This window comes from Leucopleurus acutus, assembly GCF_964270905.1.
Source record: "Leucopleurus acutus genome assembly, chromosome: 7".
Taxonomy (NCBI): domain Eukaryota; kingdom Metazoa; phylum Chordata; class Mammalia; order Artiodactyla; family Delphinidae; genus Leucopleurus; species Leucopleurus acutus.
In genome coordinates, this window is record NC_139150.1 from 92,807,757 (window position 1) to 92,951,935 (window position 144,179).

General features: G+C 40.5%; 1 protein-coding gene across 1 annotated transcript; it reads left to right on the forward strand.

Annotated features, from left to right (window-relative positions):
- Positions 1-30,831: 30,831 nt before the first annotated feature.
- On the forward strand, positions 30,832-90,124 carry SPIN1 (spindlin 1). The gene is given in 7 exon segments (XM_082842612.1): positions 30,832-30,922; positions 47,531-47,745; positions 63,835-63,883; positions 77,175-77,428; positions 82,354-82,587; positions 86,519-86,704; positions 86,707-90,124. Coding segments are annotated over 6 exon segments (834 nt in total). The 5' UTR covers positions 30,832-30,922; positions 47,531-47,693; the 3' UTR covers positions 86,766-90,124.
- The last annotated feature ends 54,055 nt before the right edge of the window (positions 90,125-144,179 follow it).

Sequence of the window (144,179 nt, forward strand, 5' to 3'; positions counted from 1 at the left end):
TATGTAGTATGTAATTAAATTTTATTTTCTCTTGTTAATCTGTCTCATGTCAGTGTGGTTCTTAGACCAGCTAGAGGAACCTAGAAAGAGTAGAGGGAATTTTTTTCCTTTCCCAACATGGCACCATGAGCTTCTGGCTGGCATGCCAATGCCTCCTTCTCTTTGCTGCTGCTCTTCAGTATTCTGGATCCCCAAGGCATTGATAAGGGTATCCAACCCCACTATGAGGAAACATATTAGCTCTGTAGGGGAGGAAAAAACTCTCCCTCTTCCCTCCTAGGTTCTCCAACTGGGACCCTGCAAATTAGACTAATAAGAGACAGATTAAGTAGAGAAGTTCAGAGTTTATTAATGCGTGCAACACACATAGACATGGGAAAACTCAGGGATGAGTAACTCAAAGGGGTGGTTAGAACTTGGGATTATATAACATCTTAACAAAAAACAATAAATCTCTAGAGATGTGACAAGACTCAGGAAAAGATGTTCAAAATTTAAAGGCAGCAAACTTGGGAAGGTAAATATATGGGGAGAACTCATGGAAGATAAGTGTTATTTTAGTAGCCTTGTTACATAGATTCCTCTCCTGCTATTTTGAGAGCTGAGAAGAGACTCAGAGCCATCCTCCTCTTCCTGGTACAGTACAGGGGACACTTTTACAAATGGGGATTTATATCGTGCTTTTAGGCAGATGGGGAGGGTGGAGAGTTTTGTTTGGCATCTGCTGTTTCTCAATTGTCTTCAGCTCAAAATAATCTTTATGCCCATGTAGCATGTTTTGGGGTGGCCTGTTCTGATCCCCTATAGCCCTTAATAATCCCAAATCTTGATTGGTGGCCAAATGCACTGCCCATGTTTAAGGACAACCATGATGACGCAGGATTTATATACCAGTAGTATAACAGAGTTTAAGATGCCCTGGGAGGATGTGGACCAGACTTGTCACCTTATTCCAAATGGCAAAGGCTACCTAATGTGATGGGTTGTATGCCCTTGGCTGTATCAAAGAGTGAGATTTCCTTCTATCTTTTCAATCTTTTTAGTGAGTTACATTGAATGTCTGTGATGTCCATCGAATTCTGGTTTAATGCTTTATTTGATAATAATGTTGTTTTCTTTTTCTTCTGCTTCTGTGGAGCAGTATTCTGGGGTGGGAAAGGATTTTGCAATTATATTTGCCCCACACTGGCCAAAAACAAGCCCCAGCACACCTGGCCCAGTGTACCTCCAGGTGGTTGCAGACTCAGCCCCCTACCCCAAGGAGTGCTCTTCTTCCTGCCACACCTAAAGTGCCAGGGTACTCTGGAAAAGACCAAGGCCCTGTAGCCCAGGCCAATTATCATTGATCAAAATTTCTGGGGTAGAGCTGGGATATCAGCATGTTTTTTTAAATCTTCCCAGGAGATTCTAGTGTGCAGTCACTAGAGAGATTTGCAGCTCTGGGAGACAAAAACCCAACTCTTGCTGGAATTGGAGCCTCAAGCAGAGCTATGTAGGGGTTGAAAATGGCCAAGCTCCCCATGAGGAGACACCATATCTCTTCCTGCTCCAGGCCTCTCAGGCTTCTCGGTCTCCCTGTCCTTTCTCAGCCTGGGCCTTTAGCCTTTCCTTCGGTTTTGGGAACAATAGATTGCCATTCATTTCACTTCACTTAAGTTAGCTCACAATGATAAAACCTCATACAGTTATCGGAAGGAAGTGTATGGGATGAAGAGGGATGACCCTCTCAGGGTCCCTGGCTAGGTCTGAAAATTAAACTGATAAAGGCAAATGGACAGGAGAAAAGCATACACATTTATTTAATATAAGTTTTATATGACATGGGAGCCTTCATAAGAAAATGAAGACCTAAAGAAACAGTTAAAACTGAGCGTTTTTATGCTAAGTTTGATGAAGAGTGCACGGTCATGAAGGAACAGGATAGGACAGGGTATGAAGTCAGTGTAGTAAACTGGGGGAAACAGCAAGGCCTGTGTGCTCAGAATCTTCTCAGTGTCTCTCCAACCTAGAGATAAGGAGGTTCCTTTACTCTGGGTATAAGGAGGGCACCTCTTATAAGAGGATCTCATGACCTGCTTTGGGGGAAGTGGGAAGTCAGAGAACCCTTCCAAGAACCCGTCATTTCTCAAATGCCTTCAGTTTAAAATATTCAATATGCCCAGGTGCCAAGATGTTCTGAACCCCATCAGAAGGAATCGTTACTTTCAACTTTATACTGAAAAATCTAACCATGAGTTAGATTTTTTTATAACCTCTCAAAACTTAGAAAATCCAATCCAAACTTCCTAAGACTACGGCCCTGTTAAAGAAAATATCATTATGACACTTGTTAAAACAGTAAAGAAGACTCTCTTCAGCACTATGTTGAAAGGTGTCAAGACTATTGCAATAGGGGCAAGATATAGGTCCAACTCCAAATACAGCAAAGTTGGCTGGTGGTTTATAGCCAAAAATCAGAGTGAGGGGTCAGTGGATAGGAAATCACTAAGAGGATACATCCAGGGTAGAGGATTCTTGCTAAACTAACTTAAGAGGATTCTTGCTGAAGGCAGGCTGGGGTTGTCAGATATCAAGGGTGCAGGGGTGAGGAATTTGATCAGATATCCAGGGTGAGCAGATATTGAAGGCATTCAGGGCACTGTCAGGGAAGAAGAAAACTTTCCTCTACCCTTCTTAGGTTCCTCTGGTTGGTCTAAGAATTAAATTGATATGAGACAGATTAACAGGAAAAAATCAAATTTAATTTTGTATGTATAGAAATCCCACATACATGAGAGAGTCAGAGACCCCACATACATGAGCAGTTCAGAGACAGAAAGGTAAAATGAGGTATATATGTCATCCTGAGCTAAGGAATGGGATAGGGGCCTGGGGCTTCCAAGGACAGGAAGGTAATTCACAGGACAGTAAAAAGAAGAGCAGGTGTTTGGTAATTAGATGTTTGATCTGCTGTATATATTGGGCCACTTAGATAAAATTTATCTCCCAGTAATAACTTTTCTGGGAAAAATCCCCAGTTTAAATTCTTCTAGGTATTTAAGGGAGGAGCAATAGCTTCTCTTAAACCAGCAGGGTCTCAATTGCCTTTAGCTCGAACTAATCCTCATGCACATTTTTGAGAGGATTGTCCTGAATCCTGACAACATGCTACCCCAAAATATGCCATTTTGGTATATTGATTATTTTGAGCTGAAGGCACTTTAAAAACAGAAAATCAGGGAGAGGCTTTCTCTGAACTCCCCTCATTCACCTAAAGACAGATCCTCCAAAAGGAATTCAGTTGTCATAAATCATATCCCCGGGAGTTTCATCCACCAGGAGAGAAGACTAGTAATTGACATCACATCCAGAATTTGTCCCAGTCTATCATACCTCCCATCTATTCCTTTAAGGGCTCCGACATCTTTCCTGAAAATCACTTACTCTCTCCTAAGGGGCCCATATTACCTATCCCCTTCCCCTATTAAGATGGTATATAAGCTCTTACTTATATATGTTTTTTTTAGGTATTCACTTTTTTTCCTGTGATGGCTTTGTGCACGTAACATTAAAAATTAATTGGGAATTCCCTGGCGGCACAGTGGTTAGGATTCCGCACTTCCAATACTGGAACTCAGGTTCAATCCCTGGTCAGGGAACTAAGAACATGCAAGCCACATGGTGCAGCCAAAAAAACAAAAAAAAAAAAAACAAAAGAAAAAAATTAATACATTTGTATACATTTTCTTCTGCTAATCTGCCTGTTGTCAGGGTACTTCATAGACCCAACCATCAAATCCAGGAAGGTAGAGGGAAAGTCTTTCCTCCCCTACAATACCAAGGGTAGGGGATTCTCTCTAAACTGAGTTAGCAGGATTTTGGCTATAGCTTGACTTGTTAGGCCAAGGACAGGGCTCAAGGACAAGGCATAGTCAAAAAGGAGGCTGTCTAAAGTTTGGTCTCACTCTCTGTTTCCATCACTTCTCAGCCTTTACTTCATGCTCCAGCAACAACTGCTTGTATCCACACACATGCACACACTCCACTCCTTTGACCATGCAATCTTCTATGCTTGAAATATTCATTCACCTTTTGATCTATAACCCACATTCAAGAGTTAAATAAGCTTAGATAAATTCCTTGAAAAATATAATTAGCAAATATGACATAAGAACATCTAAAGAGTCCCAAATCTATAAAGAATTCATAATAAAAAAAATCCTCCCTCTACAGAAAGGCCCAGACCTAGAGGTCTTTCCTGGTGAATTCTATCAAACATTTAAGATAGAAATAATATAAATACTATACAAGCTCTTTCAGAAAATGGAGAAAGAGGAAATACTTCACAACTTGTTTTGTAAGGCCTGTGTGACCCTGATACCAAAACCTGATTAAGAATTTGCAAGTAAAGAAAATTACAGACAGATGCAAATATCCTTAACAAATATCAGCAAATTTACTTTAGTAATATATCAAGAATTAGGCTTATCATGACCCACTGGGACTTATCCTAGAAATATAAGGATGGTTTAACATACAAAAATCAATTAATGTGGGCTTCCCTGGTGGCGCAGTTGTTAAGAATCTGCCTGGTAATGCACAGGACACGGGTTCCAGCCCTGGTCCAGGAAGATCCCAAATGCCACAGAGCAACGAAGCCCGTGTGCCACAACTACTGACCCTGTGCTCTAGAGCTCGTGAGCCACAACTACTGAGCCTGCATGCCACAACTACTGAAGCCTGTGTGCCTAGAGCCCGTGCTCCACAAGAGAAGCCACTGCAATGACAAAAAGAAGCCCCCACTTGCCACAACTAGAGGAAGCCCAAGTGTAGCAACGAAGACCCAATGCAGCCAAAATTTAAAAAAAATTAAAAAACAGAAAAAAATCAATTAATGTGATTCTCTACATTACATTGAAAAAAGATAAACTTTGAAAACATTATGCTAAGTGAAAGAAGCCAGTCACAGAAAATCACAAATGGTTTAATTCCAATTATATGAAACATCCAGAATAGGTAAATCCATAGAAACAGAAAGTAAATTAGTAGTTGCCTAGGGAGGAGGGAATGGAGGGTGATTGCTTAAGGATATGGGTCTTTTGGAGTTATGAACATATTTTAAACCGATTGTAGTGATGGTTATGCACTTTAAATGGATAAACTGTATGCTATGTAAATTATATCTCAATACATGCTATAAAGATCTCTTAGGATGTGCGAAAAGGCCCTGTAGGACATTTCTCATGTATCATTCCATGTTCAAAAGGCCAGACCTCCTAACTTAAAAATACAGTGAGGGAATTCCCTGGCAGTCCAGTGGTTAGGACTCAGCACTTTCACTTCTGAGGCCTGGTGTCGATCCCTGGTCGGGGAACAAAGATCCTGCAAGTCACGCGGCATAGCCAAAAAAAGAGAAAAATACAATGAAATCTTTTTAGAAAGATAAATTAAGTTATCTAAACCTAGACAAATACTTTAAGGACAAACAGGAAGAATGCCTCTTCTACCCCACACATGCTCTCAATTTCTGGGAACTTGTACTTGGAATAATGTGGTTTCCTACCACTGAGGCTCAGATGCCTGACTCCTGTGGCCTCATGTCTCTCAAGGACTGGGCAGAAGTTCTGGCACCAAAGGATGCAACTTTTGCACAGGCTTCATTGGTGGAAACTGATTTTCCTTTTTTGTTGTCGTAGTTGCACTTCATTTTTTTCAGGCATTATTCACGTCTTATTAAGCATGATATCCCTTGCACCTAACTGTGCCTAAAAACTCAGTAGGCATCCAAAAAATATTTGTTAACTGAATAAGGGCAGGAGGGCAGGGAGGGAAGCCTGATATCTGTAACTATAAATTGAAGACTCTTGTTATTTCTATACTTTTGACATAAACAACTCCAAAAAAATGGCAGCATCTTGTAGGGATCTCCATGTCGGGGAATTTTATTGTCAAATTTCAGTGGATTTTTTTTTTTTTTACTTCTTTTTAAATCATGTTAACATTTTGCTGTTATTACATGTTGTGATGGTTTTAGAGTGGGATTTGCCAGAATCGTGTTTGCCCCATTAAAGAACTGCTATTACCATTGTCATGATTTTTTCCTTCAGTTGAGCATAATCTTGTTCTCCATCTCCAGATACACTGACCATAGGTATATAAATTACATAGTATGGCTTACCAATAACATTACTAAAGTACTTAAAATGCTTTACAAGCAAACCTTTTATAATTATCATTACAAAATTTGTGAAATAATGTTACTCACTATGACGTGGAACCTTGTGATACATTATTTAGTGTTTTATTAAACCTGGAAACTCACTAGCTTTAAGGAGCTTCTCTCATAGGTTAATGGACACCAACCTACTTTGTCATTGTTCACTAGTTCTATGCCTCTGACTCTCTGAATCTCTGGTGTGCAAGGTGTAAATTTATCGGAATAAAGCATAATTAAACACAGTGTAGATGCTCAATGAATACATAAAAATCCCACCATTATGGTGTAAAAGTGGTCTAAAGAATTTGATCACCTAGAGTGTGGGGTCACATTTCTGAATGAGTCAAATTCTATCAGAAGTATTACTACGTTTAGAAAATGAATGAATGAGTCATTAAAATAGATACATAGTGACCTCCAAGTATTTATGCACTCATTTGTTTTGATATTATTTGAACTTATTAAATATATGCTTTGAAAGATGAGAGCTTTTGCTACTTTCCTACATTAGAAAACACCTGCTGTTGGAATATGTCCAAATGAATCTTCTATCCTACTTTATGCCTTTGTTTGCTTGACAGCCAGGTATGAGAAACCAGGCAATTTAAATTTTTTTCTACAAAAATGAATTGCTCTTTGGTTCAGTTAAAATGCCAAATGAATAACTTACACATTTGTCATGTGTTTTCCTTGCCTAAATGTGAAGCAGGCTCTCTGGCTACAGACACTGTCTGCTGTAGCTGAAATGAAAAGACCCAGTTCAGTGTTGGGTTCATTCTAGGATTAAAAAAGCTTTACAAGTAAGGATAGCTTTATATTAAAACCAAAATGAGACCAAAATAGAGGGGATCTTTTGCTAAATTTAATGAAAAGAATATGTGATCAAGGATCCCTGTGGTAATGATACTTTTGCAGCAATCGTTCTAGACCAAAGGCAAGCTAAACAATACAGCATTTTCCATGCCATGTATAGATGGTGTTCTTATTTAACTTGCATTCCACTGTTTTTAGTGTTTTATTTAAACTAGAGTGTGAATTTTATTGTTCTTGAGCTTGTTTCCTGAGGCAGCACATAACTTGTGTATGAAGAACCAGGAGAGATGGTTAAAAGGAAGAATGTGACTCAGTAGCAGGTGGGTCTCCCAGGGGCTGCTGCTGGTCCATGAGCCTCATATTCATTAAACATGAAGGTCCTAGAGAACTGACCATTCAAAGATCACAAAGGGAGTGATTCTCCTTCCAGTAAGAGTGGAATAAAGGGGACAGAATTTGTATCTTGCCTTACCCAACTGAAAAATAGATCAAATATAGGAAACAACTATGGATTACTGCTTGGATGGTTTGCTGGCCACGGAGCATCATAAAGGGTGCCCAGATGTAGCCCAGCAGTGGCAGGATCCCTGGGTTAAGGAGACACAGCTCAGAGATGGGGGTGGCCAAGGCAGCTTGCTTCACAGGATAGAGTGCCCCAGAGGAGAGATCTCCACAGAGAACTCCAGAAATCTGTCTGCAGATATGTGAATGAGTTCTGAAAAGTGTGAGTACCTGAGGAGACAGGCCAGAGAAAGATCACCAGAAAGGATCAGGGGAACAATCCCCAGGTTCACACAGTCCAGGTATAATTCATGTTCCACTAGCCAGACTGGAAAGACTCCTAAGAAACAGGGTGTTGAGAAAAGTAGTCAATAGTGTATTGGCTTAGGAGTAGGGACAAATTAGCCCTAGAGTGAAAATCAAGTCTTGGAAGGATCAAACTATTTACAAATACTTTCAGTAGGTACCAGGATAAAGGCTAGTAACATTTAAAGGAATACTAAAAAAAATTCCTACACCCAAGAATATATTTACCATATCTATCACGCAATAAAAAAATTAACAAATATGCAAAGATCTAGGAAACTATAACTCATGATTAGTAGAAAAATAAATCAGTAGAGACAGATCCAGAAATGATACAAATGATAGAATTAGTAGACAAGCATGTTAAAATAGCTACTATGGATGTTTTCCAGATGTTCAAGAAGGCAGAGGAACACATATGTATAAAAGAGTTATTGGAACATATGAAAAAAAAATAGAAAGGACCTCAATAAATAAAAAATAGAATGTCTGAGATGAAAAATACACTGGATGGAATTAACAGCATTTTAGACAAGGCACAAGAAAAGATTAATGAACTTGAAGACCTAGTAATAGAAATCATCCAAAATGAAACAGAGTATCAGTGAACTGTGAGACAATATAAGTGGCCTAATATTTTTGTGACTTGAGTCCTAGAAGTATGGAGGGAGGGGATTTGATGAAAACTATAAACCCATAGCTCAAACAAACAAGAACAAAAACCAAAACTGAACAACCCCAAGCAGCAGGATCATGAAGATAATTACTCCAAAGCATATCATAATAAAATTGCTTAAAGTGAGTGACAAAGGAAAATCTCCCTGGCATGTGGAAAACAAAGGGCACATTCAGAATGGAGAGATGAGGATGGCAGGGGAGGAGTGGCCAGTGGGTCTAGGACCCTCTGCTTGAATGCTTGTATGTCCCTCATTTGTCCTCCTGGGCCCAGCTCACAGGCCAGCTCCTGTGAGAGACAGGAGGGGACACTGCTTACTCTTTTTTTTTTTTTTTTTCACTGCTTACTCTTGATTGGCAAGATCTGTTTCACTGATGTAGCAGGTGAGGGAGGATAGCACCCTCTCCCCTCACTCTGTGTACCTGTCTCTCCAGACTATCTTTGAAGAGATTTGTGTTTGGAAAGGGTAGAGGAGGAAAGACTTGCCCTGGCTGGGTCTATGAAACACACTGACAACAGGCACAGTAAACAGAACAAAAGGCATGCAAATTTGTTTATTTTGAACATCACATGAATGGGGGTGTCTCAGAGAAAAAAGTGAATACCCAAAATGGTGATGAGATTTGAGAACTTATATACTGTCATAATAGGGGAAGGGGAGAAGGGATGTGAGCATTTTAGGGGAGAGTAAATGATTTACAAAAAAAAACCCCAAAAAACCAGATGGAAGGTGTGGTAGCTTGGGACAAAATTTAAGAGTGGTGGTGACTTCCTGTCTCTTCTCCTGTGATAAGAGTCAATCTTCCCTAGTGAGTGAAAAACTCCTGGGAGGGAATTGATGACAATTGAGTTCTTTTTTTTTTTTCTTTAATTAAAAAAAAAATTATTTATTTATATTTAGGCTGCCCCTGGTCTTAGTTGTGACATGTGGGAACTTTTTAGTTGCAGAATGCGGACCTGTTGCGGCATGCATGTGGGATCTAATTCCCCAGCCAGGGACTGAACCTGGGCCCCCTGCATTGGGGGTACAGAGTCTTACCCACTGGACCACCAGGGAAGTCCCTGGTTTTTTTTGGAGGATTTGTCTTTAGGCAGATAAGCATTTGCTTTTTTCAAGTACCTTCAGATCAAAATAATCAGTATACCAAAGAGGCATAGTTTGGGGTGGTGTTCCTGAATTCCTTCAAAGGACCTTAGAATTTGTTGGTGCAGAGTTAAAGCCTTGGGAAATACAGAATCCAACACAGACCTTAGAATTTGTGGGTGCAGAGTTAGAGCCTTGGGAGATAATGTCACTTAAATATCTTAAGAGCCACAAAAAGACAAAAATCCCAAATGCAAGGAGGTTAGGTACCATCTTAAGGGGGAGGCTGCTGATCTTCGGATAGGAATTAGATAATGTACAACTTGAGTGATTGAAACATGGGCTAGGACTCCCTTTGGTACAGAAATATGTCCCTTATTTTGAGAAGGATCACCTGGATTTTCTGGAGCTGAGAGAATAACCTTGCTTGGGATGGTTACTTCACTCCACTCAGGTGGCATCACATGCTTGTGTCTTTGTTGTGTCAATGTATCTGAAGTATGTGTAGACCTAATTCATAAATCAAACATATAGAGTTAATATTTTTGTGCATACTTAGCATTTTAAGTATTTTTAAAGTTTCAGAGATTTGGGGCCCAACAATCTTGTAATTTCAGCTTAAAATGTGTAATTAAATAACTGACAAGACTTTTTTAATTTTAAAAGAAAATCTTACTCTTTGTAAATATTATTACCATTTAAAAGAACTTACGGGCTTCTCTGGTGGCGCAGTGGTTGAGAGTCTGCCTGCCGATGCAGGGGACACGGGTTCGTGCCCCAGTCCGGGAAGATCCCACATGCCGCAGAGCGGCTGGGCCCGTGAGCCATGGCTGCTGAGCCTGCACTCCACAACGGGAGAGGCCACAACAGTGAGAGACCCGTATACGGCAAAAAAATTTTAAAAATAAATAAAAGAACTTACAATTCATGAATTTATAAAGATTGGTGATTACTGGGAAAATTTTGTTCACTAATCAAACAACCAAAGTACTCACAAAGGAAATCAAACACACACATATATATACACACATATATACGTATTTTGCTATTTTTTATTTAAGTATAGTTGATGGAAATCAAATATATTGTTAAATGTTTAAGGAGACTTAAGTTGTATAAAAGCCTTAAAATTTATTTAAAGATTTGCTAGATATATAAATAGAATAATATGAATTATAAGTTTATTTAAAGAACTAGGTTTTTACAATTTTAGAATTCACTAATTTTAAATTTGTAACTTTGATATAGCAAATATTGATTTAAAAAACAAAGTTTACCGCACAAAGTAGTTGAAATGTGTACAAAGAGCTACTCTCAAGGATATCCAAAATGTGCTTTGAAAAGAAGGAACTTTTCCAATAAAAGAAGGACTCTGTAGGTCAACAGGAGCCTTCCCTGAGCATTGAAGGTGCAGGTGGAGCTCATTTTATACATTTCTGTCATTCTTTGTATCTTTTACAGCAAGTATGCATGAGTTTTCTAGTAAGAAAGTGTTTTAACAAGAAAAAAAATCCTTCATCTTCCTTTTCTTCCCAAGGGTGATCGATGACTCATTTTAACTTAAAAAACACACACACTGTAAGAGCTGTGAGTTGAGTATATTCAGCGTCTTGCTGAGGACTGTAGACCAGGAGACAGCCTCTCAGCCCTGAGAAACTGTTCCGAAGCAGTAAGGGAGAAGCCAGCATATATATGAGATTTTTGCTGGAAAAGACAAACAAAAAAAACATGTAGTTGAACATCAGATTACTGCTAATCACAAAAAAACAGACATAAAGTTAATGATTTTAGTGCTTTGCTGTATATGGAAAGATGCAAAAATCTGGGGTCATTGAAATTTTTCCTTAGATATGCATCTTAACTACTTAGGGGCTGGTATCCAAAACCCAGAATGCTTCCTGTTATTCTCCATCCTGAATTCCCCTCAGGTGCACAGGCAACTGCAGTGGTTAATGGATTGATGGTTGTAGAACTGGAATAGCAAGCAACATTTTTTTTTCCTTTACCCTCAGAAGTCTAGCTCTTCGACTGCAATAATGGAGGAGGGGGACAGAGCCCACTGAGGAGCCTGGAACATAAGGGGTGAACAGGGTAATTAAGGAATGATTTGCCAGATACTACTCCAAGAAGAGCTTCAAAGGGCCAGTTGACTTTTGTCCTTGAGAACCAAAAACCATATCTCCTGGAATTAAAAATTCTTCCCCTTAGCCTCCACCACCTACCAACACAACATTATCATTAGCAGAAAGTCACTGCACGCACTCTAGCTGGGCGAACTTATATTGAATTTAATTGACATCCAAGGCAGAGAGAAAAAGCTATGCTTTGCCAATTTTTTATGTAAAGATTAGCAGTAGTATATATGGACACACATTAGAAGCACATTCACACATGGGGGTGCTTGCTCAAAAGGTTTTCAACTTCGAGATCGAACATGTTTGGAGCTCATCTATTTAGAACATTCCAACTATTCTGCCTCACAGGAGAGGTGATCAGAAAAAGACTGAAGATAACAAAATTCTTGGCTTTTGATTTACAGAGTAGGCTTTTGAGGTCTCAAGGCAGAGATTTTAGTTTGAGAAAAAAAACTTGAGAAGTATGAAAAGTGGGTTTGAGACTCAAATGCCAAATTGCTAAGGACTCACAGATTTGGGGGATATCGAAAGAATAGATGAAACTGGCCTTTCCCGCCCTCCTGAAATGAAGACTCCCTCCTCCTTCCAGGAAGCTGGCATTGCTATGAAAAGTAGAAGGCCTTGGGATCAGGGCTTGGGACAGATCATACCTGGTGGGAGTCTCTCTGTCCCTAGGTTGCCGATGCCTGGGAGCTATCATCTTAGCTACGTTCTCCATAGGTTTTGGCTTTGTCCTGGCCACAGGTTGCACCTCCGTGGGTTATCCTGGATGTATGTTATCTGCTAGAATGCCAGTGCTCACTGTATGTGTCTCAGGCTTTGCTCAGCCCTCTGAATCATCCTCATAGCCACAGGAGGTGCGGTGAGGCCCAGATTGAAGTTGGTAGATGACCCAGTCTTGAAGGCAAATTGTGAAAATAATCACCACCCAGGGTCCTTGTTTGCAAGCATTGCGGCTTCACAGATTTAATATCTCTGATAGCTCTAAGGGACTGCTCCAAAGAGGCAAGGGAGGATGCAGGATATACAGGAGTTTTTGCAACTAAAAGCAGGTACTCAAAACATCAAAAGTTACTGCTAACTAAAGAAAACCAGACATCTCAAGTTAGCACTTTTCTATCTATGGGAAGATGCAGGAGTCTGGGCTCATCGAAATTATTCCTTTGATATGCACCTTAACTCTCTAGGACTGGTATCCTGCTTTTCTCCATCCTGAATCTCTTCATGGTGCACATTATGGGGCATCTGCAGCGGTCGATGGCTTGATGGCCCCAACATCCTTTATTTACTGATAAGCCTGGTGACATTCTTCATTCTCTTAATGAAGGGAAACCTCACTAAAATAGAGTTGGGAGGGCAGAAGGGGGAGCTCTCACACAGATACCATTTGAAGTCTATAAGATCCCAACAGGAAGAAAAGTACCTTCCATCTCCTACAGGAATGATACTACTTTATTACCACCAGCAGGAGGAAGAGAGATTTTCTTCTTGCTTGGCATGGCTCAGACAATGAGAGACTGTCACAACTTAACCAATGAAAAGCCACTATACTTTGAACTCCCAGTTTCCTCTAGTGCAGCAGTCCCCAACCTTTCTGGCACCAGGGACCCATTTCGTGGAAGACAATTTTTCCATGGACCGGGTGTGGGGCAGATGGTTTCAGGATGAGTCAAGCACATTACATTTATTGTGCACTTTATTTCTATTATTATTACATTGTAATATATAATGAAGTAATTATACAACTCACCATAATGCAGAATCAGTTGGAGCCCTGAGCTTGTTTTCCTGCAACTATATCTTCCCATTTGGGGGTGATGGGAGACAGGGACACCCGAAGTGTGTTGTTTATGTCCAGTCTACTCCGTAATCTCATTTTGGTTGCTGTCACTGCAGGAAACCCTGCTTCACAAAGATAGGATGCTGGAAATGGAAGCAGGCTTTTCAGTGCTTTTGTGGCAATCTCAGGATATTCCGCTGTGACTTTAATCCAGAATGTATGGAGTATGGAGATTTGAAGTTGTCTCAAACATACTTTTAAGGCCACCATCATTTGCAATCTCAAGCAGTTGATCCTCTTCTAGCACAGACAAAGTCAATTCACCTGGCTTATTCACAAATGGGTCGCAGATCCATTCCTTCCCAGTTTGGGGGTCTTTTGTGGTTGGGAAGTAATGCTCAAACTCTTGTGAAAGCTGAGATAGATGAGCAGTTTTGAAGGTTTCATGGTTTCGTTGGATAGCTGGTAGCCACATATTATACAAAGTGGGCTTGGAGACTGTGAATCACCTGCTGCAATTTAAGTAAGACTTGGTATTTTCTTTTAAATGCAGCTTTTTTTTGTTGGCAGCCTGAGAGTCTTCTGCTCTCTCATCATTGGGTCTTTCACCCTTTTCAAAGAAGTTCTTCAGTGACATTTGTTTTTTACTCATTTTGGCTAGGGTGAGCTTGTGGGCTTACCAAAACTATGACTGAGACAAGTGCACAGTGTGGGAAAGAGGCGCGGATGGAAGTGGTAAATAAAATAATGGGCGGGCCACGTGCAGACTAAAATAAGGGTCAAATTCTGACTTAAAGCCTGCCACCAGATGCAGCTTAATTGTCACTTGTCACTCACTGATAGGGTTTTGATATGAGTCTGCAAGCAATTGATTTATTATGGTCTCTGTGCAGTCAAGCCTCTCTGCTAATGATAATCTGTATTTGTAGCCGCTCCTCAGTATTAGCATCACCACCTCAGCTCCACCTCAGATCATCAGGCATTAGAGTCTCATAAGATCCTTCGCATGCGCAGATCACAGTAGGGTTCATGCTCCTATGAGAATCTAATGCTAAGGCTGATCTAACAGGAGGCAGAGATCAGGTGGTAATGTGAGTGATGGGGAGTGGCTGTAAATACAGATGAATGGCTCACTCACCCGCCGCTCACCTCCTGCTGTGAGGTCTTATTCCTAACAGGACACAGACCGGTACCAGTCTATGGCCCGGGTTGGGGACCCCTGCTCTAGTGGGCTTTTTGTTTATAATAGCCCCTCCCAACTTTCCCTTCTCCTCAACAAAAAGTTTCCTCTCCTTACTTTGCTGCACTTCTTTGCTGGATTTTGATGTCAAAACTCCACAGGCAACTTCCTCACTTTGACCCAAGCTCTTGATAAATATTCAGCCAATGGAATGTGCTTGGCTCTAGCTGATGCTGGTGACACTGTTGAAGATGCTAACTTTATGGAAACCATGGCAGATGCAGGTATTCTCCATCTGTACACCTGGGTGGAATGGGTGAAAGAAATGGTTGCCAACTGGGATAGCCTAAGAAGTGGTCCTGCCAACACCTTCAATGATAGAGTTTTTGCCAGTGAAATTATAAAAACAGATCAAAACCATGAAAAGATGATGCTTAAAGAAGCTTTGAAAACAGGGTTTTTGAGTTTCAGGCTGCAAAAGATAAGTACCATGAACTGGCCATAGAAGGGATGCACCAAGACCTTGTGTTCCGGTTTATTGAAGTTCAGACACTTCTCTTGGCTCCATTCTGTCCTCATTTGTGTGAGCACATCTGGACACTCCTGGGAAAGCCCAACTTAGTTATGAATGCTTCATGGCCTCTGGCAGGTCCTGTGGATGAAAGCTTGATACATTCCTCACAGTATCTCATAGAAGTAGCACATGACCTTAGACTGCGACTCAAGAACTATATGATACTAGCTAAAGGGAAGAAGACTTACAAGCAGCCCCCTCAATAGCCTTCACATTGCACCATCTATGTGGCGAAGAGCTATCCATCTTGGCAACACATCACCCTGTCAGTTCTACGTAATCACTTTGAGACCAACAGTGGAAAATTGCCTGATAACAAAGTCATGCTAATGAACTAGGCAATTTGCCAGAATTGAAGAAATACATGAAGAAAGTGATGCCATTTGTCACAATGATTAAGGAAAATCTGGAGAAGATGGGACCTCATGTTCTGGATTTGCAATTAGAATTTGAAGAACAGGCAGTGCTCATGGAGAATAGAGTCTATCTGACCAACTCCCTTGAGCTAGAACACACAGAAGTCAAGTGTGCCTCTGAAGCAGATAAAGTCAGGGAAGATTGCTGTTCTGGGAAACCACTTAATGTTTTTAGAACAGAACCTGGTGTATCAGCTTCTGTAGTGAATTCTCAGCCATTCAATGGCCACTTCTCAACCAAAATTGAAATCAGGCAAGGAGATAACCGTGATTCTATAATCTGGCGTTTAATGAAAGTGGACTGAGGAATCAAAGACCTTTCCAAAGTGAAACTGATGAGATTTGACGATCCACTGTTGGGGCCTTGGCAAGTTCCTGTCCTGGGAAAAGAGCATGCTGAGGAGACGTCCATTTCTGAGCATGCTGTTTTCCACATGGACCCCACGAGCAAGAAAATTCATCTTACTGAAAATGGGCTACGGGCAGATATTGGTGATACAATGATATATCTTGTTCATTAAATTCAGGCACATTGGAGATTTATCCTGATTTCTGGGGATATTACTACTATGACCGTGCCTACAGATGGGCTATGAGAACCTTAGCCTGGACCTAAATGTGGTTTGCTATAGTTGCGTGTCTCGAATTGCAGTTGTTTTCTGCTCCCAGATAAACTTGCTTTGCTGGTATAATAACTGGCTGTTTTATTGTCTGGTGTTAACAAAATCTTTGCAGGAAAAAAATACTACAAACAAAAGAAAAACCCAAATAAAAAATTTGGTAAATTTTTTGCTACACATATGACAGAAAACTAGTATTCTTCAAGGTGCAAAGAGTTCCTACAAATTAAGGAGAAAAATAAAACAAAAATCCAAATAGAAGAATTGACCATGGACATAGACAATTCACAAGAAATAAATATCAAATGACTGTTTTATGTTTCATTTTTGAACAGCTTCTTTTGAGATTTAATTCATTTACGGGTAATTCACACCTTTAAAGTGTAAAATTCAATGGTGTTTAGTACATTCCCATAGTTATGGATCCATCATCATAATCAATTTTAGAACATTTTCATTACGCCCAGAAGAAAGTCTGCACACCTTAGTCATCACTCTTCAGTCTTCCTAACCCCTCATCCCAGGCAACAACTAATCTAATTTCTGTCTCTACAGATTTGCCTATTTCGGACATTTCAGATATATGGAATCATACAATATGTGGTCCTTCATTGGTTGATGATACTGAACACTTTTCCTATGCTTATTGGCCATTTGCTTATCTTATTGGGAGAACTATTCAGATCCTTGGTCCATTTTTAATTGGGCTATTTGTTGTTTTATTATTGTGTTGCTAAGTTCTTTGTATGTTTTTATACAAGTGCCTTTTCAGATACGTGATTTGCAGATATTTTCTCCCATTCTGTGGGTTGTCTTTTCACTTTCTTGATGGTGTTCTTTGAAGCTCAAAAGATTTAATTTTGGGGATCACTAGTTTACCTATTTTGTTGTTGTTGTTGCTTGTGCTTTTGGTGTTAGAATTAGAAACCATTGTCTAATTTAAGGTCACAAAGACTTATACCTATGTTTTCTTCTAAGCATTTTATAATTTTTACATCTAGGTCTTTGGTACTTCTGAGTTAATATTTACATGTAGTGTGAGATGGAAGTCCAACTTCTTTTTCTAAAATGTGGATATACATTTGTCTGAGCACCATTTGTTGAAAATACTGGCACCCCTTTGAATTGTCTTGGTACCCTGTTGAAAATCAATTGATTGTAAATGTGATGGCTTATTTCTGGACTCTAAATTCTACTCCATCTATCTATATATCTATTCTTTTTTTTTTTTTTTTTTTTTTTTTGCCACACAGTGGCCTGTGGGATCTTAGTTCCCCAGCCAGGGATTGAACCCGGGCCCTTAGCAGTGAAAGCTTGGAGTCCCAACCACTCAACCACCAGGGAATTCCCTATATATCTATGCTTATGTAAATACCATATTGTCTTAATTACTGTAGCTTTGTAGTAAGTTTTAAAATTGAGAAGTGTGATTCCTCAAACTTTATTCTTCTTTTTCAATATTGTTTTGGCCATTCTGTATTCCTTAAATTTGTACACAAATTTTAGGATCAGCTTATCAAATTCTGCAAAAATGTCGAGATTTTGATAAGGATTGTACTGAATCTGTAGATCAATTTGGAGAGTATTACCATCTATAAATATTGTTTTCCAGTTTGTGAACATGAGATACTTTCAAACTTATCTAGTTCTTTAATTTCTTTCAACACTGGTAATTTTCAGAGTATAATTTTTGCATTTCTTTTGTTAAAATTATTCCTATTTTATTCTTTTGAAATCTATTATAAAAGGAATTGTTTTCTTAATTTCACTTTTGGTTTACCCATTGCTACTGTATAGGAAAAAATTGACTTTTGTATATTGATTTTATATCCTACAACCTTGCTGAACTTGTTTATCACTTCTAATAGTTTTTAGTGGATTTCTGAGGCTCAAATGACTTTTAAATATATGAAAAGAGACCAACCTGTCATAAAATGAGACAAATGTAAATAAAAACTATCATGGGATATGGTTTTGTTCACCTACTGAACTTGCAAAGATCTAAACTGACATTCATATCATTGTATGGGTGTGGTATGTATTAATATTTCTATTAATATTCATACTCTTTATTCAGCAATCCCACTTCTCAGAATATATCCAAGAGCAGCTATTTTCCAGTTCACATACAGTATCCCTAGGGATGCATAAACAGTATTGAAGTGTTACGTTGTATGTAGGCAGGTCACTGTTTGATTCCATTTACATAACCAGGCAAAACCACTCTGTTGAGAGAACTCAGCATAACTGTATCATTATATCATTTAATCAAAATTTTTCAGGAGACTTCCCTGGTGGTCCAGTGGCTAAGACTCTGCGGTCCTACTGTAGGAGGCCTGGGTTCGATCCCTGATCAGGGAACTAGATCCCACATGTCACAACTAAAAGTTCACATGCCACAGCTAAAATCCTGCATGCCACAACTAAGACCTGGCACAGCCAAATAAATAAATAAATACTTAAAAAAATTTTTTTCAGGATGTTTCTTTAAATCATGAGGACTTCCTCCATCTCAACCTAACCATAATCCTCCTCCTCAATAAAAGAACTCTTCTCTATCATCGAGTAGTTTGCTTGCTGTTTGTTTTATTTTTTTAATATATATTTTTTAATTGGGTTCCTTTTTTTTTTAATTTAGAGTTGCTTTACAATGTTGTGCTCACTCCTCCTGCACAGCAAAGTGAACCAGTCATATGTATTGCTTGCTGTTTAAAAGTTATTGTTATATTACCCTTTTCATAAGCATTGTATCCAGTTCAAATCCAGCCCCCCCAAGTTATTTCAGTAGCCTTCTACATGGTCGCCTATATTTCATAATTCCTACTCTAAATTTTCTTCTAGATAGCAACAGACTGATTTAAGAAAGTCACCCCACGAACCTGACTGAACATCTTCAATTGTCTCCCACTGGATGGTGAAACTCCCTTACATGTGCATAGAATTTAAATTCCCCAATATCCTGGCACTTGAGGCCCTTCACAAACCCTATGTTCTAACAAATGTGCATGATACAGTATTCAGACAAGTCATGTATTCATTTATAATAAATAGTTGTTGAACCCTTACTGTCCTCTAGGAGGTATATTGATAAGGAAAACAGATCTTGCCTCTGGCCTCTGGACTTTATAATGGGGTGGGTGGTGACTAAACAAGTCAGTGCTGGATGTAATTACAAAAGAGAATCAGTACTACAAAGAAAAATAAACAAGGATGTCAGTAAAAGAGAATAGAGGGCAATCTACTTGTGCAGGTGGTCAGAAAAGGCTTCTCTGAGGAGGTGACATTTAAAAGCATATATTTGCCTGCTGGGTAGAGAATGACCTGGAGAAAGGTGGGAGTGAGCCAGGGGAGGAAGCTGCTTAGTTGACCAGATGGCTGAACTCTGCTCCTGCTGTTTCTTTCTTGGAGTCATTCATTCAGTAAATATTTCCTTAGCACCATGTGATGTTCCCTTCATGAAGTGTAAACATTCTTGTGCATGTAGACATAGTGTCCCCTCCAGAGGCTAATGCAGTACCTTGTGCTCAGTAGGGTCCATTTGATATCTGTTGAGCCAGGGAGTGGAATGGCTCTTCTGGCTCTCTTTTTCATCCAGCAGTGCTGTGACAGTGATAGTTTCAATTATTTGAGAGAAGCCTGGAAGAGGAATGGTGCTCTAATTTATGATTTTCCTGAGGTTCCAAGGTAAGCCAAAAATGAGTGTGGAGAAAGAGTACTTTCTGAGAGAATTCCTGAGAAGAAAGTGGTCCTCTTTGGTTCTTCTGGTCCCACTGCTGCCAGACTTCCAAGGAAAGAGGCTTGCAAAATCTGGCTCCTTCCCCCTCTAATAGGAAGCTGCTGGGGTCTACCTGGTCTGAGGCTTCCTGGGAAGCAAGGTGGCCAGACCTCTCCATTCAGAATGGGAAAGGAAGGGACTCATACCCTCCTGGTTGAGGTTTTTGGAGCCAGGGCGGACTGCCTCCAAATATGCCACAATGGCACATTGATTATTTTGAATTAAAGTTACTTAAGAAATGGCCAATGCAAGAGGGACACTCTGACCTTCCCCTCTGTCTCCCTGAAAACAGGAAATAAATCTCCCATGTGAAAGGTACCCTTTTTGTACCAGGAGGCAAAGAGAGATCCTTATCACCAGAGATAAGGAAATCAGGCTGAGAAGCCTGTATAAACAAACGCTGTTACTTTTTAAATTTACTACCCCAAGCCCAAATTCTGTTTAGATTTTTCACTAATTGAGCACCCAAAACCTAAGTTTGTATTGTCAATTCCTCACAAATTTATTTTTTCTTTGTCTAAAAAGTATAAAATCTGCCTGCTTTGGTCACCTCGTAGATCCCATTTCTATGAGGCCTACATGTGCATGAATTAAAATTTGTTTCTTTCTCTCCTGTTCTTCTGTTTTGTGTTAATTTTGTTATTAGTCCACCCACAGGAACTCAAGAGGAGTAAAGGGGGAAATTTTCCCCTCTCCAACAAGGTGAGGACACTAGAGAGGGCACGGGGGTGGGGGTGGGGGTGGGGGGGTGGGGAGGGTGGGAAGGCGGAGGGGGAGGGGGAAGGGGTCAGAAGCCAGGGTGTTGGATCTAGGTCTGTGTGTGGCTCCTGCAGAGCCAGCAGTAGCACCTCTGGCAAACCTGTTTTTTTCCCCTAACTGGTTACTTCCCCTCGAAGAAAAACTTCTGCATTGAGGCCGTGAAACAAACTTGGCGAAGCTGGCTACAAACCACAACTGGTCTTCTGTAGTCTTTAATGAACCACATCTCTCACCAGGCTCTAGTCCAGGCAGTACAGATACCGCAGAAAATAGAAACAAAGGTGTGCCCTCTGGAAGTTCAGAAGACACGATGTGACAGAGGGTGCTAAGAGGCTTGGAGAAACCATCCTCACTCATTCCAGCCTCCTGTAGCCCCGAGTGGGGTAAATACCTGGAGAGGTGCCAGGCAGAGCTGACCCTGCCTTTTCCTGAGCATTCCTTACCTCTTCCTTCTTTTTTGGCCCTACTGCTGGCCATCCAGGTAGGTTGTGGTCACCTCTGCCCTGGATGACAGCCCTAGACCTCATGCTTCTCCCTGTAGAATACGTGCATCAATGTGGCTCTAGTCAGAGATCTGACCCCAGGGCCAGCGGAGAGGAGTGGCTTCTGTCCTAGTGAGGCCACCATCTTCTCAGGATTCACATAGGGCTGGCTAACCAGCATAGCCATAACCTATAGCCACAAGTACGAGTAGGAGAACCAGCATAAGCCACAATCATAATGAGGGTCATCATGTTAAAATTGTAAGCCCTGAGTGCTCCCAGTTCAATGACCTTTGTCTCCACTTCCCCGGGGACAGCAGGCTATAGCATCCAATTGGGAGTTGACCCAGGCAAACACTGGGGAGAGATCATCCTTACTTACAAGGTGACTGGTGGCCTATAAGGCTCACTCACCTAGAGGTTAAGTTAATACAAAGAATCATCCCTATTGCGTGGGGTACATACTGAAGACTGAATACTTTTTGCTGTGTTGAATAACTGAATAATCCTGTAATAAATATAACTAATTTAAAAAGTCTCCTGAGGATCAGTTTCCTATGATCCATCAATGTCAGTGGGGTGAATATACCAAGGTTCACTGTGGGTTCATCTCTGGGGCAGAAATTCCCTTCTCCCCAAGTAGAATCCCTGGGATCCAGCATTAAAATAGACATAGGCCTTGTATAAGTTGAAACTTTTAACACGCCTGTTTATATTTGTTTATATTTGCCAGCAATATAGTTCCTGCAGGATGAAAAATACATGCAGGCCCTTCTGACGTAATCTCCAGAAGTACAGTGTGGTTGAAAAACTGTAAAGAAATTAAGTTTCTGGAAATGCTTAGTTAGCAAGTTGGAAGAGAACAGAGGCTGCCTGGGAAGTTGAAGCAATTTGGCTTATTTAGCATTCCAGAAATTCACAAAATACTTCGTATTCCACTTTTCTAACTTGTTATTTTGAAAAATTTCAGTTTTCCAGAAAAGTTGAAAAAATTGCAGAATTAAAACATATATACCCATCACTTAGATTTACCAATTGTTAACCTTCTGCTACGTTTGCTTTATCTGTATATAAAATACATGTGTTTCTGAGCTATTTGAAAGAACATTGTAGCCACCACCACTTTTAAAATAATTCATCACACAACTCCGAAGAACAAAGACGTTCTCAAACATAGCCATTATCACAGTGAAACATTTAACAGACTAAATAATACTCTCTTTAATATATTTTCCATCAAGTTCTCCAATTATCTCCCAAATCTCTTTCATAGCTTCTTTCCTTCAACTTGGTGTAGGATCAATGGTCATGCAATGGATTTGGTTGTGGTCTCTTATGTTTGAACTTATTCCTAGCTGTTCTGTGTTTTTCTTGATGTTGATTTTTTGAAGAGTCTGGTGGAGCTGTTTTGCAAAATGTCTCTCACACTGGATTTGTCTGATTTCTTCCCCTGTGACTAGCTTCATTTTAAACCTTTTTGGCAGATATACATGGGTGACGTAAAACCTCATTTTTGACATTCAGCACGCTAGCAAGTAAGGCTTCTGAGGGTCATGGAGATATTTTTAGCAGAAAGACTAGTAGTTGCCTTCTCTGGAGTGTGGCCCTTCCTGACATAGGGCTGGCTGACATCCCTGGCCTGTGCATTCTTTTTTGTTTTAGAAAATATCTTTTTTTTAATTAAAAACAATTTTATTTTTATTTTTGGCTGCATTGGGTCTTCGTTGCTGCGCAGCTTTCTCTAGTTGCAGTGAGCATGGTCTGCTCTTCGTTGTGGTGCATGGGCTTCCCATTACGGTGACTTCTCTTGTTGCGGAGCACCAGCTCTAGGTGCGTGGGCTTCAGTAGTTGTGGCTCGCGGGCTCTAGAGCGCAGGCTCATTCGTTGTGGCGCACGGGCTTTGTTGTTCCGCAGCATGTGGGATCCTCCCAGACCAGGGATCGAACCCATGTCCCCTGCATTGACAAGCGGATTCTTAACCACTGCGCCACCAGGGAAGCCCTGGCCTGTGCATTCTTGATAGCTCCCAGTGATCATCACTAGAGGCCAACTTTAAAACAGGGGTTCTCCGGTGTTGGAGGGGGTAGGACAACATATTTGGCTTTGTCTGGAGACATTTTTGGTTTTCATGTTGGAGGAGGGAGTGTGCTACTGGCACCTAGAGGGTAAAGGCCAGGTATGCTGCCAAACATCTCCCTTAAAAACGAGTTATCTGACCCCAAATGTCAACAGTAGCGAGGTGGAGAAATCCAGGGGATGCCACTGAAATATTCCAACTAGCTGACTCCTTGGCACCTGCCTCCTTCCATTTCTCCTTGTTTCTGAAATGCTCCACTACTGTCTGCATCATAAACATTAAACAGAAAGGAAAGTAACAATTTCTCAACACTTCCTAACTGGTAAGTACGGCGACACACTTTTGTATATCTGTAACTAAATTGGCCCTCTACTTGGCCTGTGAACTTGTAGCTCTTGCCAAGTGTGTCATCTGAGATGAGCACTTTAATTGTTCCAACAGGCACGTATCAATCTTACTTGGAAGAAAAAGGTGCCAGTAAAATCCCAAAGAGCATTGCTAACTGACAATTGTCCTGCAGGTTAGAGTATACACAGTGCTTTCCAATAATACATCTGTCATTTGACCTGACAACATTCGGGGAGGCGGTTTATTACGAAGTGACTGCGCTTTTGCACTCGAGGAACCACGTCCGCCCAGCGACTCGCTGGAGGACACCGGGCTGGTGGGCGGAGAGGGCTGGGCGGGAGTCGGGAGATGAGGATGTGGGGAGAGGCGAGTCCCAGGCCAGGGCTTGGGGGCAGAACTCCAGGCTGGGGTAGGGGTTCAGACCCGGGGTTCAACCTCCAGGTACGGCACTCCGCAGGAGTCAAAACTGTTCTGGACGCTTCCTTCCTCTCCCCGTCCTCCTGCAAACAATTAACCTGACACTCAAAGGGCATCTTGGCTTAAACATAACTCAAACAAGTTCACAAGTAACCGTGGGAATGCCTGGCTCCTGACTTCCGCGGAGAGCCGAGCGAGTTCTCCAGTTTGTGGTGGGGGCGGCGCACGGGGAGGGAGTGCAGGGTCAAGAGCTGCAGAGCTCACCCTCCCCTGCCAGGTAGGGCAGGTGAGTGGGCGAGGCCCGGGTCCGTGCCGCGGTGGCGCAGTGCGGCGGAGGGGTCCGCGCGGGAAGCCGGATGGCACTGGACGCTGTCTCTGCGGCCACGGCTCAGCCAGTGGAGGGCCTTGTCACTGTATCCGGTTTTATCCAAAGGGGCGGCGTGCGCGACGCAGGTCGACTTGCTGCTTAAATTCAAGGACAAGGAGGGACAGTCATTCGGTGAAAGCCCTCCCACCGCGCGAAAACGAAACTTCCAAGGATGCCAGACTTCCGTTGCGACCGCGCCGCCCCTCTCCCGGGCCTCCGGGCCCTGAACGCCGCCTCTTCCAGCGCGCAGCTGGGGCGCAGCCAAGCCCCGCCCCCAGGTGAGAGCCGCGCCCGGCTCCTCCCCGCCGCCAGGCCCCACCCGGCGCCAGGCCCCGCTCCGCTCTGTTCGGCGGCCAGGTGAGTTGTGCCAGACCAAGGCCTGCTCTGCCACCAGGCCCCGCCCCACCTCCAGGCCCTCCCCCACTCAGTCCCGCCCCACCACCAGGTGAGCAGTCTCAAGCCAAGTCCGCCGGGCCCCGCCCTCCGCCCTCTAGGCCCCGCCCACCGACTGCAGCGCCTGCGTAGTACGGCCCGTCGGGCCGGGGCCGGGCCGCTCGGCCGGTGCAGTCGGCGGGCGCAGTGCGCGTGCGCCGTGCGGCCGGGGGCGGGCGGCGGCGGCCGCGGAGCGGGGGCGGGGCGGCGCCGTCTGGCTCGGTTGGGCCGGGGCGGGAGCGCGGCGCGGGACGGCAGGGCCCGCGGGCTGCCGACGGCGGCCTAGGTGGCCGGCAGGTGAGGTCCGTGCGCCGTGGGGAAGCGGGCGCCGCAACGGGGTCGCGGGCGGGGCGCGCTGAGGGACGGTGGCGCCCGGGGAGCAGTGGGCCGAGGCGCATTGTCCGGGCGGCGGGTGGCGCCTGCACAGCGCCCCCTGCCGGCCGGGCCGCGGGCGGGGGCCTCGGGCTCTGACCGCGCGCCTTTGTTCGCCGCCCCCGCCAACATGGCCGCCGCCCCCGGCCAGGCCGGTCGGCCCGCGCGCTTTGTTCCGGAGGCCTCGGCACACAGTGGGCGGGGGGCGCGGGGCGGCGGGGGCGCTGCGGCGGGCCCTGGCGGGGGGCGGGGCGGGGTGAGTGTTGCATAACCCGGGCTGGGCGGGGAGGAAGGAATGGGACCCTCGGGTCTTGAGGGGGAGGGGTTCGAGTCCCCTGGGGCGGGGGTGGGGACTGTATCCCTGGTTGGGTGGGAGGGGATGTAAAGGGGGGAGGGGAACGGGCCCTCGGGGCGTGGGGAGGGGCTGGGGTGGAGGGTGGGAAGGAGGTGGGGGAGGGAATGGGGACTGCCCCCCGGAGCGTGAGAGAGAGAGAGGGGCTCTGCACCGAGACCTCAGAAAGGGGAGGGGGTTCTCCGGGTTCTGGACCCCCCTGAGGCCTGGCGCTGGTCTCCCACCCAGGGCTGTGTACCTACGACGGCGTAGCCTCCCCGGCGGCTGCCCTGGGTCCTGCAGCAGTAGGCTTCGTGGAGAAGGTGGTTTTTCGGGGCTCCCCGTAACACCCCCCTCCTAATTTCCACCGCCCCCTTGGCTGCCTGTCCGCGCGCCCTGGTCAGCTCTGCGCGGGACTGGCGGACGGCGGGGTTTCTGCACACCCACACTCACACAGTTTTCTTTTTCATCACGAGTGACCTTGAACGCATTCCGCAAGCATTTGCTGAGATTAATTGCACGGCTCGGAAACTGCGCAGTGCCTTCGGTTTGGCTCTGTTCATCTTTCCAACTGCGGATGCGTCCTCGACTCTACTGGGTTAGATTTTAGTGATGGCTTCAGCAATAAATGCCACGAAATAGGCACCCCAAATCTGTTTACACATTTGCTTTACGGTTATTTGTTATTTATGATTTGTGGATTGAGATTCCTGGTTTTGGAGAGGGTTTTCCATGCATGTTGAAGTAGCAAATATGGATTTTGCTGTACGTTAAAAAACAACACCAAATACATTTAAGTGTTAACGGATTACACTGTATAACGTGACTTGTGCCAGAGACGACATACCTACCAAAATGCGAATTCCTATATAACTTCTGTTGGAATTTTCTGGAAGGAACTCCGCGGTCTGAAAGCATTGATGGAGAGTACAGTAATTGCTTTCTACACAGCTTTTGTTAGGAAGTGAAAACTGAACCTACACTTGAGGATGTATACCAGGACAGATTGAGTTTGTGAACATTCTTAAAGGTTGTGAACTTTCAGAGGCTGTGAAATTTCGGATGGGGGTAGAGTGAAATGAGGAGGCTTCTCCCCCATCCCCCCAACCTTGGTTAATGGGCAAATACCAAAAAGTTGTAGTAGCTACTGGATTACAGAACCTTTATTATCAGACTTGATAATTAAATGTAAGAGTTGCTAAATATGTTTGTCAAAATTATGAGTAGTAGATGTGTGTTTCTTGTGAGAAATAAAATAGAATTTCTTTATTTTGACTCTTGAGTAGCAAAATGGTTACTTTATTTTTTTTAGTATTTATTTATTTGTTTATTTTGACTGTGCCGGGTCTTAGTTGCCACACACAGGATCTTTACTTGTGGCATGCGAACTCTTAGTTGCGGCATGCGTGCAGGATCTAGTTCCCCACCCAGGGATCGAACCCGAGCCCCCTGCATTGGGAATGCGGAGTCTTACCCACTGGACCACCAGAAGTCCCACAAAATGCAAAATGGTTATTTTCAAATGCCGTGAAATGGGTAAGGAAAAGAGGCCCTCAGTCATCTCTGTGATTAACTTAGCATTCTTTTTGGTTTTTGTGATACGCAGGCCTCTCACTGCTGTGGCCTCTCTCGTTGTGGAGCACAGGCTCCAGCTGCGCAGGCTCAGCGGCCATGGCTCATGGGACCAGCCGCTCCGTGGCACGTGGGATCCTCCTGGCCCGGGACACGAACCCGTGTCCCCTGCATCGGCAGGCGGACTCTCAACCACTGTGCCACCAGGGAAACCCCTAGCATTCTTTTTTTTAAGGTTTTCTATTGGCCCCAGAATTTTGATAGTACTGTTTCTGACAGTACCTTTATTTACCAATTCAGACCACAGTAACAGTATTTACTTAGTTTTGGAATATATATCTGAAGCAGTGTTTAAGGTGGTATTCTTGGTAATACTAGTGCTAAGAAATGCTACAGGAAAAACAAAACGGTTCTTGGTTACCTTAGTTTGGGAAACGTTGCTTTGTCCTTTTCCTTCTCCCCAAGGGTCACAATTCACATTATCAGGTTAAGGGCTCTGAGAAATAGTACCAGCACTGTTTTCCGTATTTGGCCCCAGATCCCTTCTTGTTTTGTTTTTCGTGTAATATCTAGTAACACTCTTGAAATCCAGGTAATGGTGAAACGTTGGTCATTGGTGTCCTTACCGGTAATGGTACCACTCCTGTAAATTGTGGACTGGGAGGTTGATGTGATTTGTGTGTGCCTGTGCATTCTATGGGAAAGAGTACCTCAGATTTGGCTCTTATCACACTGATAGTGTATAATTATGAGTTATTAATTTGAGGTCTTAAACTAGAAGAAATTTAATTATGTAGTGTTCTCACTTCCCAATGACTTACCTGATTGCATACAGTTAAACTCCACTGGCTGCACTCCTTAATTGTTAGCATTTTTTCTGCCGGTATGTTGGAAACACATAAAAAGGGTACTGTTGTTCCTGAAGAATTATTGTGGATTATTTTAGAGATTAAAAATAATGCTGTTGGGTATTTCTTTTGAATTAGCTATTAACAGGATTCTAATTTGCTGAGAAAGAACAGTTAACATATATCATGTAAATACTTTCTTATATTTATTAGATGCTTAATTGTGTTTTCTTTCTCTTTTCCTTGAATGAAAAGAAATTGGAAGCAGGGAATCAATTGTGCAAAGGATAAGAGCTCTGGAGTTGGACATGGAGATGGCCTTCAGCTCAGAAGAGTCTGGGTTGAAATCCAGCCACACTCCTTACTGGTTCAAAGCTACATACATGATTCATCACATAGCCTTTTTAAGCTTTCTTAAAAAGCTTAAACCTGTGATGAAACCTAGATTTCATCCTATAGGATGAAACCTATCATATAAAGCTATTATGAGAATTAAATGCAATGGATTTGTAGAGTTCCCAATACAGTTCCTGAAGTTCAGCAGCTGGTGCCAGTCATTGTTGATTTCCTTCTCCATCCTGCTTTTGAACTTTGCTATAGTTATTAGCATTTTTTTTCAACATCAGGTTGCTTAGTTGTGCTTGTCTTCAATTAAATTTTTTTATACATTTATTTATTTATTGGCTGCGTTGGGTCTTTGTTGCTGCACGCGGGCTTTCTCTGGTTGCGGCGAGGAGGGGCTACTCTTCGTTGCGGTGCACGGGCTTCCCATTGCAGTGGCTTCTTTTGTTGTGGAGCACGGGCTCTAGGTGCGCAGGCTTCAGTAGTTGTGGCTCACAGGCTCCAGAGCGCAGGTTCAGTAGATGTGGCACATGGGCGTACTTGGTCCGCGGCACATGGGATCTTCCCAGACCAGGGCTCAAACCCGTGTCCCCTGCATTGGCAGGCGGATTCTTAACCAGTGCGCCACCAGGGAAGTCCCAATTAAATTTTTAATTAAATCTCTACTGGGTGCTTATTATATGGCCTTAAAATTGCCATAAGTCGTGTATGGACATAATACATAAAGATGTGCCCTCAGAGACCTTACGGCTTGGTAGGGAAGATATCCATAAATAAGATGAGGAAATTCTATGCTTTTGATATCTGGGAAGAGAAGGTGATGTTCCAGCAGGGTTAAGAATATAGATTAGGAGAGGAAAAAAGTCTAGATGAAGGGACAGCAGGAGCAGAGTCCTGAAGAGAGTGTTTGAGACCATTCTGGATTTGAATTACAACCAAAAGTTTGCCCTGTATTATCGGTTACTCCTGTGTGACTGATTCCTAGGGTCCCTGGACATCATAAGTTCTCTGTGGGTATTGATCATACCACTGCTGACACCACTTATAATTTGGCATGGCCAGTCTGTCTAGGGATGAATTTGGGGCCAGATTTTAAATAATTGTACATATCTCATTAAGGTGGTTGGTGTTTATCCTAAAGGTGAGGGGAGCCATTGAAAGGCATTAAACCGCATGAAAGGAGCATTGGAGGAAATCTGCCAGTGTAGGAGCTCTAGTTTAAAGAGTGTAGCCTGTTCAAGAAGGCAGATGAAGTCATTTGAAGCAGGGGCAATTTGTCTGGAGTCCCTAGAATGTTAAGTGTGTTGACTTTTTGGGGGGTGGGGGGTGGGTGGTAGAGGGAGGAAGGATCCATTCATCATGGATATTGTTTTATCCAAATGTTGAGAGAGTAAATGAAGAGGTTAATAAAGCATTTTCATACCATTTTAGATGTTTCTAGATTGTAGTAATAAAGCATGACAACTTTTTAAACTTAGATTATATTTGTTTGTTTATATTTGTTGTTCAGCTTGCTTATAGTTATATCCTTATAACCTAGGTTTAATTTTTGGACCTGTCTGCAAATGATCCACGTATTTATCTATAGATGATCTATATACTTACACGTATGTATGACCTGTATATCTACCTGTATATTAACTAATCATATATCTAAGTTAATATTCCTAGTGTGAGTTTTAGGTCCTGACACAGGATAAGAATGTTCTTTTTCCTATGTACAGGGTTGATTTGTTGTTGTTTCTTTTTGCTTTCTCTCTTTCAGGATCACTGTGGACCCAAGGAATTTTATGTATTTGGTGTGTTTTAAACAAGTAGTCATCATTCTTTTCCCTCAGCTTGTTCTAATTTGGGCATGGCTTGGTCCTTTCAAACTAGTTCTCTTCCCTTGGATGCGACCCCATTAATCTTTGAACTGTTTCTTGCTCATGTTACAAGATGTCTTAGATTCACTTTATGCTTTTCCTGCCCAATATCTATCAGCCAGTTGTTTTAGCTCTTTTTATCAGGCAGTGGAATTTAGATAACAAAATCTGGTGCTGTGTGTCCTTACTGCTACTGAGATGCCCTTGCTTTCATTGGATAGGCTTGGGAAATAATAAATTTTGATTTTGTGTTGATATTTCCAATTCACATTTAACTTTATAGGGTTTTTACTTTGACTTTATCCTTTCTTCTCTAATGTTAAAAATTTGCATTCTTAGCAACAGTAGTTACTTTCCTTTATCCTACAGTATAAATATAGTAGTTTGAAAACGTTAATAACAGTAGAGTGATTGTAGGTTTGTATTTTATTCTCCTTGTTTTAAAAATGTATCCATGCAAGGATGTACAGTTGACAATCTGAATTATAAAATCATTTGAAAACATTTTCCCTCTGATTTTGTAACCAATTTGATCATTAGTTTGGTTTATTTGAATGAAATCTTTAACTTTTAAGGATTTCTTTAATGTTTTAATGTATTTTTTCAGTGTGTAAAACATTTATATAGTTCCAGAATCAAAGCTGCATTACTAAGGTATGTTCACATTCTCCCTTTTCTTCCTATCCCTGCACTGTACCCCTCCTGCCCCACTTTTATTAGTTTCTGGTTTATTTTTCCACTGTTTTTGCAGATTTAATCACAAGTATGTTTTTTACCTGCCTTTCTTAAAAAGAAGTTTGTGTACACTTTTGTTTCTTCCTTTTTACTTAATACATTCTAGAGATCACTTCGTATACACTCTTTTTCATTCTTTTGTGCTTGTAGTTCATTTCCTAATTATAAACACTTGGGTTGTTTATATTCCATTGCTGTGAATAACCTTGTGGATGTATTGTTTTGTATTTGTGCAGGTATAGTTTCAAGATAGTGAGATTGTTGGGTAAAAGGTAAATGTGTTTGTAATTTGTTAGTGTCAGAAATTACCTTTTAAAAAGGCAGATCTGATTATGTCACCTTTTACGTAAAACCCTCAGTGGCTTCCCATTGCTTTAAGGACAGAACTTCAAAACGTGGCCTTAAGGGTGTGCATATTTCTTAAACTTTGGGGCCTTGACCTCACCAGTACCACATCTCCCTTTGCTTTCCTTGCTCCAGCCTTGCAGGTCCTTCTCACATCTCCCGTGCCCATCATCATCTCCGCCACCAGGGAGTGTGGCATTTGTTCTTTCCCTCTTCCTGGAATGCTTTTCCGTCCGGGTTTCAGTTATTCCTAGTTTCATTTAGAGCTTGTCTCAGGCATCACTTTTTTATGAAATTCGTTTTGTGTGAGTTTGCACATTTTATAATAAAGGTAGAATAGGGAACTTCGATATATCCACCACTTGCTACAGTAACTAGCAGTTCTTCTATTAGGGACATTGTTGTCCTTCCTGGTGCTTATCAAAATTACAGGGTTACATTTGTTCACATGATTTAATGGATTTTTGTTTTCTCAAAAAGGCTGAGCTTCATTAAAGTAGAGATTCTTCTTGTTTTGTCCGTAATTACTTTTCTAGTCCTTAGTTCAGTACTTGGGTTGTGAGTGCTCAAATTCCCTGGGCAGTAACTAGAATTGTCCAAGGGCAGGTTGAGGCTGTGTGGTTAAATGTGTGGTCTGTTGCACAGGGGTCTGTCAGACAGTCTTATTCAGGGATCTCAGTTAACACAGTGTAGGAGCTGATGATGCAACTCGTTGATAAGACTGTTGTCTGTGTGCCTGATGCTGGAGTTTGCAGTCCATAGGACAGGCATTTGAGAAGGGAAGGTGGATGTAATGTGGGGGAGAACCCAGACTGGAAGCCACAGCAAGACAGATGGAAAGCTGTGTCAGTTCTGTTGCCTCTGACCTTGGTTGTGTGGATATCCTGAAAGAACTGGGCCTTTGTCATGGAGGTAACCACACACTCTTGGCCCAGGAGGCAGAGACTCTCAGGGAGCCTGGGGGAAGGTAGAGTAGTTGTTGCAGCCTCGCATCATTGAAGCAAATGGGGAGTTCAGTGGGTGCAGACTGCAGATGTCCTACCAGATGTTTGCCCCTTCACTTGCTTCCTCTCTTCTGGCCCGCCCAATCTGGAAACAAATGGGAGTGGAAATCTTGGGGAATGCAATTTAGCCTAGCCAAGTGAAAACGTTGCAAAGCAAAACGATGAGTTCAGGGTTTTAAATTACCAGGTCAGGTTCCACATAAGGGACCTGAAAGTTTCTACAACTGCCCTAAAACTGCAAATTGAATTCCCCGTTTGTAAGTGAAAACATTGGTTGGTAAGGAATGGGATCCTGAAAATTGGATTAGCGGCATATGGTCAGATTCTGATTTAACTGGAGACCTTGAACACCTAAATTCTGCTGGGCTACCTTTCCCAGTAGAAGCAACCTTTCCATCCCTTCCCTTAACTTAATCTCCCTTTGCCTGAAAAACCTGCATTTGGCTTCCCCTAGGATCATCCCAGGAGGTCCCAAAGGGTGAGGTGCAAATTGTGACCCATGAAGAGGTAGGCCTACCCAAAAGATTGTCTAGTTTGCCATGAGAGAAATAGGAACCTGGGGAATATTTATGGGAATGGATGTTAAGGGTGTGAGTTGAGGTGAAGGGAATGTAAAGTTGGGTTAGGCCAAATTTATTGATGTGGACCCATAAGGAGAGATTCTGGATTCAGTGTTACAGCTTGAGGGCTTAGAAAGGGCTCTGCTTGGTTGATTGCCTGAAACAAACCGAAGGGTGACCTGTACTAAGTGGAGTTGAGATGCCAGAACTACCTTGGTATACTGTAGAGGAAGGTATCCAAAGGCTTAGGGAGATTGGAGTATTGGGGTGGATTTGTCATGAAAGACTTACCCTTCCTGGGAAGGTTCACAACTCAGGCCTTATCCCACAGCCATAAGACACCTGCAAGACATCTGAACATTTGGTACGATAAGCCCCAGTATCCTTGAGAACACTGGTCACTCTTCTCTGTAGATCAGAAATCACAGTGGGATCTGCTGGCACTGAACTGGGATCTGTAAATGCTGTGGTGACAGTTGGATCCTGGGTTGTCAGGTCTATTAAATGGTCTTTTTTATTTAGAATCAATCTCTGGGTTGTAACTACTGGTAATTTTTTGGTTACTCTGGTATTTTTGTGTAACCCTCTGAAATTTTTCCTTAAATTGACTCAGTGAAAGATAAAAGCAATTTTATGTACTTTCCGTTCATAATTACTCTTCACCACAAGCTTTAGTCCATAAAGTAGAGTTCATCTAAAATACATTAGCCTTTAAATATATAGTTTATATGACTTGTGGGACTATAATTTGGTGGACTCTTTTTGGAAGGTGGCGTCATTGAAACAGTATAAAATGCCTCTACTCTGTTCGGCCTAGCAATTCCACTGATAGGAATTTATGGTATAGATGTATTTGCACAAAGGTACAAACCTGTATGTGTAAGATTTTTCATTATAGTGGTGTTTGTGGTAGTGAAAAATGAGAAACATCTGTCTAATATTGAAGTTAACAGTAAAGTAAGTGATCTTTATGTCCATACTCTGGAATGTTCTGTCACTATTAAAAATAAGAGGGAAATAAAAATAAGAGGAAAAAATTTCCTACACTGCATGGAAAATGTAATGTTTAGTAAGAGAAGCAAGTTGTAGAACTTTGTGTGTGCATGTATGTGTTTTAAGATGTTTGTATATCTATACTTACTATGCTTTAAGAATTTGCATATGTCATTAGATTCACAGCAGTCTTTTAACAGTGGTTACCTCTGAGGGATGTGAGAATGATGAAGGAAGGGGGAGGAGGGCTCCATGTAAACAGTCTGGCTGCATACAGCTTCTTTTTTTTTTTTAGTTTATTTTTTTTGAATTTTATTTTTATATAGCAGGTTCTTATTAGTTATCTATTTTATACATATTAGTGCATATGGGTTGCTTCTTAATCTGAGTTAATAGTAAGTAGCAAATTCCCCTTTGGTTTAAGGATAGTTGACTTTTCAGAGTCTTGCCTTTTTGATTTTTCTTTTTTTTTTTTTTTTTTGGTGAAATGTACTAAAAGTACAGAAGTAGTTACAGATCCATGGTTTGTGACATACCAACCGTGGAACTCTACACATTTTGTCATTAATTTCATTCACTCGGTCATGTATAGTTGTAGTTTGTTTATTAATGTAATGATTTATTCATGTATTATCCATGGTAGTAGTTCATTCTTCTGTTGATAAATACTGGGTTGTTCCCAATTTGAGCCTGTTAAGGTCCCCCAAGGACAAGAAGACAACAAGTTGGGGTTAGATTTTGCTGTAGGAGAAATACTTGTGACAAAGCCAACAGCCCCTTGCAGGACTGATGTATGTAGAGGAGGAAGAGGTTGGAGGGAACGTTTGGTACGATAAGTCTTCGGACTTCAGTGCAGTTCTAAGAAAGTTTAAGTAAGGCCAGTGACATGTCCTCCAGCCAAAGTTGGGGTCAGAGGAGTTCCTTCTCCTGCAGGAATGGACCTGCTTTAGCATCCTGCCTATGGCCAGTCATTGGCTAGAACAGCCTGTGGGAAGTGTTGGGCTGGGGGAATGGTGATGATGGATTCAGAACAGAGCAGCTCTCCATGTTAGGTGATCCAGCAGGCTCATTTCCATGACTGTCACGGGGCTCATGTGAGCAGACGTGCTGTGAACATTCAGGTGCATGTTTCTTGTATGCTTTTTTGTTGGGTAGACTTAGGAGTAGAATTGTTGGGTCGTATATTATGCCTATGTCTGGTATTAGTAGATAATGCCAAACTTGCAGTGTGGATATACCTATCAGTTTCTATTCCAGCTACAGCAGGGGTCCCCAACCCCCAGGCTGCGGACAGGTACCTGTCTGTGGCCTGTTAGGAACTTGGCTGCACAGCAGAAGGTGAGTGAGCGAAGCTTCATCTGCTGCTCCCCATCACTTGCATTACCGCCTGAGCCATCCCCCCGCCCCCCCCGTCGCCCACCCCCCCCCCCCCCGTCCATGGAAAAATTGTCTTCCACGAAACTGGTCCCTGGTGCCAAAAAGGTTGGGGACCGCTGGTGTAGAGCAAACAGAGAGCAGAGGGTGGGGGAGAGGGCAAGGGTGGAGAAAAGAGGGGGAGGGAATGGGTGGGAGTGGGAATTTTCTTCATCTTAAGCAGCTAAGATTTCTAGGGTGGTTTGTAACCATAGCATACTCATTAACCTATCTTGTCAGATAAACTTTTTTTTTTGTTTTAAATACACTTTATTTTTAAGAGCAGCTTTAGGTTCACAGCAAAACAGTAGAAAGTACAGAGTTCCCCTGTACCCCCTGATCTCACACAAGCACAGCCTCCCCCATTAGCAGCATCCTGCACCAGATTGTACATTTGTTAGAATGGGTGAACCTACATTGACAAATCATTATCATCCAAAGTCCATAGTTCACATAGGGTTCACTCTTGGTGTTCTATATTCTTTGGGTTTTGACATTTATAATATGTATCTGACATTATAGTGTCATACAGAATAGTTTCACTGCTCTAAGAATCTTCTGTGCTGTATTTTTTTTTTTCTGATTTCTGTCTTCATTCCATTGTGGTCATAATACTATGTAATTAAAAGCTTATGAAATTTTTTGAAGCTTGGTTTATGGTCCAACATATGATCACTTTTTGTAAATGTCCTGTGTGTGCTTGGAAAGAATGTGCTTCTGTCTTTGTTAGATGCAGTGTTCTATGTTTGTTAGTTTAACTTGGTTAATTGTGTTAAATTCTTCTACATCCTTTTTTCCTTTTCGTTTGCTGGTTGTATTGGTTACCAAGAGAAATTATTAATACTCATATTTTGCATTTGTCTGTTTCTCCTTACTTGCGATAATTTTTGCTTTATCTATTTTGTGGCTATGTTACTAGGTGCGTACAATGTTTAGCATTGTGTATTTTCTTTACCGGTTGAGTCTTTTAAAATAATTGTCTTTCCTTAAGGCAAAAGTGTTATTAGAGGTAAAGGTTGATTAGCTTAATATTAATGTAGTTGCATTATCTTTTCTCTGATTAGCAGGTGCAGTGTATATCTTTTTTTTTAACCTTGTACTTTCATTCTTTGTACTATGTTTTGGACGTTTCTGTTGTCAGCAGTATATAGGTGGGATTTTAAAAATCTAGTCAGACAATACTTCTCATAATTGGAGTGTTTAGTCTATTGATATTTAAATTTAACCCAACTGTTGACATAGTTGGGTTTGAGTATGTTGTCTTAATAAGTGCTTTCTGTTTATTGTACCTGTTTTATGTGTCTTTTACTCCTTTCTTGGCTTTCTTTGAATGCCTTTTTTTTTTTTTTCCTCTGCTAACCTCAAGGTTACTTAAAACATGCATCTTTGACTTGTCAAAATCTAATATTTGGTTGTTTCCCCCTCTTCCTGGACACTTAAACTCCATTTATGTTAGTTTCACTTACGTAGCACACACAGTTTGTGCTATTTTAATTCTGTGTATATTTTGTCTTAGGACACTATTAATTTGTACAGTAGTAGCCATTTAGATTTACCCTTTTCATTGCTCTTCGTTCTTTGTTATAATTCCAGTCCAATCCAATTCCAATTCCATTTTCCTTCTGCCTGAAGAACATTCTTTATTTCTCCCCTGTTGTGTGACTCCTAATAGTGAATTCTTTGAGTATGTGTTAGTCTAAAAATATCTCAAATTGATTTTCCCTTTTGAGGGATATTTTTGATTTGTATAGAGTTCTAACTTGTCAGTTTTCTTCTAAGGTGTTGAAAGAAGTTATTAGATTTTCAGCTTTCATTTTTTTTCTTAAGTAAACTGTCAGTTTAATATTTGCTGTCATGGATGGGATCTTTTTTACTTCAGGCTTTTATGGGTTTTTTTTTTTTTTTTTTTTTGGTCTTTGGTTTTCAACAGTTTTTATGATGTGTCTAGGTATATATTTCTTTTTATTTATATTTTGTGTTTATAGGTCTTACTGAATCTGTGGTAATGTTTTCTATTCTTTTGAGAAGTTTGCAGCCATTATGTTTTTAAGTATTTCTTCTGCCCTGTCTCCCCTACCCTCTACTCCATTTAAATGCATGTGAGGCGTTCCCAGTCTCTTACCCTTTGCATGCTTCGTCCTTGGTATTTCTTCTGATCTATCTTTGTTCACTAATTTTTAACGAGGCCAGCCTATTGATAATCTATCCATTGAGTTTATTGTATTTTTTCACTTCTGGAAAATCTGGTTCTGTGATAGTTTTCTACCAAAGTTTTATATCTTATTTTTCTGTCTCTGAACATAATAGTCACAGCTATTTTATTTTTCATTTAATAATTTTATTTATTCCTGTAACCTTCCTGTAGCTTACTATAAAGTATGATTTTGTAACTGCAACACCTGGTAGCCCAGTGGGTCTGCTTTTTTTTGTTGTTTATCTGTCGTTTCTGCTAGTTTTTATTTTGTCTCTTTCTGGGCTAACTTGCATGGTTGCACATGTAGTAGATTACATTTTTTAAAGTGTTTGAGATAATTTGGGGTCAGGATGATATTCCTAGAGAGGATTTATGCTTGCTCTGCCAGACGTCTGAGGGAGCTGGCAGCTTGGGATCACCTCTGCTAAGTTTTAGGGTAAAGAGGAGTTGCGGCTGGACTTCTTACCATTCCCCCAGCTCCCAAGAGCAATTCAGGATTCCATGTCATAGAGACGTGGGTTCACCAGCCCCCTCCTTCCTTTGGTAGTCCCTGGGTTCTGGTCTTTGGCCCCTCACCTTGCAAAGTTATTAGCCTCTAGCTGCCCCTTAACACTTGGCAGTTACTCTCAGGGAGAAAAGTGGTTGCATATGTGGGGTTTACCTACCACTCTAGGTCCTGCCTCTGGAAGCACTGCTATCTTCAAGTTCTTTGATGCCTTCAAGCATATGGTTAGTGTATGTGTCACTGTGTGTGTTCATGTTTTTGTCACGGAAGTTTTCAGTCATATACAGTCGTTCCTCGATATCTGCTGGCGATTGGTTCTAGTATCCCCAGAGGATACCAAAATCCATGGATACCAAAATCAAGTCCCTTACATAGAACGACGTAGTTTCTTGCATATAACCTGTGCACATCTTCCCATATACTTTGTCATTTCTAAATTATTTATAATATCTAATACAACATAAATATTGCATAAATGGTTGTAAATGCAATGTAAAAGCTGTGTAAATAGTTGCCAGTGCTTTCAGGAACTTTCTGGAATTTTTTTTCCCCTGAATATTTTTTATCTGAGGTAGGTTGAATCTGTTGACGTGGAACCCACAGATGTGGAGGGTGAACTGTACAATAGTCAAGAAAATAGTGTAAAAGATTCCCCTTTGTCTCTGTGACACCATTCCAGTGATCTTCCTGACCTTGATAGCTTCCTGGCTTCTGGTATGGCAAGATGTTCCAGGCTCTTCATATATTTCCTCCCGCTCACCTGGAATTAACCTTTTCTATAAGAAACCCTGCTTCCCAATAGTTTTTGTTAAGGGTGTTCTTTTAGATTTTATTTTGATATTCTAGCTTTCAGGAGAGTGGTCTAAATTACCAGTCCATCACTACCAGGATTGTCCATTCTTTACATTGATTCCTGCAGGTGGCCTTTAAAGACACATCAAAGATTCAGGGTTGCTTTTTGCCAGTGGTTTTAGGCAGGGGTTGTTGTGCCATGGACATTTTCTCAGTCTGGTGAAACCTGTGGATACCTTCTCAGAATGTTTCTGAATGCAGTGAATAAAATACAAGGGAGCAAAGAAGAAATGTTATATTTAAATAGTTACTAAATATGAAAACAATGTTAATTTAGTAATATGGCTTTTTTGTTAATATGTTAAGTGACAGATAAGACATACAGAAACAATTTCATATTTTAAGGTACTAAAGTGACAGCTCTTGATGTTTATCAAAAAGTAAATTGAGGTGGTCTTTTCTCTCCTTTCACATATTGATCAACAAATAATTGATGGTAGGGAATACAAGAGAGCATAGTAGATCTGTGTGTCACAGCACTGTAATCCTGACACACTAGCTACCCAGAGTGAGGTCAGACTTTATAGGCCGAACCACTGTCCTCCATAAAACTGCCCTCACTACAGACACCAACAATAAACTTGGTGGTCCACAGGCCACCCACGTTTCTGACCACCTGGCTACGAATTCGGGGGTCCTCGTGACCTCATGTTTGATAATTTACTAGAACAGCTCACAGAACTCAGGAAAATGCTATACTTATGATACAGTTTCATTATAGCAGAAAAGGATCCAAATCCATGACCATCCAAAAGAAGCACACAGGACAAGGTCTGGAAGGGTTTGAATGGGAATCTTCTAGTTTTCTTCTGTGGAGTCAGGAGTATCACTGACCTGCACATGGATATGTAATGGTGCATGGAGTTAGAGTATTGTTGACCAGGGAAGCTCTCTCCGGCTTCTATGTCCAGAGTGTTTATTGGGGTTTTGTTATGTGAGCATGGCTGATTGAGTCATTGGCCATGAGGTTGAGCTCGGTCTTTAGCTTCCCTCCCTGAAAGTTGGGCTATCAGGGGATTCAAAGCTCCAATCCTCTAATCCCGTGGTTGGTCTTTTTGGTGTGGCCAGCCCCATCCTGAGTCATCTTGTTAGCACAAACTATCTAGGGACCCACCATAAATCACAAACACTCCTGTCATTTAGGACATTCCAACGATTTAGAAGGTACTTCCCAGGAACAGGGGGGGTGGGGAGGGGGCAAGTTCTAGCCAAACTCTTTGTTTTACAACAGTCACCAATTCTGTTGTCACAGTTTGATGACTAATGCCCTGATGGCTGACCTACTCCGGTCATATCTTGTTCTGTGGCAGGCCTCATAACTTAATTTAGAAGTAGTTGATGAGGGCTTCCCTGGTGGTGCAGTGGTTAAGAATCCACCTCAGGGGACATGGGTTCAATCCCTGGTCTGGGAAGATCCCAAATACCGTGGAGCAGCTAAGCCTGTGCGCCATACTACTGAGCCTGCGCTCTAGAGCCCACGAGCCACAACTACTGAAGCCCCTGCGCCTAGAGCCCATGCTCCACGATAAGAGAAGCCACCGCAATGAGAAACCTGCACACCTCAAGGAAGAGTAGCCCTCGCTTGCCGCAACCAGAGAAAAGCCCGCACGCAGCCACAAAGACCCAATGCAGCCAAAAAAACAAAAAAACCCCGAAGTAATTGATGAGCTTAAAAGCTGTTTTGAGATCTGTAATAAATGCAGTGGGGTGGAAAGATCTGTGATTTCTGTTGTTGAGAAAGTCAGGGATACTGGTAAAATAATGTGGTTTCATACGCTCATGATGGAAGGAAGTGCTTGCTGTATAATTCAGGTGAAAGTTAGGAAAATGAAGATAGAATTTTTCCCTCATCCAAATTCATGATACTTGTGAATTTTGTCCATCCTTAAGAGCTCCTTTGTTAGAACTTGGTGGTTGGATGTCTCGTGATTTAGGCTGTTTAATAATTTTGTTTATATTGATATGAGAGTTTGTGGCCCTGAAGGCCTTCAGATATACACTTGGTATGTACTATAGCCAAACACTGGGTAATTAACAATGCTGTGTTCAAACAGCCCTTCATTTTAATCTTGAGGTTTTAGCCAAAGGGACAGCCTATGCTGGAGACCTCTAGAGCACTGTTTTTACATGCCATCCATTGAAACATTTGTGACTGGGCTTTCTGGTAAATTCTTTTGGGTACTTAGGAAGGTTCTGAGTTGTAATACAATGTTTTTTCTTTCCAGATTTATAGAATCTAAAACTATTGACCCTTTTTCTCTCTTAACATTTTATTGTGAACATTTTCAAGCATACAGAAAAGTTGAAACGCAGTCGAACACCTGTATACTCACCATCCAGATTCAGGAATTGCAAATACTTTGCCACCTTTTTTTTTTATATAATTTTTTAAAAAATTATTTTATTTATTTATTTTTGGTTGCATTAGGTCTTCGTTGCTGCGTGCGGGCTTTCTCTAGTTGTGGCGAGTGGGGGCTACTGTTGGTTGCGGTACGGGGGCTTCTCGTCGCACTGACTTCTCTTGTTGTGGAGCACAGGGTCTAGGTGTACAGGCTTCAGTAGTTGTGGCATGTGGGCTCAGTAGTTGTGGCTCACGGGTTCCAGAGCACAGGCTCAGTAGTTGTGGCACATGGGCTTAGTTGCTCCGCAGCATGTGGGATCTTCCCAGACGAGGGCTTGACCCGTGTCCCCTGCATTGGCAGGCAGATTCTTAACCATTGCACCACCAGGGAAGCCCTACCACCTTTTCTTAATCTATTTTTAAAAATCACATCTTAGGAAATAAGCTACAGACTTTGGAGTACCTACAGTAAATCTGTGTTGTTGCCACCAATTCCAGATTTTGCTGTTCTTCTCTCTCTGCTGTTGTTTTCCCCAAACTTTTTATTTTATTTATTTATTTTTTTTGCGGTACACGGGCCTCTCACTGTTGTGGCCTCTCCCGTTGCAGAGCACAGGCTCCGGACGTGCAGGCTCAGCGGCCATGGCTCACGGGCCCAGCCGCTCCGCGGCATGTGGGATCTTCCCGGACCGGGTCACGAACCCGTGTCCCCTGCATCGGCAGGCGGACTCTCAACCACTGCGCCACCAGGGAAGCCCTCCCCAAACTTCTTTAATGAAACTTCCTATACACTGAAAAGTTAAACCTATAGCTGAGTTATACCTGTATGTTTTCCATTGAGATTCATTTGCTGACATTTTGTTATACTCAACATTTTTTGTTGTTAAGCCATTTGAAAGTTGCAGTAAATTGCAGACATCATGATACTTTTAAAAATAAGGATTTTTTTTGTAACTACAATATCATAATTAAGAAATTAAGAAAATTATTTCTTGTTTAATGTTCAGGTCCTATTCAGATTTTAGCCATATGTCATTTTTCACATAAATATTTGTGATAGCATACATTCCTCCCCACACTTTGAACCCTTTGTGACGACAACTGTAAGACACTTGATGGCAGCCCAAACTTCAGCTTAACACTTGGTGTGTTTAGCGGTTTGTACTTTTCCACTAGTGTTGAGATTTCTTTGGAACATGGCACTTTTGCTTAAGCAGTTTTAGAAATTTATTTTCTTTTTATAAATAGCACTGTTTGGTGATAGCAGCTGGCAGCAAATATTTTGATATGTAACTTTTAAAAAAAAAATATTTATTTATTTATTTATTTTGGCTGCTCCAGGTCTTAGTTGCAGCATGCATGTGGGATCTTAGTTCCCCTACCAGGGATCGAACCTGTGCCCCCTGCAGTGGAAGCACAGAGTTTTAACCACTGGACCACCAGGGAAGTCCCTGTGTTTATTTTTAAAATAAGAAATTTATCTCAGCTATGCTACTTGTAGTCTGTATGCCCACGTGCATTTTAATTTCGGTGCCGTAGGTTTTTATTATTTATTTTTTTAACATCTTTATTGGAGTATAATTGCTTCACAATGTTGTGTTAGTTTCTGCTGTATAACAAAGGTGCTGTAGGGGTTTTTTTATATATGAATTTATTTATATTTGGCTGCGTTGGGTCTTCATTGCTGCACACGGGCTTTCTCTAGTTGCAGTGAGCCGGGGCTACTGTTCATTGAGGTGCGCGGGCTTCTTGTGGTAGCTTCTCTTGTTACGGAGCACGGGCTCTAGGTGCGCAGGCTTCAGAAGTTGTGGTGTGCGGGCTCAGTAGTTGTGGCTCGCGGGCTCTAGAGTGCAGGCTCATTAGTTGTGGCTCACGGGCTTAGTTGCTCCATGGCATGTGGGATCTTCCCGGACCAGGGTTCGAACCCGTGTCCCCTTCATTGGCAGGCGGATTCTTAACCACTGCCCCACCAGGGAAGTCCCGGTGCCGTAGGGTTTTAATTTCCAAAATGGAACAAGTATAATGTGTGCCTTATGGTGGTTGTGTAGAGTCTGAGTTGATGCATATATAGCAGTGTGTGACACACAGCATGTGCTTGGGGACACTTGTTTGTGAAATTGTGAGAATCTTGTGTTCCCCTTTCAGCTGGTTACAGAAATATTTTGAGTTTCGAAACTAAATTCATGACATGTTTTAAAGATTGTTTAGCAAAATTGCATGCTTGGATAGTTAATTATATTTAATACAGATGGACTTATAGCAAAGGGAAATAAATCCAGGATCTTCTTTTCCCCAGCTTTCTTTACGAAAAATTTTAAATTGAAATAAAAGTTCAGAGAATAACATTAGTATGTTCTTTGTATAGATTCAAAAATTAATATTTTGTCATTTTCACTTTATTGTTTGTGTATGTATCACTTTCTTTCCATGAACTATTTGAAATTCACTTGCAGACATTAATTCAGCCTACCTGTAGAAATTTCAGCATGTATTTCCTAAGAATAAATATATTCTCATGTATAACTACAGTGTCATTATTGTGCTTTTAAAGGTTAATGATAATTCCATAATGTGTCATCTACTATATAGACCCTATTTAAATTTCCCCAGACTTCAATGTCTTCTGTAGCTTTTTCCCCTCCAAACCATTCATTCAGGGTTTGCTTGCTGTCTGCTTTTAGTCTCTTTTAATCTAGAGCAGTATGTCTACCTTTTTTTCTTATGACATTGACCTTTTAAGGAGTGTATTCCATTTGTCTTGTAGAAACTTCTCACATTCTCTTGTATCACCTGTATTTCTTAAAAACTGGGAATTAGGTCTAGAGTCTCAAGTAGATTTAGATAAAGCATTTTTGTCAAGAATGTTTTATAATGATGTGATGTACCTTGCATCACATCACATCTGGAAGCCTCTAAAGTGTGGTTGGCTCACAATTAGTGGTGTTGAATTGTTGGATCCCTCCATTGTCAAGAAGCATTTATAATCAACAGGTAATTTGGGGTGATTCTTTGGTATTGTGCAACATTATTTTTTAACAGCCTTTCACTGAATGGTGTTAGCAATCTGTTGGGTTTAGTCCTGAATACAGAGCTATCTTTTTTATTGGCTTCAATTTAAGCTCCATTTGACAACATTTTGTGTAATATTTGAAAAAAATTATGACTCCTGCTATCTTAGAAATGAGACTGTGCTGTCTCAGGATTTAAGATAAGATCAAGCAGTTGGAATAGAATTGCAACTCAAAAATGGGGAAGAACTTTTATCTGGAATTTTGTTTTCTTATATTATTCAAAAAGCTCCTATATCATTCCCTTCTGCAACTCTTTTTTTCAATCTGTGTCTTATACTTTTTAAAAAGTATTATAACAATTTCAACCTGAAAATTTTAATGAAGTGGTAAGCAGTAGAAAAATCATACCAAGATAAGCTTAAATCTGCTAGTGAGAAGGGTACATACTCTTTAGACCATCAGTAAGCTAAAATTTTCATGTTATAGAACCAAGTTGATTTATTAAGTTAAGAAACATTGATACTTGTGTAGATTAAAATATTCTTCAGTCTTTGAAGCAGCTTTGTAAAGAGTGTCAGAGAAAAGGAGCAGAGTCATGGGATGTTTTTAAAATTGGGAAATACTGCATTATTTATTGTATACCGATGAGAACAGAAATTGATAGAGAAGATAGAGATGGGATTGTTAAAACATATGAAGGGGTTGAATTTAAACACAGTTTATCTGTTATTATAGTAGCAGAGGCTACCAACCAGCTGGTGAATTTGTGGTGGGAAGATGAGTAGTTCTCTTCTGTTTGCTTCTGTCTAACTAGCAGATAGGAGGATGGGCTTGGTATTGTCAAATGCCCACTTGAGATAATGAGATTATAAATTGGGAAGTTTTTCAGCCCCATTTAATGGCTGAAATTGTGGGTGCAGTAGGAAAGGAGTTGGGTTAGGGTTTTGCCAGAAAGTGACAGGAAGAGAAAAGCAAGGGAGTCACTCTAGTGGTTGACCATCTGTGGAATCTAAGCTGAGTAATGAGGGAAGTTAGTCCCCAAGGAAGAAAAAGGTCAGGCTGTAGTTTGGAGGTAGTGGTTGCATCAAAGAATTGTTGGAGTGGAACTTCTGGTGTAGGAAAAGTGGAATGATCAGAGGTGGTTTTGAGTGTGAGATGCTTGAAACAAAGATTCCAGAGGTATTGTAGTCATTGGTGATGAGAAGGTTGAGGTTGTGGCTGTGGAGATAGTTGGTTGGAGTTGGTTAGGTAGTTTGAAATGAGGATGTCAGAGAACCAAGGGAGCACGTTGTTCAAGGATCATATGTTGCCAAGAATGTGATGGAAAACAAGTAAGATCTTCAAGAGTGTGTGCAGATGACTAGAGGATTAATAGGTGGATGACTGCAACGAAAAGGGGGGCCTGTTATTACTAGTGCTATGGCACGTGCCTCCACGTTGGGGTGTTGGGGTAGGAGAGATTGTGTAAGTAAGGTTGTTTGGGGAACACAAACAACCAGTTTGGAGAGAGCTGCTGGATGGAGGGGACCCTAGATAGACCTTTGCTACAGACAGACTGCCTTTCAGAAGGCAGCAGAAAGGTTTGGGCAGATGGGGGAAGAGGACTGTAGGGTTCCAGTAGGGAAAGATACATCAGAGTGGGAAGAATTGAATGGGGAAGTGAGATTTCTGGTGCTGAAAGAGGTAGAGTGATGCGAGGCTTACATGTCTGTTGGGTGGCCTTGGGAAAGACAAGTGTATGTCTTTGTTGTCATGACAGCCTAGACTTTGTTGTCATGACAGCCTAGATTTCATTTCCTTACCTCAGTGTGTGGGGAGGCAGGCTGGTTGTAGCTCCTAGGAAGAGCACATGAACCTTGCATGGGAAAAGTCACCTTCAGAAAAGCTGCTGCTTCCATATTTTTTCTATACAGGCATACCTTGTTTTATTGAAGGTTTGTGGCAACCTGGCATTCATTGGCAGATGATGGTTAGCATCTTTAGCAATAAAGTATTTCTAAATCAAGGTATGTACATAGTTTTCTTCAGGTATAATGCTACTGCAAACTTAATAGAGTACAGTATAATATGAACATAACTTTTATATGCATTGGAAACCAAAAAATTAGTGTGACTCACTTTATTGCAATATTTGCTTTATTGTGGTGGTCTGGAACTGAACCCTCAATATCTCTGAGGGATGCCTGTATAACTTATTGCCACTTGAAACACTGTCTCTTTTCCTTACTTATTTGTGTACTGTCTCTCCCCTTCTACCTAAGCTTCAAACAGTAGGCATTCTGAATATTCATTAAATGAATTATAAAAGCCATTTGTTTTTAAATTTCCCTTGAAGTTCTATATAGTTAAGCATTTTTACCAGTTGAAATGATTCCTCTCTCCCTTGTTATTTAGGCTTTTTAATTATTTTAACTATTTTGTTGAATTTAGTCTCTAGAAAATTCATTCCCTTCAATTCTTAAACCTGTGAATGCATGGCTGTATGATGTAGACATGATGACTAACAACGAGAACTGAACGTAGTCATGTGGTTCAGTGAAATTTGTGGTGGATATTTTTGTGTTTTATGAGAATACATTTCCATATATGTTTTACTACGTGGACTGTAAACTGGACCCAAATTTCAATTAAATGATAAACTGACTTTTTTGCATGGGTATGGAAATTTCTTTGAGGCTCCTCCAGAGTTATTGGATCTTCCGCTCTGGTTTCCTGAAGCTTGGGAGCAGAAAGGGAACTGCGAAGTCTTATTGGCTGTAATCCCTTCTTTTGCCCAAGGCTGCTGGTTTACTGACCATACCTCTAGCTGTGGCTCAGACTTGAAGTAGCTTCCAGTGCTGCCTCACCCTCCAGCTGTTGTTCCACCATGCACCTGCCACACCTCTGTTGCCCACTCCAGTGCCTTGCTGGGTCTTTTTGTGTCCCATCAAGAATATGGGACCTGCCAGTCTAAATCTTTTCTGACATGCCAGTGTCTACCCTTTTCTGACTTTTGCCAGCAAAATGGATTGGCTGCCAGCAAAATGGGTTGGGATACAATGGGGGAAGCCGGAAGCCAGATGCTGTATTATGTTTAGTTGACCCGTGAGGAACTGCACTTTTCCTTGTTGAGGGGTCTAGTACCTCCTTTTCTCCTGCTTCTCTGTGTTGTCCTTGGCACTGAGGTCTGAGGAAATAAAGTTAATTACTTCCTGGCAAAGTGTATTTTAGCTGATGTTACGTTTAAAATTTGTCATGTTTGATGGCTTACTTGGAGTAGTTTGCTTTTGTGATGCTCTAGTAATGAACTATTATTTCACTGTCTTACAGAGTACTTAGGATTTCACGTATTTTTGCTGAACTTATTAAAAAAAAAGGCGCTTGGGATGATGGATTAACAAGAACATTGAAATTCTGTGAAAACTTTCAAATTGGAGCATACTGAATTTTCACCCTAGTCCAGCAGCTCTGCTGCTCACTTAAATACAGATGAATGAAGACCCCATTCGGGAAGACACCTGGCCAGCGGTCCAGAGCTGATGCAGGTAGGCAGTGCAGTTCTACACTTTAGTACAATAAATTTAAAACAGTTGTAAAAATGAGAAATGCTCTCATGTAATTCGTAGTGGTTTGCTATTCCTAAAGCTTTGTGATTTCCAGTATTTTAAACACATACACATGTGAAAGAAACAGGTTTAGGTTTTTGAAAGGTAGGGATCATATTAATTTTTTTTCCTGTGGTCTCTTGCAGTAAGTTATAGATGTCCAGTAAATACAGCAAGTGAATTGTAAATACTTGTAGGATTATAGTAAACAAAGGATTTATCATTTGTTTTTGAAAGAAGATGTGAAAGTGAGATGACTAGCTGAGTATTAGATTTAGTGAGATTTAGGATATTTATAGGGAAAAAGGTAAGCTCAGTTTTTTGTGTATTTATTTGAAAGAACTTTACTGGAATGAAATGTATGGAAATGAATATTTAATAGAAATTAATTCTTATTTTTGTGGCACACAGCCGATACTAGAAGTTTAGACTTTGCATGATTTTTGTCCACCCTAAAAACAAAGGTTAAAAATCTTATAGGCTACAAAATAAAATAGGTAAGTAGTATTTTCTTTAAGATTTATGTTTTTCTCCATTCCAGAAATACATTTGCATATTGGAAAAAACCTGTCATAACATATTAAGGTTCTTTGATAAATGAATCAGAGAATTCTGCTAGGAAAATTACTATTAATCTTACAAGTGGTTGCTATGTGATTTAGAATTTATTATATTTATTAACTGTAGTGTTTGGAATTCCTTTGTAGAAGAGCCACAGGGATTAAGATTTTTAAGTTTCTCTTTTCTCTTTGATTTTAGTTCCTCTCGTAAAGATAATATTGATTTAACTGTTAAATATTTGTCAGTAAGATTAACTTGCAGTAGTGGTGACTGACTGAAGTATAAGTCACCTGAGAGGTTACTATTTAAATTCCAACAGGCTCATCAGCTCTGTCCTGCTCTTTTATTAGCTGTATAAACATTGGTGCATTTTGTATCTTCTTAAGCCTTGGTTTTTCTCATCTAAACAATGGGACTGTTATGGTATGTATCTATTGGGGTTATTATGAAGAATAAATGTGTTTATGTTGTCAGGTGCTTAGGTAGGTGCCTGGCACATTATAGCCGCTCTGCAAAAAGCATTTTTTTTTTTGTTGATCATACTGTTTGTAACGAAATGTTTATTCCATCTCATTAGTTGCAAAAATTGCTGTCAAGTTTTTGTTGATCAGTGAACGCCCCATGTTTCTGTCATTTGAAATAGTAATTCGTACCCTCAAGTTCTTTTTATGCACACCATTCTAAATTCAGCACTCCTATTTTCTTCACTGATTTAGTCATATTCTTAGGAGAGAGAATTGATTAAAGTGATGTGTAGTATGGTGTAAGTAATTGAAGGAGCTAAACCAAGAGATGTTACTGTTAAGGGAGAGATTGTCTAATCCTAGCCAGTTCTTTGATCTTATATTTTCTTACTCTTTGATATTTTTTAGAGCATATGGCCTAGTGCTAAAGACAAAGTAGGTACTCTGTAAATTCTAATCAGCCTATTGATGAATATTTTAACATATAAAACCCTGGGGTCATTTATTGTTTTTCACTGTTGGGTATTATACTCTATTTTAGAGAGATACTGATCCCTTGATCAGTATTACTTATAAACTAGTCTTAATCATTTTCCCTGTTAACATAGACAAAGGCTTTGTTACTTTTAAATCCCTGTATCAGTAACAAATGTGCCCATTTACAAATAAAGAAAATTCACACACAAAGGGGGTTTCTTTTTCTCATGCAGCAAGAAGCCCAAATAGGCATTCCAGGGTTGATATGGTGGCTCAGCTATGCCCTTAGTCTGGTGCCATCTGAAAGGCTAAAGTGGGGGCCTTCAGTGGATAAGGCTCCTAGGATGTTTGTCTTCCTCTGTGGGCCATTGTGTAGCTGGAGTTACTACATGAAGGCTCCCAGAGCAAGTATCCCAAGAGAAACAGGCACAGTGGCATGGTCTCTTCTCTTGGAGCCTTGGAAGTCATACAGGTTCACTTCTGTTGCATTTTGTTCATTGAAGCAGTCTCAGAGGTCTGCCCAGGTTCAAGGGAGTGGGCATGTACTCTGCTCCATGGGAGAAGTGTCAGAGAATTGTGGTCATGTTTTAAAACCACCACAGTGGGCAACTCCTAATACCTGACAGTGCTTGACATTAGGGTGTGAGTGATCAATAAAAATTTGAAAATTGAGTTTTCTGCATTCTCTTTATGTACCTAGTTCAACATGTTAGGGATTTCTTTTTTAATTTATTAATTATTTAATTTTTGCTGCGTTGGGTCTTTGTTGCTGCGCACGGGCTTTCTCTAGTTGCGGCGAGCGGGGGCTACTCTTCTTTGTGGTGTGCGGGCTTCTTATTGTGGTGGCTTCTCTTGTTGAGGAGCATGGGCTCTAGGTGCACTGGTTTCAGTAGTTGTGGCACGTGGGCTCAGTAGCTGTGGCTCATGGGCTCCTGTAGAGTGCAGGCTCAGTAGTTGTGGCACATGGGCTTAGTTGCTCTGCGGCGTGTGGGATCTTCCTGGACCAGGGCTCGAACCCATGTCCCCTGCATTGGCAGGCATATTCTTAACCATTGTGCCACCAGGGAAGTTCCAGGGATTTCTATTTTTAAAATAACTTAGGTTTATTTATATAAATATGTTGGAATTTAATTGGTTACTAAAGTGGTAGTTTATATATACCTAATGACGTTGGGCAGCAAGTCCTTCTTTACAGTAAAGCTTTTTTCATATTTTTTTTTTCCTGTAAAGTTAGCCTCCATTTTTACTAGTTTACCAAAGGTTGCAAATTTTCTCCTTTTATGACATTATACTGATAGGTACAGGGAATGGTAGTAATAGATATCCATGTGCCTAATACTCAGATTAACAACTATTTTTGCTATATTCAAATATTTTTAAAACCTTGATTTTACTTTTATCAAATCAATAAAAATTCATGGGTGAAATGTCAAGTAGTGCCGAAGACTTATATCAAAAAGTAGGCACTCCATTCATTTTGCTGTTTACCTTCAAAATTTGTAAATGAGTACACAAATTTCTCTTGATCTGAAAAATTTAGATATGTATTGAAACCTGTGGAGGATGACGGCTTTTTCACGTAACATCTTTTTTCTCCCGTTAACCTTTTTTTTTAAATAATGAAGTCAATATTTAATTTTTTTATTGAAGTAAAGTTAATTTACAATGTTGGGTTAGTTTCAGGTATACAACAAACAGATTCAGTTGTGTATGTATACATGTACATATGTATGTATTATTTTTCAGATTCTTTTCCATTATAGGTTATTAACAAGATATTGATTATATTGGGACTTCCCTGGTGGTCCAGTGGCTAAGTAAGACTGCACGCACCCAGTGCAGGAGGCCTGGGTTCGATCCCCGGTCAGGAAACTAGATCCCACATGCTGCAACTAAGAGTTTGCATGCCACAACTAAAAGATCCCGCCTGACACAACTAAGGATCCCGTGTGCTGCAACGAAGATCCCGACTGCCGCAACTAAGACCTGGCATAGACAGACAGACAGATAGACAGACAGACAGATAAATGAGATTTTTTTTAAAAAAAGATAGTATCATTCTAACTGCTATACAATAGGTTCTTGTTGTTTACCTATTTTATATATAGTAGTGTGTATATGTTAAGCCCAAACTCCTGATTTATCCCCCTCCCCCATTATGTCTCCTTTGGTAACCATAAGTTTGTCTTCTATGTCTGTGAGTCTATTTCTGTTTTGTAAATAAGTTCATTTGTGTTATTTTTTTAGATTCCACATATAAGTGATAGCATATGATACTTTTCTTTGCTTCAGTTAGTATGATAATCTCTAGGTCCATCCATGTAGCTGCAGATGGCATTATTTCATTTATTTTTTTATGGCTGAGTAATATTCCTTTGTATATACGTACCACATCTTCTTTATCCATTCATCTGTTGACAAATATTTAGGTTACTTCCAGGTCTTGGCTATTATAATTAGTGCTGCTACAAATATTGGGGTGCATGGGTTGCAGTATCATATGGTAGCTCTGTTTTTAGTTTTTTAAGGAACCTCTATACTGTTCTCCATAGTGGCTGTACCAGTTTACATTCCCACCAACAGTGTAGGGAGGGTTCCTTTTTCTCCTTTCTCCACACCATCTCCAGCATTTATTATTTGTAGACTTTCTGATGATAGCCATTCTGACTGGTGTGAGGTGATACCTCATTGTACTTTTGATTTGCAGTTCTCTAATTAATGCATGTTGAGCCTCTTTTAATGTGCCTGTTGCCCATCTGTATGTCATCTTTGGAGAAATGTCTGTTGAGGTCTTCTGTCCTTTTTTTTTTTAGATGTTGGGGGTAGGAGTTTATTAACTAATTTATTTATTTTTGCTGTGTTGGGTCTTCATTTCTGTGCGAGGGCTTTCTCTAGTTGTAGCAAGCAAGGACCACTCTTCATTGCAGTGCGCGGGCCTCTCTAGTACTATCGCGGCCTCTTGTTGCGGAGCACAGGCTCCAGACGCGCAGGCTCAATAGTTGTGGCTAACGGGCCTAGTTGCTCCGCGGCATGTGGGATCCTCCCAGACCAGGGCTCGAACCTGTGTCCCCTGCATTAGCAGGCAGATTCTCAACCACTGTGCCACCAGGGAAGCCCTGCCCATTTTTTGATTGGGTTGTTATTTTGATATTAAGCTGTATGAACTATTTGTATATTTTGAAAATTAATCCCTTGTCAGTAGCATCATTTGCAGCAATTTTCTCCCAGTCCGTAGATTGTCTTTTTTCATTTTGTTTATGGTTTCCTTTGCTATGCAAAAGCTTTTAAGTTTAATTAGGTCCCATTTGTTTATTTTTGCTTTTATTTCCATTACCGTAAGAGACAGATCCAAAAAAATATTGCTGTGATTTATGTCAAAGAGTGTTCTGCCTATGTTTTCCTCTAGGAGTTTTATAGTATCCAGTCTTACATTTAGGTCTTTAATCCAGTTGAGTTTATTTTTGTATATGGTGTTAGAGAATGTTCTAATTCCATTGTTTTACATTTAGCTGTCCAGTTTTCTCAGCACTACTTATTGAAGAGACTGTCTTTTTTCCACTGTATATTCTTGCCTCCTTTGTCGTAGATTAATTGACCATCAGTGCATGGGTTTATTTCTGGGCTTTTTATCATGTTCCATTGATCTCTATGTCGGTTTTTGTTTCAGTACCATACTGTTTTGATTACTGTAGCTTTGTAGTATAATCTGAAGTCAGGGAGCATGATTCCTCCAGCTCTGTTCTCCTTTCTCAAGACTGTTTTGGCTATTGGCAGTCTTCTGTGTTTCCATACAAATAAAATTTTTTGTTGCAGTTATGTGAAAAAGGCCATTGGTAATTTGATAGGCATTGCATTGAATCTGTAGATTGCCTTGGGTAGTATGGTCATTTTAACAATATTGATTCTTCCATTCCAAGAACACAGTATATCGTTTGTCTTCAGTTTCTTTCATCAGTGTCTTACAGTCTTTGGAGTACAGGTCTTTTGCCTCCTTAGGTGGGTTAATTTCTAGATACATTCTTTTTGATGCAGTGGTTAATGGGATTGTTTCCTTAATTTCTTTCTGATATTTTGTTTTTAGTGTATACAAATGCAAACGATTTCTGTATATTAATTTTGTATCCAGCAACTGTCAAATTCATTGATGAGTTCTACTAGTTTCCTGGTAGCATCTTTTAGGACTTTCTATATATAGCATCATGTCATCTGCAAACAGGGACAATTTTACTACTTCTTTAGCCTTCTAAGTTTTGGCTAAAATGGTACTTACTGTTTCTATCATGATTACTGCATAAGTACTGAACTTTTGAGCCAAGTAATGCAGTATGATTATTTTTTTTGCACATTTTTCCTGGAGTTTAGTGATTGCTTTAGTTTTTTTTTCTATTTGTTTAAGTTTCTTTGCAAGTTGAAGTCTCTTAAACCCTCCAACAGCTCTATAAAGCTCCTCTCAGTATAATTTCCTGCATGCCAAATCCATCTGTCCATGTTTTTCTTAGAGGATTTTTTCCTAGTGCCTTCTGTCCTTTTCTCATCTGTTGATTATTCTCTCGACCTGCTGCAACATTGTCATCCTTGGAATTTCTTTTTCCTCTTTTGTATGTTAGATTCTCCTTTCCTCCTGGTTCCCATGCATTTTGTCTCTTAGTGTGTACTCTTGCCTGGGTAAAGCATGTACATCTTCAAAAGTTTCAAGAGTAGGCAGTGAATGAGTTGATTGTTAAAGCTGCAAGTGGAATGTATAGTGATTCATTCATATTCTTTACTTTCCACTTCTCAGATTTCCTGAAATTGTCTCTAATAAGAATTTTAAAAAATGCACATAGAAGATGGAAGTTTTTTTGGACCTTGTATCAACATTGTTGTTATTCTACTCTCATGCTTTATATTTGGCAGGGAAAAGATTCTAGGTTGGAAATAACTTTTTCTTTCAGAATTTTCCAGGCATTGCTCCATTCATTGTCTTTGAGATCCAGTGTTGCTATTTGGGGAAGCTGTATGCCATTTTCATTTCTGAACCTTTGTATGTGTCCAGTGGTTTTTTCCCTCTTCTCTAGAAACTTATTTTTTTTTATTTTTTATTTTTTGTAATTTATTTATTTTTGGCTGCATTGGGTCTTTGTTGCTGCATGCGGGCTTTCTCTAGTTGCGGCGAGCAGCGGCTACTCTTCGTTGCGGTGTGTAGGCTTGTCATTGCAGTGGCTTCTCTTGTTGTGGAGCACAGGCTCTAGGTGCGTGGCCTTCACTAGTTGTGGCATGCGGGCACAGTTATTGTGGATCATAGGCTCTAGACCGCAGGCTCAGTAGCTGTGGCACATGGGCTTAGTTGCTCCACGACATGTGGGATCTTCCCAGACCAGGGCTCGAACCTGTGTCCCCTGCATTGGCAGGTGGATTCTTAACCACTGTGCCACCAGGGAAGCCCCTGTAAGTTGCATTTTTAAAAAGCCTTTCTTGAATTAGCTCTACCTCTTATGATTGTCTTAGTGTCTCTTTGCTTTTCGTCTCTATTTGTGAATGTTTTCTCTTGTGAATGTTTTCTTTAGAGATGGATTTTCAGATTTCCTGCTTGTATGATGAGAGTATTTAATACCTCTCAGATTTCCTGATTTCTCCCTTAAAGTTATAAAGTCATACTCTTTTTCTGTTTGTTGAAGTGTCACCCCCAGAGACGACTGCTGGTCATGTAAAGCCAGACTAATTAAAATTGCTGATCAACAGGGAGCCTGTCACCTTGACAGCCTCCCAGGGAAATTTCACAAGAGGGAAAGGTGCTCACAGGGGAAGAATGAGTGAGTTAATAGGATTGGAGGCAATGAGTGTGGTGTGTAGGGGGATTGGTATTTTTAATCCAAATGAGTTGCTGGAACAGACATTGGTCTTTATCCTTGGAACATCTGAGTCCATGCAAAGTTAAGTCAAAAGTTGGTTATTTTGGAACATGTGTCTGAATGAGCTTGTTAAAACAGTTTGAGTATATATAGTTTTACTTGCCTGTCATGGTTTAGTACAGTTTAAGTAGTGGTTTGGTGAGTCATTAAACAGTTTATTTTGTAAATTAGGCTTTTTTTCTCATTTCAATCAACAAATAGATGTAGCTCCCTAATAAAGGGTCTTGTTCTGTTTTCCACTGGAAAATCTGTGATCCTCAGATGGGTGATATAACCCACCATTGACAACTAACTGACATTGGTGCCCAGTGAATATATACACACCTACCTACTCTTCTGTTATTTGCTTTTTCCACTTAACAGTATGTATAGGTGACCTCTTCTTAGCAGTATGTAGAGAAATTGCTCATGACTCTTTACAACTGAACAGTATTCCGTTGTGCAGATGTACCAAATTAGTTTGTTCAGTAGTCAGTTATTTGGACATTTAGGTTGTTTCTACTCTTCTGCTATTAGAAATAATAACTGCAATGAATAGCCTTGTCCATTTGTCTTGCCAGTGCCATTAGGATAGATTTCTAGAGGTAGAACTGAATCAGATCTTAAATGTATATGTAATTCTGTGAGATGTCACCAGATTCCCCTCAATGGGCTCTGTACCGTTTTGCATTCCTACCAGCAAGTAATATGTGTTTCTCACAGAGTCTCACCAGCATTGTATGTTGTCAGCAGTGTAGATTTTTGTCCATCTGATGGGTGGGAATGGTATCTCTGTAGTTGTATGTGTGAGGCTGCATATCTTGTGTTACTTGTAAATGCCTCTTTGGCCTTTTTCTGTTCTTATCTCACCCATTTTTTCTTCTCTACTTTCAGAGGCTCTTTTAATGTCAGAGATATTAACTTTTGTCTGTGGTATGAGTAATTTATCTTATACTCTCTGTTGTGTGGAGTCAGCTTCTTGGAGAAAATCTTCCTTGAGTCCCTTGTCTCTTGCTCCCATCTGTATGGGTCTCTTAGCCTACTTCTCAGAAGCTGCGCTGAACTTCTAAGATGGTTTCTCAGATCCTCTGTGTTTACAGTGCTTTTCTCTCAATTTCTGGAGTATCTTCCAATAATGCTGAGAGAAGATTTGTTTAAGGTTTAAATTTTGAGCCCGTACATGACTGTAAATGCCAGTTGGTAATTTATCTGGTTACGAGTTCTGTATTCAAAATAATTTTACCTCAGTTTTGAAGGCATCACTTACCTCTTGTTGTCTAGCCCAGTGTTGATGGTCAAAGAATAAGTCTAGTACCTCTTTATTTTTTCTAAAGAATTAAAAAAAAATAGACTATTTTTGTAGAGCAGTTTTAAGTTATAGCAAAATTGAGCAGAGGGTACAGTGATTTCTCATATACCCCCCATCTCTCCCCAGAGTTCCCCAGTAGCAGCATCCCACACTCAATTATATATGTGTTAACAATGAAGGTACTACATTGACACATCAGCATCATCCTAAGTCTGTAGTTTACCTTAGTGTTCACTCTTGGTGTTGTATGTTCTGTGGGTCTTGACAAATGCATAATGACACAAATCCACCATTATAGTATCATACAGAATGGGTTCACTGCCCTGAAAATCCTGTGTTCCAACTATTCATCCCTACCTCCCCCTTAACCCTTGGCAACCACTGACCTTTTATTGTCTCCATAGTTCTGCCTTTCCCAGAATATCATATAGTTGGAGTCATAAAATTCCTTCATGTCTTTTCATGGCTTGATAGCTTTTTTTTCCAGTACTGAATAATATTCTGTTGTCTGAATATAGTACCAATTATTTATCCATTCACCTACTGAAGGGCATCTTGTTGCTTGCTTCCAAGTTTTGGCAATTATGTATAAAGCTTCTATGAACATCCATGTGCAGGCTTTTATGTGGATGTAAGTTTTCACCTCCTTTGGATAAGTGCCAGGGAGGATAATTGCTGGATTATATGGTAAGAGTTTTGTGAGAAACTTCCAAATTTGGATTCCCACTGACAGTGAATGAGAATTCCAGTTGCTCCACATCCTCTCCAGCATTTGGTGTTATCAATACATATTTTGGATTTTCACCATTCTGATAGGTGTATTTAGTGGTATCTCATTGTTTTGAGTTTGTATTTCCCTGATGACTTATAATATAGACCATCTTTTTATACTTTTATTTGCCATCTCTGTATCTTTGGTGAGGTGTAAAGGTTTTTTGGTTCAATTTTTTTTTTTTTTTTTTTTTTTTTTTTTTTTTTTTTTTGGCGGTACGCGGGCCTCTCACTGTTGTGGCCTCTCCCGTTGCGGAGCAACAGGCTCCGGACGCGCAGGCTCAGCAGCCATGGCTCACGGGCGTAGCCGCTCCGCGGCATGTGGGATCTTCCCGGACTGGGGCACGAACCCGTGTCCCCTGCATCGGCAGGTGGACTCTCAACCACTGCGCCACCAGGGAAGCCCTTTTGGTTCAATTTTTAAAAGTTGTTTAATCAGTTTGTTTTCATTGTTGAATTCTAAAAGTTCTCTTTATGTTATGGATAACAGTACTTTATCAGATAAGTCTTTCCCAAATATGTTCTTATCGTCTTGACAGTGTCTTTAACAGAGCAAAAGATTTATATTTTAATTAAGTCCAACTTATCAATTATTTCTTTCATGGATTTTGCCTTTGGCATTGTATCTAAAAGGTTCTCAACATAACTGAGGTTATCTAGATTTTCTCCTATGTTACCTTTTAGGAGTTTTATAGTTGATAGTTTTTTGTTTTACATTTAGGCCTGTGATCTGTTTTGAGTTCATTTTTGTGGTGGATATAAGATCTGTGTCTAAATTCATTTTTCTACATGTGGATGTCCAGTTGTTCCAGCACCATTTGTTGAAAACACTGTCTTTTCTCCATTTTATTGCCTTTGCTCATTTGTCAAAGAACAGTTAACTGTATTTATGGGTGACTATTTGTGGGCTCTTTATTCTGTTCCATTGATCTCTTTGTTCTTTCACCAATACCACACTGTCATGATTAGTGTAGTTATATAGCAAGTCTTGAAGTCAGGTAATGTCAGTCCTCCAATTTTGTTTTTCTGCTTCAATATCCTGTTGGCTATTTGTGTCTTTTGCCTCTCCATATAAACTTTAGAGTCAGTTTGTTGATAACCACAAAATAACTTGCTAGGATTTTGATTGGGATTGCGTTTAATCTACATATCAAGTTGGGAAGAGCTGACATCTTGACAGTGTTGGTTTTTCCTATCCATGAACATGGAATATCTGTCCATTTATATGGTTCTTTAATTTTTTTAGTCTTTGAGACTAAAAAGTGAAGCGGTCATAAAGTGCAATTATGAAGTTTATTGTGGGGTGACTTATACACAGGCAGGATCAGCTGGACGACCATCCATAGGTGTTTGCAGCTGCACTCCATACCACCAAAAGGAGTATAGGGGGATTTAAAGGAGCCAAAGCTAAAAATGGAATCTGATTACTAAGGGAGAAGCACACCCACACAGATGGGACTGGGGTTTTTCCTCCCCCCCTCAGGGGTCTCATGTCCACTAACCATCTGCATAAGCAAAAGATACTCTCCCAGTTTTCATACCAGGTGAAGGCAAGGGTAAAAGTTGATAGGAAACTTACCTGCTTTGGGTGCATTTCTTGTGAGTAAGCTAAAGCTCAGTCATGCAGAAAGGGGAGACGGGGTGGGATGGAGATGACAAAGAAGAGTCAGTGTGGTTCAGCCACTCAGAGCCCTTGGCATGTTATTCATAGTTATTTTAAGTTCTCAGTTGGATAATTCCAGCATCACTGCCATATCTGAGTCTGATTCTGGTATTTGCTCTGTCTCTTCAAACTGTGCCTCACAGTTTTTGATGAAAGCCAGACATGATATTCTGGGTAAAAGGAGCTCTGGTAAATGAGCCTTAAGTGATAATGGTGGTGTGGTGTGGGAGGGAGAGATACACTATGTAGTTCTGTGATGAGGTTTTAGTCTTCAGTGAGTCTGCCTCACCGGGCTGTGACCTTCACTTGTGCTCCTCAGTTTCCTCCCCTCTTGTGTCCTACAGGGTGGCTAGGGGGCTGAGCCTTGAAATACCTGTCACACCAGGGGACAGCTAGAGAGTTGGAGTTGGGTATTTCCCTTCCCTCTGGTCACTTAGGCCCTGATACAGTAAGGCTCCAATAAAATAGTTTCTCTCAAGGTCAGGCCTTGTTAAGAACATAATACTTTGGTGTATTTCAAAAAGGGTACTTCTCCCTTCCCTCTGCTGAAAGCATAAGGGGGTTTTTCTCTGCTCTTCACTGTGAGAACCTGATGGTGCTTCTGGAGGTAAAACTTAAAAAAATGTGGAGCCCCTTCCTTCCTATGACTAGGTCCCCTGGAGTTTTTATTTTTCAGACTTGTCCACATCAAGCCTCTAGCAGTTAGTCAATTGCCTTTCAGGTTTTCCTACCCAGGTACTGGTTCCTGCAGAGGATTCTGCTACCATGAATTGTGATTCTCTGTATCGGCTTGTCTGTGTCTCCAATTTTGGGGACAGTGATTCCTTGCAACCTCACTTCTCTCACCAATCTAAGAAGAGTTGTTCATTTTTCAGCTTGTTCAGCCCTTGTTAGGACAGAGTGATAACTTCCAAGCTCCTAACATGCCGGACTGGAAATGGAAAGTTCTCTCTCTTCATTTATTTTAATTTTCAAGAGCTCTTGTTGTCCCTTTTTATAGCCACTTGTTCCCATTTTATGACTATAGTATCTTCAGTTTTCCTGAGGATACCAGTTCTTTTATTTAATTTTCGTAGGTCTTGGAACTACAAACAGTGATGCTTATTTTTATCTTTCTCATACCACTGGGTTTTTTGTTTGTTTTTTTGTTTTGTTTGACTATTGATCATTGTCCATTCATACTTAAGAATTAAGGATTAATTACAAACGGCTTACCTTTTCTTGAGTGATCAGAAGATTGTTTTTGTCACGGTACTCATCTAAATGGGAAAGTCAGCTTTGTGGGGAGTGTGGCGATGTCTGGGGCCTGTTAAGTGTCTAGGATGCAGGGAGCCGCGTGGGTGTTAGACCGGGGGTGTACCAAATGCTAACGTCAGCTGCCCTTTCCTTGTATAGTTAGTGGTGAAGGGAAGGAGGGGATCCTGACACCAGGTACAATTCCAGTAGATCTTGATCGAATCCTGTATTTTCACGTCTACTTTTGCATTTTTTATATCGTTATACGCATCTATTGTAAGCCTAGGGATGTTCCAGGGATGCTCTGGATAGATTTGCTCTCTGTTCAGTCTGTATCTTATCTTCATGTATGAGCTGCCCACTTCATGCACTGTATATATATAAGCATGCTAGGTGAAAGTGGGGGAGAATGGCTCTCTAAGCAATCGGGGTAATGTCTCACTGTTTTTATCTATGAAGTAGAATGGACAATCTTACACAGACCAATTGACCATATATCTCCTTTTTCATTTAACTTCTTAGAATTGTAAATGTTATGTAAGTACAGAAATTTATGTCTAAAAATTGCATGTCTTAATGTAAGCCCAAGGAGAGAACTTTGCAGAAAACCCAGAAGCCTTCTTGCTCCACCCAGGTGGATCTTGTTACTTAGCGTGAATTTTGATCAATATAGTAAGCATGCTTTTGCATCATTCCACAGATATTGATAGATTGTTTTCATTTTCATATTTTTATTCAAAATATTTGAATTTTCTTTGTGATTTTGTGTTTGAACCGTGAAGTTTTAGAAGATGGTTGTTTAATTTGCAAATACTGGGGTGTTTCCAAATACCTTGTTATTTATTTCTGACTTGATTCTGATATAGTTAGAGGACATACTTTGTATGATTTCACGTTATTTTAAGTGTATTGAGGGTTTGTATTCTGAGTAGCATATGGTGTATCTGGGTTAATGTCCCATGTGAACTTGGAAGAGATCTTTATTTTGACAGTATTGGATTGGCATTCTGTAAATGTCAACTAAGCCTAGTTGGCTGTTTGTGATGTTCAGGTCTTTTATATCCTTTCTGATATTCCTAGCCACTTGTTATATCAATTACTGAGAAGCGTTCATATTTTTAAATATAATTATGAGTATGTCACTTTTCCATGTGAATTCTGTCAGTTTTTGCTTTATATATTTCAGTGTTCTTTATTTTATTTATTTATTTTTGGCTGCGTTAGGTCTTCGTTGCTGTGCGCAGGCTTTCTCTAGTTGCAGAGAGTGAGGGATACTCTTCGTTGTGGTACACGGGCTTCTCATGGTGGCTTCTCTTGTGGAGCACGGGCTCTAGGTGTACAGGCTTCAGTAGTTGCAGCACGTGGGCTCAAGAGTACAGGCTCAGTAGTTGTGGCACATGAGCTTAGTTGCTCTGCGGCATGTGGGATCTTCCCGGACCAGGGATCAAACCCGTGACCTCTGCATTGGCAGGCGGATTCTTAACCATTGCACCACCAGGGAAGTCCATATATTTCAGTATTCTATAATTAGGTTCATATACATTTAAGATTGTTATGGCTTCCCTTTTTTTGTTTTGTTTTGGTTTTTTGCCGCGCCCTCACAGCTTGTGGCGTCTTCGTTCTCCCACCAGCGGTTGAACCCAGACCCTCGGCAGTGAGATCTTGGAGTCCTAACCACTGGACCACCAGGGAACTCCCTGGTATGGCTTCTTGATTGATTCTTTCATCATTTTGGAATGTCCTTTTTGATCCCTGATAACTTTGTCCTGAAGTTACTTTGTCTGATGTTAATAATCGTCTCTTCCTTCTTTATATGGTCTCTTAATTGATTCATTTAGACTATGTTTAATGAAATTATCAATATTGTTGGGTTGGAAAGATTTTTGCTATCTATAGTATTCTGAATCCACAGGTAGGTTATTTTGTTTATCTTAGCAGCACCTTAAAGATTTATTCCACTGTTTTCTGGCTTACATTGTTTCTGACAACATATCTGGAGCTAGTATTTTCTGTTTCCCTAAATTTAAGGTGTCTTTATTCTTTGTCTGCTTAAAATATTTTATTTATCATTGGTTTTCAGAAATTTGATTAGGTTGTGCCTTGGTGTCGTTTTTTCCTTTGTCTTTATCTTACTTTGGCTTCATTGAGTTTGTTGGCTCCATGGTTATATACTTACCACATCTGGAAAACTTTTTGTCATTATTTTTGTCAGACTTTTTCTTCCTTCACCCCTTGGTCCTCTCTTCATGGAGTGCATTTCATTTATGTTGGGCTAGTTGATATTGTCCTACAAGTCACTGAGGCTGTTTGTTTCCCCCAGTTTTTTCCTTTGTGTTCCGTTTTAGATATGTTCTACTGCAATGTCTCACATTCACTGGTCTTTTTATCTGTGGGGTCTAATCTGCTATTAATCATATCCAGTGATTTTTTTTCTTTCATTTTGGATCATGTATTTATCACCAGTTTCATTTATTTATTCTCTTCTCCCCACCCCACCCCCATTTTTCTATTTTAAGTGTTTTTGTCTTCCTTTAGCTATTTGTGCATAGTTGTTAATAGTTCTTTTAACATCCTTGCCTGCTAATTACATCGTTTTGGTAATAACCCGCTTGGTTATGGGGTTACAGTCTGCCGCTTTTCCACAGGTCTAATAATTTTAGTTGGGGTGTTAGACATTTGAAGTGTGTTGTGGAGCACTGGGTTTTATTGATGTCCTTTAATGAATATTGGAGTTTGTTTTGGCAAGCAGGTGCTAGGATGGGTCTATAGCAGCTTTTATTCTTAGGGCTACTTCATCCTTCTGGTTAACGGATTATCTTTTTATGGTTTTTACTGACTGCCCTGTGTGTTCAAAGAGGTGGCTAGATGGACTTTGAACAACCCTCACGCCTTTGCAGGTTAATATCTAGCCAGACTTAAGACCACCCCTCTCCTTCCAGATGTTTGGAGCTCCCTCTGAGATCTCTCTCCTTGCCAGCACTCAGATCCACAACTCCCAGCCACCTCTCCCTCCGCAACTCCCATCTGACTCTCAGTGTAGCAGAACCACAGTGTTCTTGGTTTTCCCTTCATGAACCGTCATCCACAAGTTGTTATGGGGATGCACTTGGTTGGTGTGGGGACCTCTGCATGGGTTTTCTGCTCCCTAGTTCCATAGTCCTCTGCTGCCTGTTGTCCTGATGTTTGGATCCAGATATGTCATATCTCTTGTCCAATTTTCTAGTTGTTTGTGGCAGGAAGACAAGTTCTGTACCTTTTAGTTCTTTATGACTAGGATTGTCATTTTTTGTTGTAGTTTTTGTCCGTGTGATTTTGGTTTTGTGTTTTATGGCTGATTTAGGGAGATAAACTGCTGTCTCTGTCATTTTATCTTCCCAGAATCCCTTATATCTCCTATTTAAAAGATAAGTAAACAAATGGTTTTGTTACATGTTGGCTGTTTGTGGGTTTTTTTGGCCACGCCTTGTGGTTTGTGGGATCCTAGTTCCCCAAACAGGTATCAAACCTGGACCCTCGGCAGTGGAAACGCAGAGTCCTAACCATAAACCACCAGGGAATTCCCTTGTGGTTTATTTTAACTTCATACTTTATATAGCAGTTTTTCATAAGTTAACTTTTTCCTGAGTTTGAACTATTTTTTATTCAGTTTTCGTTGACTCATACTCACTTCTCTTTTAGGCCATGCTGGTGTATCTGCAAGCATGATGAAGAAACGGACATCCCACAAGTAAGCAATTCTGAAACTTGCCTTTTTAGATAGCAAATTGTGGCCTTTGGTTACATGAGATATGAGGTCATCTATGTGAGGCCCTCTCCCTGTATGAGCAGGTCTTGCCTCACAGCAGCCAGCATCACATATAGCCTTGCTGCATGCTGAGTAGTGGTGTGCTATCTAATCCCTGTGCATTGAGGACCTGGCTAGCACTCTGCCAGGCACACTCATTTCTTTATAAGATTTTCAAATGAATGAGGAGCTTGTAATTTAGAGAAAGCATAAGTATATTGAAAGATAATTTTAAGTGACAAATGTGTTATAAATCCTAAATTCTATAGGTACTAGAGAGTAGAAGCAACTTTTTTCCTCCCTGAAATCTTCTTTTGTGTGTAATGTAGTTATGTCCAAAAAGAAAATTGAGATACTATCTTAAATAACAATATCCACTGGTACTGTATTTTATTTAATAGATTTTACAAGTATCCACTACTGTGCAGTAGTGACGGCTACTGTACCATGGAACCCTCTCTAACAAATCAATTATGATTGTATGAGTCTTAATCATGGATTGTTAAATATGGAAGACTCTCCTTGACCCTAGCACCTCCTAAGACTCCCCATAGCAATTATTTTCAAATTACTCATATTGAAATGCTTGCACCTCTTGGTCACCGCACTGTAGTGGTCAAAAAGTGTGAGTCCTCTGAGCTTTTGTGGAAGGTTTGGATGAATAAAGGTGCCTTAGAGTAATTGTTGGTGATTAAACTAAATATGTCTCTATTTAAATGAATACTTGTATATGTAATGTAAATATTTGTGATATTCAGTTTAAGAAATGACTTGGAAAGTAAAAATATGAAGATAAGGCAAGTCCTGAGGTTTGATAAAACGTTTCTCAAATTTCATTTATTTGCCCATCACCTTCACATCTTCTGCCGTATCTAGTAATCTGATAATTTATGTAATATATCTCCACTAATTATCATATCATTACCATAAATGGTACACCACCTCTTGGCACAAATAGAAGGTAATGAAAAAAAACTTAAATACAGTGGGAAATGAAAGTAAATTACACATTAACTTTGCAAAACCGGAACTCTTCATCTTTTTTCCCCTAAAACACAAGGCTTAAATACCTACCTGTTCAATTTTTGAAGTTCATATGTGTACAGCTAAAAGGGTTTCTCATCCTGTATGTTGCATGATGCAGGGAACTTGATCTAGTGCTTTAATATGAGGTGTGCTTATCTCACTTAAAGGGTAGACGTTTTGAACATATTAAAAGGGAGAAGTTGAAATGAAAGGAAAAGTTATCAGTCATTTTCCTATTTTTTCTAATCTCAGTGCAAATTTGAAGATGGGTGGGATGGGAAAAAACTGAAACAAAAGTTTCCACATTTCACAAGTGAAAGGTGTTAATAGGTGTCCTTGGAAGGGTGAGTGGGAATAATGGCTGTTGGAGAGGCTGGCCTTGGAGTGGGAAGCCCCATTGGCTTAGCTGTGGGCCTTACCAAGTTCCCTCATGTGCCTGGTGCTCTGCTTAACTCATGTAAAGTCATGGTGTTGGACTAGAACAACAAGGTTTTCAGCTTTTTATCATAGAATCCTTTCTACAGATGAAGTGTTTATAGCAAACAAATATAGGAAAGCAGAACTGGAGCCTCACTCCTTGCCTGCCCCCATTGTGGCTCTCCAGAAAGTAAGGCACTCGGGACTCCTCATGTGCAGCCACTGACCTGTGGTCATGCCTCCTCTCGCTTCCCGTGTTGGAACAGGGAGACTGAGCAATAATAACTCCATGTGCAGATGCCTCTGCTTGCTTGAGAGAGTCACAGGAACTCCCAGGAAACAAATGCTGGCAGAGCCACCGTCCTGAGAACGGCACCTACCGTCCCCATGGGTGCTAGGGGATTCGGGTAATCAGGTCTCCAGTGCTTGGAGCAGTACCTCTGCACCCAGAAACGTGTAGCTGAGTCTTGTTCTCATTTTTTAAAGTAAATAGAAACAAACTTTTGTACTTCTTGCGGGCTAGAGTCCTTGGTGTGTTTGGGGGACAAGCTGGTGGACAAGCCTTTCCTGGCTTCCCAGGAGGTTATTTGGGAAATGTGCACTGAAGTTACATCTTGAAGGGAAGTGTAGTTGGGGGACATGTAAGGTGAATTTAGCTACAGTGATTCTTTGTTTTAGTTTTCAAATGTAAATCCGGCTCTTTTCTTCCTAGTTGGAATAGTGGATAGATTTACATTTCAGGGTACTGTTGGAAGGTATGACTGGGCTTTGGTGTATTTCCTACTAATGTACATTTAGAAAATGGATCAGGAGCTGTTACATGCTAAGTTGAGGATTTCCAGGGAATGTTTTCCTTTCATTTTATAAGATACCAATACTAGTCACCAACCAAAACTGTGACTGTGATCCTCCTCCTTGTGTCCCTGGTGTAGTCTCATTTAGTGTTCATGGCATCCCTGTCAGGTAGGGACCATGAATTCTTCGTGCACAGAGAGATTAAGTAACTTGTCTGAGGTCATACATACAAGAAGTGACTGAGCTAGGATTCAGAAATAGGACAGTCTGATTCTAAAGCCCATATTAACTACCACATTCTATTTCCTGAACTGTATGTTTTGTTGTCTCATATCTGAAAAATATATTATTTCTGTCCTAAACACACAGACTAGATAACAGTTGGAGCAAGCATCTAAATGATCCATGGTATTGACAATCTTAAATTGGTCAAATATGTAATACTTTTTAATCAATTTGCCAGTAACTGTTATTAACACCAGTGAAAGTGACTAGTGCTTTGGAAGACCCTTGAGGCATTTGGATGTTTGCCATGGACATCTCTGATATCCTCAGGGTGTACACTGTGTAGACAAAATAATGAAAAAACCATAGTGATTTGGATGGAAAACTTGACTTTCTCCATCTTGTTTTTATATTGCCAGTTTAAGCTGGGAATGACCGTATCAGCTGTAGAACTTTTATCAAGCAACAAGTACTAGAGAAGCAGTTTTTTCTCTCTCGACTTGCTGGTATGCATTTTGCAGAAAGATAATTATTTGCCTTAATAGTTTCTTTTGAAATCTGCTGGAACACAAAGTAAGGAAACTGCTTTTATCTCACAATACTAAATAGAATAAGGAAAGAGGTCAGTAATTAATTCATACACCAAAGTACATGGTGTGTGGCAGTCATTTACTGGTTCATAGTAGAATTGTAATGGTTGAAAATTTAACTTGAAGAAGTATGGTGCCTTTAAATATTGACTATAAAAGTAAGATATTTACTGATGAGAAACAGTAGTCAACTTAAGTCAATAAGGGAGTCTAGATAAAAGATGAAAGGTCTTAAAACAGATTTTTTTTAAATTGGGGTATAGTTGATTTATATTATGTGAGCTTTAGGTATACAACATAGTGATTCACAATTTTTAATGATTATACTCCATTTATAGTTATTATAAAATATTGGCTATATTCCCTGTGCTGTACAATATATCTTTGTAGTTTATTTATTTTATACATAGTAGTTTGTACCTCCTAATCTCCTATCCCTATTTTTCCCCTCCTACTTCCCTTTCCCTATTGGTAACCACTAGTTTGTTCTTAGGAATTCTTTTCTTAATGACCAAATAATTGAAATGGTACATTGAGAACTTATTTAAAGTATTGAGCAAAGTACAGAAATACTTTCTGCACTCTCAGTTTATCGTTTTTGGGCACATGGATGGATAGAAATTAGTGTTTTTTTCTGGATCAGCTCTACTAACAAAGGTCTGGTGCCAGCAGCAGTAGCACTTGGAAGCTTGTTAGAAAGTCTTTGGTCCCTCTCCAGACCTGCGGAATGGAGCCCAGAGTCTCTGGGGCAGGGCTTGGGTATCTTTTTTCAAAAGCTCTCTAGGTGATTCAATGCATGCCAAAGTTTGAGAAGCACTGGCCTAGACCATTATCAGAGCTGATATCTTAAAGCACATTAGATAACTAAGTCAAGTTGTTTGGAAATGAGTACACAAAATTACAGCAATGAAGGATGATTGGATGCTGTGTACTTGGTCACCATTTTCTCCCATTGAAACTACAAGAAAAGCCATTTATAGCTTCTGGAGATACGAAACAAGGAAAGTGATTATAGATGTTTAATTCTTGTTTCTCTGCTTTTATCCTTGAATTGTTTGGATCTTGACGGGATGCAGCTTTTTATTTGCCCTTGGCTATGTAATTCCATATGTCCTCAGTTGAATGAAGTGTCTTGGTATTTGTTTACAGTATTGCTGTTTATTTATTGACTACCTAGTAAATGATAGTTAAGAACATTTTAGACTTTTTTTCCAAAGAAAATACCAGAGACTAAGGCTGTTAAAAATAATGTATCCAGGGAGAACATAAAACAACATCACCATATTAAAGGAACTGTTATTTTAAATTTTAAAAGTTCATTGCTTTAAATCATTAATCTCACATCCTTATTTGTACTGCTCTTATTTATTTATTAAAAAAATTTTTTTTGTTGTTCATGCTGTGTGGCTTGTGGGATCTTAATTCTCCAACCAGGGATTGAACCCGGGCCCTCAGCAGTGGAAGCGAGGAGTCCTAACCACTGGACCACCAGGGAATTCCCTGTACTGTCCTTAGATTGAACTGTCTAGAGATGACACACGTGTGTTTGTGTTCTTTTTATATCTTCTTCCAGTAATCTGACATATTCTTATTGTTTGCTTTTTTTGGCCGCGTTGGGTCTTCGTTGCTGCGTGTGGGCTTTCTCTAAGTTGCAGCGAGTGGGGACTACTCTGTTGTGGTGTGCGGGCTTCTCATTGCGGTGGCTTCTCTTGTTGCAGAGCATGGGCTCTGGGTGCGCGGGCTTCAGTAGTCGTGGCTCACGGGCTCTAGAGCACAGGCTCAGTAGTTGTGGTGCACGGGCTTAGTTGCTCCGCGGCATGTGGGATCTTTGCGGACCAGGGCTCGAACCCATGTCACCTGCATTGGCAGGTGGATTCTTAACCACTGCGTCACCAGGGAAGTCCCCCCTTAAAGTTTTTCTTACTGATTTTTGAATCTGAATTAGCAATTAGAAATTAAAATGTTAGAGTTTGTTTAATATATAATTTTTAACTTTTCTAGTATGGAAAATTTCAAATACACACAAAAATAAAGTAGTATATAATAAATCCCGAATTCCTATCATCCAGCTTCAGCAATTATCAACATTTTGCCCAATATTAGATACTCTTAGTATATTTCTTGTAATTTAGGGAAGTTCTAAACCTTGTCTTCTAGTGGATGCTATAGTTGGAAGAGCTTAAATCAGTTTATCAAAAACTTATATATTTCTACACTCTTAATATTAAATAATATTTAATATTTTAACATATGTTTAAAAATATTTTTAAACATTCTTCTTTGTAAACTTCGGCTGCAAGGGTATTTGAACAGTTTAGGTATTCAAGGTGCAGTAATTGGAAAGCTTGACTGATGATTTTAAAAAGTAGTATATTATTCTAATTACTGTTTTTGTCTTTAGTATTCATTGAGGCATCCATTCTTTTTTTTTTTTTTTGCCGCGCCACGTGGCATGTGAGATCCTAGTTCCCCCACCAGCGATCAAACCCGTTCCCCCTGCAGTGGAAGCACAGAGTCCCAACCACTGGACCACCAGGGAAGTCCCATCCATTCATTCTTTTTTACCTCCTCCTTTCGATCAAATTAAGTTGTTTATTAAATAAATTGGGCAGAAATGGTATCTATATTAGATCTCCTTGAATTCTTCTTTTAGAACTAGTGAAATGATGTAAAAAAAAAAAGGCAACAGAAATAAAATTTGGAATTGATAACACTAATATGTATAAATCTGTTTTTATATATAGTTTATTGCAGAATTAGGACATCCATTGCATTAAGAGTAATTAAAAATTGTGTTTTATCTGCCTATGAAAGTAAAATACTTAAGTCATAGAAAAATTTGAAAACACAGGTAAATTCAGAGGAAGACAACTTAATTATTTTTAATGCCATCATCCAGAGATTACACCTGTTAATAATTTAATGTATGTTTTAAAAAGTTTTTTTCTGCATATCTGTATGGATAATTGTGTGTCCTACTGTGTGCCCTGCCATGCACAGTACTAAGTGCTTTGGAAACATTATTTCATTTATTCCTTGCAACAACTCTGAGGGATGTATGTACTGAGTTGAATAATGTCCTCCAAAATTCGTGTCCACCTGGAAACTGACTGTAATCTTATTTGGATATAGGGTCTTTGCAGATGTGATCAAGTTAGGATGAGGTCATACTGGATTACGGAGGTCCCCCAATTCAATGACTGGTGTCTTTATAAGAAGAAAATTTGGACACAGACTTATAGGGGAAAAGGCTATGTGAAGACAGAGATTGGAGTGATGTGTCTACAAGCCAAGGAATAAAATGTCATGTTTTTTCTGTGATTTTAATAGCTATGTAGTTATTTCATCATATAGATACACTGTTACTTATTAATTCAGTGAGCCCTATTGAACATTTTTTATTTCCAGTTTTCCCTGGTATGAACACTGCTCAGAACTTCACTGTAGTTGTAGCTTTGTGCTTGTCCACTGTTTTCTTTTGATAAATTCCTAGACCTGGAATTACTGGGACAGTGGATTGCCAGATTGTTCACTAGGAGGGTTGTATTTATTCTGTAAGCAGTTAGAAAATAGTACTTCATTGTAATTTGCATTAAATTTGCAGTTTTTGTTATTGGTGTAGAAAGATCATCCTACCAGCAGACCAGAACACTGAGAAATCTCTGCAAGATATACAGCAGATGCGAATAGATTTATATAAAAACTCAGCTAAGCCAAGGAACTCCCAACCACTTTCAGCTGCAAAGGAAGACCTCCAAAAAGTTGAAAAAGTTAAATGTTCAAACTAGACCCCTAGAATCTGTTCAGGTCAGGGAGAGCAAAGGCTGGCTGCAGTCGTCTGAATCATCATGGGTGAGAAACCATTAAGCAGTAGATGCTCACCTTACCTCCCCTGACTTGAAGTTGCTACTCAGTCTCGGCTGCTTCACAATTCCCTGGGTCCTGGCTGCTTTATCAGAACCTGTACTTAATACTCAGACACCAGGGACCCTGACTTGGCCTGAAGAAATACATCTCAGCTACAGATACCACTTAATCTTTCCTTGCATCTGAAGTATGAACACCAAGAATCATCAGGCACCTGAGGAACACTGATAGTACCAAAGAAAGTCATACATGGAACAGGGCAGCTAACCAGGAATCTGCAAGTGTTAAGAAAGATGCCACTCAGACAGCAGCAGACTCAACAAAGACAAGGCTAAACCCAGAAGTTCATAAGGAATCAGGAAAAGTGAAAATTATCCTCAGATATCAGAAGGTGTGTTCATTAAAAAGAAAAATGATTCAAGATAAAGAAATAATCAGTTCATAGAAATTAAAAATATTATGTAAGGTATTCAATAGATAGACTGAAATTCAAGCCTGTTTTACCTAATTCAAGAGATTGACCAAGTGCTAGTGAGGGATAATTAGAAACATATGTCACAAGTCCTGGTAACATTTCAGAATCCAGTAACAAAATTCTAAAAGCAACTTGAAGAGGAAGATGGGTTACCCTCAAAGGAGCAAGGATCAGATTGGCATCTGGTATCTCTCAACTCTGGAAGGTAGAAGACAATGAAAATACCTTTTTGCAATAAAGGTACTGAGGGGAAAAGGAATCTGAGCCTGCCTTGTATACCTAGGCAAGTCAAGGATGAGAACAAAATAATATTTTGAGGCTTGCAAGAATTTGGAGTTTGCATTTGTTAACCCTATCTGACTTACCAGAGGACATGTCTAGAAAGACCAAATATATTGGGTTGGCCAAAAAGTTCAGGTTTACGGGAAAACCAGAACGAACTCTCTGGCCAACCCAGTACGTGAGAAAAATATAAATGTTGCAGAAAGCAACAAAAATCCTCTTGTTTACTTCTAAATAAGGAAATGTTTTTTTTAAATTATTTTTAAGATAGTAGCAAGATAACAGTTTGGAACAAAAGACTGAATTTCAGCAGTGTGGTGAAAGTGGCCAGGAAGGGGTTACTAGGTGCTAAGATGTTTGTTTTTAAAATTCTTTCCTTCTTTTACTAAGAATTTTTTTGTTACTTTTAGTCTTGCTTGGACTGGTGAAGGGAAAGTATAGGTTTTGATTAATTGTAGATTTTAATAGAAAATTGTAAGTTTAAATAGGATTTTTTTTTTTTTTTTTTTTTTTTGGCCAAGCCATGTGGCCTGTGGGAAGCTCCCCGACCAGGCATCGAACCCGCACCCTCAGCAGTGAAAGCATGGAGTCCTAACCACTGGACTGTCAGGGAATTTAAATAGGATATTTAGGAAGTTAGAAGTAATTGCTGTAAGTTCAGAAATAAGATCTATAGATTCCTACAGCTTCCATTAGAAGCTTTATTTGGTGCAAAGAAATCTTGCTCATCCTAGCTGTATAAAGGAAGAAAGGGGTGAGGAAATGAGACAAAGCATTGCAAACAGAAACACAAAGCAAAATGTTAGAATAGACCAAGCATATTATTTACCACAACAAAAGTTAGTGATTAAGGGCTTCCCTGGTGGCGCAGTGGTTAAGAACCCACCTGCCAATGCAGGGGACATGGGTTTGAGCCCTGGTCTGGGAAGATCCCACATGCCGCGGAGCAACTAAGCCCGTGCGCCACAACTACTGAGCCTGCGTGCCACAACTACTGCAGCCCGTGAGCCTAGAGCCCATGCTCCGCAGCAAGAGAAGCCACCGCAATGAGAGGCCCGCGCACCGCAACGAAGAGCAGCTCCCGCTCACCGCAAGTAGAGGAAGCCCGCTCACAACAACGAAGACCCAGTACAGCCAAAAATAAATAAATAATTTTAAAAGTTAATGATTAAAGTTCCCTTAAAGAAAGTGAGGAAATAAAATCCATGCAAAAAGGAGGAATTGTGTTTCTTCAGAATTAAAGGATATAGGAGCCACTTTGAATAGGGATGCTTGCTGGCTAGATTTGAGTCCCTTGTGTTGTTCAGAAGATGGAGGAGAGCCTTGTGTACTATACCACTGGAGGTGACCAGGATAAAAACTGCTTGTTCTGAAATGTGATTAGAAAGCATCAAGCATCTCCCTCTTCAGAAGCAATTGCGGTTCCAGAAGAATGCCACTAATGAGTATAGAAAGGATGAGTGACTGAACTAGAAAATCACTGCTCTGAGTCTTCCAGTTGCCCTTTCCTGCTATCAATGGCTAAGTTTATATTGGTTTTGTTGAGAATCATAGTAGTAGAAAATTTCATGCCTCTGAATCTAGGATGGAATCTTTTCTGTTTGTAGTCAGTGTTTTCCAGAGAAACAGCACCAATGGTGCATGCATAGAGAGACTGGAGATCCAGGGAAGAGCTGATGTTGCCGCTTGAGTCTGAAGGTAGAATTGCCTCTTTGTGGGGGGCGAACACTCCTTCTTAATACCTTTAACTGATTGGATGGGGCCCAACTATGTTATGGAAGGCAGTCTGTCTGTTGATTTACATTTTAGTTTCATGTAGAAAAATACCTTCACAGAAAACATCTAATGCTTGATTTAGATACCTGAATACTGTGGCCCAGCCAACCTGACACATTAAAATTAACCATCACACTGGTGAAGATGCTGAATTTGCTTATAATTTTGGTAGTAATAATGGAATGTCTGTGTGAATTACAAAATGGTGCATATGACTGAATTCTTTCTTCAGTGAGTTTTGGGAACCAACCTCTGCCTTTGCTGTGAAGAAAGCCTGATCCTGTACACAGGATGAAACACAAGGACTTTTGCCTAAAGATCAAAAGAAGATAGGTAATTGTCTATTTGAAGAAAAACATAATGCTAGCAAAGATTCTTGTATTCTAAAGGAGGAATGTAATCACCTTCACCAGCCATATCCCTACAGAGGGCCAGTTGGATGTAGTGGCACATTTTCAGGGATTATGAAAAGGTCTTGAGGTTCACTTTCTTTCGGGTTTGAGTATTAGTAGTAGTTACAAGTTACAGACTCGACAATATGTTATTAAGGTTTTTTCCTCTCCACTAAGTTTTATACTGAAGTCCTTTAAAATTAATCTTATTAATTCATTTAAGTTTATATAGATTGGTTCCTTACTATGAACAATATTGAATTTAGCTCTTGCTTTTCTCCTTTCTCTCTCCATTTAATACCGGGTACTTTGTTCCAAGTAATATTCTTTTGCTTGGTGAGCTTCTTATACTTTACGTATTCTTCTTTCATCCCCCTTTTCAGAGTAGTGTTAACTGTATTTTCAGAGCAGGTAATAGTTAAATACTACTCTATTTCTCTTGTTCCTGTGTTTGTTCTATAGTAAGAGATATTCATTGCTTACTATCAGCTCTGTGCTGAAACTTTTCTAAGTGTTCTTTCTTTTTTTCCCTCTTAATATTTATTTATTTGGCTGCAGCAGGTCTTAGTTGCGGCACGTGGGATCTTTAGGTGTGGCATGTGGGATCTAGTTCCCTGAGCAGGAATCGAACCCCGGCCTGCTGCATTGGAAGCACGGAGTTTTAGCAACTGGACCACCAGGGAAGTCCCCAGGCGTTCCTGATTATCTGAAACTCTGTCCTGTACAGTCGTCCCTTGGTGTCCGAGGGGGATTGGTTCCAGGACCCTTCACACCATACCAAAATCCATGGATGCTCAAGTCCCCTATATAAAGTGGCATAGTATTTGCACATAAGTCCTCCCATATACTTCAGATCATCTCTAGATTACTCATAATACCTAATACAGTGTAAACACTATGTAAATGGTTGTAAATACAATGTAAATGACAGGTAAATTGTTGCCTGCGTATGGCAAATTCAAGTTTTGCTTTTTGGAATTTTGGGATTTTTCTATCCATGTTTGGTTGAATCTGAGGATGTGGAACCCATGGATATGGATGGCCAACTGTTAACTTCTTCAGGAAGCATTTGTGAGAACAGTATTCCCCGCGTTCTTATGTGTTCACACAGTTTTATCTGTATACTTTTACTTGGAGGTCAGTATAGAATTCTTGGCTGCCTGTAAAACCCTCACCTCACATTTTCTTTCCTGAGAACCTTAAGTTTGTCACTCGGTTATCTGGTGGCACACGGTGTCACTGTGTGATTTTCTTTTCCTTACACATGTGATTATCCTTACACATGATGCAGTTCTTTTGCTTGGATGCCCACGAGATGTTATTTTCTTTAAAGTTTGTTTGTTTCACTAGACTGTCTTAGTGTCAGTAGTTCTGGGTCAGTTTTCCCAGGGGCATGTGTGTACATTTAAGTCTTTTATTTCTGGATATTTTTCTTGAATTATTTTAGTATTCTTTCTGTTCCTCTGATTTTAGCTTTTGGGTGATTCTGTTACATGGAAGTTGGAATTTCATATCTGTTCCCATCTGTCTCTTTTTTATTATCTGTTTTCCTTAAATGCCCCATGGTGTCAATTTCTTCCATGTTCCTCTAGTTTAGCCTTCATTTCTGAAAAGTTTTCAAATTGCTGCTTGTTTGTTGACTGTGTCTGATTTTTCTCACATCTTCTCTTGTGTAGCTGTCTCTCATCTGGGCTCTTATGTTTTTGATGTAAGTTCCTCTTTCATGGCCTCTGTATGTGCATAATGTTAGGTGGTAATTTCCATCTGCCTTGTGGGCATATTTTTGGGTTTGCCTCCGTTGCCCATTGGTGCCACCATGGTTCTCTCCCGAGACTTTTGTACATGAGAAGGGGTGAGAGTATTCCAGGACAGCTATCCTTGCTGCAGAGCTCTTCAGTATTCCCATGGCATACTCAAGTTTCTCTGTATAGTCTCCTATGTGATACCTGTTGAGGTCGGCCTCCTTTGGGCCCACCCTGTAAGCATCTGAACCTCATCTTTCCTTTACCCACGGGCCTCACCCGACTCAGGATGTTATTCTCAGTATGTGTCCTCAGTTCAGGCTCTGCCTTTCCTGGAAGGCCATTTGGCTGGGTGTTTGCAGAGACTTAAGGGCTGGGTTAGACACAGTGTTTTCTGGTCTCATGTCCTGCATATAACCTTTTGAACCCTTTTACAGTCCAACTGGAGAAGTTTTCCTTCTGAGGTGTTCCCCAAATGGTGTTCCCTATCTTGCTTAGGTAAAGGACTGTGTCAACTGATTCTAGGCCTCCTTGAGACAGCTTTAATATCTTGTTGTAACCTGTTTCTCTGTTTCACAAAACACTAAGTTTACCAAGCTGGTCTACTTAAAATATATACAACTGTAGTTTTAAATATTACAGGCTACAATAAATTACTTGTTTTTAAAAGTTTATTTGTATTTATGCCATTTGTTCACCACTTTTATTTGTGGTTTACCAGATGAGAGCTTTATGCCCACATAAGCTTTGGGTTCTTATGAGTGGGTTCTTTTCTGCTCCCTAAATTTTTTCATTCTTGGCATATAGCAGCATCCATGTGCCAGCATGGCTTTGGCCTTCAGCTTGCGTTCAAGCCAAGTCTTGTCCCTTGTCTCTGGATTTCTACATGAAATGAAGATTTTTTCCCTGATACTGAGAGCCAGGTGTATTACTTGTAAACATTGTATGTAGATTTTTCGATTGTTTGTAATTGAGAAAGAATGTAGTTTGGTGTTGCTTCAATAATTTTTAATACTACATTAAGTATTTGTTACAAATTTAAGTGTTGAAGGTTATGTTTTCTAGAGAAGTAATGATAGTATAAATGCATGGATAGAAGCCAGCCTGGACTCCAGTTTAAGAAAAAGTTAAATGTCTAGTTTAGTCTTATTGTTTAAGCCAGTGAGGACAAAATTATGTGGGCATTAGAATGGGTGAAATTGAGTTTCTTTTTAATGAGAAATGGATTTCTATTTTATAAAGCCATATGCATGTGTGGTTATTTCATGTAGTCAGCCCTTGTCTTTCTTTGATTAATTTGGATAATTGTGAGTTGATTGAATTAAAGGAAACTCAGAAAGCTGAAAAACTGATACTTAATTTTAAGGCTAAGTTGCTATTGACTAGTTGTGTTTTTCTGCGTGTCCACAGTTAGGGTGCACAAGAAGCTTCTATTGCTAGAGACAGGCCCCACCTGTGAGCCACCACTGCACGGCTGTGGGACTGAGAGATGGCTGCCTGTAGCCACCTGAACCCCGAGTGTGGCAACATTAGCTAGCATAGGACCCGGATCATCTGTGATGGGAGCATGCTAGCTAGCAGTAGTTGTGTTGGTAGGAGTGCATACTTTTGAGATGATACCTTACGTGTGTATATGTGTGAATACAGAAAACATCGGAGCAGTGTGGGGCCGAGCAAACCTGTTTCCCAGCCCCGGCGGAACATCGTAGGCTGCAGGATTCAGCATGGGTGGAAAGAGGGGAATGGCCCCATCACCCAGTGGAAAGGAACCGTTCTGGACCAGGTGCCTGTAAATCCTTCTTTGTATCTTATAAAATACGATGGATTTGACTGTGTTTATGGACTAGAACTTAATAAAGATGAAAGAGTTTCTGCGCTTGAAGTCCTCCCTGATAGAGTTGGTAAGTTCTCTTTACTGTTTGTGCATTATATGCTTTAAAAATGATTATTGAAATGGATGCTTTTTGATTATTAGCATTACTGGTATTTTTTTTAATTGGAGCATAAGCACTTCTGATACACATTTAAATCAGTCACCTAAAACCACAAAAACTGCTCAGCAAATGTTCTAAAACCAAAGTTCAAGGAACTGTGAAGGATATAAAGACGTATAAAATCGTTCCCCAAGAAGTCGACAGTCTAATAATTTCTAATATGATTATTTCCCACATTTTGCTCAGTTTATCTGGACTCTGGTGAGTAAGAGTATTTCTCATTAGCTCAAATATTCAATGTGCTCATTTCATCAGATTATAATAGCTCAGAAAAATTTCATGTATTTATTTTAGGATCTTTATGTGAAGTGAATTTTTATCATTGTGTATTATTATATAAGTGGTAATTGTACCTTCAGCCAAAATTTAAGCAACCAAAACATGTGAACTCTGTTACAACATTTTTGGGGTTCGTTTGTACAAGGTTTGTGGGAAATGAATGGCTTTTTTAATGTCATACAAATCAGTTTTGCCTTGCATACCTTAGGTTCCTTAAGGCATAAGGTGTCAGTTAAATAATAATGACTGGTTTTATTTTTAAGAATAAAATAAAATATGATTTTATTCTTAAGATCAGTGGAATACACCCAAGTTGTTACTTTCTTCAGAGTATTTACTTTGAAATGTTTTCTGATTATTATTACAGTGATGCTGCTATTGCTTGAATCTGGCTTATGCTTTTGGAATTGTCCTTAGAAGCCTATATATGTACAAATAGAGCCTCAGCAGATCTGCACTTGAAGGATAGAAATTTGGGATCAAATTGTCAAGGGAAGATGCTTACCTAGCCCCCCTTTCCCCCTTTGTTTTTGCCATTGTGTTCCTGGAACACATGCTTCCTCATCAAGTTAACTTTGCCAGAGCAGTAAGTTATTTTTTTAATCCTTGCTTTAGATAGCAAACACTGTCTTTATTCATCTTGTATAAATATAGTTCAGCTTTCACAGAAATCTTTCTTTAAATTTGTATTTTTAACCAAAGGTAACTAATTATGTAATAGTAAATCTTTGGCATTTTAGTCTAAGTTCAGCTGAACACATTCTTCCTCGTGAAGCACATCCTCTTTTCTCCTGATCTTGACATCAGTCCATTTTCCACATTAGAAATTAACATTGAAGAATCTTCCCTTCAGGGCTTAAAAAGTATTATCCACACCTTTAGATCAATTATTTGTGCTCAGTAATTATCATACATTCTTTTTCTGACCCAGAATTTTAGTTTCTGACCCCTTCAAGGGCAAGGCTGCTAGCTTACTTGAAATTTACTGCATTCTGCCACATGACCTGTGTTAGCTCTGTTGTCATCATAGGACAGAAGAAACCTTTTATCTTGATAAAAAAGTGATTTGACTAAACCAAAATATCTGAAGATATATGAGTATCTCTGGTGATGGGATTTAAGGGTTTCTTAATGTTTTTCTTTCTACTTCTGGGCCATCTCTGTTTCCAACAGTAGATATGGATTGCTTTTGTAAACAGAAAAGCAATTTAAAAAAGGAAATCCAAAGGCCTGTGTGCAAAGCAATATGTTACATGCCTAATTTAATTAAGAGTTAACTGTGGTATTCCCTATGATACTTTAGTCTGAAAATTTATTTGGACTTCATTTATGTTTCATGTAGGAAGAAAATGGTCTTTCCTAATTTGCTTAAGGCAGTACATTAAAGTTACAGTTTTGTTTTCCTTAAGCTAAAGGTGGAGAGAAAAGTAGGTCAGTCAACCCAAAAGCATGTGATGTCACAGAGTACCAGTTCCCAAAGTGTAGTCTGAGGACCCTTGAGGTTTCCAGAGGCCAATTCAGGAGGCTTATTAGGTCAAAATTAATTTTCATAAAAATCTTAAGATATAATTTGCCTTTTTCACTCTCATCCTTTCACAGTTATACACTGGAGTTTCCCACTATTTGGAAGATCTGCATAACTCAGTGAATACAATATTTTCTATATGAGCAATGCATGATGTTACCAAATCATATATTGGTGAAAGATCCATTCAAAGACCGACAGATTTTTTATGTTGTGGTAAAAACACAAAACATTAAATTTACTACCATAATTATTTTTAAGTATACAGTTCAGAGGCATTAAGTATATTCACATTGTTATGGAATAGGTTTCCAGAAATTTTTCATTTTGCAAGTCTGTAATTCTTTCCCCATTAAAACAACAGCTACTCTTTTCTGCCTCCCACTGGCCCCTGGCACCCACCATCCTGTTTCTATGAATTTGATTACTTTAGATACATCATAAGTAGAATCATGTAGTATTTGTCTTTTTGTGACTAGATTCTTTCCCTTAGCAGAATGTCCTCAAGATTCATCCATGTTGTAGCATGTGATAGGATTTCCTTTCTTTCTAAGGCTGAATAATATTCCATTGCATGTGTATACCACATTTTTTTCCCCATTCATCCATGATTGGACACTTGGGTTCCTTCTGCCTTTTGGCTGTTGTGAATACTGCTGCTGTGAACATGGGTATACAAATATCTCTTTGAGCCCTTCTTTCAGTTCTTTTGAGTATTTAACCAGGAATTCTGAATCATATGGTAATTTTGTGTTTAATTATCTGAGGAGCCTACATACGTAATATTTTCCATAGTGTTTGTTAACATTTTACAGTCCCACCAACAGTGCCCGAGGGTTCCAATTTCTCCGCATCCTCACCAATATTTGTTATTTTCTGTTGGTTTTGATTTGCATTTCTTTGATGATTAGTGATGTTAAGAATCTTTCATATGCTTTTTGCCCGTTCGTATGTCATTTTTGCAGAAATGTCTGTTCAAGTCCTTTGCCCACTTTTTTGATCAGGTCACTTGATTTTTTTGTTTTGTTTGTTGTAGAGTTGTAGGCGTTCTTTATGTATTCTGGAGACAAATGAATTTTAATTTAATAGTGTGACAGAAGTTTATTGATAATGATTTCAGATTCTACATTGCAATTAACCTTTAAGGAAAGCTACCACTTGTTGAGTTTTGATGTGGTATCATAGAAGAATACCTAGAATTACCTGAACACTAATAAAATATTTTTTCAACAGCATATCTTTGTGATTTTATACACCAACTAAAAGTATATACAACAGATTGAATGCTGAAACAGATATGAGATTCTAGCTGTCTTTTTTTTTTTTTTTTTTTTTTTTTTGGTGGTACGCAGGCCTCTCACTGCTGTGGCCTCTCCCGTTGTGGAGCACAGGCTCCGGATGCGCAGGCCCAGCGGCCATGGCTCTTGGGCCCAGCCGCTCCACGGCATGTGGGATCTTCCCGGACCGGGGCACGCACCCGTGTCCCCTGCATCGGCAGGCGGACTCTGAACCACTGCGGCACCAGGGAAGCCCCTAGCTGTCCATTTTTAAAGCTAGACATTTCTTACTAATTTTTTGTTAGAAAATATTTTTCATTAAAAATGTGTTTCTGTAGGTATTTTAACATATTTTTAGATATGTCATTTATAATTTCTAAAATAGTTGGTACTGATATTTATCATCCATATAAACAAATGCTCAAAAACTTTTAAGAATGTAAAGGAGTCCTAAGATGAGAAAGTTTGATAACTTCTGGTATGAAGAAAACTAGTGGGATTTTGCTATAGTGTCATGCACAGTGGGGAATTCTATGTTATTTTGGGTAATTATTGCATACTTAAGCAAAGAAAACTACCGTATGTGTTTACAGTGTCCTTCTGATAAAATTGGATAGCAGTATCTTTACCAAGAAATTCTAATCTTTGTTCCTTTGAACTTTGACAAAAATAGGACTCATGAGTAAGAAGTGCTCATTTTTTTTTAAAGATAATTGTCTAAAATGTGAGGAATGGATAAATCTTAAAATCAGTAGGTTCCTCCATAATTTTCCCAATATTAAAAAAGAAAATGAAACTTGTAATTTTTCGCCTATGTCTTTAATGTAGAGCAGGGCTGCAGAGGACTGTTGATAAACCAGTAGGGAGGCCTGTGTTCCTAATCACACAGGCCATCTAGAACAACCTGCTTTCCTCTGAAATAATTTATACAACAAATGTTGAACCCCTGTGATCACAGTATTGGAAACAAGATGGGAAAGGCCTTTGCTTTCATCACTGTGCAGTCTAAAAGCAAGTAAACAAACATGTAAAACAAGATAACTGCAGAGAGTGGTAAATGTCTTTAAGAAATCAAGCTCGGTTAGGTGACTGATTGTTGGGGCTATTTTCACCGGGTGGTCCTGGAAAGCCTCTGGGAGGACATCTGCTCAGGAAGAGCCAGCCCCTGAGGATGTGGGGGTCGTAGTCAGCCCAAGGGTATCCCAGGAAAAGATGCCCATGCTGCTGAGGTGTAAGGCAGTCAAGCAGTATGTGACGAGCAGGAGGGCAGAGGGCTGCCAGGGGATGATGGCCAATGTGCTGTGGATCTGGAGAAGCAGTTCGTTATTCAAATTATGAAAGGAAAGTGCTGGAGTATTTTAAGCAAATGACCAACACAATCTGGTATAACGGCCACAAATATCACTCTGATTATTGTAAAAAATAGATTGTAGGGGCAAGAGTAAAAACCTATGCCTTGAATAGGTTAATACCTTGGTTTTCATAAATGGTCAATGGTTATATAAGATATTTAAAAGGCAAGGTGGGTAAAGGGTATATGGGAACAATATTATTTTTGGGACTCTTCTGTAAGTCTAATTCTATCTCATAATTTAAAATAATTATCGATTAAACAATAACAAAAAAACACTTTATACCTTGAATAAACTAAAAGTTTTAATTAGGTACAGTACCAAGAACAGATGAATTCAGAAAAAAAAGAAAAAAGCAGATTCTTTCACGTAAACCATTGTTTGCTTTTTTGTCCCCAGCAACATCTCGAATCAGTGATGCACACCTAGCCGACACAATGATTGGCAAAGCAGTGGAACACATGTTTGAGACCGAGGATGGCTCTAAAGACGAGTGGAGGGGAATGGTCTTAGCACGCGCCCCTATAATGAACACATGGTTTTACATCACCTATGAAAAAGATCCTGTCTTGTACATGTACCAGCTCTTAGATGATTATAAAGAAGGCGACCTTCGCATTATGCCCGATTCTAGTAAGTATAGATTGACAACTTTTATTTTTGATAATTCAAAAATAATTTGATAAATCAAATATCTTTAGAGCAAGATATTTGATTAACTCTTGTGCAGATACATTTAAAAATTTTAATTATTAGGGTTAAGTGATTATTCTTTTAGTCGTGCACAAAGCATAGGTTGTGAAATTTTTACCCTTTTGCCAAGAATAATTTACTTTCCCTGTTCTGGACTTTGGACTTTCATATGAATGGTGTATATAATGTGGGGTCCTTTGTGACTAGCTTCTTTCACTCAGCTTATATTTTCAAGGCTCCTCCATGTTGTAGCATGTGTCTGTATTTCATTTCTTTTAATAACCAAATACAACTCGATTGTATGGATATACTGTATTTTGTTTATTCATTCATCTGTTGATGGATATTTGGATTTTTTTGCTTCTTTTTGGTTATTATGAAGAATTGTGTACAAGTTTCTGAGTGGACATTTGTTTTCAGTTTTCTTGGGTATATGCCTTGGAATGGAATTGATGAGGCATAGTGATCACTCTGGGTTGAATCATTTAGGCAACTGCCAGACTGATTTTCAAAGTGGTTGCATCATTTTAGATTCTCACCAACAGTGTGTGAGGGTTCTGATTTCTCCACATCCTTAACCAACACTTGTTACTTGACTTTTTGATTTTAGCCATCCTAGTGGTAGTGAAATGGTATCTCATTGTGGTTTTGGTTTTCATTTTTTTTGATGACTAAAGATGTCAAGTATCTTTTCGTGTGTTATTGGCCATTTGTGTGTCTTGTTGGAGAAATATCTATTCACATCCTTTGCCTGTTTTTCAATTGCATTGTCTTTCTGTTATTGAGTCGTAACAGTCAATAGTATAGGTATAAGTCTCTTGTCAGATATGTGACTTGCAGATACTTTCTCTTATTCTCTGAGTTGTCTTTTCAGTTTCTTAAAAGTATTCTTTGAAGTACAAAAGTTTTTAATTTTGATGAAATCCTATTTTTCTAGTTTTCCTTTTATTGCTCATGCTTTTGGTGTCATATCTAATAAACCCTTGCCAAATCAAAGGTTATGAAGATTTGCCCCTATGTTTTCTTCTAAGAGTCTTACAGTTTTAGCTCTTACATGTAGGTCTTACTTGGATCTTTGATACATTTTGAGTCAATATTTGTTCATGATGTGTCATGTCCAACTTCTTTGTTTTGCATGTGGCAATCCAGTTGTCTGAAAACCACTTTTTGAAAAGACTGTTCTTTTTCCTACTGAATGGTTTTGGCACCCTTGGTAAAAATTACTTGACTATGGAGGTATGAAGATATTTCTGGACTTTGAGTTCTATTCCATTTGTCCATATGTCTATAGTTATGCCAGTGTCACACTTGATTACACTGCTTCATAATAAGTTTTAAAATCAAGAAGTGTGAATCCTCCTTTTTCAGAATTGTTTTGGCTGTTCTTTGCAATTTCGTATGAATTTTAGAATCAGCTTGTCAATTTCTGCAAAAAAGTCAGCTGGGATTCTGTTAGGTATTGTGTTGAATCTCTAGATCAGTTTGGCGGGAGCGTATTGCCATCTTAAGTTAAGCCATTGACCCATGCGCATGGGATGTTTTTTCATTTATTGAGTTTTTTCCATTTCTATCAACGTTTTGTAGTTTTCTGAGTATACGTTTTTGCACTTCTTATAGTCCTAAGTATTTTATTCTTTTTGATGCTATTGTGAATAAAATTATTTTCTTAATTTCACTTTTGAGTAAGCCTTTTTTTTTTTCTTTAAACTACTCAATAGCTTTTCCTCAAAAACATGAATTCTTGGCCCTAGGCAGATATGGCCGACTGACAGACACTGGATATATTAGCAATGTAACACCATCTCTGTTCCTTTTTTTTTTAAGTTCTTCCTGTGAACAAGCCACTCATTGAATCTACTCATGTGCTCATCTGGCCCTGACTTCTGCCTTCTTAATCTTTTTTTTTTTTAAGTGTGTGTATATTTGTTATAAATGTGTAATGGAAAGTGTTATATAGGCGGGAATTTAAATATGAGAGCATACCATAAAAACATTTCCTCCAACCTATATGAAGTTTTAAACTTTTTTTGTAGAGAAATGTCCAAAGCAAGTACTGTTGACTTGATAATAGAAAGTATGAGGTCATTTGCAGATTAAATCATTGCCTGTACCAACCACGTCTTTATCCTCTCACTCCTTTCTTTCGAGCGGTATGGAAGTTTATTTGCTGTTACTTGCTGTTGTGATGTTCTGATACAAAGAGCTCTGCAGTGGCCTCTGAGTCCTTGGCTTCTTCACTTATGGTTACTGTAAAACGTATGGCGATCATGTGTTCGTAATTTCTTTGTACACATGAGGTGCCACAAAAGTGTGGTGTGGTATGATGTTGCTGCTTGATGGAAGAGCACTGTTGAAGAAGAGTTCAGCTTAGATTTCCTCTTTACTTCCTTTTTTTAAAGAACTGATAACACTATGCTCAGGTGGTTTGTTTGTGTTGTGTGAGATCAGAATAGCAGGTTTCAGATTATGCCATTCAATGAGAGAATTTATTATAATCAAAGAGGCAAACTACTGTTAATACAGATACATGATATGATCCAAACCAGGATACATGTGAAAATAAAAAGGTGCACTGCTAACCATTGTGTCAGGACTACAGGCATAAGCACTGACTGTCTTGGGCAAACCAGGATACCTGGTTGTCCTACTTGAAGGCTCTCTGTTACTACATGGATAAGAGCTTGAGTTATTCAGGACCTGTTAGGGGTTTCTTAAAATAGAATTGTAACTGCCTAGCTCCATCCCCTGGCTCCCCTTTTTTGTACTTTGTTTCTTTATTGTTGGCAGTGATGGTTTGTTCTCATTTTATGTGTATTCCTAGAATTTACAGAGTTCTTGCTAGGTCATAGGGCGGGCAGTGTTTTCCAACACTCAGATTTTCTTGGGGGCTTCTCAAAAAGTACAGGTGCCTCAGCCATCCTCTGAGATTCAGTTGTAATTGGTCTGAGGATGGAGTTCACTTAGCACCTATTTTTATAGCACAGGACATCTCTTTTATTTTGAAACTGGGTTAAGAGGACCATGTGTGATGAAATGAAGTTGAGGGGAAAAAAGCTTTAAGGATTCACAGGATAAGACAGGAATACTTAGGCATTTAGGCACATTCTCAGTAATCCCAGTAGGTATTATCTGCTTTGAAATTATTTCAAAGTAAAACAGCCTTATTTTTAAGAAGCTATAGAACACAACATTGTAAATCAACTATACTTCAATAAAATTTTTTTAAAAAAGAAAGAAGTTGTATAATTACAGTTGATTCTTGAACAGCTTGGGGGTTGGGGAGACTGCCTCCGGGCAGCCCTTCGTATCTGCAGTTCCTCTGCATCTGTGGATTCAACTAACTGCAGATCGTGTATTTACTATTGGAAAAAATCCCTGTATAAGTGGACCCATGCAGTTCAAACCCCTGTTGTTCAAGGGTCAACTGTATTTAGTTTTTTTCTTGACCCTTTCCTTCTTTTAGTCCATCCCTCTTTAGGTAATTATAGCTATAACTAAATATAAGCCAAAGGAATTTCTGGTTATGATTTTCAAAATCATTTACATGTCTAGCTCTTGGGGATCAGCACATTGTTTTTGTAAATAAAGTTTTATTGGCACACAACCACACCATTCATTTATATATCATCTGTGGCTGCTCTCATGTGACAACAATATAGCTGAGTAGTTGGTACAGAGACCGTATGGCTTCAGGCCTAACATATGTATTGTCTGGCCTTTGAAGGAAAAGTTTGCTGACTCTTGGTCTAGAAAATCAAGGTGAATTCAGGATATTAAAAAAAAATTTTTTTAATTATTAAAATAGATATGTGAGTTGGTGTGTATCTAAAAATTGACTCTAAATTCTCTTTTTTCCCCCTTTTAAATACAGATGATTCACCTCCAGCAGAAAGGGAACCAGGAGAAGTTGTGGACAGCCTGGTAGGCAAACAAGTGGAATATGCCAAAGAAGATGGCTCTAAAAGGACTGGCATGGTCATTCATCAAGTAGAAGCCAAACCGTCTGTCTATTTCATCAAGTTTGATGATGATTTCCATATTTATGTCTACGATTTGGTGAAAACATCCTAGATGTCATCACGAACTTTGCCAAATTTGTGGAACTCTTAAATGTATAATTTGTAGACATAAAGACTTGATTGCTTTCCAGTTTAATGAAAGCTTAAATGTCCCTGCGAACCCACAATCTCTGCCAGCAGAACTGGTTTTGTTCTGAATAGTACAGATTTATGTGAACACAAAGCATTTTGTGTAAGGAACTCCTTCCTCTTAAAAGAAGTCTGTCTGTTTGGAAGGGAGTTACAGGCAAGTCTGGTAAAAGTTAAGCTAGTATCATAGTCATTTAAAACTGTAGTAGATCTTATCCACTTTCCCCTTCACGCTTAACACTGTTATTCTGCTGCCACAATGCAAGCATAGTTTGGTATTTTTGTTATTGCCTTTTTTTGAGATATATATGTATGTATCTATATCTACCTATCTATCTATATCTGTGTGTATACATATATAATGTATATATACATACACATAGATCTGTGTGCACGCGTGCGCGCACACACACACACACACACACACACACACACACACTTCATGGGCAGTCCTTTCTTTGTGGGTTGGAGTGGGGGTTACATAATTTTCTCCAGTTTAACAGGAGTGCTGACCCAAGCCATTTGTATTTAGTGTATTCATTGTATTACTGCTGTTTATTTAAAATTAAATTTGGGCACAGGAAGCACATTGGGACATTCAGCTTATTTTGAAAGTCAAGTTCAGAGCACCATTTCAGTCTGGAGGCTTTAAACTGTAAATTCAAATATGAATCACCTGTGAACATTTAATGACCCACATTACAATTTTACAAAACAGTTAGAAATCTGGGTAAAAGGCTGCCTTTAATTCTAAGCTTTGTATATTATTTGTTTACATTTTTTATCATAAATACTTCTTTTTAAGCAAAGCCCAGGTACTTGGTCCACATAGTGTAATGCCAGGTGTATTTTGGATGGCACATTTGGTCCATTATTTGTACAAATTAGTAATCTGGAATTTTAGTACACGGATTTAAAAGGCAACAGTATATCAGCGGTTTATGTGTATTTGGTAAGTTCCTGGAAGAACGTAGTGCTTTTATATTAGAAATGTAAGTTTAAGAATGACGTTGTTGCCTTTTAACAAGTTCTCTGGGATACCTTTATTTTTATTACTGTTATTACTGATACATGATTATGGTCAGAAGGCTTTTCCCCCTTGGCTTTTCCCCTCGAAGAATGTCTAGACAAATAACAGCTTAAATTCCTGACACCTCTTGTGGTGCTGTATGTTCTTACTCATGGTATGCTGTTGATGTGGATTCATTCCATTTGGTGGATCCTGCCACATCAGGGTCAGTCACCTGCACTGGCTTGTGGGTGTGACTGATAGCAGCCCTTAGCCATTGAATCCTTTCCTGCAAGGTTGTTTTAACTAAAATAGAACTGCAAAAGTCGTTCATTTAGCAGCAGAACATCAGTCTATCACTTTGTTTTGGATGATCCCTGGCAGTTTGAAAGCTAGGAGAAAGATGATATGTGAAACCAGTCTTGTGGAGATTGAAAATCTTACCTCTGATTTGGGCAGAAAGCTTAAATGCATATGAATCTCAGTCAAACACCAGGTCTGTGTGACGTCTGTCATGGCTGTTCTTGATGTTAAGAGATTCTGTAGTTTCAAGGCCGTGCTCTGCATGGTTTGTGTGATGCCCATTTTTGCCTTCAGGAAGGCTGTGCCTTGTTGTGCTGGTGGGTGGTAACCTCGCGCACCATGTAAATACAGCACCCCAGTTCTCTCCAGCGTGCCCAGTGCCTCACTGAGGGCAGCCAGGGGTGAGCTTCTCCATGCAGTGGGTACCCAGGTCTTAGATGTTCCTCCTGTGCTTGAAACAAGTGTCATGCTACAGATCTGTCATCTGTTCTCCTGGAGGCTCTTGTAAGAGTTCCTGCATGTGAATCTCAAGGTTGAGCCCAGCTCCCTGTGCCCAAGTGGACACATGTGGCCCAGAGAGTGTGTTGTCCAGCGTGCACTGCATGAACAGGACACAGTGACTTCAGACTGAAAAACAAAGTCCTTTGGAGGTATCCTGAGGGTTGGGTCAGTTGAGTTGAAACATTTCTGGCATTACTTAATGACTTGCATTGTGGTTTTTCTGCAAGTACCTTTAGCAACTTTTAATACCACGTGATCTCTCTAGATGAATGTGACGTGATTTATTATCATCATTATTTTAATCATTGTTCCATTTATTGCCTTTAGGGTTGAAGGAAGGGGAAGGGGTCTTTTTTTTGTTGTTTTTTCCTTTTTTTTTCCCATTCTTTTTTCTTTTGGTGGCTTAAACCACACTTCCTGATGCCATGACTAACTCTGCTCCCCAGCTGAGTATTTCAGGCTTCGTCTAGGCTCATGTTTCAGATCTGCATGCATTGCTTGCATTTTCCTGGTATCGGAATGTTGGTTCCTTGTTCTAGGAATACAACATTAATTTCCAAAATTATCATGGGACTTGTGACAACACAAGACATGAATCTCTGTATAAAATGTATTGGCCTTTCTCATTGACCTGCTATAGTATTATTGTGTTGTGTGTGTGTGCGTGCGTGATGTCTGGCTGCCATGTAAAGCTTCAAAGGAAAACCTTAAAAGCAGACCATCCTTTTTTGCATGCTCTATTCTAAGTAGAATGTTCAATGTAACTAACTAAAATTGCATGTTAAATATATTTAGGTTTTTTGTTTTCTATCTTTGTTTTTATTTGGTTTCAGTTTCTGTATATTTGCTTAACTGTGCTGTTTCAGTGGTTGTAGGATAAAGATGCACTGGTGAAGCAAATGTAGTGCCAACAGAAGGTGATTTTCCAGTTGTGTATGTCATGCAGCATTTGAAGGGACTGTGCATTCTTAAAACAATCACAGTTGCTTCTAAACCAGATTTCATTTCTATTATTGTTTTACGTGCCAAACCCTGAAGTGCATTGGGCTTGAATCTCTGAACGCTGTGGACCCATTAGAAGACTGTTTTGATTGTCACAAATTGTAGTGCCTGAAGACATTCTTGAAGCTGATTGTCTTAAAAAAAAAAAAAAAGACAGTTCTCCAAAGACAAAACAGGAATTATTGTAACAGAAAATAATTATGGTCAAAATGTCTGTGGTTCCTTGGAAATGCTGCGCTTTTTGTATTTTCCATCATTAGTGCAGTTCGAACGAATGTGTATAGTTCAGAGGTCTTCGTGTTCGCATTTTAATATTAGGTAAATGACCTCATCTTTCAAGCTTGAATTCATTTTTAATTTTAATTTTATTTTATACAATGTGTAGACAGTTCCCTGTTCTCTGCATTTAGAAGTATAAACAATATAAATCTGTTCATTCTGTAAGTAATTTTTATAATTATGATGTAACTCTATCCTATCCTTAAAACATTTAAAATAAACCCTTTATGTGCAACTTTTGACTGTAAATTTTGTGCTTATGAGCAAACTGTGATGTGTTAAACGTGCTTCTGAAAAAGTTTTTGAAGTTTTACTTGAAGATTTTAAGAGACCTTTTTTCCCTCTTTTCACCAAATGTAAATGTCAGATATATATAGGAACAGAAAGAAATAGAATTTTTATTTGAATGATAATTAATAGTACCTGTAAAGAAAGGGAGCAATAATCAATAGCCCCAATATATTATATAGTCCAAAATATGAAAGTTTGTGATTAGCAATTAATGAGAAATTTCAATTTATCATAAAATTTTAAACTTAAAAGAATTGTTTTAAATAGAATTAAATAATGTGTTTTATACTTTCACATCTTTTCTTGCTATAATTATATATTGCTTTTATTAATAGTTAAATACCAACTAGTGAAATTCTGCAGTGAAAAAATCTCCTTTTTTTTTTTTTCCAGTAGTAAGGACGAAGACATGTAGGTAATACTGGAACTATATGTACTCTATATTTTATCTTCCTGGATAATTTTATCAGTGAGAGGGAAAAGCAGAGTTTATGGTATGCCTGCCCTTAATTAGATTCATTTTTTATGTTTCCCTGTTTGGCCCAAGGATCCGTGGTTAAAGGTAGGACAGGACAGGTCACTTTTGTTGCGGCCAGAGTGGCTGGGGAGGCTTGGCATGGCAGCTGCAATGACCACTGCTGAGGCCCTGGCCAAGGGGATTCAGGACCACCTCTCAGACTCTGGTGGGAGGAGTCGCAGACAGGTGTTGGGAGAAGATGAACCTGGAAGCACACGTGTTCACCCTGGGCAAGATCTTACAGTCTTCTTCCTGAAGGTAAATCACTCGTTGCAGTATCGAAGGTACAGCTCAGGAAATATTTTCCCCCAAAATAACAAAGCAAGCTTAGTCGAAAGGTTGGCGGTTGCTGACTGCTGTTTGTAAACTGAAGAACTAGGTCTAGGCAGTCGCCACTATTGGAGAATTGCAGGGATGGGCTTGCTTTCCATTGTTTCTTCACTTGGTACAGTCACAGCTCTGTGATGATAAAGCATTTGACACTAATAAAGCACTAGCAAAAGTGCTTAGTAAGTACCTTGCCAAACACTTTTTTTTGTTTTTGTTTTTTGACCATGCCATGTGGCATGCCGGATCTTAGTTCCCCAACCAGGGATCGAACCCATGCCCCCTGCAGTGGAAGCGCAGAGTCTTAACTACGGAACTGCCAGGGAAGTCCCTTCATTTAATTCTTAATACTGTGAGGAAGGCATGACGTTTTTCCATGTTGTGCTGTTGTAAAAGGAGTGAGGGTTGAGTACCTTGTCCAGGATTACAGAGGCCATCAGGACTCAGACCCTCAATGCCTGTGCCCAGGCTCCAAGCTGCTGTGTTCACGCCTCAGAATTAAATTACCAAAGTGGGGTGATTTGATTTGAATAGTCTATGGTCCAGTAATTTCTATGGATAATTTTTTGTAACCTTATTTTGTACATTGATAGCAAAAAGTATTTTATTTCCAAGTTGCATAATAAAAGGTTTTATATTAAGTCACTAGAATGTAGAAATCTGTCTCTTTATAGTGAGAATTGTAACCCAAAGTTATAATAAATATAGCTAATAAAAGGTATAAAAATAAATATCTTTTATTTGGAGAGAAATTATACTGGAAATATTTAAATAATTTCCATCACAAGAATGTAGATACTATTTTATATTTCAGACACTTTAAACATGTCATTAAGTTAATAGTCTTATAAAACCTAGACTTCTTATGCTCCTTCCTAGTTTTCACAGTAATTGTCCTATGTCATTAATATACGTGTGTGTGTGTGTGTTTAAGTTTTTAGGCTGCTGAATTTCGGAAAATTAGGTGAGTCTGTAAACTGCTTCTCCAGACATTCTAGGATAGTCTCTGCCCCTGTATGGGCCCTAAAACTCGTAGGTTTTGGTAACTCAGTGGCAGATGGTCTTCGGGTACTGCCTTGGCACATCATTTTGCCTAAAAATGACATTGCATTCTTTCTGCTTAATTTTTATGTGAGGGCACTGGACCAGGTAGCGCATTGACCCCTGTCAGCTCTCGCAATGGTGACACAGAGGCGTGTGCCCTTTCCATGCATTTCTTTTTTACGTTGGCTATTAACAGTAGGTGAGTAGGCTGCCATGTGTACTGTGGGCGTGTTCCTGCTTCCGCTTTATCTCCATCCTCTTTCATTACTTTCAACTTATGCTTTGAAAATTCATGCTCTGGGGGAACATTAGAGCTTGAAGTACCATGTGAACTACCTAAAAATCCTTTTCATAGGATTGGCACATTACACGTAACTTTAAATTCTGTGTCTTCATGTTGGAACCGAAGCAGATTATGATGTGAAAGGGACAGAAGGAAGACCAAGACCTTTTAAAAACCTTGACATTGATATGAACAGTTAACAACTGAAGATTGAAATTCAGCATTCTGAATTGTCTTCTGGTACAGATTGTGAAAGTTGCTTTAAAGCTTTTGCCTTAGATTTGTCTCCTAAAGGATTTGTAAGAAATCTGAACACGACTACTTGTACACTGCGCATTCCCACTAGAAAAACGAGAGGAGAGTAGTCCCTGGTGACTGTGGCTTTTTTCCCAAGAGTTGTACTTTGTGTGGACTGTGTTTACTCTGTGTGTGTGTGTGTGTGCATGTCTTATTTACGGGGGACCTGATTTGAGCAAAGTGTTGCTTCGAGTTGCCCTGTAATACTGTGGCCAAGTAGTTTTAACCACTGCATTTGTCTTAATTTATCCCAAATCTGATTTGTCACAGAAGGACAAGATTGTGGTCATTTTCAGAGCAGTCCAGCCAGCAGAAGAGAGCAGTACGTTAAGGACTGAAAAACATGTCTGAAGGGATGGAGTCCACAGTCTGCATTGTCCTACAACTAGAATTACTGCCTCTGAGCAGTTTGTGGGGGAGAGATCACACAGAGCACAGGAAACTAACACCTGTTACCAGCCGTCTCCTTAATTCACATGCATTTGTAAGACAAGTAAACAAAAACAAATGTCTCAGCCGTTGTCACTGGCCCTTTTTTAAAATTTGGTAGTTATATTTTTTAAAAAGGGTCATGCTCTGATCAAATTACATGTGGTAGACCACTGAAGGATTGTTTTCTGATACTGCTTTACATATTATATGTGTCAGTCAGCTCAGGCTGCCGTAACAAACACCACAGACTGTGGGGCTTAAACAATAGACATTTATTCTTGCTCAGGTCTAGAAGGTGAAACTCCATGGTTAAGGTGTCAGCAGGATGGTTTCTCCTGAGGCCTTTCTCCTTGGCTTGCAGACAGCTGTCCTACCTCCAGCTTCACATGGTGTTCCCTCTGTGTGTGTCTGCCGTGATCTCTTCTTGTAAGAACATCAGTTACATTGGATTAGGGCCCGCTATAACCACCTCATTTAACCTTAACCGCTTCTTTAAAGGCCATATCTCCAAATACAGTCACATTCTGAGTTGCCAGGGGTTAGGATACCAACAGGTGAATTTTGGGGTAATGCAATTTAATCCACAGCACCGTGTTAAAATTTAGTTGGGCTTTCTTACTGTTAAGCTTACAATGGAAAAGAAATCTTATTGGCAGAGCATTATTTTTGATAGACTAATTATTTTAAAAACAATACTAATTTTCTATTTTTATTTAAAAGGGATGGCTAAATTTAGTGTACTAAAGAGAGCATTGAAAGAAGAGCCAAATCTCTGAGTTCTGGTTGCCCACTTCCTATCAGTATGATCTCAGGCAAATTGTTTAGCCTTTCTAACTTCTTTTCCTCATCTGTATTTGGGGAGAATCCTGCCCTACTCACTCAAAAGATGAGTGGATCCAGTGATGCTGGATGTGTGCGTGATGCAGACCTGAGCCTGATGCAGAGGGAGCGAGTCACCTTCGTGCTGGGATTTCATTGGGTGTCAGGGCCTTACACAGACAGCAGCTCTGTCATTTCAGGCCTTGCCATAATTTGCTTTGATTTTATGATCTTTGAGATCTTTTAATTTGATACAGTTTCACTTATATAATGTCAATCGGGAAGATTCCCATTTTTATATTTTTTCAGAACAGTAGCATCTCCCAGCATATGTAAAAATTGTTGTAAAAAGCACCGTTGAAAGGTCAGTGGGATGTTCCACATTTTCCATTTTATTGTGACTAAGAAGGAGACTATGAAGATAACCTTCATGAATAAAGGTCTGCATCTGTGTTTTGCTAATGTTCTCACATTGTCGTAGGGGTCATGAACACTGAACTGCCTCCTTAGTGCTTTCATAAAACATGGTGCTAGAGTTGGCAGTGTCAGCCAGTGGCCTGATTTGGAGTAATTTAAATAGTCTACTTTCAGAATGTTTTGCTGCCTAAGAGGGAAGTCGTATCTTTAAAACAGGACAGTTATGCCCCATGAAACGTAGCCGTTGTGTGTAATAGGAGAGTAATGACCACTGTCCTCACTCCCACCCCAAGTGAGGCCTTGATGCACTGTGTCTTTAATCACCAATGTTGCTTTTTCTCTAATATAATCTGAAATCAGTCCCTCTTTGGAAAAGTTTTAAAAGTTGATTATGGTTTGAGGGGGCGGGGTTGTTTGCAGGTATTAATTTCACCTTAGTATTTGATGTCCCATCTTTAATTAATTTCTGGTATGGCTATTTAACATTGGTCCCACACTCAGGTAAAGCCAGCTGCTTTATTTAAACTGCAACGGAATTTCATTTTATTTTCATGTGTGCTCAAAAGAAATAGACATCAAATTGTCCGAGAATGGTAGCTGGCAGCTGGCGTGTAACGGTGCCATTGCTTGTGTTCTTCAGTGGGGCGCCTGGGAAAGTGTCGAGGGTGTGGACACCAAGAGCAGGATTTTGTCCTGCTGAGAAAGTGAAGATAGCAGGCTGCCTTCCTCTAAAGGAGGTGAGGGTTTAATTAAACTTCTTAAGAGTGGAATTACAAATGTTGCAAGTCTTTATTATAACCTGTAAACAAGTCAATTCTAACCTAATTCAGCTTTAATACTCTTCAGATAGTAGCAAAAATGTATATTTGCCTCTAGGATATTTTGTAAATGTGAATACTATACAAATAATTTCATAAGCTACCTAAAATCTTTTATGGAACAAAATAGGTATACATAGTTATTTTGCCCTTGAAAATTCTCCATCCTTAATAGTGAAGTTTTAAGAGTCCTGTGGAAGATTGCTGTTTCTTTCCAGATAATGTAAATTGATATGGTATACTGCCACCTCAGAGAGGCACCTCACTGAAATGGCTCCTAAAACTTGTGGTCACTGTTGTGTGGTTAAATTTCACCAGTACGTGAGTTATACGGTGGTTACGACTTGGGATTTTGGGGGGCACTGTCCGGTGCAGCAGCTGGACTTTGCAGGATAAATTCACAAGGCCTGGTAGAATTAGCCCTGGGCAGGTATTTGGAGTCTGGTCTCTGTTCTCTATTTTAAAACATCTCTGTGCTCAATTTCTTTCTTTGCATGATTATTTTTTTTAACATCTCTGAACTTCTAACTTGTTTATCCAGAATAATATTATTATTTCCTGTTTTTTAAAAGCACTTAGGAAAGAGTAACTTGTTTTTGCAAAAATGCCTCAGAATAAGTGACAGTCTATACTACATTTAAACTAGCAACGTAATTCAGATAGCAATAAGCTCGTGTCTGTTCTACGTATTACTACATCGAAGTCTTCCCACTGCTCATCTGGTTCAGTGAGGTGCCTTATACCAACAATTACTTTGGCTGATGAACATGAAGCTAATGAAGGTGTTTATTCCTAACCGGTGTTCTCCCTGCTACACTGTGCTCCATGGAGGAGCTTACAACTGCCATTTAAGCATTTTAGTTGTCTGTGACACCAAAGAGTGGTGTGGTGTAGCTTTTAGAAAGAGAAAACAAAGTAAAATGTAAATTGTAGCATATTCTCAGTTTACAGTCAAAATCCTCCCAGCCGACCATTGGCCAACAGACCGTTAATACGCTGGAATCCACCAGGGCTGTTGCTGCCCAGCCTCCTCCAGTGAGGGGCTTTCTGTGAGACAGCAGGACAAACTTGTGTTCCACGTTCCAGCAGGATCCATTTGGCTGTGGTCAGGACTTGCCTGGTTGTGTTGTCATACCTGCTGCTTCTCAGGGTTTACATGCACCTTATAGTTTATCATGAAGTGCAAGGTTAAGTTTCAAATTGTGTACCATTAATATCAGAAAAATCCAAAACCTTTTCTGCAGTTTCTGTGTCTTCATAATTTAAAATATTCTAAAATTGTTTATAATTTGTTTCCTGTTTAAAAACAGTTCTACTTACAATTTCAAGCTGAAATGGGTGAAGGCATGATTTTTGGCTAGACACCCATCTTTTTTTTTTTTTTTTTTTTTTTTAAGACACCCATCTTAACGGTTGCTCTGTATTCTTATCTCTACCTTCTTTGGAGAAAAGACCAACTTTACCAGCTTCACTTTTCTGATGTGATATTGTAGGATTTACTGGATTTCAAGACATTTTAAGTATTTTGAGGAGAGACACTATTAAGATGGGACTTTTGTATACCAAGGTATTTTAATGTTTTCCTTATACTGAGCATCCTAGGTTTAACTTAATAGTTTATATGCTCATTCAGCACTGAACTGAAGGTAAATTAGAAGTTTTTCAAAATTTATTTGAAGCCATTGTTCTAAGCTGACTGTTAATTTTTCCAAGAAAATTAAGTTCCTTTTATAGCTAACCATATTACCAAAATTCCTTTGTACTTAAGTAAATTGTCATACCTTTATTAAGCATCTTATTTCAGGATCATGTTAATATAATTTTCTGTTGATTTATTTACTTTTTATGATCTTTAAAGACAAGATTTTAAGAATCTTATGTCATGAATTTTTTCAGATGGTAAAGTCATACCTAGTTCCCTGGGTACTGTCCAGAGTATCGTTTTGAAAAAGTTCTGGTTTGAGTGACTTTGAGCAGAAAATCCCCCCAAAAGGGAAGTATATGAAAGTACATTATTGTAAAAAGGAGTAAGCTAATTCATACAGTGCCTAGGATACCTTTAAGCATTAGAAGAGACACTCTGAGCAGATTCATCTCAGGTTCACCTGAGTCTGTCTTTCATTGGCTCTCCACTTCAGGCTGTCTGCCAGCTCCTGAGTGCCTGCAGAGTGCCTGTGAAGCTGAGGGCTTGGGCGGAGGCCCACGCTAGAGTCAGGAGGCATCTCCACTGTTCTGGCCTCCACCAGGGCCTCTTTGACTGCCTGCTGCACAGCATGTTCATAACATCGTGATTGGTGTCACAGGCCAGTTGAGTTTTGGGGTTGTCACCCGTCACCCCTCATGGCATCCGTAAAGTCCAGGGAGCAGCCTGGGCCTGAGGGCCAGTGGCGAGTGTAGTCCCTGGTAAAGTGATTGTATCCAGTCTGCCGAACACTGAGGTGACACTCAAACCTCAGAAGTCAGGATGTCCACCTGCCCCCAAGGACCCTGCTGCCCAACCCCTACCCCCTGGCTGCTTCCTGGAAGGAGGAGCAGTGAGAGAACTGCTCTCTTTGCACAAAGATCTGTTGCGTAACTACTGTCTCAGTTACACTCCTATTGTGGATGGTCAGGAGGCCCCAGGAAAATGTTCACAGACAGAAGTGTCAAATCTGTATCCCAAGTGACCATGCTGGATTTACAGCCTCGGGAGTTGGTCCTACATGACTGTCAATGAAGAGTGTGTTTGATGGTGGGGTTTGCTGTGGCAGCTAAGAGCACTTTTCATTTTTCAACATGGGAATTCTTTCTCTGAGTGGTTCCTGGGAAGGCCACTGAGGGTCTAATTTCTCCCTTTCACTTTAGCACCACACATTGGTGACCAGGATTGCAGAGAAAAGGGCAGCTGCCTAGCTCCAGGTTGCCTGTTGGAGCTGGTGGCTAAGCAGGTACCGTGTACTGTAATGAAATGTTGGCCGACGTGACCATTTTCTCTTACACATTAGTCCCCATTCCTTTCATACTTTTATTTTCCTTGCCTTATCAACAGTTAACACACTTTTAATGGTCTGTCATGAGCCTAAATAAGCCTTTATAGAAGATTCATTTACTTATATTAAGGTTATGTATTTAAAAGGTGAGGTTTTGTAGCTTTTTTCCTCACTGTCTGACATTGTGCTTGTAACTCACCATTAAGTTATTATTCTGGAGTAGAAAGGGGTTAAAGAGCTAAGAAATAGGAATCGATTACATGTTAATTTTGGTAATCATCAGAAATGGGTGGTCTTTAAGAGTGGTCAGTAAGACTGAGAAATTGTTTCTGCTAACCCATCTTAGGCTAGTGTCTTTGAGTGCAGCATGAGAGTCAGCTACATGATCATCTGTGTGAGGGTTATTAGAAATACAGATTCCTAGGCTTCACACAAACTAAAGTTGACAGGAAACTGCAATCTTAGAAGAACTCCTTCCCTACCCCTAAATAATTTTGTGCATACTCAAGTTTGAGACCTACCATCTTGGATCTTAGGGAGTATTTAAAAATCATGGAGTTTTTGTTATTTTAATATTTCCAAGGCTGTATCTCAGGGATGGTTAGAAAATGCTTTCATGTTTCTAATGATTTTGACTTAAATCTTCCTGTTTTAAGCCTCCAGATTAATTTTTATGTCACTATACAAGTCTTAAAAGACTTTGGAACTGGGGAAATGATTAAAGTTGTTGTGTTTGGAGTTCTGTGAATGTGCTTATGAGATTGTTCAGATATCAGCACATGGCATTCCTGTGTTTTGCCCATTCATGAGCCAGGCTGTGTTAGTTCTACCTCGGACCTCAGCCAGGTGACCCCTGTCTGCTGTTGCCCATTTAGGTATGACTTTCTGATGGAAAACAACCCTCAGGCTTCAGTATTCAAATGATGTTGAGAGCTTCATCAGAAACAGAACTCAGGTCATTTTAGACTACTTCTATTCCTGAAAGGATACTCAATAATAGTTTTAAAACAAAACAGAAAAGTTGCAGGACACGGAAGTACCTTGTGCCAAAATGATTTTCACCTGCAGGATGCTCTCTCATGCTCTCACACATTGATTTAACTTTGGAAAATGAATTGATGTCATTTTATAACTTTGAAAGGTGCTTATTAATTAAAAGAAACTATTATAGGAACAAAAGAATAGTATTTTATCACAATTCATTTGCCATGTACACTTGGAATTTCTCTAAATAACCACTTAGCTGTGTGTTTCACAGAATTCTTATTTGTCTTTAAGAGGATGGAACTCAGTCTTCAAACCGTCTGAATGATGACATGGGTGTGTGTATGCAGTGGCTTAATACCAAATGCATCCATGTTTATTTTCCAGATAGCTCACATTGGCCTGACTACTGGACTGTATGCATAGATAGATCTTAATATGCTCAGTGTTACTTCTTAGAATCTGAAGTACAGAGCTTGAATTAGTTAACTAACAACCTTTTATATTAAATTCGTTGTTATCTTCCTGGAAGTTGGACTTTTGCAAAAACGATAGTAAGTGGATGATTAAAGAGGTGTTTGTAAAAAAAAAAAATTTGGATATCACTTCCTAATAAGTGTTAATCACAACATAATATCAAAATATATGGGATGCAGCTAAACAGTGCTCGGAGGGAAATTTATAGTTGTGAATACTTATATTAAAAAAATCTCAAATCAAAGTCTAAGTTTCCACCTTAAAAAAACTAGAAAAAGAAGAGCAAGAATAAATCCAAAGCAAACAGAAGGAAAGAAATAATAAAGATTAGTATGGAAATCAGTGAAATAGAAAACAAAAATAGTACAGAAAAATCAATGAAAGCAATTGTTGGGTCTTTGAAAAGATCAAGTTTGGCATACCTTTAGCTACACTGACCAAGGAAGAAAGAGAAGACACAAATTACCAACATCAAGAATCAAAGAGGTCACATAACTACCAATTTTATAGAAATTAAAAGAATGGTAAGGAAATACTGTGAACAACTTTATGTCAACACATGGACAACTCAAGTGAAATGGACAAATCTTAAGACACAAATCAACACTTTGTCAAGAAGAAATAGAAAATTTCATTAGATCTATAACAAGTGGAGAGATTAGGCTAGAAACTAGACTTCTCTCATGAAAATGAACCCCAGGGCCAGATAGCTTCACTGGTGAATGCAATCAAACATATAAAGAAGAAATAATGCCAATCTTTCAGAGACTCAGAAAATGGAAGAGGAGGGAATACTTACTTGTTCTATGTTATGAGCCCCCTATTATCCTGATACAAAAGCCAGACAAAAGCATCACAAACACTACTACAGACCAGTATCCCTTATGAATATAGATACAAAAATCTTCAACAAATCCAATGACATTTAGAAAGGCTTAGGTTCATGGCCAGGTGAGATTTAATACCAGAAAGCCAATGAATGTATTCCACCATATTAACAGATGGAAGGACAAAAGACACGAGTCATTTCAAAAGGCAGAGGGAAAGCATTTGACAAAGTGTGACACCATTCATGATAAAAACTCTCAAAAACATGGACTAGAAGGGAATTTTCTCAACTGGACAAAGGGTATCTATAAAAAAACAACAGCTAACATCATACTTCATGGTGAAAGAATAACTTTCTCCCTTAAAGTCAGGAATTTCAAAGTTGTCCACTTTCATTCCTTCTATTCAACTTTATACTGTAGATCTAACCCTGCAGTCAAGCAAGAAAAAAATAAAAAGCATCCAGGTGGGAAAGGAAGAAATAAAGTTATCTTTATTTGCAGATGAGATGATTCTATGTTGAAAATCTTAAGTGATACACACATAAAACATTAAAGCTAAGGAATTAAGCAAGGTTGTAAGGTAGAAGACATATACAAAAAATTAATTGCATTTCTACATATAACTACATCAACTTGAAATTAATTCCATCAAAAAGGTTAAAATACTTAAGAATAAATTTAATAAAAGTATGAGATTGTACACAAGAAAATCTAAGTAAATGGAGAGACATTCCATGTTCATGGACTGGAAGATTCACTATTAATATGGCAATTCCTGTCAAAATTCCAGCAGGTTTTGTTGCAGGAATTAAGCTGATCCTAAAACTTTTATGGAAATATAAAAGGACTCAGAATAACCACAAGAATTTCGAAAAATAAAAACAAATTTGGAGAACTTATACTTCCTGGTTTTAAAACTTAACTATAAGCCTGTAGTAATCAAGATAGTGTGGTATTGGAATGAAGATATATCTAGATACATCTGGCTATCTCACTGAGACAATTGAGAGTCTTGAAATTAATCCTTACATTCATGGGCAGTTGGTTTTCCTCAGAGGTACTGAGGCAATTCAGTGGAGAAAATATTGCCCTTTCAACAGTTGAGGCTGGAAGGATTGGTTATCCATATGCAAAAAGATGAATTTAGATCGTTCATAATATACAAAAGCTAACTCAAAATGGACCAATGACCTAAATGCAAGAGCTAAAACTATTGAATTTAGAATAAATTATAGGCAAGAATCTTCATGGTTTGTCAAAGATTTCTTGTATACAACACCAAAAGCACAATCTAAAAGGTAAAATTGATGTTAGACTCCATCAAAATTAAAAACTTGTGTGTTACAAGCCACTGTTAAGGAAATGAGAATGCAAGCCAGACTGGAAAAAAACATTTATAAATCATATTGATAAAAGATTGGTGTTCAGAGTATACAAAGAGCTCTTTAACAAGAAGACAATCCAAGTAATAGTGCAAAGGATTTGAATAGATATCTCTCCAAGGAAGATCCACAAGTGGCCAATAAATACAAAAAGATGTTCAACATCCTTAGTCATTAGGGAAGTGCAAATTAAAACTGAGATGCCTCTTCCCATGCAGAATAACTGTACCAAATAACAGTACCAAAATAGCTGTAACCCAAAGGATAGGCAATGACAAATGTTGGTAAAGATGTGGAGAAATTGGTGCAGCCCCTTTGGATAACAGTTTAGCAGTTTCTTAAAAAGTTAAATACAAATTTACCATAAGACCCTAGGTACCTAGGAAAATACACATGAAAATCGAGAAAATATGTCTACAGAAAACTTGTAAACTAATGTTTATAGAAACATTGTTCATAATAGCCCCCAAATGGAAATACACCAAATTATCATCAACCAGTGAGTGGATAAGCACACTGGTAGATCCATACAATGGAACACTACTCAGATAGGAAAAGGAATGAACTGGTACAAGCTACAATATCAGAAACATAAAATGGAGGAAGACAGATGGAAAATACCACATATTCTGTGATTCCATTTATGTGAAATTTCCTAAAAAGTAAAAACTACAGAAAGTAGATTATTGGTTGGTTGCTGGAGGCTGCAGTTGGGAATGGAGACCACCTGCCAGTGGATACTAGGAGTCGTTTTGCATTGAGGGAACTGTTACTGATGATTGTATAACCATTTACTAAATTTACTAAAAAATTATTCACTTAAAATAGTTGATTTTATGATACATATGTGAATTATATCTCAAATAAAGCATTTAGAAGACTCCTGAGATGATATCTGAATTCTAAAAAGAAGGAAAGGTGGGAGGGACAGTTTGTGATTCTGAGTTTGGGCTGCCTGCCTGGGAATTTGTTTTTCTGACAACCTCATGGGTGATGCTTTGGTATCCAGTCTGAGGACATGGGGCTAGACCAAAGGGGGGTGTTCTAGTTTGTGACTTGCATTTGGACGAGGTAGATTGCCGAGGGGGTTGGGGGTTGTGAGCTCCATGAGTGTCATGCGCCTTTGTCCTCTGGGTCAAGTGCTGGGAAACAGCATCAGAGCTGAAGTCATGAAAAACTAAAGTTTTCTCTATTTAGGAAAATAACTGGTGGGAACCATAACGTCATCATCACAAGTGAATCATCTTGCTAAAAGGCTGAGAGGAGGGCAAGAAAACTAGAGAAAAAGCTACAAGTATTAATACTTGTGGAGCTGGGCAGCTCACGGCTCAGGCTGAGAAGCCCTTTGGGCGAATGCCCACATGTGGCCCATGGGCCCCCACGGGGCAGCAGTGGTTGGTGGTGAGTCGGTGCTGTGAGGCCTGCAGGTTTACCAAAAGCTACAGGAAGCACCTTGACGCCAGGGGGCCCCTTCTGATGCTGACAGTCTGTGATTCTTCCAGAGACCGAGAGCAGGCTCAATCTGGAAGAGGGAGCAGGCCCATGAGAAAGGCAGAACCAGAAGAGGCGGCCAGAAGGGAGTGTGAAAAGCCAAAAACTAAAACCAAAAAGTTAAGAATACCGAAAGCAAAAGCAGCTGAGAATGAGACCTTATACACTTTATTTTCACTCCCAGTGACCCGTTACTGGAAATATTCTGCTTTAGGCTAGTTTGGGAATTAAACACATCTTACATGCTGTGGGGCTGAGCCTGCCCTCAGAAAGCGAAGGCAAGTGGAGAGGTGGACCTAGGTCACTCAGGCTGGGTCGAGAACACCGCCTTGTCACCCTTCGAGTCTCGCCACTACGTCCGTCCATCAGAGCTCAGCCCGCTGCAGTGAGGAACCTTCCAGAGTCTACCTTGGGGTGGAATGCAGACTTGTGTTTGTGCACGCCTGTGTGCATGTGCTTTGGGATGCTGCATTTGTTGGCTGGAGCAGGTGTGAGAGCACACAGGTGGTAGTGCGAGGGACAGGAGAATGTTAGTCTCATGTACATTTGTGGTCCTAGGGGAGTTTGTGAAAGTAGTTTTTTATTTTTTTTATTTTTTTGGCTGTGTTGGGTCTTCGTTGCTGCACGCAGCAAGCGGGGGCTACTCTTCGTTGCGGTCTGCGGGCTTCTCATTGCGGTGGCTTCTCTTGTTGTGGAGCACAGGTTCTAGATGCGCAGGTTTCAGGAGTTGTGGCACATGGGCTCCAGTAGTTGTGGCTCGCAGGCTCTAGAGCACAGGCTCAGTAGTTGTGGCGCAGGGGCTTAGTTGCTCCGTGGCATGTGAGGTCTTCCCGGACCACAGCTCGAACCCGTGTCCCCTGCATTGGCAGGTGGATTCTCAACCACTGCACCACCTGGGAAGCCCTGAAAGCAGTTTTTGAGGAAAAATTAGCTATGGAGGCAATCCTACAAGTCAGCCCAACACCAGGGCAAATTCATGTGGGAAAATGTTTCATCAAAGTCTGGCAGGAGGCTGGTGGGCAGACGGCATGCCTTCCCCCACCAGAATATGTGTGTGGCTCAGTGCATTTCTTCATTGCTGCCTCCTACCCTTGCACAGGTGGACACACTGACGAGAGAAGGGAGCAAACAGGATGTCTAACCCTTTCCTGCCTAAGGTACCTGGACTTTGAGGGAGAACAAATAAAACACTTCAGAGGGGGGAGATTATTCAAGGACCAGAGTATCAAGCTGGGAGTTCCTGCTGGAAGCTATTTGGGATAAGAATCTGTGAGGATTTCACAAGTCTCTCCTATTCGAGTTCTTGGCTAGAGAGATTGCCTTGCTTTTTTTGCATTTTTGTTGCCTAACCACTTCTGCATGTGCTACTTTATGAGTTTCTCCACGTCAGATTCCAGTTCCAGTTGCTGTCATTGCAAAGGGATTCCCACTTCGCAGTCATAACTGGGAACACTTCGCTATTCCCCTTGGGCATTTTGCATGTACTTTGCAAGCTGCCCCGGCTCTCCTGGTGTTTCCTTGGCCTGGATGTTGTACTCACAAGTTAGTGGTCAGCCAGTGCCAGCCCCAGCCTTGACCCTGAGAGCAGTGACTGCCAGTGCCCCATCTCCTCGCAGGCTTGGATGTGCTTGCTCCTTCAAGATCCAGGCAGGAAGGACAGTTGGGTCCAGATGCAAAAGGAAGAGAGGTACCTTCCAGTCTCCAAGAGGACTCGCTCTCCGTTCTTACATGGCCACATTTACACAGGAGAGCAACTCAAGGTTATGTCGACTACACTTGGCCATGAGAGCTGTTTCCCCCGGTGTGCGCCATGTATTCGAGAATCTGTAGTGTTAAACTGAAGCCCTAAAAAGAATGCCTGCACTATAATGAAGATGAATGTTCGTGCTTAGGACTGGTTACTTTCTTTGCACAGCATAAGAACATAAGATTTTGAGGCAAACAGGCGACATCCACCTCTGTGTTCGTGGTAGCCGTGGCTTTGACCTTGGCCTGTGCTTTTCTTTATGCCCCATGTCTCAGTAGCCTTGGGGTGGTAGCCATTTCAAAACTGCTTTGATTTATTTCACGTCCGTGTAGATGTATTGGTCTCTCTTAATATCGGCGATATTCTTGTCTAAATTATGTACAAAAGAATAAAGCCAAATATCTGTCCTAGGTAACAGTGTCGTTATTTTGGAAAAATTGATCACAACAACAATGAATTAATGGTTAAATGAATAAATCACTGCCTCCATCCCTCTCGTCCTCTAGGGCCCACAGCCATGATGGATTGCAAAGCCTCCTCCAGAAGTGCATTCCCTGCTCCCAGTGACTTTGTGATAATTTGAGATGGTCTTTTAAAATTCACATTTGATAGTTGATCCTAAAGAAGTCTTTAGAAATACAGTTGCTTGGTGGTTGCTACTAAGAAATGAGTTTTACCAGTTTATCTTTGAATGAAAGTCTCTCAAGAATAAAAGTTTGTTTGGACTTGTGGATGGGGGACCTAGAAAGAGAAGTTTGCAACCTGTGGCTTGGAGAAGACTCTGGTGGAGAGATGTCATGGACCCTCAATTATCACTTACCCCCTCGTCTGCTGATGGCTACCAACACAATGGTGAGCGATAAACCCTTTCCAAGTGAGTAACAAGCCAATGCAGACCTTACCAGGGTAAAGCAGCTCTGGCTTTGGATGTCGGGAGAATACCTTGGAAGAAGCCAAGGCAGAGAAATCCTGTGCAGGACAGGAATGTTGCAAGCATTTCAGAGTTAGATTTCCTCAGTCCTTTAACAGTAGAGATATCTTATTAACATCTGACAAAGTAAGGACTCCAGGGAGAACCACGTGTGCCTGCATTAAGGCACTTGGCAGAAGCTCGAGCCCGTTGCTACAGGCTGTGTCTCTACAAAATTCCTATGTTAAATCCTGAGGCCCAGTGTGATGGTATTAGGAAGTGGGACCTTTGGGAGGTGACTAGATCATGAGGGTGGAGCCCCCTGTTGGGATTAGTGCCCTTACAAAAGAAACCCTAGAGACCTCCCTTGCCCCTTCCTCCATATGATAGCAGACAGCAGTAAGTCATCCATCTATGAACCAGGAAGCAGGTCCTCACCCACCTTCTGGTGCCTTGATCTTGGACTTAAAGCCTCCAGAACTGTGAGCAGATTTCTTGTTTGTAAGCCACCCAGCAACCTGAGTGGACTAAGACATAGCAGTAACTCAGATTTGTCAGGCAACAGAACACTATGTGTGTACGTGCTGGGAACTTGGTTGTTCTGTGTGTGTGTTTCATATATAAGATATAAAATCCTTGCAATAACTTCTTCTGACGGTTAGGCATTATTTTCACTCCCATTTTACAGATGGGTCCACTTGAGTGTCTTGTAGTAACGATCAGACCTGTGCTATGGAAAGCTGAGCTTGCACTGAACATCCAAGACAAGGCTGTCCAGTAGAACCTTGGCGGATGTTCTGTCTGTGCTGCCCAATGCGGTAGCCACACGTGGCTTCTGAGCACCCAAAATGTGGTTCGTGGGGCTGAGGAACTAAATTTTTAATTTTATTTCATTGTAATATAGATAGCTGCGTGTGGCCTGTATCTGCTGTCGTGGACAGTGCAGATGAGGCGCTAGCATAACCTAACACGGATGGTTGTCCATCTCAGTCCTGTAAACTGTACAGGTAAGTACTATGTGTTCGTTGGTACATAAAATAAATTCCATGCCTTAAAAAGGTGGACATCTGCCTCCTTTGCATTTCTCCCCATAAGTTCAGTGTGACTTTTGGGGGGGCTTCAGTTCAGATGTGAAGGGCCCTCGACCAGTGAGCTGTGAGAGCCTCAGTTTCTGCCGTTGGGCCAGCAGGGACCCTGTGCAGAGACTGAAATAGGTGGGTGGTCACATCTTACAGATGACGGGCAGACCTCGAGGTCAAGGGTCTCTCCAGTTGTGGACACCTGCCTATTGGAGGGCAATGCAGAGGGGGTGGGTCCTGTCCTTCCACGAACTCACACCTGCCAACGTGATCATGACCTGACCATGTCAGTCAGCATCCATGCAGCTGATCTTAATTCATTCAGACCACTGACTGTTTCTCAATATATACAGATTTACAAAACAGGCTCTCAAAAGTCAGGCTGAAAAATCCCGATCTTTCTCAGGAGAGAGGACTGTGTATTTTACCCACAGGTTTTACAGAGAGTCTTGATGTATGTTGGAATCAATCTTATTCTTCTCTCTCTCAGCTGGTCCCAGAGATTGAGAACAGGGTCCTGTGTGTGCTCACAAGTGTGTAAGTATGCACACAAGTGTGCATGTGTGTCTCTGCATGTTCAGGTGGGTATGCGAGCATGTGTTTAAATGTGCATATGTGTGTGTACACATCCACGTGTAAAGTGTATGCATGTGCAGCACGTGAACACATGGGTAGTGTTAGCATATGCATGTGCGGGTGAGTGTGCATGTGTGCAGGCAGTGGAGTCCTGTCTCTGGGGACTGAGGGTGAGCACACAGATGGGAGGAAGAGTAGACCAGCTGTGAAGGCCAGTGAAGAGAGGTGACGGCCGCAGGCTTATACGCTGATGAAAACTAGGCACCCAGAAAACAGAATGTTCCTGACTAAAGGCCTCTGTTTAAGCAGAACAGCTGCCCAGGGCGTTGCTCTAAGATTTGTCAGTTGGTTGGAAACTATTAGGTTGAGAGCATGATTCTCCTGGAGTGTGAATGCAGATTCTGATTCTCCTGGAGTGTGAATGCAGATTCTGATTCTCCTGCAGTGTGAATGCAGATTCTGATTCTCCTGTTGTGTGAATGCAGATTCTGATTCTCCTGGAGTGTGAATGCAGATTCTGATTCTCCTGGAGTGTGAATGCAGATTCTGATTCAATGCTCCTGACTAAAGGCCTCTGTTTAAACAGAACAGCTGCCCAGGGCGTTGCTCTAAGATTTGTCAGTTGGTTGGAAACTATTAGGTTGAGAGCACGATTCTCCTGGAGTGTGAATGCAGATTCTGATTCAGCGGGTGTGGGGTGAAGCCTGAGAGTCTACATTTCTAACCGGCTCCAGGGGCAGCTGCTGCCCTCGGAGTAGCCTGAGGTGTAGAGGACAGGGCTCCACAGAGAAATCTGGAGACCCTGGGCTGCCCGAGCGGTCCCAGACCGTGGGAGAGGTAGCCTAGGCAAGGTGAATAAGATTCATACCGGCCCCCCGTGATTTGTGAGACAGGATGGCAAGGTGTGTCGAGCCTCTGCTCCGCTCTGAGAGTCAAAGGCTAGTGAGCTTGTGACATGGTGACACCCCTCATGCTGGTTGGATAAACTGTAGTAGTCACCAAGATGGGCGCTTTACCATCCATGAGAGGGTCTGAGCAGTTACAACTTTGGAGAAACAGGTCACCAGGCCTGGAGGGGGTAAGAAACCTCCACAAATGAGGGAATGAGTCTGCCTTGAGGAGGGAAGAATCAGAGACTGAAAACGGAAAGGGCTTTGGAAAGCCTGGTTTGCCCTGAATGTGTTATCTGGACAGCCCCCCAGGCCAATCTTGGTGTTCCCAAGGGAGGCCCCAGGAAAGAGGGGATGCAAGCCACTGGGAATGCAGTGGCATGACTTTCTATCCTTTGGGCTTCATCCTAAGTGCTCAGTTCCCATCTTGCCCTGCTGGTTGGAGCCTGTAACACCACACTTTGAGGTCGATTACAGATATCTGAGCCTCAGCCCCTCCCTGGCCAGCTGTCTTTAGAGATTGTTTCTGGATTGTGGGTCACTTGGTTCGATCAAATGATGGTAAGTGGATCACTATGTCTAATTTGCTCTAACAAATTAAGTCACTCTATTGCTAATAGGAGCTCAGGAGTATCAATTTATATTAAAATGATAATGAGAAACACAGTAGCTTCTTATTTTCCAGGCACTTTTCTAGAGACTTTACATATATTATCTCATTAAAACCTCCCAATAGACATTACCATCTCCATTTTATAGATGTGGAAACTCAGGCTGATAGATGATAAATAACTTGCCCAAGGTCATACAGGTAGGAAGAGGTTGGATCTGCTTCACATATCCGCTACGTACATAGCTCTCAGGCCACAGCATGAAGGGCACTTGGACATGCTTGTGATTATGCATCAGGATTGTGTGTTCTTAAAGGGACGTTTGAATTTGGGTATGATAGTAAGAGGGGAAACCTATTTACTCAAGAATAATATAGTCACACTCATTCCACACCCACTAAGGTGGCTCTAGTCAAAAAGACAAGTGTTGGTGAGGATGTGGAAAAACTGGAACCATCATTTACTGCTGGTGGGAATGCAAATGGTGCAGCTGCTTTGGGAAACAGTCTGGCAGTTCCTCAAAATGGTAAACAGAGTTACCACATGAACCAGCATTTCCATTCCTAGGTTTAAACCCAAGAGAAATGAAAACATGTGTCCACACAATAGTTTGTATACAAATGTTCATAGCTGCATTATTCACAATAGCCAAAAAAAAAAAAAAAAACCTCAAGTATCTTATAAACTGATGACGAGATAAGCAAAATATAGTCTACCCATACAGAGGAATATTATTCAGCCACAAAAGGAATGAAATACTGGTACATGCTACAAGTTGGATGAACCTTGAAAACATTATACTGAATGAAAGAAGCTGGACACAAAGGCCACGTCATAAGTTTTCATTTCTATGAAATGTCCAGAATAGGCAAATCTGTAGAGACAGGAAGCAGATCAGAGGTTGCCAGGGGCTGCGTGGGAATGGGGAGTGACTGTTCAGTGGGTCTTGGGGATCTGTTTTTGGACTATGAAAATGTTGTGGAACTAGATAGTGGTGATGATTGCACAACCCTGTAAATATATTTTTAAAACCCCACTGAAATAAAAGTTCAATTTTAAAGGGTGAATTTACAGTTTGTGACTTATATCTCAATTTTTTAAATGTCTATGATTGAACCTGGAGAAGACAGAGGCTGCAGCCCTGGTCACCATGTGGAGCCTACTGGCCCAAGTGCTGGGGACGTGGACAACACACAGGCTGTCAGGAGGCACCACGCTCTGTTTCAGATCAATGTGTCTTCTCGCCTGGGACCTCCGGGGACCAACCTGGCCTCTGGTTCATTGACCTGTTATAGTGAGCTGATTGCTTACCAAAGGAGTCTTTGGGCATCTTACCAATAAAGGGAAAGAGTTTTTTAGGATTTGTAAAGGATAGAGTTTAGGTGAAATTGGAATGAAGCTGTGGGTTGATAGGCTTGCCCTGCAGAGCTGTGTAGACCTCCTTGGGAACTGCAAGAACGTGTGTCCAGAAACCCCTTGTCTGAAGCTGTGCACCTGGGTTGTACATCTGGGCTTCATCCCTGAGTCAGAGACCCAAGTCCCTTGGGGATCATGGGCTGCTTCATTCTCACAGCTTTCATTCCAAATGGCAAGTGTCTGACAGTCTAGGATTTTAGAGACTCAAGCTTCTCAGTGGAAACAGCAGCAATCTTCACAGAAGGCATTGTCGTGACAGGGCACAGCTGTCCTGTGAGAAGTGCTTTTCTTATGAATTCTGCAGCTGGTCTTCTGGGGCTGCCCTTTCAGCCCAGTGAGTGGCAGGGTGGGTTTTTACTTTTACATGGAAGGTTCATGCCAGTTACCAGGGCCCAAATCTGAACAGGAGAGCCACAGCCCCTTCCTCACAAAGCGCGCAGCCCACAGGGTAGGATAGACTCAAACTACTAGTAACACTAACTATCCTGCCACACTATGTGGTTATATATACTATAAAAGATATACCACACATACAACTATGCTAATTGGTTACACAGTGTGAAATGTGCTCAGCGTGAGTTAACCTGGCCTGACGGGGTCCAGGGGTTGAAGGTGGACTTGCTGGGACAGGGCATTTAAGCAGAGCCCTGAAGGGGAAGGAGGATTAGTGAAACAGCATGTGCAAAGGCCCTGGGGTGAGAAAGCACACGGCTTATTATGTTAGAGAAACTGTAGGGTGCGCAGTGAGGCTGGCAAAGAATGCGAGATGGGATAGACGGGCAGGGTGAAGTTTGGTCTCAACAACCATCTCAGGCAGTATAATTAATGGTCACTATCAATGTACTCAGGCCACGCCAGAGAGGGGCCAGCGAGAGCTACACCTGCTTTTGTCCTGTATCCTCTCCCTAACACACACATGCACACACTTTGTATTTCTCTGTTTTAATTCTCTTACAGACTTCTTTGTGAGGTCAGCACTTACTGATAAAAGCTTCCCAACTTCCTCAAGCCACGTATTCATGATCTGTCAGAGAGCCCTCCATGCATTCTGTTACTTTATTCAAGGGTGTCACAAGGATTTCCATTTGTAGTTACATACGAGGTCTACAGGGCTCCCCATTGGCTTCTTCTGAAAACAGTGGTCCCGGCTCACAGAGCCATTGCCTGTGGACCAAACCTCTGCAGGGAGGAAGGCAGGGGGAGGGGTGCGCGAGACCTGTGTTTTAGTGGACGCTCTGTAGGCAAAATGACCACATAAGAATATTTGTTCTGTTCTGGCAAAACAAGTGGTGAACAGTGTGGGGGTGCAGGGAAGGTAGCTCGGGGCCCTGTGTGTGTGTGTGTGTGTGTGTGTGTGTGTGTGGTGTGGTGTGTGTGGTGTGTGTAGTATGTGTGTGTGGTATGTGTGTAGTGTGTGGTGTGTGTGGTGTGTGTGTGTGGTGTGGTGTGTGTGGTTGTGTGTGGTGTGTGTGTGTGGTGTGTGGTGTGTGTGTGGTGTTTGTGCAGTGTGGTGTGTGTGTGTGTGGTGAGTGTGGTGTGCATTTGTGTGTGGTGTGTGTGGTGTGTATGTGGTGTGTGTGGTATGTGTGTGGTGTGGTGTGTGTGTGGTGTGTGTGTGGTGTGTGTGTGTGGTGAGTGTGCTGTGTGTGGGGTGTGTGGTATGTGTGTGTGTTGTGTGTGTGGTGAGTGTGTTGTGTGTGGTGTGTGTGTGGTGTGTGTGTGGGTGTGTGTGGTGTGTGCGGTGTGTGTGTGTGGTGTGTGTGTGCGGTGTATGTGTGGTGAGTGTGGTGTGTGTGGGGTGTGTGTATGTTGTGTGGTGTGTGTGGTGTGTGTGGTGTGTGGTATGTGTGTGTGTGTGGTGTGTGTGTGGTGTGTGTGTGGTGTGTGTGTGGTGTGGTGTGTGTGGTGTGTGGTGTGTGTGTGTGGTGTGGTGTGTGTGGTGTGTGGTGTGTGTGGTGTGTGGTGTGTGTGTGTGGTGTGGTGTGTGTGGTGTGTGGTGTGTTTGTGTGTGGTGTGTATGTGTGTGTGTGTCTGTAACAGTGGCGGGGGTTACAGGGAAATGACAACCAGAGACTGCCAGCCATTCACCACGTGCTCTTAGAGGCTTGAAGGCCCCTGTAGCTGGGAAGTCTGTGGAGAGAGCAGACACAGGTGCCTTGAGCCAACAGTTACTGTAATGTACATGAGGAACTCTAGATCTCTCATTGGAAACTAATCTCTTAGCAAGTAATCGTTTGAACAGTCAGCTCTTCATGTCCTAACAGAGGACTCATCTCTGTCTTCATGCCCTGTTGCTCAGGGCGTGGTAGTCAGGCTTCAGATCTACACCTTTAAAATGGGCTGATTACCCCAGTAGGGACCTCTTTAAAGGGCTGTCACAGGGAGTGGGTGTGACCCCCACCAGAGTGAACCAGGAAGGGGTGAAGGCTCTGCAGGTCTGACTAGACCACCTGTTGAATCATGATTCTGAACTGCCTCTTCTCCCTGTGATTTCATCACATACAGTAGGAAAAATATCTGCCAAAATACTTTATACAAGATAGAAATTTTAGACAAAACACCACATAGATTGTTTTCTGCAACAGTGATAGAAAACATTGACTCAAACGAGAATGGATTACCTCCCATAACTGAAGGTTCTTAGAAGGGGAGGGGTGATGAGGTGTAGTACTCCAGGGCCGCCTCTGCCTTCCTCCATGATTGACTCTAGCTATAGTCTGATAGCACAATGGGTGCTGCAATCCCAGGCGTCATGTCCTCTCCTGGTCCTGTCCCAAGAACTCAAGCCTTTCTGAGAGACAGTAGGACCCTGAGTAAGAGGATGAGGACATAGGAGGGAAAGTCCACACAGACAGGCACTCTCCCTAGGGACCCGCCTTGCCTGCTGGGAGGTCTGATGGGACAGATAGAGGGGCTGGAGGGGTCTGAACTTTGCTCTCAAAGAGTGCACATGTGCCAGCTTGCTAGCAATCAGAGTGGAGAGAGACAGGCTGCCAACTTGCCGCACTTCCCAGCCTGAAATGCATGCCCGGTAGGACTGCTAGTACCAGCAGCAGCTAGGCACTGAATCTCAGGTGGACGGGCCCTGGGAGAAAACTTGGTTTAACTGTGCAGAGACAGCCTGGAGGGCTTGGGGTGTGGTAATGGTCCAAACCTCAGAGCCCATTGCCAGTGTATGAATGGTGGGTGTGGTCCTTCATTGGAGCCCATTGTCAGCATGTGCACAGTGGGGCACAGGTCCAGCAGTGGCGTGCACACAGGGTGGTACCACAGAAACACACGTCTTGGGCGGACAGCCTCTGAGGAGGAATATGCAGCAGTTCCTTTCCTGGCAGGAGTGCTCCGGTCCCGCCCACCCCACACTATGGCTTGGAGCCAGAGCTGGGATGAACAGGTCCTGGGAGGGAGCAGCCACAGAGGCAGCCCAGGTCCCAGGCGGCAGCACAACCACCTCAATTCCTGCAGCTACAGAAGTCTGGACCCCAGCACCAGCCTAGCACTAGGTCTAGGATAAACACAATGGAGAAAGGGATGTGACCTTGGGCTGCTTCTGGGCAGAACCATGGACTTCTGCACAGGTGGTGAATAGGTTCGCTGTGACCACAGGGACCTCACTTGCTTCAGCACTCACCTCCTTTGGGACAAAGCATGCAGTCAAGGGCAACGTAGCCGAATTGAACCTAATCCTCAGGGCTTCTACTCCAGTAACTGGGGAGCGGAACCCGCCCCCAACAGGGCTGTGATAGCCATGGAGCAAAGAGGAGGCCCAGCCAAACATCCAGTGCTGGCTCTGGACACCACAACACCAATTACACCCACTATCAAGGGGATAATGGCCAGCACACACTGAGAAAAGATGTGGCTGGCATCCATACCAAAAATATTGGACTCACACAGTCTACACAGGGCTGCTCCCACACAAAAACACCCCTTCAAGACCACAGTAGGTAACTGTTTCTCCTAAAGTCATAGAGGCAGAGAAAGTTAAGTAAAATGAAAAAGCAGAAGCACCACTCCCAATTAAAGGAACAAGAGAAATCCCATGAAAGAACAAATAATGAAACAGACCTCACCAGTCTACTAGACACTGAGTTCAAAAAGGAGGTAGCACAAATGCTAAAGGAAATAAGAAAGATTATCGATAGAAATGCAGATCACTGTAACAAGGAACTAGAAACTATAAAATGGAACCAATCAAAATTATACAGCTCAATTGCTGAGATAAAAACCGATCTAGAAGCAGTGAATAGCAAACTAAATAACACAGATGAACAGATAAGTGATCTGGAAGATAGAATAATGGAAATCGCCTAATCAGAACAGCACACAGAAAGACAAATGAAAAACAAATGAAAGCAACAGGTGAGATCTATGGGATAATGTAGAGCATGCAAACCTACACATAATAGGAGTTCCAGAAGGAGAAGAGAGAGAGAAGGGGATCAAAAATGTATTTGAAGAAATTATGGCTGAAAACTTCCCAAACTTGAAAAAGGAAACAAATATCCAGGTACGGGAAGCACAGAGGGTCCCAAACAAGATGAACCCAAACAGACCCACACCAAGACATAAATATTATAAGTAAAATGGCAAAAGTTAAAAATAAAGAGAGGATTCTAAAGGCAGCAAGAGAAAAACAAAGAGTCAGTTACAAGGGAACACCAATAAAGCTGTCAGCTGATTTCTCTGCAGAAATTTTGCAGGCTAGAAGTAAGTGACATGATTTATTCAAAGCCCTGAAACAGAAAAACCTGGAACCAAGGATACTCTACCCAGGAAGATTATCATTTAGAATAGAAAGAGAGATAAAGAATTTCTCAGACAAGCAAAAACTAAAATAATACAACAATACTAAACCTACCCTAAAAGAAATATTGAAATATCTTCTCTAAATAGAAAAGAAGCAAGAATCTATAGGAAAGGGAAAATCACAATAGGAAAGACAAATATATAAAAGGATGGAAGATCACTTAAATAGGCCAGTAAATAGATTCAAAAACAATTAAAAAATTTTTGTAAAAGCAATTCTAACTACAATTAACAGCAAAAGGATGAACATGAAGATGTAAAATAGGGCATCAAAATCACAAAAATGTGAGGGTGGGGAATAAAAAATGTAGATCTTTTAGAATGTGTTTGAACTTGTATTATTAGTCTAAAGCAAGTAGATATAGTTAAGGGTCAACATACTTGAAAACCATGGTAACCACAAATCAAAAACATGCAATAGATTCACAAAAACCAAAAAGAAACTCAAGCATAATAAAAAAGAAAACCATATCAAACCACAAAAGGAAAAACAAAAAATAAGTTTTGTAGAAGAACTACAAAATCAACTGGAAAACAAGGTTTAACATGACAATAAGTACATAACTATCAATAATTACTTTACATCTATTGAGATGATCATATAGTTTTTCTCCTTCAATTTGTTAATATGGTTTATCACATTGATAGATTTGCGTATATTGAAGAATCCTTGCATTCCTGGAATAAACCCCACTTGATCATGGTGTATGATCCTTTTAATGTGCTGTTGGATTCTGTTTGCTAGTATTTTGTTGAGGATTTTTGCATCTATGTTCATCAGTGATATTGGCCTAGAGTTTTCTTTCTTTGTGACATCCTTGTCTGGTTTTGGTATCAAGGTGATGGTGGCCTCGTAGAATGAATTTGGGAGTGTTCCTCCCTTGCTATATTTTGGAAGAGTTTGAGAAGGATAGGTGTTAGCTCTTCTCTAAATGTTTGACAGAATTCGCCTGTGAAGCCATCTGGTCCTGGGCTTTTGTTTGTTGGAAGATTTTTTTTTTTAACAACTTTATTGGGGTATAATTGCTTTACAGTGGTGTGTTAGTTTCTGCTTTATAACAAAGTGAATCAGTTATACATATACATATGTTCCCATATCTCTTCCCTCTTGCGTCTCCCTCCCTCCCACCCTCCCCATCCCACCCCTCCAGGCGGTCACAAAGCACCAAGCTGATCTCCCTGTGCTATGCGGGTGCTTCCCACTAGCTATCTACCTTACGTTTGTTAGTGTATATATGTCCATGCCTCTCTCTCGCTTTGTCACAGCTCACCCTTTCCCCTCCCCATATCCTCAAATCTGTTCTCCAGTAGGTCTGTGTCTTTATTCCTGTCTTACCCATAGGTTCTTCATGACATTTTTTCCCTTAAATTCCATATATATGTGTTAGCATACGGTATTTGTCTTTCTCTTTCTGACTTACTTCACTCTGTATGACAGACTCTAGGTCTATCCACCTCATTACAAATAGCTCAATTTCGTTTCTTTTTAAGGCTGAGTAATATTCCATTGTATATATGTGCCACATCTTCTTTATTCATTCATCTGATGATGGGCACTTAGGTTGTTTCCATCTCTGGACTATTGTACATAGAGCTGCAATGAACATTTTGGTACATGACTCTTTTTGAATTTTGGTTTTCTCAGGGTATATGCCCAGTAGTGGGATTGCTGGGTCACATGGTAGTTCTATTTGTAGTTTTTGAAGGAACCTCCATACTGTTCTCCATAGTGGCTGTACCAATTCACATTCCCACCAGCAGTGCAAGAGTGTTCCCTTTTCTCCACACCCTCTCCAGCATTTATTGTTTCTAGATTTTTTGATGATGGCCATTCTGACTGGTGTGAGATGATATCTCATTGTAGTTTTGATTTGCATTTCTCTAATGATTAATGATGTTGAGCATTCTTTCATGTGTTTGTTGGCAGTCTGTATATCTTCTTTGGAGAAATGTCTCTTTAGGTCTTCTGCCCATTTTTGGATTGGGTTGTTTTTTTGTTATTGAGCTGCATGAGCTGCTTGTAAATTTTGGAAATTAATCCTTTGTCAGTTGCTTCATTTGCAACTATTTTCTCCCATTCTGAGGGTTGTCTTTTGGTCTTCTTTATGGTTTCCTTTGCTGTGCAAAAGCTTTGAAGTTTCATTAGGTCCCATTTGTTTATTTTTGTTTTTATTTCCATTTCTCTAGGAGGTGGGTCAAAAAGGATCTTGCTGTGATTTATGTCATAGAGTGTTCTGCCTATGTTTTCCTCTAAGAGTTTGATAGTTTCTGGCCTTACATTTAGGCCTTTAATCCATTTTGAGCTCATTTTTGTGTATGGTGTTAGGCAGTGATCCAATCTCATACTTTTACATATACCTGTTCAGTTTTCCCAGCATCACTTATTGAAGAAGCTGTCCTTTCTCCACTGTACATTCCTGCCTCCTTTATCAAAGATAAGGTGACCATATGTGCGTGGGTTTATCTCTGGTCTTTCTATCCTGTTCCATTGATCTATCTTTCTGTTTTTGTGCCAGTACCATAGTGTCTTGATTACTGTAGCTTTGTAGTATAGTCTGAAGTCAGGGAGCCTGATTCCTCCAGCTCCGTTTTTCATTCTCAAGATTGCTTTGGCTATTCGGGGTCTTTTTTGTTTCCATACAAATTGTGAAATTTTTTGTTCTAGTTCTGTGAAAAATGCCAGTGGTAATTTGATAGGGATTGCATTGAATCTGTAGATTGCTTTGGGTAGTAGAGTCATTTTCACAATGTTGATTCTTCCAATCCAAGAACATGGTATATCTCTCCATCTATTTGTATCATCTTTAATTTCTTTCATCAGTGTCTTATAATTTTCTGCATACAGGTCTTTTGTCTCCTTAGGTAGGTTTATTCCTAGATATTTTATTCTTTTTGTAGCAATGGTAAATGGGAGTGTTTTCTTGATTTCACTTTCAGATTTTTCATCATTAGTGTATAGGAATGCAAGAGATTTCTGTGCATTAATTTTGTATCCTGCACCTTTACCAAATTCATTGATTAGCTCTAGTAGTTTTCAGGTAGCATCTTTAGGATTCTCTATGTATAGTATCATGTCATCTGCAAACAGTGACAGCTTTACTTCATCTTTTCCAATTTGGATTCTTTTATTTCCTTTTCTTCTCTGATTGCTGTGGCTACAGCTTCGAAAACTATGTTGAATAAGAGTGGTGAGAGTGGGCAACCTTGTCTTGTTCCTGATCTTAGTGGAAATGCTTTCAGTTTTTCACCATTGAGGATGATGTTTGCTGTGGGCTTGTCATATATGGCCTTTATTATGTTGAGGAAAGTTCCCTCTATGCCTACTTTCTGCAGGGTTTTTATCATAAATGGGTGTTGAATTTTGTCAAAAGCTTTCTCTGCATCTATTGAGAGGATCATATGGTTTTTCTCCTTCAGTTTGTTAATATGGTTTATCACATTGATAGATTTGCATATATTGAAGAATCCTTGCATTCCTGGAATAAACCCCACTTGATCATGGTGTATGATCCTTTTAATGTGCTGTTGGATTCTGTTTGCTAGTATTTTGTTGAGGATTTTTGCATCCATGTTCATCAGTGATATTGGCCTGTAGTTTTCTTTCTTTGTGACATCCTTGTCTAGCTTTGGTATCAAGGTGATGGTGGCCTCGTAGAAGGAATTTGGGAGTGTTCCTCCCTCTGCTATATTTTGGAAGAGTTTGAGAAGGATGGGTGTTAGCTCTTCTCTAAATGTTTGATAGAATTCACCTGTGAAGCCATCTGGTTCTGAGCTTTTATTTGTTGGAAGATTTTTAATCACAGTTTCAATTTCAGTGTTTGTGATTGATCTGTTCATATTTTCTATTTCTTCCTGATTCAGTCTTGCCAGGTTGTGCATTTCTAAGAATTTGTCCATTTCTTCCAGGTTGTCCATTTTATTGGCATAGAGTTGCTTGTAGTAATCTCTCACGATCTTTTGTATTTCTGCAGCGTCAGTTGTTACTTCTCCTTTTTCATTTCTAATTCTATTGATTTGAGTCTTCTCCCTTTTTTTCTTGATGAGTCTGGCTAATAGTTTATCTATTTTGTTTATCTTCTCAAAGAACCAGCTTTTAGTTTTATTGATCTTTGTTATTGTTTCCTTCATTTCTTTTTCATTTATTTCTGATCTGATCTTTGTGATTTCTTTCCTTCTGCTAACTTTGGGGTTTTTTTGTTCTTTCTCTAATTGCTTTAGGTGCAAGGTTAGGTTGTTTATTCGAGATGTTTCCTGCTCCTTAAGGTGGGCTTGTATTGCTATAAACTTTCTTCTTAGAACTGCTTTTGCTGCATCCCATAGGTTTTGGGTTGTTGTTTCTCCATTGTCATTTGTTTCTAGGTATTTTTTAATTTCCTCTTTGATTTCTTCAGTGATCGCTTCGTTATTATGTATTGTTTAGCCTCCATGTGTTTGTATTTTTTACAGATCTTTTCCTGTAATTGATATCTGGTCTCATGGCGTTGTGGTCGGAAAAGACACTTGATATAATTTCAATTTTCTTAAATTTACCAAGGCTTGATTTGTGACCCAAGATACGATCTATCCTGGAGAATGTTCCATGAGTACTTGAGAAAAATGTGTATTCTGTTGTTTTTGGATGAAGTGTCCTATAAATATCAATTAAGTCCATCCTGTTTAATGTATCATTTAAAGCTTGTGTTTCCTTTTTTATTTTCAATTTGGATGATCTGTCCATGGGTGAAAGTGGGGTGTTTAAGTCCCCTACTATGAATGTGTTACTGTCAATTTCCCCTTTTATGGCTGTTAGTATTTGCCTTATGTATTGAGGTGCTCCTATGTTGGGTGCATAAATATTTACAATTGTTATATCTTCTTCTTGGATCAATCCCTTGATCATTATGGAGTGTCCTTCTTTGTCTCTTGTAATAGTCTTTATTTTAAAGTCTATTTTGTCTGATATGAGAATTGCTACTCCAGCTTTCTTTTGGTTTCCATTTGCATGGAATATCGTTTTTCATCCCCTTACTTTCAGTCTGTATGTGTCTCTAGGTCTGAAGTGGGTCTCTTGTAGACAGCATATATAAGGGTCTTGTTTTTGTATCCATTCAGCCAATCTGTGTCTTTTGGTGGGATCTTTAGGCCATTTACATTTAAGGTAATTATCGATATGTATGTTCCTATTCCTATTTTCTAAATTGTTTTGGGTTCGTTATTATAGGTCTTTTCCTTCTCTTGTGTTTCTTGCCTAGAGAAGTTCATTTAGCATTTGTTGTAAAGCTGGTTTGGTGGTGCTGAACTCTCTCAGCTTTTGCTTGTCTGTAAAGGTTTTAATTTCTCCATCAAATCTGAATGAGATCCTTGCTGGGTAGAGTAATCTTGGTTGCAGGTTTTTCTCTTTCATCACTTTCAGTATGTCCTGCCACTCCCTTCTGGCTTGCAGAGTTTCTGCTGAAAGATCAGCTGTTAACCTTATGGGGATTCCCTTGTGTGTTATTTGTTGTTTTTCCCTTGCTGCTTTTAATATGCTTTCTTTGTATTTAATTTTTGACAGTTTGATTAGTATGTGTCTTGGCGTATTTCTCCTTGGATTTATCCTGTATGGGACTCTCTGTGCTTCCTGGACTTGATTAACTGTTTCCTTTCCCATATTAGGGAAGTTTTCAACTATAATCTCTTCAAATATTTTCTCAGTCCCTTTCTTTTTCTCTTCTTCTTCTGGAACCCCTATAATTCGAATGTTGGTGCATTTAATGTTGTCCCAGAGGTCTCTGAGACTGTCCTCAGTTCTTTTCATTCTTTATTCTTTATTCTGCTCTGCAGTAGTTATTTCCACTATTTTATCTTCCAGGTCACTTATCTGTTCTTCTGCCTCAGTTATTCGGCTATTGGTCCCATCTGGAGTCTTTTTCATTTCATTTATTGTGTTGTTCATCATTGTTTGTTTCATCTTTAGTTCTTCTAGGTCCTTGTTAAATGTTCCTTGCATTTTGTCCATTCTATTTCCAAGATTTTGGATCAACTTTACTATCATTATTCTGAATTCTTTTTCAGGCAGACTGCCTATTTCCTCTTCATTTGTTAGGTCTGGTGGGTTTTTATCTTGCTCCTTCATCTGCTGCATGTTTTTCTGTCTTCTCATTTTGCTTATCTTACTGTGTCTGGGGTCTCCTTTTTGCAGGCTGCAGGTTCGTAGTTCCCGTTGTTTTTGATGTCTGTTCCCAGTGGCTAAGGTTGGTTCAGTGGGTTGTGTAGGCTTCCTGTTGGAGGGGACTAGTGCCTGTGTTGTGGTGGATGAGGCTGGATCTTGTCTCTCTAGTGGGCAGGTCCACATCTGGTGGTGTGTTTTGGGGTGTTTGTGGACTTATTATGATTTTAGACAGCCTCTCTGCTAATGGGTGTGGTTGTGTTCCTGTCTTGCTAGTTGTTTGGCATAGGTTGTCCAGCACTGTAGCTTGCTGGTCGTTGAGTGAAGCTGAGTGCTGGTGTTGAGATGGAGATCTCTGGGAGATTTTTGCCATTTGATATTATGTGGAGCTGGGAGGTGTCTTGTTGACCATTGTCGTGAAGTTGGCTCTCCCACATCAGTGGCACAGCACTGACTCCTGGCTGCAGCACTAAGAGCCTTTCATCCACACGGCTCAGAATACAAGGGAGAAAAAGTAGAGAGAAAGAATTAGTAGAAGTAGGAAGAAAGAAAGAAAGAAAGAAAGAAAGAAAGAAGAAAGAAAGAAAGAAAGAAAGAAAGAAAGATGAAAAGTAGGAAAGAAGGAAAGAAAGGAGGGAGGGAGGGAGGAAGGAAGGAAGGAAGGAGGGAAGGAAGGAAGAAAGAAAGAAAGAAGGTACAGTAAAATTAAATAAAGTAAAATACAGTAATGTTATTAAAATAAAAAATAATTAGGAAAAAAAAGGGACGGATAGAACCTTAGGACAAATGGTGGAAGCAAAGCTATACAGACAAAATCTTACACAGAAGCATACACATACACCCTCACAAAAAGAGGTAAAGCGGAAAAAATCATAAATCTTGCTCTCAAAGTCCACCTCTTCAATTTGGGATGATTCGTTGTCTAAAGGAGGGAAGGAAAGAAAGAAAGAAAGAAAGAAAGGAAGTAAGGAAGGAAGGAAGGAAGGAAGGAAGGAAGGAAGGAAGGAAGGAAGGAAGAAAGGAAGGAAGAAAGAAAGAAAGAAAGGAAGAAAGAAAAAGTATAATAAAGTTATTAAAATTAATTATTAAGAAAAATATTTTAAAAAAACAAACAAAAAAACCAGACGGATAGACCCGTAGGACAAATGGTGGAAGCAAAGCTATACAGACAAAATCTCACACAGAAGCATACACATACACACTCACAAAAAGAGGAAAAGGGGAAAAAATCATAAATCTTGCTCTCGAAGTCCACCTCCTCAATTTGGGATGACTCGTTTTCTATTCATGTATTCCACAGACGCAGGGTACATCAAGTTGATTGTGGAGCTTTAATCCGCTGCTTCTGAGGCTGTTGGGAGCGATTTTCCTTTCTCTTCTTTGTTCTCACAGCTCCTAGGGGCTCAACTTTGATTTGGCCCCACCTCTGAGTGTAGGTCGCTGGAGGGGGTCTGTTTTTTGTTCAGACAGGACAGGGTTAAAGGAGCCGCTGATTCGGAGCCTCTGGCTCACTCAGGCCGGGGAGAGGGAGGTGCGCGGAGTGCGGGGCGAGCCTGCGGCGGCAGAGGCCGGCGTGACGTTGCACCAGCCTGAGGCCCGCCGTGCATTATCCCGGGGAAGTTGTCCCTGGATCCCGGGAACCTGGCAGTGGCGGGCTGCACAGGCTTTCCGGAAGGGGGTGTGGATAGTGACCTGTGCTCGCACACAGGCCCCTTGTTGGCGGCAGCAGCAGCCTTAGCGTCTCCCGCCCATCTCTGGGGTCCGCGCTTTTCGCCACGGCTCGCACCCGTCTCTGGGGTTCACGCTTTTAGCCGCGGCTCAAGCCCGTCTCTGGAGCTCGTTTAAGAGCGCTCTTAATCCCCTCTCTTCGCGCACCAGGAAACAAAGAGGGAAGAAAAAGTCTCTTGCCTCTTCGGCAGCTCCAGACCTTTTCCCGGACTCCCTCCCGGCTATCCGTGGTGCACTAACCCCTTCAGGCTGTGTTCACGCAGCCAACCCCAGTCCTCTCCCTGCGCTCCGACCAAAGCCCGAGCCTCAGCTCGCAGCCCCCCCAACCGCCCTGGCGGGCGATCAGACAAGCCTCTCGGGCTGGTGAGTGCCGGTCGGCACCAATCCTCTGCGCGGGAATCTCCCCGCTTTGCCCTCCGCACCCCTGTTGCTGTGCTCTCCTCTGTGGCTCCGAAGCTCCCCTCTCCGCCTCCCGCAGTCTCCGCCTGCGAAGGGGCTTCCTAGTGTGTGGAAACATTTCCTCCCTCACAGCTCCCTCCCACTGGTGCAGGTCCCGTCCCTATTCTTTTGTCTCTGTTTTTTCTTTTTTTCTTTTGCCATACCCAGGTACGTGGGGAGTTTCTTGCCTTTTGGGAGGTCTGAGGTCTTCTTCCAGCATTCAGTAGGTGTTCTGTAGGAGTTGCTCCACGTGTAGATGTATTTCTGGTGTATCTGTGGGGAGGAAGGTGATCTCCGTGTCTTACTCTTCCGCCATCTTCCCCTCTGCCAATCTGTTGGAAGATTTTTAATCACAGTTTCAATTTCAGTGCTTGTGATTGATCTGTTCATATTTTCTATTTCTTCCTGATTCAGTCTTGCCAGGTTGTGCATTTCTAAGAATTTGTCCATTTCTTCCAGGTTGTCCATTTTATTGGCATAGAGTTGCTTGTAGTAATCTCTCACGATCTTTTGTATTTCTGCAGTGTCAGTTGTTACTTCTCCTTTTTCATTTCTAATTCTATTGATTTGAGTCCTCTCCCTTTTTTTCTTGATGAGTCTGGCTAATGGTTTATCAATTTTGTTTATCTTCTCAAAGAACCAGGTTTTGGTTTTATTGATCTTTGCTATTGTTTCCTTCATTTCTTTTTCATTTATTTCTGATCTGATTTTTATGATTTCTTTCCTTCTGCTAACTTTGGGGTTTTTTTGTTCTTCTTTCTCTAATAGCTTTAGGTGCAAGGTTAGGTTGTTTATTCGAGATGTTTCCTGTTTCTTAAAGTAGGATTGTATTGCTATAAACTTTCCTCTTAGAACTGCTTTTGCTGCATCCCATAGGTTTTGGGTCGTCGTGTCTCCATTATCATGTGTTTCTAGGTATTTTTTGATTTCCTATTTGATTTCTTCAGTGATCACTTCGTTATTAAGTAGTGTATTGTTTAGCCTCCATGTGTTTGTATGTTTTACAGATCTTTTCCTGTAATTGATATCTAGTCTCATAGTGATGTTGTTGGAAAAGATACTTGATACAATTTCAATTTTCTTAAATTTACTAAGGCTTGATTTGTGACCCAAGATATGATCTATCCTGGAGAATGTTCCATGAGCCCTTGAGAAAAATGTGTATTCTGTTGTTTTTGGAAGGAGTTTCCTTATTTATTTTCATTTTGGATGATCTGTCCATTGGTGAAAGTGGGGTGTTAAAGCCCCCTACTGTGAATGTGTTACTGTCGATTTCCCCTTTTTTGTTTTTGTTTTGCGGTACGCGGACCTCTCACTGTTGTGGCCTCTCCCGTTGCGGAGCACAGGCTCTGGACGCGCAGGCTCAGCGGCCATGGCTCACGGGCCCAGCTGCTCCGCGGCAGCTGGGGTGATGTCATCTCCGAGCTGCTGTCCGGCAACCTTGTTGACTGTGTTTGGATATGACTTTGAAATAGGCAGGGTTGTAAAGGTGGCTCAGCTAGAGAAATGTCCCCACAGAGGCCATGGCCCCCAGCAGGGGCAGCCGCCTTTGCAGCGTTTACTGTCTAACCATGACACTGTCTTAAGCCAGCACTTGTAGCAAGTGCAAGGCTCATCATGCCAGTAAACCAAAAGGCAGATGCATGTGATTTCTCTTTTTTGAAAAAAAGGAGCGTAGTTTACAAGAGCTGTAATTTGGGATAAAAATGTGTCAGATAGTATCCCCGCATCAACAACATATGGACAGCTTAAGCCCCTTATCAATTAAGAACAGCTGGTCAAGTGTCTTCCAGAAAAACTTACTTTGAGGCTTAGAAGATGAAGAAAATGAGGCGTCTCTTAACTTTGGGTCCTGGACCCAGCTGGTGGGAGCCCTGGCAGAGACCCAGGTCGGGCCTGGAGACAGCCTACAGGCAACTATTGTCAGAGTATGGTTACTGCACTAGGTTAGTAACTCTCATTCCTGCACGAGTTAAAGGTAGCAAGTTGGGAAACTCATATTTTTAGTTGTGTAGCCATTGCCATAATGTCCATTATTCTAAAGCTGGTCTGAGGCCATCCCGCTGCCTCCAAGAGCCATTGGACTCCTTTTTCTCACCAGACCCCGAGATCCACCCTCTGCAAATGGCACTGGCTGTATGGCTGCACTGAGCCCCCAAAGCATGTTTGTTCTAACAGTGGATGGCATCCTCCCTTCTCAGTGTGGCCAGTGGGAAGAAGGACAAGCACGCTGGAGGGCCCAGGGGGCATAGAAGGAGCACCCCCTCCCCTTGCAAGCAGTCCCTGAGCCAGCGGGACACCAGGACACTTCTGTCTCCTTCCTGGAAAGGGAGAGAGGCCTGGTGGGCATCCCTGGGCTGCCACGAAGCTGTGTTGTGGCCTCTGTGGGGGTGTTTATCTTAAGCTGCACATTTGTCTTGTGTGGTTTTCCAAATCCCTTTTCTTCTTTACAGTAAAAGCTTAAAGAAACACATGGATGAGATAAGAAAAAATCCATGGAGGGAGGGGCCAGAAAGAATACCAGAAGCTATCGGTAGCTGCCAGACGCTGTTGTCCTTACATGTCAGAGGTTGGGCTGAGAAGATTTTACAAAAAACATTTGCCTTTGTCTTTGACTTTGTTAGTTAAGACTTGAAGACAATTTTCCTTGATGGTGGATGTCATTGGCTTCTGGGTATGATTGCTTAGTGTTGGATGTTGATAAAAAGATGAGCAGGGGGCTTCCCTGGTGGCGCAGTGGTTGAGAGTCCGCCTGCCGATGTAGGGGACACGGGTTCGTGCCCCGGTCCGGGAAGATCCCACATGCCTCGGAGCGGCTGGGCCCGTGTGCCGTGGCCGCTGAGCCTGCGCGTCTGGAGCCTGTGCTCCGCAATGGGAGAGGCCACAACAGTGAGAGGCCCGCGTACCGCAAAAAAAAAAAAAGATAAGCAGGACTAAGAGTTTTATGGTTTTCTCATTCAAATGCTAGCTCCTTGAGGCCTCCGAGTTTGGACGGACACAGAGCCTCGTCAACAGGTGGATGTGAGGACTGAGTGAGAGCAAACATTGTAGTTGTTGTATTCAAGCTTCCTGTTCTTACTCACCCTAGTCAGGCCAACTGCTCTCCCAATGTCTGTCTGAAAGAGCCCTCAGCAGAGACCTGAGAGGTTGGTGAAGTGGGGATTCTTAGTGAACGCTAAAAGTGAGAGCTGGATATACATCTCTCCATCCCTGCCCAAACTGAGTATAGTTGATTTACAATGTTTCAAGTGTACAGCAAAAATGATTCAGTTATATATATATATATATTCGTTTTCAGATTCTTCTCCTTTGTAGGTTATTACAAGATATTGAATATAGTTCCCTGTGCCATACAGTAGGTCCTTGTTGTTTACCTATTTTATATACAGTAGTGTATCTGCCAGCTCTTTATTAAGTCACCAGCAAGCTCACAGACCAGTCATCTCCCTCCCTCCTTGCTCCAGAAGGGATTTAAACCAACTAATAGAAATAGACAAGTTAAAAAAAGATAACATGAAATCGGAAAGCGAAAATGTGAGTGGAGAAACCCAACTGGGTGCATTGGCTTATCCAAGCCTGAGTCCCCAGGGGAAGGGGCCCTCACTGTTGGGGGTTCTCTGAGGCTGTGGGGAGACTTCTGGTTCATTGGGTTCCCCTCTGTGCTGTGAATCAGTGTGAGGACCCTCAGTTCTGCTTGGCCACTGAGCATGAGCCACCCATGCCCCTGGGGAGTCACAGCTTTTCTTCCTGTTTTTTCTCTTTATTGAGCCATCTCCAAATCCTATTTAGATTACAGTTATCTTGAAATAGAAAGACCAAGAAACACCGAGCACGTTGGAAGTGAGGAAAGTGCTCTCAATGGGCAGCATGGCCTGGAGTAGACATGAAGGCCCGCCTGGGAGCAGAGGGGAGGCACAAGTGCTGCTAGCAGGTGGGTGCTGAGGTCAGGCCCATGGGGCCTGGAAAATGGTGTCAGGAGCCCAGAAAGTCCAGCCTCAGTGTAATGATATCTGAAGCAATTAAGAAGTGGTTTTAAAGCAATCAATATCGTCTATACCAGTTGTATTTTGTAACTTATAATTCTATAAAATACAGTTCACAATTCCTAGACAACCACACAGACATTAAAGGTTTGTGTACAGGTGGAAATAGCAGAAACACGTGGATCTCTTTACAGATGAAGGGGAAAGTCATCACAGCAGAAAAATGTGTCCTTGGAACAAGAGAGTATAGTTAAACTAAGTCTTGTTTCTATTTCTTCAATTCGATTAGAATTGCTTACTTCATCATGATTAGCCCTGGATCATCAAAAATCTGTATTCTTTAGCTTCTCTGATTAGCAGAAGAGAAGGTATTTCCAACACTTACAAACATGAATGCTTCTGTGGCACATAACAGATACCTCCTGCCAGCAGTGACCTTGAACAAGAGCAATGTTCTCAGACTTCTGTTCTTAGGATCCTTTATACTCTTATAAACTATTGAGGATGACAAAGATCTTTCATTCATGTGGGTTGGAAGTATTACTATTTACTGTATTAGAAATTTAAAATAATAACTTAAATTTTTTTACGTATTAATTCAGTTAAAATAACACTAATAAACCCATTACATGTTAACTCACATCTTTTTACAAAAATGATGTTTTACCAGTAATTATTTTGTTTGGAGAAGAGCATCACTGTGTGTCTTTCTGTAAATCTCTTTAATGTCTGGCTTAATAAAAAATAGCTGGATTCTGATATCTACTTTGACATTCAATCTGCTGTGATAGGTTGTTTTGGTTGAAGTATATGAAGAAAATACAACCTCATGTAGATCTGTAGTTTGAAAAGGGAAGAGAATTTTTAGAGCCTTCAGATAGTTGCGGATATTCTTCTTTGATACTACACCAACACTTGATAAGTGGTAGCTTCTTAAAGGTTAGCTGCAATGTGCAATATGAAGTCTTATCAATGGAGTTTTTATCCTCTGTTACACTACAATCAATTAGAGCATCTTGTACTTTGAACAGATCTGTGCATGGAAAATCTGTGCATGGATTTATATGACTATGCATTGACCACTGGAAAATATTGGTTCACTGAGTTAAGCAGAACTTCCAAATTTTGACCTAGTTATTATACAACTTGAAACAAATCACATTTGTTAATATCACCACCAAGCTCTCAAGCGTTTTAATGACTGAAAACCTGTTGAGCTCATGGCTCTGAGTATAAGCTTTTCAAAATTTTAATTTTTGCTTGAAAGATTGAATGTTATCACAGGCAACAAGTAATGTTTTTCTTGAATCGATAGGCTCCATTTATTCATTTCTGAGAAAATGTCTGCCAAATGCTCAAGTCTAAATATTCAGTTCATCTGCCAATTGTTCTTTCCGGAAGAAATGATGTTCTATGAAAAAATGGCTAGTTTGGCTTGCTAGCCAAACAATTGCACAGTGTTTTTCCTGAAGAAAACCATAGTATTTTGGTATGCAGCAGAAGTGCTTTATGCAAACTTCCCATTTTGTCGTACAGAATGCAAAAGACTTGTACTCAGAGTTTGAGATTTAATAAATTAATAACTCTTACAGCATCATCATGAATATTCTTAAGTGAAACACTTTTTTTTAAACTGTGTGAATGCATGTAAGTGAGGAATATGGTTACTACTAAGTACAATTTGGTGCCACTGGCTTGATTTAGGTTGTACCAGCAATTTTACCCACTGTTGCTTTTGTACCATTTGGGCAAATGTCAATATAGTGAAGGCAAATACCATTTTAGTGTTATTGTGAAAACGGTTTCCACCCTGCAAGCCATCTGAAAGGGTCTTGGGTCACACAGGGTTCTGGAGAACGTACGTTGAAAACTGCTGAGATAGGGGTTTATTTTTCTTATAAGCTGTCTGCAAGCCTTCTGGAGGTAGGTAAGCACCAGACAGGGGGTTCTTCTTATTCCTTTTGTATCACAGAGAGGAAGATTCCAGGAAGAGCCTTAAGTGCCACTGGCCAGGACTGCAGGAGGCTCAGAAAGGAAGCGTTCGGGTTGTCATGCTTCTGTGGGAGGTGGCAGCAGAAAGAATGGGGTTAGCGATGGGAAGCCTCAGTGCCTGAACAAGGAAAGTACTTTTGGGCTTCACTGTTTCTCGTTTTAATAAAATAAAAGTCCACATTTCTGATTTCACACTTTCTTGTTTCAAAGAGAGGAACTACATATATTATTTTGTTTCTACAATACTTTATGGGACTTTTTGGAGGATTTAATAAGTTAACATAAAATAGGTAATGCCTGTCAACATTAAATAGGTAACACAGTGCCTGGCATACAGCACTGAATAAAACACCATCATCATTAAGCATCCCGGGCATCCAGTGCCCTGCGTGAGCTGGCACAATCCACCTTCCATCATCCTCTCCATCCACCCTCCTGACAAATGTCCACTGAAGCCAAATTGAGATGCTTGCTATTCCCTCTCCCCAATCTGCTTGGGCCCACCATCCACCACCTCTTTCTTGGGCCCATCCTCCTACAGAGTCTTCCAATCCTCCTCCTTGAAGTAACTGTTCTTCCTCTAGACTTGTGATATGGGCTGAATTATGTCCCCCCAACAAAGATATGTTGATGTCCTGATTCTCAGAACCTCAGAATGTGACCTTATTTGGAAGTAGGGTCATTGCAGATATGATTAGTTAAGTTAAATGAAGACGTACTGCAGTAGGATGGGCTCATGATCCAATGTGACTGGTGTCACAAAACGGCCATGTGAAGATGGAGGGCTGGAGAGATGCGTCTACAAGCCAAGGGGCACCAAAGATTGCTGTAAACTACTGAAAGCTAGGAAGAGGCATGCAAGTATTCCACTGCGGTTTCAGAGGGTAAGGGTTTCTCTTGGATCGCAGCTCCATGCTCTTTACGTTTTGAACTCTCTGACTTTACTGTGCATACCTGTATTTTGTTTGTTGAAGCTTCTTGGTAAGTCACCCTTTTGTCTGTAAGGGTAGAAACCTGTGATTCCCTGGGTTTTAGGGAGCAGTAGGATTACAGGGCTCCCTGTAGATTATTTGTTTTAGGGAATCCAAAGGCAAAGATGGGTTCTACCTGGTCTAAAACTCTTGCTCCACTGTCCTCAAAAATTCCTATTTCCTATATGTATACCCACTATGGACCAGGAACTTGTGCCTTTTTGGAAAATGAGTGAACTTTTGGATAATTTGGAATTGTAATGGCCACTTTAGGGAAACTTCAACTTAGACAAGTCTACCTGAAAAGAGGATCTCAAACTTCTCAGAGACAATAGAACGCATTCTTTGATTGGTATGCAGAAGTTTCTAAAACACAAAATGATTCCAAAACTAGCTTTTCTAAAAGAATCCTTACAGCATGCAAACAACAATCTTTAGCAAAAAACTTTGGTCATCTGAGCAGGTAACCTTAGCTTAGTCCAGCAGCCAGGAACACAATTTGGATCCAGCTATTCTTTTGGGTTTTGTATTATTGTACCTGTGACATGGCTAAAATTTTTACTTTTTATTAATATTTATTTTGGCTATGCTGGGTCTTAGCTGCGGCACGCAGGATCTTCGTTGCGGCATGCTTGCAGGATCTAGTTCCCTGACCAGGGATCGACCTGGGCCCCCTGCATTGGGAGCGGGGAGCATTACCCACTGGACAACCAGGGAAGTCCCTAAAATTTTTAAATGAAAGCTAAAAGGTCTCGGTTTGTGTCTGTCAGTATGTTTACCTATGTAAGTATCTATATTATGTATATGTGATAATTTTAAAAGCATTCTATTTAATTGGCTAAAAGAAGACTAAGTGCTTGTATAAAGTATTCGTAAAAAACAGAAATATAGAATCTGACTCAAATATTTTTTAAGTTCACATGATCTGGGATAATCTTGGATAAATAAAAACTAGTTTAAGTTTGTTAGTTTAATAAAACAGTCATGTTTTCAGAATTGTCAGCATTAAGTATAGCATAAACATACAACTTTTTCTTCCTGGGTTTACTAGTCAAATTACCTCACGCTATCTCTATATTACAAAATTGTCAGCCAGAAAAATAACTTAAGATGATAGTTAGCTGTTTGATGTCTAATCTAAGCATAACTGTTAAGAAAAAATAATTTAAATCAATTTAAATAAGATAAAAGTTTATACTAAGTTTAACTAAATAATGGATATACTTTGAATATCTAGGTCATATCCAAATAAGATAGTATACTTAGATATTGATCACTAAACATAAAGATAAGTTTATCTACTTTTGGCTTTTTAATTTTTATAGAGAGACAATGGATATCTGGGTCTGTTAATAAATATGTCATTTGCCGCATTAAAAAAAGTATGCTATGAAAAACATGTTTCTAAAAAGTATAAATTATTTATGTACAGTTGGCACCATGTATCCTTGGGTTCTGCATCCATGGATTCAACTAACTGTGGATTGAAAATATTCAGAAAAAAATTCCAGAAAGTTCCAAAAAGCAAAACTTGATTTTACCACATGTTGGCAACAATTTACATGGCATTTACATTGTATTAGGTATCATAGGTAGTCTAGAGATGATTTAAGGTATACAGGAGAATGTGTGTAGGTTACATGCAAATATACATCATTTTATATAAGGGACTTGAGCATCTGCTGATTTTGGTATCCACGGGGCTCCTGGAACCAATCCCCCGAAGACATGGAGGAATGATTGTATTTATATATTTGCTAATTTACTACAGAATGTTAATATGTGATAAACAGTTCACAACTGCCTGCTTCCTAGTTTTCACTGGGAAGTAAAGATTAGTAATAGTTAAACTTAGCAAAGGGAAACAACTCTGCATACAACATATGGGAAGAAAATGGGATATATTTTTATATGAAGAGTATGCAAGGAATATAAGATTTTAAGGGAAAAGAGAGCAATGTTGTCTAAAAAAAATGACTGGTTGCTCCAGAATAAGAAAAGAAAAAAAAATAAGACAAAACCTAAATGGATATAGAATATTTCAGGAGGTTTATGGAAAATAAATTTTATGTGTGAGGACAAATCTGGCTAAAATTGAATAGATATATTATAAGGTTTTTTAAAAATAACCTTTAATAAATAGTGTACTTATGTAAAACTAAAACAATGTTCTTTCATCTGCTAAAAGGACAAAGTTTTATTAGACTCTTGGTAAGACTCTGAAAGGTTTTTCTTTACTTTTCAAGTAGTCTGCCTAGAAAACAAAGATTCTGTTGTTTATGAAAATAATTTCCTGTGCTTCATGTTGTCTTTATCAAGTCTGATTACTTAAGAAAACTGAGTCTTCTCTGTTAAAAAAGCTAGGGTATTTTACAACTACAGTTGACCTTTGAACGACATGGATTTGAACTGCATGTGTCCACTTATACTCACATTTTTTTCAGTAGATAGGTACTACACGATTCCAGCTTGGTTGGATCCAAGGATACAGAACCTCAGATTTGGAGGGCCAACTGTAAAGTTACATGTGGATTTTTCACTGCATGGAGGGTTGTGTTTCTATGTTGTTCAAGGGTCAGTTGTATATAACTTTCTGTATTTGCCTTTGAAATCTTTTGTCACCTTGGTTGAATGAATAAGTATTGTTTCACAGTCACCTGTGATCCTATTTGATCAAGTATCTTAAACATTTTGACCTTTTTTTAAAAGTTATTTTATTTTTTAAATTTATTTACTTATTTATTTATTTTTATTTTTGGCTGCATTGGGTCTTCGTTGCTGTGCACAGGCTTTCTCTAGTTGTGGCGAGAGGGAGCTGCTCTTCGTTGCGGTGCTTGGGCTTCTTATTGTGGCGGCTTCTCTTGTTGCAGAGCACAGGCTCTAGGCACTCGGGCTCCAGTAGTTGTGGCACGTGGGCTCAGTAGTTGTGGCTCACAGGCTCTAGAGTGCAGGCTCAGTAGTTGTGGCATGCAGGCTCAGTAGTTGTGGCTCACGGGCTCTAGAATGCAGGCTCAGTAGTTGTGGCTCACAGGCATAGTTGCTCCGCGGCATGTGGGATCCTCGCAGACCAGGGCTCGAACCTGTGTCCCCTGCATTGGCAGGTGGATTCTTAACCACTGTGCCACCAGGGAAGTCCCATTTTGACATTATTGACATACTTCCCAAAATCAAATTCTGACTGAAGTCTTTTTGACCTCAAACTAACTTAGGGATTTTCCAGAGGGTGCCTGGAAGACTTCAAAAGAGTTGCTCTCTCTCCTTATAATAGAGAAATGTTAATTTATTAGGCTTATTTGATATGTTAAGTTACATGGGAAACATAAATAAAAACTAATGTTTAACTTTCTTAGATTTATTTACATGGTTGTATATTATTAATATAAGTAATTCAGAAATTATATGAAATTCCTAAAAATCTATGTCCTGCTGTAATGTTATCAGTCATAATTTCCGTTATTATTTTATAGTATTATACATCACAAAAATAACAATTTGTGGGTTTCCCTGGTGGCGCAGTGGTTGAGGGTCTGCCTGCTGATGCAGGGGACATGGGTTCGTGCCCTGGTCCGGGAGGATCCCACAGGCCGCGGAGCGGCTGGGCCCGTGAGCCATGGCCGCTGGGCCTGCGCGTCCAGAGCCTGTGCTCCGCGACGGGAGAGGCCACGGCAGTGAGAGGCCCGCGTACCGCAAAAAAAAAAAACAAAAAACAAAAAACAATTTGCCTCTCAATTGCATCAATTTTTTGGTGAATTTTAACCATGGCTGTTTTAAAGTCTTTCGTCACTCACAGTTGTTTTTTATTCTCTATTCTTCTCTGAATGCACTTACAGTCAACTACAGGCAAAAATGCTTCATCTTCAAAGAGATTCATGGAAAGGACCCTGACAAGTACTCTAACGACTGGACCACCAGGGAATCCACCCCCGTCTTGTTTTTGGCAACGCTGGGTGGCTTTCAGAATCTTAATTCCTCGACCAGGGATTGAACCCGGGCCCAGGCAGTGAAAGCGCCGAGTCCTAAACAAGTACTCTAAAGTATACGTTTCTGATAACTTTAAGATCGTAACACTGAACTGGGTAAGACTTTATAAAACTCTAATGAAAACTGGTTGATTGATGGAGCTGCTAACCCAAGATGAAGCAAAACAAGAATTAACAGGAGACTGAATGAACTCATGAAGATGATTATCATTTTTATGATTTAATTTAAACGTTGCTGGTTCTTCCGTGTTTTTTTTTCCAGATTTAAAGGACCTCTTCTCCTGTCTCTTAAGCTACCTATAACTTACAGCGATTTAATAAAGTATACTTTTGTAAACAAAGTTGAAACATTTATCTTTTTCTCCCTATCTGATCCCTCCAGAATTCAGAAGCTCTTGTTAAATATTCTCATTTTTCATGGCAACACAAGTATTTATATAAACAATAAAAATCTGTTCTCCTTGTAACACAATTAGACAAGTCCTTGACTTAGCTTCTTAACCTAAAGAGACTTTAAAGGTCTAATATGAGATTCCTTTGTGGACTTAAAAAATTATTCACAACCAAAAAATTATTCACAACCTAAAAGTTGAGTTATGTTTTATTTGGCAGAAATGTTTAGGACTTAAGCCCGGGGGGCAGTCTCTCAAGTAACCCTGAGAGCACTGCTCTGAGGAGGAAGGGTGGGAGCCAGGTTATTTAGAAGTTTTGCAACAAAGGGCAGGTCGTGGGGAACGTCAAAAGATTATTGTAAATTAAAGAAAACCACATATCCCAAGTTAAGGAATTTAGCGCTTTTCTATGTATGGGAAGATGCAAGAATCTGGGCTCACTGAAATCATTCCTTTGATATTCACCTCAGCTATCTGGGGCCAGTATCCTCTGTTTTCATATCCTGAGTTTCCTCAGGGTTCCCGTTGGAGGGCTGCAATTGCTGATGACCGTGACATCCTTTGTTTACTGATATGGCAGGAAATATTCCATTTCTCACCTTATTACCAGACAGTTTTAAAGAACTTTTTAAGGTTGACTCTATGGAGCCAATAAAGTCCTTTGGATATTATGAAAGCTGTAGCCCCGAAATGTCATATTTAAAACTATGCATATAATTACTATTCTTACTATATTTATGTTAATAAGCCAACTTTAATAAGACTAGACTTATTTATTTTATAAATTAGTTTCACTGTAATTATCTTCGATTAAAATGGAATGCCTATAAAAAATTTTCAGTAGAAAACTATAGTGTACCCATTATTCTAGTCCAGTTAATTGTCTTTGAGGTTTTGTTTTCTACTGTCAATGAAAAAATTAGTCAATCTAAGAAAAAAATGGAAGATATTATTTGAGCCAAATTGAGGATTATAACCCAGCAACAGCCTCTCAGAAAGCTTAACTTAATTTAGCACAACTCCAAAGTTTCAGGTTACCAAAATCTGCAGATACTATTTTAGATGGACATTCCCAAAACATAATTATTCCTAAAGAGTTTGCCAAAAAGCTCTTCTCATTTACCTCTATTTTATTTACTTAAAAGTTTCATCATATCAAGTTATTTTCCTTGCTGACAAACTTTATAACAGGAATAATAAGATCTTATTTGATTTCTAATAAACCTAAGTATAATAAAAGTATTATGCTTAATGTTGATGGCTCTAAAGACATGTCTGCATTAATTAAAACAACAATCTTAAACTAACTTTAATACCAGATATTAATTCAATGCTGAATATTTCCCAGATTATATGAACCTGAAATTCATTCTGGACAGTTTCCTTTATATTTCTGAGTACTTATATAAATGAAACAGGAGGGAAGGAGGCAGGGCACAACATTTGAAAGAATGACATAGCCAGAGGATATGACATAAACTGATTAGAACCAAATGGGTCCAAGATGGCAGACAAGTTGACTTCCACTAGACCTTGAGCCTCAGGATACCCTCACAAGCTAAATGACACACCCACAGGCACCATGACATTTCCAAGACCTACCATAAGAATCAAAAAGTGGGCGGTGGCCCAATTCCTGGAAATCCCTGCTCCTTCCTAAAGTAGCTGGCATACTCCTGCCACTCATTAGGCTATGAAATTACCCACTCGTATAAAAACTGACAACCCCATACCCTGGTGCCTTTCTCACCTTCTGAGATGACCCACGCTCTGTCTGTGGAGTGTGTTTCTCTCTAGATAAGTCCACTTCTTACCTATCACTTTGTCTCTCACTGAATTCTTCCTGTGATGAGACATCAAGAACCTGAGCTTCATTAAGTCCTGAAACCAGGTGTGTGAACTCAGTTGGAAGACTGGGTTTTGGCCGGGTTCCAGTCCTGGCATGTGGGTTCAAGTCCCAATCTGAGGTGTACGGTTTCATAAGTGCACCTTAAGCCAATTAACTAGAACTCTTTTACAAATTAATTTTGGCAATACCACACATTTACAACACACATATATAGATACATACAAACACACAAATGCAGAGACCCCATAGTTCCCATTCCAAAATTTCAGCTATGAATCAGTTAAAATAATTTTAACATAATACCCATCAGTTACAAAAGAGGTTGGATTCAAATTGTGTTTCTGGCAAATGGAACAAATCAAGGTTATCTGATTAGGTGGCTAAATCCTTTTTTTTTTTAATTTATTTTTGGCTGTGTTGGGTCCCCGCTGCTGCATGCGGGCTCCCTCCAGTTTCAGCGAGCGGGGGCTACACCTCGTTGCGGTGCACGGGCTTCTCATTGTGGTGGCCTCTCCCGTTGCGGAGCACTGGCTCTAGGCACGTGGGCTTCAGTAGTTGTGGGTTGCGGGCTCTAGAGAGCAGGCTCAGTAGTTGTGGCGCACAGGCTTAGTTGCTCTACAGCATGTGGGATCCTCCTGGACCAAGGCTAGAATCCGTGTCCCCTGCATTGGCGGGCAGACTCCTAACCACTGCACCACCAGGGAAGTCCACCCTTTTTACTAATATTTATAAAGACACTTAAGATTTCTATTTGTCCTTGACAAGTCAAGTTCTAAATTATCTACCCCCCCTTTGGTTTTACCTTCCTGAAATTGCACTTTTAAAAAGATGGTAGAGGGAAGAGGAAGGGTAAGCTGGGATGAAGTGAGAGAGTGGCATGGACTTATATATAATACCAAATGTAAAATAGATAGCTAGTGGGAAGCAGCTGCATAGCACAGGGAGATCAGCTTGGGGCTTTGTGACCACCTAGAGGGGTGGGATAGGGAGGGTGGGAGGGAGATGCAAGAGGGAGGAGATATGGGGATATATGTATATGTATAGCTGATTCACTTTGTTATAAAGTAGAAACTAACACACCATTGTAGAGCAATTATACTCCAATAAAGATGTTAAAAAATAATAAAATAAAATAAAAAGATGTTAGAGATAAGAATACCTGGAGAAGACCAGGTACAACATTTGCATCTCAAAGGCATAGGAGAAGAAAGGCAAGTTCCTCCTAGGAGGAATTTGTTCCCTTAAGGCCACAAAATTTTTCTCAAGACTTACAAGCCTTTTAAGATAAATAGGTGAGGTTTGGAGATTGGCAAAAGGGTTGGTGGGCTTTGGATTGTTTCTGGAATCACATCGCTGGTCCTTTAAAAACTAAATTGTAAAACAAGGATGGTTGTTTTTAATTCCTCAAAGAATTGGGTGGCCATCTCAATGATATCAAAGGACTGGCACACCCATTCACCTATGTTGGAATGTTTTACTTTCTTTCATTTAGCTTAGGAGAGCAGCCCCCCCCCCCCCCCCACACACACCCAAAGAAAAAGAAAAAAATTCCTGTTACGCTCTGAATATCAGCTTTGGTCGGTTTAGTCAGACTGGTGGCCTCCTCCCATCTTGGTAACCCATTTAGAAGCACGTTTGAGGATCCTTCCTAGGTTTAAGAGATTCTTGGTAACCCATTTAGAAGCACTTTTGAGGATCCTTCCTGGGTTCAAGAGATTCTTTAACTATGGCCCTCGGTTGGGCCTTTGAGCTGAAGAGGCTTGCCTACAGCCTCAGGTGGTCCCATTTCTAAAGGTAACCACTTAATAGTGTCTTTAGAGTGGAAAGGCAATTCAGACAGGATTACTAGAATAAGTACTCAAATAAATGAGGGTAAAGGGGAGCAGTAGTTGAAGTTTTAGGTACCTTTTATATCATTAACCTTTAGTTAGCCTTCTACAACAAATCTTTCAATGAGGCTATTTTGGAATTTTGAAGGCTTTTGGGACTTCTGCATACTAATTATTGAATAAAATAGGTACAATAGTTTAAAATAAGATCTCTATAAAATTTTAACAATTTATAAGACTTTCCAATTCAAAGGATCCAAGGAACTAGCTCTACAACTATTTTTCCCTGCTAACCTAATTTTAGAAAAGAGAAAAACTTACCGCTATTGTTTCCAGTAGACCCTACAGACAGAGATCCAGAAGACTGCCAGGTTTAACTGTGCAAAAAATGTTTTGGAGTGCCAAAAGAACCCAATTTTAGCCATTTCAGGGCCTGATTTCCTTTAATTCCTAATCAAGTACTTGCAAGCATACATAAACCCAGCTGGTATTCCCATTGGTGGCTGTCTGCCTGGGAGCTGTTTGGCCTTCGAGGTAAAATTTCCCATTATTAACTTGGTAGGCTAATTCAGATATGAGATATGATCTGAACAACTTTCTGAGGACAGTGTGGTGAATCAAATGTGTGCTGCTTCTGAGGCTAGCTCCCCAAGGGGTTACCCTTGGGTCAATTCAACTCTCTTATAGGTCTCGGTTTCCCCCTGCGACAGTCTAAAACTGCCGAAGTGCTAATGTTAGGGGAAACAATGACTGAAACTGCCCATCCTGGCCAGGCAAAGACAGTAACAATTTGCATGAGTTATTTTACGACAGGTGATCCTGGTAAGGAACACAGAACTAACAAGCCACCACCAACTGGAAGAATATGGGAAAGGTCGAAAGGAGAGAGGAGACACCAGTCCACATGTCCTACCAACCTCCCAGAATCCTCCTCGCTGTAATCCACCTGGCTAAGCGGTTGCACGCGCCACAAGAAAGGACCCTGAGTCAGAATGATTGGCCAGAGACAACCCGGAAACTAACCCAATTACCATAAACCCTGAGACTGCGAGCCACGTGGCAGAGCAGTCCTCCTGGGTTCCCTTACGCTTATGCTCTCCACCCAAGTGCCTCTTCCCAATGAAGTCTCTTGCTTTGTCAGCATGTGTGTCTCCTTGGACAATTCATTTCCAAGTGTCAGACAAGAGCCCCGTCTCGGGCCCTGGAAAGGGTCCCCCTTCCTGCAACACTAAGTTATCGGCCTCTGTCTCAGCCCTCACGCCCTCCTTCTGCTCCCCCCAGCCCCCCACAATGGTTGTAGTAGTCAGTCTCCTTGTTCTTTGGAGTTGAATAATTCAGTCTCTCATTTAACTAGCAAAAGTTTTATTCAGACCATATATCAACTTGTTTAAAACAAATTTAACAGAACCCCAGCCATTTATGTTTCCCTGGATGTCCTGCCCAGATGCCTTTAGATCCCTGCCTAGGAAATGCACTGGTGCCCATTATGACTTCAGGTCTTAAGTAAAACAGCTGGAATAAAATTTCCAGGACCGTCAATCAAACAATGAGATCCAATAACAGGAGAACTCATCAGAACACCTGAGGAGTACTGAGAAGCCAGTGCTGTTAGGGGAAACACTGACTGAAACTGCCCACACTGGCCAGGCAAGCTAGTAACCACCAACATGAGTTACCTTACAACAGGAGGTCCTGGTAAGGAACTCGGAACTAACAAGCTACCACCAACCAGAAGAAGGGAAAGGTCAAAACCAGAGAGGAGACGCCAGTCCACATGTCCTACCACAAAATTTTATTTGAGCCAAATTGAGCATTATAACCTGGGAACAGCCTCCCAGAAAGCTTCGAGAACTGTTCGACCTACCTGTTAGAGGTCAAAGCATAGTTATTTAAGTTTTTGAGACAGAGGGCTGTATGTTAAATGACATATTATTGACAGTTTATGCAATCCAGATCTATGTGTAATGGGTCATCAGGGCCCCTTACAGGATTAAGAAGGAAGATTATTTCCTAAGGAGTTCTCATTAATGCAGACGCACAGTACACAATAAACGGGAGGGAGGAGCCCAAATGGGCAAAGAAAAATTTTATGTTTAAATTTTTGCTCATCTTGCTATAGAATATGAATTTTATTTCATCACTACTTATAGAACTCAGAGAACTCACCACAACAGATTATATGTGGACAACGTTCATGCCTGTTGCTGTATAGAACCTCTGAGGACATGATCAAAGATTGTCAAACTGCAAACCAGGAAAATCCATCAGATTGAAACTGCCAGCCTCATTCCATCATCTAAAGATGCTTCAGACTCAAATCTAGAAAATTTCTCAGCTGGCTTCTCTCCAAAATTGGAAACAATTTATAATTTGCTTTAACTATTAACTTTTATTTTTCCTTTGTTTCCATAGAAATGCCTCATTAAATTATCTGTTTGCCCACATCATATAGAAGCCTAATTTAGATGGAAGCTCACCTAACTCTGCCTCTTGAAATAACACATCCTCATGTTCATCCTGTCCTAAGTAATCATGAGGATATGTGTTTGCTAATACATCATGTTGTATCTATGTAAATTACTAAAAAAAATAATGTAGATTGACTTAGAATAGTAAAACCTGAATTTGATTATAACCTATCTAAGTTATTCAGTTGGTTAAATCTTGGCTTCCGGGAATCTCTGCTCAGGGGAATTTTTCAATCCTTGGTTATCATTCTCCTTATAGGCATCATATTAACCTCTCTAGTGTGTTGTATTCCCTTAAGGGTTTTAAATACCTTTCGGCAGCCGCTCACACATCGAATGATATCTGTCAGGATTAGACAACTTGAAGAACTCAATGATCTGACATCCCATGTCTATGATGACAATGCAACTGCTGGTAACAGTGACTACATGACACTCTGTCCTGACAACTCAACTAGCAGAAACATTGAATATGTGACTCTTCAGCCTGGCTACATCACCAGTGGGAACCCAGAGTAATACTATACTAGTTGGTCACACTCTCAGCCTGCTGAGAGAATGATTAAACCTTTGGCAGTTGGTTGATGATTGATCCAACTTCCAGTCCTTCTCTCTTCCCTGGAGATCAGGGGGTGGGATTGAAAGTTCTAACCCTCTAAGCACCTGGTTAGTTCCTCTGGTAACCAGCCCCCACCCCACCGTTAGGTGTATTCCAAAAGTCACCTCATTAACATAAAAAAGATACATTTATTGCTCTCATCACTTAGGAAATCCCAAGAGTTTTAGGATCTCTGTGCCAGGAATGGCAGACAAACACCAAATAAATATTTTTTATTATAAATCACAACACCACACAAGGTCATAAGGGTGGGGCCTTAAGCCAATAGGACCATGGCCTTATAAGACAAGGAAGATCTCTCTCTCTGTCTCTCTGCCATGTGTGGACACAGTGAAAAGGTGGTCTAAAAGCCAGGAAGGGAGCTAGCCCCAGAACCTTGAACTTGGACTTCCAGCCTCCAGAACTGTAGGAAAGTAACTTTCTATTGTTTGAGCCACCCAGCTTGTGATTCTTTGTTACGGCAGCCCAAGCTGAGTGAGACATGCTGCCATCTTCTCTCACGCCTGCACTTTTCTGTTCCAAGCCATCTGGTGGAGCAATCCAACTGCTTCTAGAATTATCTAAAAGCATCACTGGTAAGAAGCTGGTGGGACCAAGGAGCACTTCCTCAGTCCAACACTAGGCCTGTTTTAACTGCTAAATGTTAAGTCCTCTCTGAGAAGCCAGCACCCACTGAGGATGACTTGCCCATGGCCCCATGGCTCATCACTGACAAACCCAGGCTTCTGTTTGTCACTTCAATGTCCCTTCTCTGCAATGGGCCAACCTCTCTTTTGAAAACGAGTCATGAAAACCTCATGATACCAATCCCTAATAACACATATTTAAATACAGGAAAATAAATAACATAAGCATGAATATTTAAAGCCAGGGAATTTAAAATGCAATATTTGTACACTGAGATGTCTAATTTGTTTGCTATGCTGATCAGAGCAGAAAATGTTTCCATAGTTCTATTTGTATATTCATAAGTGTTAGTAGACAGAAATGAATCATTGTTTATACATTTTGTCAGTGAAAAGAAAAAGTCAACTTTATGTCAAGTAGCCTAGGGTCCCATGTTTTGCACATGCTCCTCTTTTGGCGTGGAGAAGCAATCCAGTGTGTCAACAAAAGGCAGGACTGAGCAGAGGTGCACTGATGGGAACTTCTCAAATATTCCTGCTTAGAAAAGGAATTTCTGTAATGAGAAATAGTCTCATTCAGAAGTGGGGGGAGCATGCATGCTGAACACAGAAATGTAGAGTCATGATTTTACTGTAGAGTTTCTCCCCAGAGAGACTTTGAAGACCCCATGTACCCAGCCAACCAGTAGTTAGCTCCGGAAACGTTCTGCCTTTCAGTCGATATCATGGTTATAAGCAAACCGAGATGTCACAGCCATTGATAACTGTTCCAAAAGAAATAGAGCCAGACACTAGTTAAAGGCAACTAAGATTTTATTCAATACTACTGCAATAGGGGAAAGAGTTAAACTCAATTCCAAAGGCAAGGACAAGTAGGGATTTATGGCCAAGAAAGGGGGGTTGAGGCATCATCGAATGGAAAATTACTGAGAGGAGACATCAAGGGTGAGGTATTCTTGCTAAACCTACTTAGGAGTCTTGCTGAAGGCAGGCTAGAGTGGTCAGTTCACGGGTGAGGGATGACTTAGCAGGATTCTTTGTTAAGACTGCTGAGGCAGGCTGAGGATGGGACCCCGAGTGAAACCACAGAACACGTCTCAGGGCTTGGTGGAGCTCAGTTTATGTGTTAGCATGGAAAGAATTCAGTGAGAGGCAAAGTGATAGATAAGAAGTGATTTATTTGTATAGGACGCTTGTGAAGGATACAAGCGGGAAGGCAAGAGGGCTCTGCCCGGAGAACTTAGCGGGCTATACTTTTATAATCAAAGGAAAAGTAGGGAGGGGGAGAAGACCACGTTATTCCTCTTTCTTGAGTATACCTCAAACTTCCATAATCAGCTCCTCCTCTACACTGGGCGGGGTAGTTTTTTGGTCTCTACATAGTCAAACCAGGACTGTCACGGTGCTCTTCGAATCAGCAGAAGGGTGGTAACATATGCTAAAATATGGTAAATCATCTCAGGTTTCAGTATAATGAGGGTCTTCTACTTTGGTATGTCACCTTTCCCCTACATTTTAGTGCACACAGAGGAGCATGTCCTAGGGGTCTTAATTTACTAACCTCAACCAGCAGGATGCAGGCCTCATTGACTTGATGTATAGTTTTGTTGTTAGTTTCATTATTAAGCAAGCCTGCTTTGTTTCACGATTTTTCTGATTGCTTTCTTGAGTGATCATTAATTTACAATGTTCTCCCAAAGCCCCCTAAATTTCCCTCTCTATCTATAATCCCTCAGTGGGATTTTTAAACTAGCTATTTGATTATCCTACTCTATCCCTATCAGAAGGATGAGGCCTAGTAGAGAAGAGGGTTCAGAGGAGCCTGTCTAAAGTTCGGTCAAGGAGTGTCTTTAACAGAACCGAAGCTATCAG